The 143,332-nt window shown below is 34.8% G+C and overlaps 7 protein-coding genes, 3 long non-coding RNA genes and 2 other non-coding genes across 17 annotated transcripts; 7 read left to right on the top strand and 5 right to left on the bottom strand.

Annotated features, from left to right (window-relative positions):
- Positions 1-41,291: 41,291 nt before the first annotated feature.
- On the top strand, positions 41,292-44,288 carry LOC100871115 (uncharacterized). Its single transcript, XM_012490050.3, has 6 exons — positions 41,292-41,421; positions 42,038-42,171; positions 42,262-42,524; positions 42,742-42,850; positions 43,389-43,540; positions 44,084-44,288. The coding sequence occupies exons 1-6, from the start codon at positions 41,353-41,355 to the stop codon at positions 44,209-44,211; spliced, it is 855 nt and encodes a 284-aa protein (XP_012345504.3). The 5' UTR covers positions 41,292-41,352; the 3' UTR covers positions 44,212-44,288.
- Positions 43,448-47,581, bottom strand: LOC147657284 (uncharacterized). Its single transcript, XR_015292833.1, has 2 exons — positions 47,442-47,581; positions 43,448-43,522 (listed from the first exon to the last, which is right to left on the bottom strand). It is a non-coding gene; the product is annotated as an uncharacterized LOC147657284 (long non-coding RNA).
- On the top strand, positions 47,427-52,668 carry LOC100870749 (uncharacterized). Its single transcript, XM_003696146.4, has 6 exons — positions 47,427-47,687; positions 49,226-49,359; positions 49,468-49,724; positions 50,618-50,723; positions 51,046-51,206; positions 52,402-52,668. The coding sequence occupies exons 1-6, from the start codon at positions 47,622-47,624 to the stop codon at positions 52,506-52,508; spliced, it is 831 nt and encodes a 276-aa protein (XP_003696194.1). The 5' UTR covers positions 47,427-47,621; the 3' UTR covers positions 52,509-52,668.
- Positions 52,669-53,938: 1,270 nt separating this feature from the next.
- LOC100870626 (uncharacterized) lies at positions 53,939-56,504 on the top strand. 2 transcript variants are annotated; one of them, XM_003696145.4, is made up of 6 exons: positions 53,939-54,115; positions 55,183-55,316; positions 55,401-55,663; positions 55,934-56,039; positions 56,118-56,269; positions 56,360-56,504. In XM_003696145.4, exons 1-6 carry the CDS (start codon positions 54,047-54,049, stop codon positions 56,479-56,481), a joined length of 846 nt encoding a protein of 281 aa, XP_003696193.1. In that variant the 5' UTR covers positions 53,939-54,046; the 3' UTR covers positions 56,482-56,504. The 2 variants fall into 2 exon arrangements, with proteins under 2 accessions (XP_003696193.1, XP_086767048.1); XM_086910922.1 differs by having other exon boundaries at positions 53,948-54,110; positions 55,253-55,316.
- On the bottom strand, positions 56,275-58,991 carry LOC147657283 (uncharacterized). The gene is made up of 2 exons (XR_015292832.1): positions 58,784-58,991; positions 56,275-57,022 (listed from the first exon to the last, which is right to left on the bottom strand). It is a non-coding gene; the product is annotated as an uncharacterized LOC147657283 (long non-coding RNA).
- Positions 58,627-60,073, top strand: ND-ASHI (NADH:ubiquinone oxidoreductase subunit ASHI). The gene is made up of 4 exons (XM_012490054.3): positions 58,627-59,163; positions 59,333-59,556; positions 59,669-59,821; positions 59,917-60,073. Exons 1-4 carry the CDS (start codon positions 59,031-59,033, stop codon positions 59,974-59,976), a joined length of 570 nt encoding a protein of 189 aa, XP_012345508.2. The 5' UTR covers positions 58,627-59,030; the 3' UTR covers positions 59,977-60,073.
- Positions 60,074-61,989: 1,916 nt separating this feature from the next.
- Positions 61,990-68,159, top strand: LOC100870513 (FK506-binding protein 15). 4 transcript variants are annotated; one of them, XM_086910916.1, is made up of 13 exons: positions 61,990-62,274; positions 64,732-64,852; positions 65,098-65,259; positions 65,348-65,867; positions 65,943-66,146; positions 66,261-66,296; positions 66,398-66,562; positions 66,648-66,830; positions 66,893-67,106; positions 67,188-67,447; positions 67,533-67,658; positions 67,759-67,899; positions 68,005-68,159. In XM_086910916.1, the coding sequence occupies exons 2-13, from the start codon at positions 64,773-64,775 to the stop codon at positions 68,080-68,082; spliced, it is 2,169 nt and encodes a 722-aa protein (XP_086767042.1). In that variant the 5' UTR covers positions 61,990-62,274; positions 64,732-64,772; the 3' UTR covers positions 68,083-68,159. The 4 variants fall into 4 exon arrangements, with proteins under 4 accessions (XP_086767042.1, XP_086767041.1, XP_086767044.1 ...); XM_086910915.1 differs by lacking the exon at positions 61,990-62,274 and adding an exon at positions 64,292-64,623; XM_086910918.1 differs by lacking the exons at positions 61,990-62,274; positions 66,261-66,296 and adding an exon at positions 64,292-64,623.
- A 1,021-nt stretch (positions 68,160-69,180) lies between these two features.
- Positions 69,181-71,689, top strand: LOC100870282 (uncharacterized). Its single transcript, XM_031918172.2, has 5 exons — positions 69,181-69,449; positions 69,569-69,677; positions 69,775-70,122; positions 70,185-70,506; positions 70,589-71,689. The coding sequence occupies exons 1-5, from the start codon at positions 69,181-69,183 to the stop codon at positions 71,119-71,121; spliced, it is 1,581 nt and encodes a 526-aa protein (XP_031774032.1). The 3' UTR covers positions 71,122-71,689.
- Positions 69,298-128,576, bottom strand: mbo (nuclear pore complex protein Nup88). 2 transcript variants are annotated; one of them, XM_086910919.1, is made up of 14 exons: positions 128,298-128,568; positions 87,665-87,834; positions 76,205-76,303; positions 75,699-75,885; positions 75,525-75,622; positions 75,157-75,349; positions 74,585-74,745; positions 74,088-74,173; positions 73,629-73,873; positions 72,548-72,652; positions 72,256-72,482; positions 71,872-72,117; positions 71,733-71,784; positions 69,298-69,430 (listed from the first exon to the last, which is right to left on the bottom strand). In XM_086910919.1, the coding sequence occupies exons 1-14, from the start codon at positions 128,502-128,504 to the stop codon at positions 69,383-69,385; spliced, it is 2,124 nt and encodes a 707-aa protein (XP_086767045.1). In that variant the 5' UTR covers positions 128,505-128,568; the 3' UTR covers positions 69,298-69,382. The 2 variants fall into 2 exon arrangements, with proteins under 2 accessions (XP_086767045.1, XP_086767046.1); XM_086910920.1 differs by lacking the exon at positions 69,298-69,430 and having other exon boundaries at positions 71,616-71,784; positions 128,298-128,576.
- Positions 73,660-77,264, top strand: LOC147657282 (uncharacterized). Its single transcript, XR_015292831.1, has 3 exons — positions 73,660-73,794; positions 75,482-75,659; positions 75,739-77,264. It is a non-coding gene; the product is annotated as an uncharacterized LOC147657282 (long non-coding RNA).
- Positions 128,577-129,151: 575 nt separating the features above from the next.
- On the bottom strand, positions 129,152-129,225 carry TRNAT-AGU (transfer RNA threonine (anticodon AGU)). Its single transcript has one exon. It is a non-coding gene; the product is annotated as a tRNA-Thr (tRNA).
- Positions 129,226-130,063: 838 nt separating this feature from the next.
- On the bottom strand, positions 130,064-130,137 carry TRNAN-GUU (transfer RNA asparagine (anticodon GUU)). Its single transcript has one exon. It is a non-coding gene; the product is annotated as a tRNA-Asn (tRNA).
- Positions 130,138-143,332: the final 13,195 nt, after the last annotated feature.

The raw sequence follows: 143,332 nt of genomic DNA, 5'->3' as shown, positions 1-143,332 counted from the left end.
TAGGTTAGGTTAGATTTTTTAGGTTAGTTTAGGTTAGGTTAGGTTAGGTTAGGTTAGGATAGGTTATGTTCTTTAGGTTATGTGAAGATAAGGTAGGTTAGGTTAGATTTTTTAGGTTAGGTTAGGTTAGGTTAGGTTATGTTAGGTTAGGTTAGGTTAGGTTAGGTTAGGTTAGGTTAGGTTTGTTTAGGTTAGGTTAGGTTAGGTTAGGTTTGGTTAGGTTATGTTTTCTAGGTTATGTGAGGTTAGGATAGGTTATGTTCTTTAGGTTATGTGAGGATAAGGTAGGTTAGGTTAGATTTTTTAGGTTAGGTTAGGTTAGGTTAAATTAGGTTGGGTTAGGTTAGGTTAATTTATGTTAGGTTAGGTTAGGTTAGGTTAGGTTAGGTTTTCTAGGTTATGTGAGGTTAGGATAGGTTATGTTCTTTAGGTTATGTGAAGATAAGTTAGGTTAGGTTAGATTTTTTAAGTTAGGTTAGGTTAGGTTAGGTTAGGTTAGGTTAGGTTATATTTTCTAGGTTATGTGAGGTTAGGATAGGTTATTTTCTTTAGGTTATGTGAGGATAAGGTAGGTTAGGTTAGATTTTTTATGTTAGGTTAGGTTAGGTTAGGTTAGGTTAGGTTAGGGTTGGTTATGTTTTTTAGGTTATGTGGGGATAAGGTAGGTTAGGTTAGATTTTTTAGGTTGGGTTAGGTTAGGTTATGTTCTTTAGGTTATATGAGGATAAGGTAGGTTAGGTTAGATTTTTTAGGTTAGGTTAAGTTAGGTTAGGTTAGGTTAGGTTAGGTTAGGTTATGTGAGGTTAGGGAAGGTTATGTTCTTTAGGTTATGTGAGGATAAGGTAGGTTAGGTTAGATTTTTTAGGTTAGGTTAGGTTAGGTTAGGTTAGGTTAGATTCTTTAGGTTAGGTTAGGTTAGGTTAGGTTAGATTTTATAGGTTAGGTTAAGTTAGGTTAGGTTAGGTTAGGTTAGGTAGGGTTAGATTATGTTTTCTAGGTAATGTGAGGTTAGGATAGGTTATGTTCTTTAGGTTATGTGAGGATAAGGTAGGTTAGGTTAGATTTTTTAGGTTAGGTTAGGTTAGGTTAGGTTAGGATAGGTTAGGTTATGTTTTCTACGTTATGTGAGCTTAGGATAGGTTATGTTCTTTAGGTTATGTTAGGATAAGTTAGGTTAGGTTAGATTCTTTAGGTTAGGTTAGGTTAGGTTAGGTTAGGTTAGGTTAGGTTAGGTTAGGTTAGGTTAGGTTAGGTTTTCTAGGTTATGTGAGGTTAGGATAGGTTATGTTCTTTAGGTTATGATAGGATGAGGTAGGTTAGGTTATATTTTTTAGATTAGGTTAGGTTAGGTTAGGTTAGGTTAGGTTATGTTTTCTAGGTTATATTTTCTAGGTAATGTGGGTGCAGATTAGGTTAGGATAGGTTACGTTTTCTAGGTTATGTGAGGTTAGGGTAGGTTATGTTCTTTAGGATATGTGAGGATAAGGTAGGTTAGGTTAGATTTTTTAGGTTAGGTTAGGTTAGGTTAGGTTAGGTTAGGTTAGGATAGGTTATGTTCTTTATCTTAAGTGAAGATAAGGTAGGTTAGGTGAGATTTTTTAGGTTAGGTTAAGTGAGGTTAGGTTAGGTTAGGTTAGTTTAGGTTATGTGAGGTTAGGGAAGGTTATATTCTTTAGGTTATGTGAGGATAAGGTAGGTTAGGTTAGATTTTTTAGGTTAGGTTAGGTTAGGTTAGGTTTGGTTAGGTTAGGTTAGGTTAGGTTAGGTTAGATTTTATAGGTTAGGTTAAGTTAGGTTAGATTAGGTTAGGTTAGGTTAGGTTAGATTATGTTTTCTAGGTTATGTGAGGTTAGGATAGGTTATGTTCTTTAGGTTATGTGAAAATAAGGTAGGTTGGGTTAGATTTTTTAGGTTAGGTTAGGTTAGGTTAGGTTAGGTTAGGTTAGGATAGGTTATGTTCTTTAGGTTATGTGAAGATAAGGTAGGTTAGGTTAGATTTTTTAGATTATGTTAGGTTAGGTTAGGTTAAGTTAGGTTAGGTTAGGTTAGGTTTGTTTAGGTTAGGTTAGGTTAGGTTAGGTTTGGATAGGTCATGTTTTTTAGGTTATGTGAGGTTAAGATAGGTTGTTCTTTAGGTTATGTGAGGATAAGGTAGGTTAGGTTAGATTTTTTAGGTTAGGTTAGGTTAGGTTAGGTTAGGATAGGTTAGGTTATGTTTTCTAGGTTATGTGAGGTTAGGATAGGTTATGTTGTTTAGGTTATGTGAAGATAAGGTAGGTTAGGTTAGATTTTTTAGGTTAGGTTAGGTTAGGTTAGTTTAAGTTAGGTTAGGTTAAGTTAGGTTAGGTTAGGTTAGGTTTGGTTAGGTTATGTTTTCTAGGTTATGTGAGGTTAGGATAGGTTATGTTCTTTAGTTTATGTGAGGATAAGGTAGGTTAGGTTAGATTTCTTAGGTTAGGTTAGGTTAGGTTAGGTTAGGATAGATTAGGTTACGTTTTCTAGGTTATGTGAGGTTAGGATGGGTTATGTTCTTTAGGTTATGTGAGGATAAGGTAGGTTAGGTTAGATTTTTTAGGTTAGGTTAGGTTAGGTTAGGTTAGGATAGGTTAGGTTATGTTTTCTAGGTTATGTGAGGTTAGGATGGGTTATGTTCTTTAGGTTATGTGAGGATAAGGTAGGTTAGGTTAGATTAGGTTAGGTTAGGTTTGGTTATGTTTTCTAGGTTATGTGAGGTTAGGATAGGTTATGTTGTTTAGGTTATGTGAAGATAAGGTAGGTTAGGTTAGATTTTTAGGTTAGGTTAGGTTAGGTTAGATTAGGTTAGGTTAGGGTAGGTTATGTTTTTTAGGTTATGTGAGGATAAGGTAGGTTAGGTTAGATTTTTTAGGTTAGGTTAGGTTAGGTTATGTTCCTTAGGTTATATGAGAATAAGGTAGGTTAGGTTAGATTTTTTATGTTAGGTTAAGTGAGGTTAGGTTAGGTTATGTTAGGTTAGGTTATGTGAGGTTAGGGAAGGTTATGTTCTTTAGGTTATGTGAGGATAAGGTAGGATAGGTTAGATTTTTTAGGTTAGGTTAGGTTAGGTTAGGTTTGGTTAGGTTAGGTTAGGTTAGGTTAGGTAGGTTAGGTTAGATTTTATAGGTTAGGTTAAGTTAGGTTAGGTTAGGTTATGTTAGATTATGTTTTCTAGGTTATGTGAGGTTAGGATAGGTTATGTTCTTTAGGTTATGTGAAGTTAAGGTAGGTTAGGTTAGATTTTTTAGATTAGGTTAGGTTATGTTAGGTTAGGTTAGGTTAGGATAGGTTATGTTCTTTAGGTTATGTGAAGATAAGGTAGGTTAGGTTAGATTTTTTAGGTTAGGTTAGGTTAGGTTAAGTTAGGTTAGGTTATGTTAGGTTAGGTTAAGTTAGGTTAGGTTAGGTTAGGTTTGTTTAGGTTAGGTTAGGTTAGGTGAGGTTTGGTTAGGTTATATTTTCTAGGTTTTGTGAGGTTAGGATAGGTTATGTTCTTTAGGTTATGTGAGGATAAGGTAGGTTAGGTTAGATTTTTAAGGTTAGGTAAGGTTAGGTTAGGTTAGGATAGGTTATGTTATGTTTTCTAGGTTATGTGAGGATAGGATGGGTTATGTTCTTTAGGTTATGTGAGGATAAGGTAGGTTAGGTTAGATTTTTTAGGTTAGGTTAGGTTAGGTTAGGTTGGGTTAGGTTAGGTTAGGTTATGTTAGGTTAGGTTAGGTTAGGTTATGTTAGGTTAGGTTAGGTTAGGTTAGGTTTTCTAGGTTATGTGAGGTTAGGATAGGTTATGTTCTTTAGGTTATGTGAAGACAAGGTAGGTTAGGTTAGGTTAGGTTAGGTTAGGTTAGGTTAGGTTAGGTTAGGTTAGGTTAGGTTAGGTTAGGTTAGGTTTTATAGGTTAGGTTAAGTTAGGTTAGGTTAGGTTAGGTTAGATTATGTTTTCTAGGTTATGTGAGGTTAGGATAGGTTACTTTCTTTAGGTTATGTGAAGATAAGGTAGGTTAGGTTAGATTTTTTAGATTAGGTTAGGTTATGTTAGGTTAGGTTAGGTTAGGATAGGTTATGTTCTTTAGGTTATGTGAAGATAAGGTAGGTTAGGTTAGATTTTTTAGGTTAGGTTAGGTTAGGTTAGGTAAAGTTAGGTTAGGTTAAGTTAGGTTAGGTTAGGTTAGGTTAGGTTAGGTTAGGTTAGGTTAGGTGAGGTTTGGTTAGGTTATATTTTCTAGGTTATGTGAGGTTAGGATAGGTTATGTTCTTTAGGTTATGTGAGGATAAGGTAGGTTAGGTTAGATTTTTTAGGTTAGGTAAGGTTAGGTTAGGTTAGGATAGGTTATGTTATGTTTTCTAGGTTATGTGAGGATAGGATGGGTTATGTTCTTTAGGTTATGTGAGGATAAGTTAGGTTAGGTTAGATTTTTTAGGTTAGGTTAGGTTAGGTTAGGTTGGGTTAGGTTAGGTTAGGTTATGTTAGGTTAGGTTAGGTTAGGTTATGTTAGGTTAGGTTAGGTTAGGTTAGGTTTTCTAGGTTATGTGAGGTTAGGATAGGTTATGTTCTTTAGGTTATGTGAAGACAAGGTAGGTTAGGTTAGATTTTTTAGGTTAGGTTAGGTTTTCTAGGTTATGTGAGGTTAGGATAGGTTATGTTCTTTAGGTTATGTGAAGATAAGGTAGGTTAGGTTAGATTTTTTAGGTTAGGTTAGGTTAGGTTAGGTTAGGTTAGGGTAGGTTATGTTTTTTAAGTTATGTGAGGATAAGGTAGGTTAGGTTAGATTTTTTAGGTTGGGTTAGGTTAGGTTATGTTCTTTAGGTTATGAGGATAAGGTAGGTTAGGTTAGATTTTTTAGGTTAGGTTAAGTTAGGTTAGGTTAGGTTAGGTTAGGTAAGGTTATGTGAGGTTAGGGAAGGTTATGTTCTTTAGGATATGTGAGGATAAGGTAGGTTAGGTTAGATTTTTTAGGTTAGGTTAGGTTAGGTTAGGTTTGGTTAGGTTAGGTTAGGTTTGGTTAGGTTAGGTTAGGTTAGGTTAGGTTAGATTTTATAGGTTAGGTTAAGTTAGGTTAGGTTAGGTTAGGTTAGGTAGGGTTAGATTATGTTTTCTAGGTAATGTGAGGTTAGGATAGGTTATGTTCTTTAGGTTATGTGAGGATAAGGTAGGTTAGGTTAGATTTTTTAGGTTAGGTTAGGTTAGGTTAGGTTAGGATAGGTTAGGTTATGTTTTCTATGTTATGTGAGCTTAGGATAGGTTATGTTCTTTAGGTTATGTGAGGATAAGGTAGGTTAGGTTAGATTCTTTAGGTTAGGTTAGGTTAGGTTAGGTTAGGTTAGGTTAGGTTAGGTTAGGTTAGGTTATGTTAGGTTAGGTTAGGTTAGGTTAGGTTAGGTTTTCTAGGTTATGTGAGGTTAGGATAGGTTATGTCCTTTAGGTTATGATAGGATGAGGTAGGTTAGGTTATATTTTTTAGATTAGGTTAGGTTAGGTTAGGTTAGGTTAGGTTATGTTTTCTAGGTTATATTTTCTAGGTAATGTGGGTGCAGATTAGGTTAGGATAGGTTATGTTTTCTAGGTTATGTGAGGTTAGGGTAGGTTATGTTCTTTAGGATATGTGAGGATAAGGTAGGTTAGGTTAGATTTTTTAGGTTAGGTTAGGTTAGGTTAGGTTAGGTTAAGTTAGGATAGGTTATGTTCTTTAGGTTAAGTGAAGATAAGGTAGGTTAGGTGAGATTTTTTAGGTTAGGTTAAGTGAGGTTAGGTTAGGTTAGGTTAGGTTAGGTTATGTGAGGTTAGGGAAGGTTATGTTCTTTAGGTTATGTGAGGATAAGGTAGGTTAGGTTAGATTTTTTAGGTTAGGTTAGGTTAGGTTAGGTTTGGTTAGGTTAGGTTAGGTTAGGTTAGGTTAGATTTTATAGGTTAGGTTAAGTTAGGTTAGATTAGGTTAGGTTAGGTTAGGTTAGATTATGTTTTCTAGGTTATGTGAGGTTAGGATAGGTTATGTTCTTTAGGTTATGTGACAATAAGGTAGGTTGGGTTAGATTTTTTAGGTTAGGTTAGGTTAGGTTAGGTTAGGTTAGGTTAGGATAGGTTATGTTCTTTAGGTTATGTGAAGATAAGGTAGGTTAGGTTAGATTTTTTAGATTATGTTAGGTTAGGTTAGGTTAAGTTAGGTTAGGTTAAGTTAGGTTTGGTTAAGTTAGGTTAGGTTAGGTTAGGTTTGTTTAGGTTAGGTTAGGTTAGGTTAGGTTTGGATAGGTTATGTTTTTTAGGTTATGTGAGGTTAGGATAGGTTGTTCTTTAGGTTATGTGAGGATAAGGTAGGTTAGGTTTGATTTTTTAGGTTAGGTTAGGTTAGGTTAGGTTAGGATAGGTTAGGTTATGTTTTCTAGGTTATGTGAGGTTAGTATAGGTTATGTTGTTTAGGTTATGTGAAGATAAGGTAGGTTAGGTTAGATTTTTTAGGTTAGGTTAGGTTAGGTTAGTTTAAGTTAGGTTAGGTTAAGTTAGGTTAGGTTAGGTTAGGTTTGGTTAGGTTATGTTTTCTAGGTTATGTGAGGTTAGGATAGGTTATGTTCTTTAGGTTATGTGAGGATAAGGTAGGTTAGGTTAGATTTTTTAGGTTAGGTTATGTTAGGTTAGGTTAGGATAGGTTAGGTTATGTTTTCTAGGTTATGTGAGGTTAGGATGGGTTATGTTCTTTAGGTTATGTGAGGATAAGGTAGGTTAGGTTAGATTTTTTAGGTTAGGTTAGGTTAGGTTAGGTTAGGATAGGTTAGGTTATGTTTTCTAGGTTATGTGAGGTTAGGATGGGTTATGTTCTTTAGGTTATGTGAGGATAAGGTAGGTTAGGTTAGATTTTTTTGGTTAGGTTAGGTTAGGTTAGGTTAGGTTAGGTTAGGTTATGTTTTCTAGGTTATGTGAGGTTAGGATAGGTTACGTTCTTTAGGTTATGTGAAGATAAGGTAGGTTAGGTTAGATTTTTTAGGTTAGGTTAGGTTAGGTTATGTTCCTTAGGTTATATGAGGATAAGGTAGGTTAGGTTAGATTTTTTATGTTAGGTTAATTGAGGTTAGGTTAGGTTAGGTTAGGTTAGGTTATGTGAGGTTAGGGAAGGTTATGTTCTTTAGGCTATGTGAGGATAAGGTAGGATAGGTTAGATTTTTTAGGTTAGGTTAGGTTAGGTTAGGTTAGGTTAGGTTAGGTTAGGTTAGGTTAGGTTAGATTTTATAGGTTAGGTTGAGTTAGGTTAGGTTAGGTTAGGTTAGATTATGTTTTCTAGGTTATGTGAGGTTAGGATAGGTTACGTTCTTTAGGTTATGTGAAGATAAGGTAGGTTAGGTTAGATTTTTTAGATTAGGTTAGGTTATGTTAGGTTAGGTTAGGTTAGGATAGGTTATGTTCTTTAGGTTATGTGAAGATAAGGTAGGTTAGGTTAGATTTTTTAGGTTAGGTTAGGTTAGGTTAGGTTAAGTTAGGTTAGGTTATGTTAGGTTAGGTTAAGTTAGGTTAGGTTAGGTTAGGTTAGGTTAGGTTAGGTTAGGTTAGGTGAGGTTTGGTTAGGTTATATTTTCTAGGTTATGTGAGGTTAGGATAGGTTATGTTCTTTAGGTTATGTGAGGATAAGGTAGGTTAGGTTAGATTTTTTAGGTTAGGTAAGGTTAGGTTAGGTTAGGATAGGTTATGTTATGTTTTCTAGGTTATGTGAGGATAGGATGGGTTATGTTCTTTAGGTTATGTGAGGATAAGGTAGGTTAGGTTAGATTTTTTAGGTTAGGTTAGGTTAGGTTAGGTTGGGTTAGGTTAGGTTAGGTTATGTTAGGTTAGGTTAGGTTAGGTTATGTTAGGTTAGGTTAGGTTAGGTTAGGTTTTCTAGGTTATGTGAGGTTAGGATAGGTTATGTTCTTTAGGTTATGTGAAGACAAGGTAGGTTAGGTTAGATTTTTTAGGTTAGGTTAGGTTTTCTAGGTTATGTGAGGTTAGGATAGGTTATGTTCTTTAGGTTATGTGAAGATAAGGTAGGTTAGGTTAGATTTTTTAGGTTAGGTTAGGTTAGGTTAGGTTAGGTTAGGGTAGGTTATGTTTTTTAAGTTATGTGAGGATAAGGTAGGTTAGGTTAGATTTTTTAGGTTGGGTTAGGTTAGGTTATGTTCTTTAGGTTATATGAGGATAAGGTAGGTTAGGTTAGATTTTTTAGGTTAGGTTAAGTTAGGTTAGGTTAGGTTAGGTTAGGTAAGGTTATGTGAGGTTAGGGAAGGTTATGTTCTTTAGGATATGTGAGGATAAGGTAGGTCAGGTTAGATTTTTTAGGTTAGGTTAGGTTAGGTTAGGTTTGGTTAGGTTAGGTTAGGTTAGGTTAGGTTAGATTTTATAGGTTAGGATAAGTTAGGTTAGGTTAGGTTAGGTTAGGTAGGGTTAGATTATGTTTTCTAGGTAATGTGAGGTTAGGATAGGTTATGTTTCTTTAGGTTATGTGAAGATAAGGTAGGTTAGGTTAGATTTTTTAAGTTAGGTTAGGTTAGGTTAGGTTAGGTTAGGTTAGGATAGGTTATGTTCTTTAGGTTATGTGAAGATAAGGTAGGTTAGGTTAGATTTTTTAGGTTAGGTTAGGTTAGGTTAGGTTAAATTAGGTTAGGTTAAGTTAGGTTAGATTAGGTTAGGTTTGTTTAGGTTAGGTTAGGTTAGGTTATGTGAGGTTAGGACAAGTGAGGTTATGTTTTTTAGGTTATGTGGGTATAGGTTAGGTTATGTTTTTAAGGTTATAGGAGGGTATGTGACATTAGGTTATATTTTTTAGGTTAGGTTAGGTTAGGTTAGGTTAGGTTATATGAGGTTGTGTTTTCTAGTTTATGTGAGGTTAGGTTAGGATAGGTTAGGTTACTTTAGGTTAGGTATGGTTAGGTTAGGTTAGGTTAGGTTAGGTTAGGTTAGGTTATGTTTTTTAGGTTATGTCAGGTTAGGATAGGTTAGGATACTTTTTTAGGTTATGTGAGGTTAGTTCAGGGGAGGTTATATTTTTTAGGTTATGTGGGTATATGTTAGGTAATGTTTTTAAGGTTATAGGAGGTTATGTGACATTAGGTTATATTTTTTAGGTTAGGTTAGGTTAGGTTAGGTGAGGTTAAGCTTGCTAGGTTATTTGAGGTTAGGTTAGGTTATGTTCTTTAGGTTATGTGATGCTAAGGTAGGTAAGGTTAGATTTTTTAGGTTAGGTTAGGTTAGGTTAAGTTAGGTTAGGTTAGGTTAGGTTAGGTTTTTTAGGTTATGTGAGGTTAGGTTAGGTTAGGATACTTTTTTTAGGTTTTGTGAGGTTTGGTCAGGTGAGCTTATGTTTTTTAGGTTATGTGGGTATAGGTTATGTTATGTTTTTAAGGTTATAGGAGGTTATGTGATGTTAGGTTAGGTTAGGTTAGGTTAGGTTAGGTTAGGTTTGGTTAGGTTATGTTTTTTAGGTTATGTGAGGTTAGGATAGGTTAGGATACCTTTTTTAGGTTATGTGAGGTTATGTCAAGTGAGGTTAGTTTTTTAGGTAATGTGGGTATAGGTTAGGTTATGTTTTTAAGGTTATAGGATGTTATGTGACATTAAGTTATATTTTTTATTTTAGGTTAGGTTAGGTTAGGTTAGGTTATGTTTTTTAGGTTATGTGAGGATAAGGTAGGTTAGGTTAGATTTCTTAGGTTAGGTTAGGTTAGGTTAGGTTAGGTTATCTGAGGTTATGTTTTCTAGGTTATGTGAGGTTAGGTTAGGTAGGTTAGGTTAGGTTTGGTTAGGTTTTCGAGGTTATGTGAGGTTAGGTTAAGTTAGGTTAGGTTACTTTAGGTTAGGTATGGTTAGGTTAAGTTAGGTTAGGTTAGGTTAGGTTAGGTTAGGTTTTTTAGGTTATGTGAGGTTAGGATAGTTTAGGATACTTTTTTTAGGTAATGTGAAGTTAGGTCAGGTGATGTTATGTTTTTTAGGTTATGTGGGTATGGGTTAGGTTATGTTTTTAAGGTTATAGGAGGTTATGTGACATTAGGTTATATTTTTTAGGTTAGGTTGGGTTAGGTTAGGTTAGGTTAGGTTAGGTTAGGTTTGGTTAGGTTATGTTTTTTAGGCTATGTGAGGTTAGGATAGGTTAGGATACCTTTTTTAGGTTATGTGAGGTTATGTCAAGTGAGCTTGTTTTTTAGGTTATGTGAGGATAAGATAGGTTAGGTTAGATTTCTTAGGTTAGGTTAGGTTAGGTTAGGTTAGGTTAGGTTAGGTTAGGTTAGGTTAGGTTATGTTAGGTTAGGTTAGGTTAGGTTAGGTTAGGTTTTCTAGGTTATGTGAGGTTAGGATAGGTTATGTCCTTTAGGTTATGATAGGATGAGGTAGGTTAGGTTATATTTTTTAGATTAGGTTAGGTTAGGTTAGGTTAGGTTAGGTTATGTTTTCTAGGTTATATTTTCTAGGTAATGTGGGTGCAGATTAGGTTAGGATAGGTTATGTTTTCTAGGTTATGTGAGGTTAGGGTAGGTTATGTTCTTTAGGATATGTGAGGATAAGGTAGGTTAGGTTAGATTTTTTAGGTTAGGTTAGGTTAGGTTAGGTTAGGTTAAGTTAGGATAGGTTATGTTCTTTAGGTTAAGTGAAGATAAGGTAGGTTAGGTGAGATTTTTTAGGTTAGGTTAAGTGAGGTTAGGTTAGGTTAGGTTAGGTTAGGTTATGTGAGGTTAGGGAAGGTTATGTTCTTTAGGTTATGTGAGGATAAGGTAGGTTAGGTTAGATTTTTTAGGTTAGGTTAGGTTAGGTTAGGTTTGGTTAGGTTAGGTTAGGTTAGGTTAGGTTAGATTTTATAGGTTAGGTTAAGTTAGGTTAGATTAGGTTAGGTTAGGTTAGGTTAGATTATGTTTTCTAGGTTATGTGAGGTTAGGATAGGTTATGTTCTTTAGGTTATGTGACAATAAGGTAGGTTGGGTTAGATTTTTTAGGTTAGGTTAGGTTAGGTTAGGTTAGGTTAGGTTAGGATAGGTTATGTTCTTTAGGTTATGTGAAGATAAGGTAGGTTAGGTTAGATTTTTTAGATTATGTTAGGTTAGGTTAGGTTAAGTTAGGTTAGGTTAAGTTAGGTTTGGTTAAGTTAGGTTAGGTTAGGTTAGGTTTGTTTAGGTTAGGTTAGGTTAGGTTAGGTTTGGATAGGTTATGTTTTTTAGGTTATGTGAGGTTAGGATAGGTTGTTCTTTAGGTTATGTGAGGATAAGGTAGGTTAGGTTTGATTTTTTAGGTTAGGTTAGGTTAGGTTAGGTTAGGATAGGTTAGGTTATGTTTTCTAGGTTATGTGAGGTTAGTATAGGTTATGTTGTTTAGGTTATGTGAAGATAAGGTAGGTTAGGTTAGATTTTTTAGGTTAGGTTAGGTTAGGTTAGTTTAAGTTAGGTTAGGTTAAGTTAGGTTAGGTTAGGTTAGGTTTGGTTAGGTTATGTTTTCTAGGTTATGTGAGGTTAGGATAGGTTATGTTCTTTAGGTTATGTGAGGATAAGGTAGGTTAGGTTAGATTTTTTAGGTTAGGTTATGTTAGGTTAGGTTAGGATAGGTTAGGTTATGTTTTCTAGGTTATGTGAGGTTAGGATGGGTTATGTTCTTTAGGTTATGTGAGGATAAGGTAGGTTAGGTTAGATTTTTTAGGTTAGGTTAGGTTAGGTTAGGTTAGGATAGGTTAGGTTATGTTTTCTAGGTTATGTGAGGTTAGGATGGGTTATGTTCTTTAGGTTATGTGAGGATAAGGTAGGTTAGGTTAGATTTTTTTGGTTAGGTTAGGTTAGGTTAGGTTAGGTTAGGTTAGGTTATGTTTTCTAGGTTATGTGAGGTTAGGATAGGTTACGTTCTTTAGGTTATGTGAAGATAAGGTAGGTTAGGTTAGATTTTTTAGGTTAGGTTAGGTTAGGTTATGTTCCTTAGGTTATATGAGGATAAGGTAGGTTAGGTTAGATTTTTTATGTTAGGTTAATTGAGGTTAGGTTAGGTTAGGTTAGGTTAGGTTATGTGAGGTTAGGGAAGGTTATGTTCTTTAGGCTATGTGAGGATAAGGTAGGATAGGTTAGATTTTTTAGGTTAGGTTAGGTTAGGTTAGGTTAGGTTAGGTTAGGTTAGGTTAGGTTAGGTTAGATTTTATAGGTTAGGTTGAGTTAGGTTAGGTTAGGTTAGGTTAGATTATGTTTTCTAGGTTATGTGAGGTTAGGATAGGTTACGTTCTTTAGGTTATGTGAAGATAAGGTAGGTTAGGTTAGATTTTTTAGATTAGGTTAGGTTATGTTAGGTTAGGTTAGGTTAGGATAGGTTATGTTCTTTAGGTTATGTGAAGATAAGGTAGGTTAGGTTAGATTTTTTAGGTTAGGTTAGGTTAGGTTAGGTTAAGTTAGGTTAGGTTATGTTAGGTTAGGTTAAGTTAGGTTAGGTTAGGTTAGGTTAGGTTAGGTTAGGTTAGGTTAGGTGAGGTTTGGTTAGGTTATATTTTCTAGGTTATGTGAGGTTAGGATAGGTTATGTTCTTTAGGTTATGTGAGGATAAGGTAGGTTAGGTTAGATTTTTTAGGTTAGGTAAGGTTAGGTTAGGTTAGGATAGGTTATGTTATGTTTTCTAGGTTATGTGAGGATAGGATGGGTTATGTTCTTTAGGTTATGTGAGGATAAGGTAGGTTAGGTTAGATTTTTTAGGTTAGGTTAGGTTAGGTTAGGTTGGGTTAGGTTAGGTTAGGTTATGTTAGGTTAGGTTAGGTTAGGTTATGTTAGGTTAGGTTAGGTTAGGTTAGGTTTTCTAGGTTATGTGAGGTTAGGATAGGTTATGTTCTTTAGGTTATGTGAAGACAAGGTAGGTTAGGTTAGATTTTTTAGGTTAGGTTAGGTTTTCTAGGTTATGTGAGGTTAGGATAGGTTATGTTCTTTAGGTTATGTGAAGATACGGTAGGTTAGGTTAGATTTTTTAGGTTAGGTTAGGTTAGGTTAGGTTTGGTTAGGGTAGGTTATGTTTTTTAAGTTATGTGAGGATAAGGTAGGTTAGGTTAGATTTTTTAGGTTGGGTTAGGTTAGGTTATGTTCTTTAGGTTATATGAGGATAAGGTAGGTTAGGTTAGATTTTTTAGGTTAGGTTAAGTTAGGTTAGGTTAGGTTAGGTTAGGTAAGGTTATGTGAGGTTAGGGAAGGTTATGTTCTTTAGGATATGTGAGGATAAGGTAGGTCAGGTTAGATTTTTTAGGTTAGGTTAGGTTAGGTTAGGTTTGGTTAGGTTAGGTTAGGTTAGGTTAGGTTAGATTTTATAGGTTAGGATAAGTTAGGTTAGGTTAGGTTAGGTTAGGTAGGGTTAGATTATGTTTTCTAGGTAATGTGAGGTTAGGATAGGTTATGTTTCTTTAGGTTATGTGAAGATAAGGTAGGTTAGGTTAGATTTTTTAAGTTAGGTTAGGTTAGGTTAGGTTAGGTTAGGTTAGGATAGGTTATGTTCTTTAGGTTATGTGAAGATAAGGTAGGTTAGGTTAGATTTTTTAGGTTAGGTTAGGTTAGGTTAGGTTAAATTAGGTTAGGTTAAGTTAGGTTAGATTAGGTTAGGTTTGTTTAGGTTAGGTTAGGTTAGGTTATGTGAGGTTAGGACAAGTGAGGTTATGTTTTTTAGGTTATGTGGGTATAGGTTAGGTTATGTTTTTAAGGTTATAGGAGGGTATGTGACATTAGGTTATATTTTTTAGGTTAGGTTAGGTTAGGTTAGGTTAGGTTATATGAGGTTGTGTTTTCTAGTTTATGTGAGGTTAGGTTAGGATAGGTTAGGTTACTTTAGGTTAGGTATGGTTAGGTTAGGTTAGGTTAGGTTAGGTTAGGTTAGGTTATGTTTTTTAGGTTATGTCAGGTTAGGATAGGTTAGGATACTTTTTTAGGTTATGTGAGGTTAGTTCAGGGGAGGTTATATTTTTTAGGTTATGTGGGTATATGTTAGGTAATGTTTTTAAGGTTATAGGAGGTTATGTGACATTAGGTTATATTTTTTAGGTTAGGTTAGGTTAGGTTAGGTGAGGTTAAGCTTGCTAGGTTATTTGAGGTTAGGTTAGGTTATGTTCTTTAGGTTATGTGATGCTAAGGTAGGTAAGGTTAGATTTTTTAGGTTAGGTTAGGTTAGGTTAAGTTAGGTTAGGTCAGGTTAGGTTAGGTTTTTTAGGTTATGTGAGGTTAGGTTAGGTTAGGATACTTTTTTTAGGTTTTGTGAGGTTTGGTCAGGTGAGCTTATGTTTTTTAGGTTATGTGGGTATAGGTTATGTTATGTTTTTAAGGTTATAGGAGGTTATGTGATGTTAGGTTAGGTTAGGTTAGGTTAGGTTAGGTTAGGTTTGGTTAGGTTATGTTTTTTAGGTTATGTGAGGTTAGGATAGGTTAGGATACCTTTTTTAGGTTATGTGAGGTTATGTCAAGTGAGGTTAGTTTTTTAGGTAATGTGGGTATAGGTTAGGTTATGTTTTTAAGGTTATAGGATGTTATGTGACATTAAGTTATATTTTTTATGTTAGGTTAGGTTAGGTTAGGTTAGGTTATGTTTTTTAGGTTATGTGAGGATAAGGTAGGTTAGGTTAGATTTCTTAGGTTAGGTTAGGTTAGGTTAGGTTAGGTTATCTGAGGTTATGTTTTCTAGGTTATGTGAGGTTAGGTTAGGTAGGTTAGGTTAGGTTTGGTTAGGTTTTCGAGGTTATGTGAGGTTAGGTTAAGTTAGGTTAGGTTACTTTAGGTTAGGTATGGTTAGGTTAAGTTAGGTTAGGTTAGGTTAGGTTAGGTTAGGTTTTTTAGGTTATGTGAGGTTAGGATAGTTTAGGATACTTTTTTTAGGTAATGTGAAGTTAGGTCAGGTGATGTTATGTTTTTTAGGTTATGTGGGTATGGGTTAGGTTATGTTTTTAAGGTTATAGGAGGTTATGTGACATTAGGTTATATTTTTTAGGTTAGGTTGGGTTAGGTTAGGTTAGGTTAGGTTAGGTTAGGTTTGGTTAGGTTATGTTTTTTAGGCTATGTGAGGTTAGGATAGGTTAGGATACCTTTTTTAGGTTATGTGAGGTTATGTCAAGTGAGCTTGTTTTTTAGGTTATGTGAGGATAAGATAGGTTAGGTTAGATTTCTTAGGTTAGGTTAGGTTAGGTTAGGTTAAGTTATCTGAGGTTATGTTTTCTAGGTTATGTGAGCTTAGGTTAGGAAGGTTAGGTTAGGTTAGGTTAGGTTTTCGAGGTTATGTGAGGTTAGGTTAAGTTAGGTTAGGTTACTTTAGGTTAGGTATGGTTAGGTTAAGTTAGATTAGGTTAGGTTAGGTTAGGTTAGGTTAGGTTATGTTAGGTTAGGTTAGGTTAGGATACTTTTTTTAGGTTATGTGAGGTTAGGTCAAGTGAGGTTATGTTTTTTAGGTTATGTGGATATAGGTTAGGTTATGTTTTTAAGGTTATAGGAGGTTATGTGACATTAGGTTATATTTTTTAGGTTAGGTTAGGTTAGGTTAGGGTAGGTTATCTGAGGTTATGTTTTCTAGTTTATGTGAAGTTAGTTTAGGATAGGTTAGGTTACTTTAGGTTAGGTATGGTTAGTTTAGGTTAGGTTAGGTTAGGTTAGGTTAGGTTAGGTTATGTTTTTTAGGTTATGTCAGGTTAGGATAGGTTAGGATACTTTTTTTAGGTTATGTGAGGTTAGGTCAGGTGAGGTTATGTTTTTTAGGTTATGTGGGTATAGGTTAGGTTATGTTTTTAAGGTTATAGGAGGTTATGTGATGTTAGGTTAGGTTAGGTTAGGTTAGGTTAGGTTAGGTTTGGTTAGGTTATGTTTTTTAGGTTATGTGAGGTTAGGATAGGTTAGGATACCTTTTTTAGGTTATGTGAGGTTATGACAAGTGAGGTTAGTTTTTTAGGTAATGTGGGTATAGGTTAGGTTATGTTTTTATGGTTATAGGAGGTTATGTGACATTAAGTTATATTTTTTATGTTAGGTTAGGTTAGGTTAGGTTAGGTTAGGTTATGTTTTTTAGGTTGTGAGGATAAGGTAGGTAGGTTAGATTTCTTAGGTTAGGTTAGGTTAGGTTAGGTTAGGTTATCTGAGGTTATGTTTTCTAGGTTATGTGAGGTTAGGTTAGGTAGGTTAGGTTAGGTTAGGTTAGGTTTTCGAGGTTATGTGAGGTTAGGTTAAGTTAGGTTTGGTTACTTTAGGTTAGGTATGGTTAGGTTAAGTTAGGTTAGGTTAGGTTAGGTTAGGTTAAGTTTTTTAGGTTAAGATTGGTTAGGATACTTTTTTTAGGTTATGTGAGGTTAGTTCAAGTGAGGTTATGTTTTTTAGGTTATGTGGGTATAGGTTAGGTAATGTTTTTAAGGTTATAGGAGGTTATGTGACATTAGGTTAGATTTTCGAGGTTATGTGAGGTTAGGTTAGGTTAGGTTAGGTTAGGTTTTTTAGGTTATGTGAGGTTAGTATAGGTTAGGATATTTTTTTTAGGTTATGTGAGGTTAGGTCAAGTGAGGTTATTTTTTTTAGGTTATGTGGATCTAGGTTATGTTATGTTTTTAAGGTTATAGGAGGTTATGTGGCATTATATTTTTTAGGTTAGGTTAGGATAGGTTAGGTTAGGTTATCTGAGGTTATGTCTTCTAGTTTATGTGACGTTAGGTTAGGTAGGTTAGGTTACTTTAGGTTAGGTATGGTTAGGTTTGGTTAGGTTAGGTTTGGCTAGGTTATGTTTTCTCGGTAATGTGAGGTTAGGATAGGTTAGGATACTTTTTCTAGGTTATGTGAGGTTAGGTCAAGTGAGTTTACGTTCTTTAGGTTATGTGAAGATAAGGTAGTTTAGGTTAGATTTTTTAGGTTAGGTTAGGTTAGGTTAGGTTAGGTTAGGTTATCTGAGGTTATGTCTTCTAGGTTATGTGAGGTTAGGTATTGGTAGGTGAGGTTAGGTTAGGTTTTTTAGGTTATGTGAGGTTAGTATAGGTTAGGATAATTTTTTTAGGTTATGTGAGGCTAGGTTAGGTTTTTTAGTTTATGTGAGGTTAGGTTAGGTTAGGTTAGGTTAGGATAGGTTATGTTCTTTAGGTTATGTGAGGTTAGGTAGTGAGGTTATGTTTTTTAGGTTATGTCGGTATAGGTTAGATTAGGTTAGGTTAGGTTAGGTTAGGTTAGGTTAGTTATGTTAGGTTAGGTTAGGTTTTCGAGGTTATGTGAGGTTAGGTTAGGTTTGGTTAGGTTTTCGAGGTTATGTGAGGTTAGGTTAGGTTAGGTTAGGTTAGGTTAGGTTAGGTTAGGATAGGTTATGTGAATATAAGGTAGGTTAGGTTAGATTTTTTAGATTATGTTAGGTTAGGTTAGGTTAAGTTAGGTTAGGTTAAGTTAGGTTAGGTTAAGTTAGGTTAGGTTAGGTTAGGTTTGTTTAGGTTAGGTTAGGTTAGGTTAGGTTTGGATAGGTTATGTTTTTTAGGTTATGTGAGGTTAGAATAGGTTGTTCTTTAGGTTATGTGAGGATAAGGTAGGTTAGGTTTGATTTTTTAGGTTAGGTTAGGTTAGGTTAGGTTAGGATAGGTTAGGTTATGTTTTCTAGGTTATGTGAGGTTAGTATTGGTTATGTTGTTTAGGTTATGTGAAGATAAGGTAGGTTAGGTTAGATTTTTTAGGTTAGGTTAGATTAGGTTAGTTTAAGTTAGGTTAGGTTAAGTTAGGTTAGGTTAGGTTAGGTTTGGTTAGGTTACGTTTTCTAGGTTATGTGAGGTTAGGATAGGTTATGTTCTTTAGGTTATGTGAGGATAAGGTAGGTTAGGTTAGATTTTTTAGGTTAGGTTAGGTTAGGTTAGGTTAGGATAGGTTAGGTTATGTTTTCTAGGTTATGTGAGGTTAGGATGGGTTATGTTCTTTAGGTTATGTGAGGGTAAGGTAGGTTAGGTTAGATTTTTTAGGTTAGGTTAGGTTAGGTTAGGTTAGGATAGGTTAGGTTATGTTTTCTAGGTTATGTGAGGTTAGGATGGGTTATGTTCTTTAGGTTATGTGAGGATAAGGTAGGTTAGGTTAGATTTTTTAGGTTAGGTTAGGTTAGGTTAGGTTAGGTTAGGTTAGGTTAGGTTAGGTTAGGTTAGGTTAGGTTAGGTTAGGTTAGGTTAGGTTAGGTTAGGTTAGGTTAGGTTAGGTTAGGTTAGGTTAGGTTAGGTTAGGTTAGGTTAGGTTAGGTTAGGTTAGGTTAGGTTAGGTTAGGTTAGGTTATGTTTTCTAGGTTATGTGAGGTTAGGATAGGTTATTTTCTTTAGGTTATCTGAGGATAAGTTAGGTTAGGTTAGATTTTTTAGGTTTGGTTAGGTTAGGTTAGATTAGGTTAGGTTAGGGTAGGTTATGTTTTTTAGGTTATGTGAGGATAAGGTAGGTTAGGTTAGATTTTTTAGGTTAGGTTAGGTTAGGTTATGTTCCTTAGGTTATATGAGGATAAGGTAGGTTAGGTTAGATTTTTTATGTTAGGTTAATTGAGGTTAGGTTAGGTTAGGTTAGGTTAGGTTATGTGAGGTTAGGGAAGGTTATATTCTTTAGGTTATGTGAGGATAAGGTAGGATAGGTTAGATTTTTTAGGTTAGGTTAGGTTAGGTTAGGTTTGGTTAGGTTAGGTTAGGTTAGGTTAGGTTAGGTTAGGTTAGATTTTTTAGGTTAGGTTAGGTTAGGTTAGGTTAGGATAGGTTAGGTTATGTTTTCTAGGTTATGTGAGGTTAGGATGGGTTATGTTCTTTAGGTTATGTGAGGATAAGGTAGGTTAGGTTAGATTTTTTAGGTTAGGTTAGGTTAGGTTAGGTTAGGTTAGGTTAGGTTAGGTTAGGTTAGGTTAGGTTAGGTTAGGTTAGGTTAGGTTAGGTTAGGTTAGGTTAGGTTAGGTTAGGTTAGGTTAGGTTAGGTTAGGTTAGGTTAGGTTAGGTTAGGTTATGTTTTCTAGGTTATGTGAGGTTAGGATAGGTTATTTTCTTTAGGTTATCTGAGGATAAGTTAGGTTAGGTTAGATTTTTTAGGTTTGGTTAGGTTAGGTTAGATTAGGTTAGGTTAGGGTAGGTTATGTTTTTTAGGTTATGTGAGGATAAGGTAGGTTAGGTTAGATTTTTTAGGTTAGGTTAGGTTAGGTTATGTTCCTTAGGTTATATGAGGATAAGGTAGGTTAGGTTAGATTTTTTATGTTAGGTTAATTGAGGTTAGGTTAGGTTAGGTTAGGTTAGGTTATGTGAGGTTAGGGAAGGTTATATTCTTTAGGTTATGTGAGGATAAGGTAGGATAGGTTAGATTTTTTAGGTTAGGTTAGGTTAGGTTAGGTTTGGTTAGGTTAGGTTAGGTTAGGTTAGGTTAGCTTAGGTTAGGTTAGGTTAGATTTTATAGGTTAGGTTAAGTTAGGTTAGGTTAGGTTAGGTTAGATTATGTTTTCTAGGTTATGTGAGGTTAGGATAGGTTACGTTCTTTAGGTTATGTGAAGATAAGGTAGGTTAGGTTAGATTTTTTAGATTAGGTTAGGTTATGTTAGGTTAGGTTAGGTTAGGATAGGTTATGTTCTTTAGGTTATGTGAAGATAAGGTAGGTTAGGTTAGATTTTTTAGGTTAGGTTAGGTTAGGTTAGGTTAAGTTAGGTTAGGTTATGTTAGGTTAGGTTAAGTTAGGTTAGGTTAGGTTAGGTTAGGTTAGGTTAGGTTAGGTTAGGTGAGGTTTGGTTAGGTTATATTTTCTAGGTTATGTGAGGTTAGGATAGGTTATGTTCTTTAGGTTATGTGAGGATAAGGTAGGTTAGGTTAGATTTTTTAGGTTAGGTAAGGTTAGGTTAGGTTAGGATAGGTTATGTTATGTTTTCTAGGTTATGTGAGGATAGGATGGGTTATGTTCTTTAGGTTATGTGAGGATAAGGTAGGTTAGGTTAGATTTTTTAGGTTAGGTTAGGTTAGGTTAGGTTGGGTTAGGTTAGGTTAGGTTATGTTAGGTTAGGTTAGGTTAGGTTATGTTAGGTTAGGTTAGGTTAGGTTAGGTTTTCTAGGTTATGTGAGGTTAGGATAGGTTATGTTCTTTAGGTTATGTGAAGACAAGGTAGGTTAGGTTAGATTTTTTAGGTTGGGTTAGGTTAGGTTATGTTCTTTAGGTTATATGAGGATAAGGTAGGTTAGGTTAGATTTTTTAGGTTAGGTTAAGTTAGGTTAGGTTAGGTTAGGTTAGGTAAGGTTATGTGAGGTTAGGGAAGGTTATGTTCTTTAGGATATGTGAGGATAAGGTAGGTCAGGTTAGATTTTTTAGGTTAGGTTAGGTTAGGTTAGGTTTGGTTAGGTTAGGTTAGGTTAGGTTAGGTTAGATTTTATAGGTTAGGTTAAGTTAGGTTAGGTTAGGTTAGGTTAGGTAGGGTTAGATTATGTTTTCTAGGTAATGTGAGGTTAGGATAGGTTATGTTTCTTTAGGTTATGTGAAGATAAGGTAGGTTAGGTTAGATTTTTTAAGTTAGGTTAGGTTAGGTTAGGTTAGGTTAGGTTAAGTATAGGTTATGTTCTTTAGGTTATGTGAAGATAAGGTAGGTTAGGTTAGATTTTTTAGGTTAGGTTAGGTTAGGTTAGGTTAAATTAGGTTAGGTTAAGTTAGGTTAGATTAGGTTAGGTTTGTTTAGGTTAGGTTAGGTTAGGTTATGTGAGGTTAGGACAAGTGAGGTTATGTTTTTTAGGTTATGTGGGTATAGGTTAGGTTATGTTTTTAAGGTTATAGGAGGGTATGTGACATTAGGTTATATTTTTTAGGTTAGGTTAGGTTAGGTTAGGTTAGGTTATATGAGGTTGTGTTTTCTAGTTTATGTGAGGTTAGGTTAGGATAGGTTAGGTTACTTTAGGTTAGGTATGGTTAGGTTAGGTTAGGTTAGGTTAGGTTAGGTTAGGTTATGTTTTTTAGGTTATGTCAGGTTAGGATAGGTTAGGATACTTTTTTAGGTTATGTGAGGTTAGGTCAGGGGAGGTTATATTTTTTAGGTTATGTGGGTATATGTTAGGTAATGTTTTTAAGGTTATAGGAGGTTATGTGACATTAGGTTATATTTTTTAGGTTAGGTTAGGTTAGGTTAGGTGAGGTTAAGCTTGCTAGGTTATTTGAGGTTAGGTTAGGTTATGTTCTTTAGGTTATGTGAGGATAAGGTAGGTAAGGTTAGATTTTTTAGGTTAGGTTAGTTAGGTTAAGTTAGGTTAGGTTAGGTTAGGTTAGGTTTTTTAGGTTATGTGAGGTTAGGTTAGGTTAGGATACTTTTTTTAGGTTTTGTGAGGTTTGGTCAGGTGAGCTTATGTTTTTTAGGTTATGTGGGTATAGGTTATGTTATGTTTTTAAGCTTATAGGAGGTTATGTGATGTTAGGTTAAGTTAGGTTAGGTCAGGTTAGGTTAGGTTTGGTTAGGTTATGTTTTTTAGGTTATGTGAGGTTAGGATAGGTTAGGATACCTTTTTTAGGTTATGTGAGGTTATGTCAAGTGAGGTTAGTTTTTTAGGTAATGAGGGTATAGGTTAGGTTATGTTTTTAAGGTTATAGGAGGTTATGTGACATTAAGTTATATTTTTTATGTTAGGTTAGGTTAGGTTAGGTTAGGTTATGTTTTTTAGGTTATGTGAGGATAAGGTAGATAGGTTAAATTTCTTAGGTTAGGTTAGGTTAGGTTAGGTTAGGTTATCTGAGGTTATGTTTTCTAGGTTATGTGAGGTTAGGTTAGGTAGGTTAGGTTAGGTTAGGTTAGGTTTTCGAGGTTATGTGAGGTTAGGTTAAGTTAGGTTAGGTTACTTAAGTTAGGTATGGTTAAGTTAAGTTAGGTTAGGTTAGGTTAGGTTAGGTTAGGTTTTTTAGGTTATGTGAGGTTAAGATTGGTTAGGATACTTTTTTTAGGTTATGTGAGGTTAGGTAGTGAGGTTATGTTTTTTAGGTTATGTGGGTATAGGTTAGATTAGGTTAGGTTAGGTTAGGTTAGGTTAGGTTAGTTATGTTAGGTTAGGTTAGGTTTTCGAGGTTATGTGTGGTTAGGTTAGGTTTGGTTAGGTTTTCGAGGTTATGTGAGGTTAGGTTAGGTTAGGTTAGGTTACGTTTTTTAGGTTATGTGAGTTTAGTATAGGTTAGGTTATTTTTTTTAGGTTATGTGAGGTTAGGTCAAGTGAGGTTATTTTTTTTAGGTTATGTGGATCTAGGTTAGGTTATGTTTTTAAGGTTATAGGAGGTTATGTTGCATTAGGTTATATTTTTTAGATTAGGTTAGGTTAGGTTAGGTTAGGTTATCTGAGGTTATATTTTCTAGTTTATGTGACGTTAGGTTAGGTAGGTTAGGTTACTTTAGGTTAGGTATGGTTAGGTTTGGTTAGGTTAGGTTAGGCTAGGTTAGGTTAGGTTTTTTAGGTTATGTGAGGTTAGGATAGTTTAGGATACTTTATTTAGGTAATGTGAAGTTAGGTCAGGTGAGGTTATGTTTTTTAAGTTATGTGGGTATGGGTTAGGTTATGTTTTTAAGGTTATTGGAGGTTATGTGACATTAGGTTATATTTTTTAGGTTAGGTTGGTTTAGGTTAGGTTAGGTTAGGTTAGGTTAGGTTTGGTTAGGTTATGTTTTTTAGGCTATGTGAGGTTAGGATAGGTTAGGATACCTTTTTTAGGTTATGTGAGGTTATGTTAGGTGAGCTTATGTTTTTTAGGTTATGTGAGGATAGGGTAGGTTAGGTTAGATTTCTTAGGTTAGGTTAGGTTAGGTTAGGTTAAGTTATCTGAGGTTATGTTTTCTAGGTTATGTGAGGTTAGGTTAGGTATGGTTAGGTTAAGTTAGATTAGGTTAGGTTAGGTTAGGTTAGGTTAGGTTAGGTTAGTTTAGGTTAGTCTAGGTTAGGTTAGGTTAGGATACTTTTTTTAGGTTATGTGAGGTTAGGTCTAGTGAGGTTATGTTTTTTAGGTTATGTGGGTATAGGTTAGGTTATGTTTTTAAGGTTATAGGAGGTTATGTGACATTAGGTTATATTTTTTAGGTTAGATTAAGTTAGGTTAGGTTAGGTTATCTGAGGTTATGTTTTCTAGTTTATGTGAAGTTAGTTTAGGATAGGTTAGGTTACTTTAGGTTAGGTATGGTTATGTTAGGTTAGGTTAGGTTAGGTTAGGTTAGGTTATGTTTTTTAGGTTATGTCAGGTTAGGATAGGTTAGGATACCTTTTTTAGGTTATGTGAGGTTAGGTCAGCTGAGGTTATGTTTTTTAGGTTATGTGGGTATAGGTTAGGTTATGTTTTTAAGGTTATAGGAGGTTATGTGACATTAGGTTATATTTTTTAGGTTAGGTTAGGTTAGGTTAGGTGAGGTTAAGCTTGCTAGGTTATTTGAGGTTAGGTTAGGTTATGTTCTTTAGGTTATGTGAGGATAAGGTAGGTTAGGTTGGATTTTTTAGGTTAGGTTAGGTTAGGTTAAGTTAGGTTAGGTTAGGTTAGGTTAGGTTTTTTAGGTTATGTGAGGTTAGGTTAGGTTAGGATACTTTTTTTAGGTTATGTGAGGTTTGGTCAGGTGAGGTTATGTTTTTTAGGTTATGTGGGTATAGGTTATGTTATGTTTTTAAGGTTATAGGAGATTATGTGATGTTAGGTTAGGTTAGGTTAGGTTAGGTTAGGTTAGGTTTGGTTAGGTTATGTTTTTTAGGTTATGTGAGGTTAGGTTAGGTTAGGATACCTTTTTTAGGTTATGTGAGGTTATGTCAGGTGAGGTTAGTTTTTTAGGTAATGTGGGTATAGGTTAGGTTATGTTTTTAAGGTTATAGGAGGTTATGTGACATTAAGTTATATTTTTTATGTTAGGTTAGGTTAGGTTAGGTTAGGTTATGTTTTTTAGGTTATGTGAGGATAAGGTAGGTTAGGTTAGATTTCTTAGGTTAGGTTAGGTTAGGTTAGGTTAGGTTATCTGAGGTTATGTTTTCTAGGTTATGTGAGGTTAGGTTAGGTAGGTTAGGTTAGGTTTGGTTAGGTTTTCGAGGTTATGTGAGGTTAGGTTAAGTTAGGTTAGGTTACTTTAGGTTAGGTATGGTTAGGTTAAGTTAGGTTAGGTTAGGTTAGGTTAGGTTAGGTTTTTTAGGTTATGTGAGGTTAGGATAGTTTAGGATACTTTTTTTAGGTAATGTGAAGTTAGGTCAGGTGAGGTTATGTTTTTTAGGTTATGTGGGTATGGGTTAGGTTATGTTTTTAAGGTTATAGGTTATGTTAGGTTATATTTTTAGGTTAGGTTGGGTTAGGTTAGGTTAGGTTAGGTTAGGTTAGGTTTGGTTAGGTTAGGTTATGTGAGGTTAGGTTAGGTTAGGATACTTTAGGTTAGGTGAGGTTAGGTTAGGTGAGGTTATGTTTTTAGGTTATGTGAGGTATAGGTTAGGTTAGGTTAGGTTAGGTTAGGTTAGGTTAGGTTAGGTTAGGTTATGTTAGGTTATGTGAGCTTAGGTTAGGAAGGTTAGGTTAGGTTAGGATACTTTTTTTAGGTTATGTGAGGTTAGGTCAAGTGAGGTTATGTTTTTTAGGTTATGTGGGTATAGGTTAGGTTATGTTTTTAAGGTTATAGGAGGTTATGTGACATTAGGTTATATTTTTTAGGTTAGGTTAGGTTAGGTTAGGTTAGGTTATCTGAGGTTATGTTTTCTAGTTTATGTGAGGTTAGTTTAGGATAGGTTAGGTTACTTTAGGTTAGGTATGGTTAGTTTAGGTTAGGTTAGGTTAGGTTAGGTTAGGTTAGGTTATGTTTTTTAGGTTATGTCAGGTTAGGATAGGTTAGGATACTTTTTTTAGGTTATGTGAGGTTAGGTCAGGTGAGGTTATGTTTTTTAGGTTATGTGGGTATAGGTTAGGTTATGTTTTTAAGGTTATAGGAGGTTATGTGATGTTAGGTTAGGTTAGGTTAGGTTAGGTTAGGTTAGGTTTGGTTAGGTTATGTTTTTTAGGTTATGTGAGGTTAGGATAGGTTAGGATACCTTTTTTAGGTTATGTGAGGTTATGTCAAGTGAGGTTAGTTTTTTAGGTAATGTGGGTATAGGTTAGGTTATGTTTTTATGGTTATAGGAGGTTATGTGACATTAGGTTATATTTTTTATGTTAGGTTAGGTTAGGTTAGGTTAGGTTATGTTTTTTAGGTTGTGAGGATAAGGTAGGTAGGTTAGATTTCTTAGGTTAGGTTAGGTTAGGTTAGGTTAGGTTATCTGAGGTTATGTTTTCTAGGTTATGTGAGGTTAGGTTAGGTAGGTTAGGTTAGGTTAGGTTAGGTTATGTTTTTTAGGTCATGTCAGGTTAGGATAGGTTAGGATACTTTTTTAGGTTATGTGAGGTTAGGTCAGGGGAGGTTATATTTTTTAGGTTATGTGGGTATAGGTTAGGTAATGTTTTTAAGGTTATAGGAGGTTATGTGACATTAGGTTATATTTTTTAGGTTAGGTTAGGTTAGGTTAGGTGAGGTTAAGCTTGCTAGGTTATTTGAGGTTAGGTTAGGTTATGTTCTTTAGGTTATGTGAGGATAAGGTAGGTAAGGTTAGATTTTTTAGGTTAGGTTAGGTTAGGTTAAGTTAGGTTAGGTTAGGTTAGGTTAGGTTTTTTAGGTTATGTGAGGTTAGGTTAGGTTAGGATACTTTTTTTAGGTTATGTGAGGTTTGGTCAGGTGAGGTTATGTTTTTTAGGTTATGTGGGTATAGGTTAGGTTATGTTTTTAAGGTTATAGGAGGTTATGTGATGTTAGGTTAAGTTAGGTTAGGTTAGGTTAGGTTAGGTTAGGTTAGGTTATGTTTTTTAGGTTATGTGAGGTTAGGATAGGTTAGGATACCTTTTTTAGGTTATGTGAGGTTATGTCAAGTGAGGTTAGTTTTTTAGGTTATGTGGGTATAGGTTAGGTTATGTTTTTAAGGTTATAGGAGGTTATGTGACATTAGGTTATATTTTTTATGTTAGGTTAGGTTAGGTTAGGTTAGGTTATGTTTTTTAGGTTATGTGAGGATTAGGTAGATAGGTTAAATTTCTTAGGTTAGGTTAGGTTAGGTTAGGTTAGGTTATCTGAGGTTATGTTTTCTAGGTTATGTGAGGTTAGGTTAGGTAGGTTAGGTTAGGTTAGGTTAGGTTTTCGAGGTTATGTGAGGTTAGGTTAAGTTAGGTTAGGTTACTTTAGGTTAGGTATGGTTAGGTTAAGTTAGATTAGGTTAGGTTAGGTTAGGTTAGGTTAGGTTAGGTTAGGTTAGGTTAGGTTAGGTTAGGATACTTTTTTTAGGTTATGTGAGGTTAGGTCAAGTGAGGTTATGTTTTTTAGGTTATGTGGATATAGGTTAGGTTATGTTTTTAAGGTTATAGGAGGTTATGTGACATTAGGTTATATTTTTTAGGTTAGGTTAGGTTAGGTTAGGGTAGGTTATCTGAGGTTATGTTTTCTAGTTTATGTGAAGTTAGTTTAGGATAGGTTAGGTTACTTTAGGTTAGGTATGGTTAGTTTAGGTTAGGTTAGGTTAGGTTAGGTTAGGTTAGGTTATGTTTTTTAGGTTATGTCAGGTTAGGATAGGTTAGGATACTTTTTTTAGGTTATGTGAGGTTAGGTCAGGTGAGGTTATGTTTTTTAGGTTATGTGGGTATAGGTTAGGTTATGTTTTTAAGGTTATAGGAGGTTATGTGATGTTAGGTTAGGTTAGGTTAGGTTAGGTTAGGTTAGGTTTGGTTAGGTTATGTTTTTTAGGTTATGTGAGGTTAGGATAGGTTAGGATACCTTTTTTAGGTTATGTGAGGTTATGTCAAGTGAGGTTAGTTTTTTAGGTAATGTGGGTATAGGTTAGGTTATGTTTTTATGGTTATAGGAGGTTATGTGACATTAAGTTATATTTTTTATGTTAGGTTAGGTTAGGTTAGGTTAGGTTATGTTTTTTAGGTTGTGAGGATAAGGTAGGTAGGTTAGATTTCTTAGGTTAGGTTAGGTTAGGTTAGGTTAGGTTATCTGAGGTTATGTTTTCTAGGTTATGTGAGGTTAGGTTAGGTAGGTTAGGTTAGGTTAGGTTAGGTTTTCGAGGTTATGTGAGGTTAGGTTAAGTTAGGTTTGGTTACTTTAGGTTAGGTATGGTTAGGTTAAGTTAGGTTAGGTTAGGTTAGGTTAGGTTAGGTTTTTTAGGTTAAGATTGGTTAGGATACTTTTTTTAGGTTATGTGAGGTTAGGTCAAGTGAGGTTATGTTTTTTAGGTTATGTGGGTATAGGTTAGGTAATGTTTTTAAGGTTATAGGAGGTTATGTGACATTAGGTTAGATTTTCGAGGTTATGTGAGGTTAGGTTAGGTTAGGTTAGGTTAGGTTTTTTAGGTTATGTGAGGTTAGTATAGGTTAGGATATTTTTTTTAGGTTATGTGAGGTTAGGTCAAGTGAGGTTATTTTTTTTAGGTTATGTGGATCTAGGTTAGGTTATGTTTTTAAGGTTATAGGAGGTTATGTGGCATTATATTTTTTAGGTTAGGTTAGGATAGGTTAGGTTAGGTTATCTGAGGTTATGTCTTCTAGTTTATGTGACGTTAGGTTAGGTAGGTTAGGTTACTTTAGGTTAGGTATGGTTAGGTTTGGTTAGGTTAGGTTTGGCTAGGTTATGTTTTCTCGGTAATGTGAGGTTAGGATAGGTTAGGATACTTTTTTTAGGTTATGTGAGGTTAGGTCAAGTGAGTTTACGTTCTTTAGGTTATGTGAAGATAAGGTAGTTTAGGTTAGATTTTTTAGGTTAGGTTAGGTTAGGTTAGGTTAGGTTAGGTTATCTGAGGTTATGTCTTCTAGGTTATGTGAGGTTAGGTATTGGTAGGTGAGGTTAGGTTAGGTTTTTTAGGTTATGTGAGGTTAGTATAGGTTAGGATAATTTTTTTAGGTTATGTGAGGCTAGGTTAGGTTTTTTAGTTTATGTGAGGTTAGTATAGGTTAGGATACCTTTTTTAGGTTATGTGAGGTTAGGTCAAGTGAGGTTATGTTTTTTAGGTTATGTGGGTATAGGTTAGGTCATGTCTTTAATGTTATAGGAGGTTATGTGGCAATAGGTTATATTTTTTAGGTTAGGTTAGGTTAGGTTAGGTTAGGTTATCTGAGGTTATGTTTTCTAGTTAAGGTGAGGTTAGGTTTGGTAGGTTAGGTTACTTTAGATTAGGTATGGTTAGGTTAGGTAAGGTTAGGTAAGGTTTTTTAGGTTATGTGTGTTTAGGATAGGTTAGGATACTTTTTTTAGGGTATGTGAGGTTAGGTCAAGTGAGGTTATGTTTTTTAGGTTATGTGGGTATAGGTTAGGTAATGTTTTTAAGGTTATAGGAGGTTATGTGACATTAGGTTATATTTTTTAGGTTAGGTTGGGTTAGGTTAGGTTAGGTTAGGTTAGGTTAGGTTTGGTTAGGTTATGTTTTTTAGGTTATGTGAGGTTAGGATAGGTTAGGATACCTTTTTTAGGTTATGTGAGGTTATGTCAAGTGAGCTTATGTTTTTTAGGTTATGTGAGGATAAGGTAGGTTAGGTTAGATTTCTTAGGTTAGGTTAGGTTAGGTTAGGTTAAGTTATCTGAGGTTATGTTTTCTAGGTTATGTGAGATTAGGTTAGGTAGGTTAGGTTAGGTTAGGTTAGGTTTTCGAGGTTATGTGAGGTTAGGTTAAGTTAGGTTAGGTTACTTTAGGTTAGGTATGGTTAGGTTAAGTTAGATTAGGTTAGGTTAGGTTAGGTTAGGTTAGGTTAGGTTAGGCTAGGTTAGGTTAGGTTAGGTTAGGTTAGGTTAGGTTAGGTTAGGTTAGGCTAGGTTAGGTTAGGTTAGGATACTTTTTTTAGGTTATGTGAGGTTAGGTCAAGTGAGGTTATGTTTTTTAGGTTATGTGGGTATAGGTTAGGTTATGTTTTTAAGGTTATAGGAGGTTATGTGACATTAGGTAATATTTTTTAGGTTAGGTTAGGTTAGGTTAGGTTAGGTTATATGAGGTTATGTTTTCTAGTTTATGTGGGGTTAGGTTAGGATAGGTTAGGTTACTTTAGGTTAGGTATGGTTAGGTTAGGTTAGGTTAGGTTAGGTTAGGTTAGGTTATGTTTTTTAGGTTGTCAGGTTAGGATAGGTTAGGATACTTTTTTAGGTTATGTGAGGTTAGGTCAGGGGAGGTTATATTTTTTAGGTTATGTGGGTATAGGTTAGGTAATATTTTTAAGGTTATAGGAGGTTATGTGACATTAGGTTATATTTTTTAGGTTAGGTTAGGTTAGGTTAGGTGAGGTTAAGCTTGCTAGGTTATTTGAGGTTAGGTTAGGTTATGTTCTTTAGGTTATGTGAGGATAAGGTAGGTTAGGTTAGATTTTTTAGGTTAGGTTAGGTTAGGTTAAGTTAGGTTAGGTTAGGTTAGGTTAGGTTTTTTAGGTTATGTGAGGTTAGGTTAGGTTAGGATACTTTTTTTAGGTTATGTGATGTTTGGTCAGGTGAGGTTATGTTTTTTAGGTTATGTGGGTATAGGTTATGTTATGTTTTTAAGGTTATAGGAGGTTGTGATGTTAGGTTAGGTTAGGTTAGGTTAGGTTTTTTAGGTTATTTGAGGTTAGTATAGGTTAGGATATGTTTTTTAGGTTATGTGAGGTTAGGTCAAGTGAGGTTATTTTTTTCAGGTTATGTGGATCTAGGTTAGGTTATGTTTTTAAGGTTATAGGAGGTTATGTGGCATTAGGTTATATTTTTTAGGTTAGGTTAGGATAGGTTAGGTTAGGTTATCTGAGGTTATGTCTTCTAGTTTATGTGACGTTAGGTTAGGTAGGTTAGGTTACTTTAGGTTAAGTATGGTTAGGTTTGGTTAGGTTAGGTTAGGATAGGTTATGTTTTCTCGGTAATGTGAGGTTAGGATAGGTTAGGATACTCTTTTTAGGTTATGTGAGGTTAGGTCAAGTGAGTTTACGTTCTTTAGGTTATGTGAAGATAAGGTAGTTTAGGTTAGATTTTTTAGGTTAGGTTAAGTTAGGTTAAGTTAGGTTATATGAGATTATGTTTTCTAGGTTATGTGAGGTTAGGTGAGGTAGGTTAGGTAAGGTTAGGTTAGGTTTTCTAGGTTATGTGAGGTTAGGTTAGGTTAGGTTAGGTTATGTTTTTTAGGTTATGTGAGGTTAGGATAGGTTAGGATACTTTCTTTAGGTTATGTGAGGTTAGGACAAGTGAGGTTATGTTTTTTAGGTTATGAGGGTATAGGTTAGGTTATGTTTTTAAGGTTATAGGAGGTTATGTGATATTAGGTTATATTTTTTATGTTAGGTTACGTTAGGATAGGTTATGTTTTTTAGGTTATGTGAGGATAAGGTAGGTTAGGTTAGATTTTTTAGGTTAGGTTAGGTTAGGTTAGGTTAGTATGGTTAGGTTAGGTTATCTGAGGTTATATCTTCTAGGTTATGTGAGGTTAGGTATTGGTAGGTGAGGTTAGGTTAGGTTTTTTAGGTTATGTGAGGTTAGTATAGGTTAGGATAATTTTTTTAGGTTATGTGAGGCTAGGTTAGGTTTTTTAGTTTATGTGAGGTTAGTATAGGTTAGGATACCTTTTTTAGGTTATGTGAGGTTAGGTCAAGTGAGGTTATGTTTTTAGGTTATGTGGGTATAGGTTAGGTTATGTTTTTAAGGTTATAGGAGGTTATGTGACATTAGGTTATATTTTTTAGGTTAGGTTAAGTTAGGTTAGGTGAGGTTAAGCTTGCTAGGTTATTTGAGGTTAGGTTAGGTTATGTTCTTTAGGTTATGTGAGTATAAGGTAGGTTAGGTTAGATTTTTTAGGTAAGGTTAGGTTACGTTAGGTTAGGTTATTTGAGGTTATGTTTTCTAGGTTATGTGAGGTTAGGTCAGGTGAGGTTATGTTTTTTAGGTTATGTGGGTATGGGTTAGGTTATGTTTTTAAGGTTATAGGAGGTTATGTGACATTAGGTTATATCTTTTTAGGTTAGGTTAAGTTAGGTTAGGTGAGGTTAAGCTTGCTAGGTTATTTGAGGTTAGGATAGGTTATGTTCTTTAGGTTATGTGAGGCTAAGGTAGATTAGGTTAGATTTTCTAGGTTAGGTTAGGTAGGTTAGGTAAGGTTAGGTTAGGTTTTCTAGGTTATGTGAGGTCAGGTTAAGTTAGGTTAGGTAATATTTTTTAGGTTATGTGAGGTTAGGATATGTTAGGATACTTTTTTTAGGTTATGTGAGGTTAGGTCAAGTGAGGTTATGTTTTTTAGGTTTTGTGGGTATATGTTAGGTTATGTTTTTAAGGTTCTAGGAGGTTATGTGGCATTAGGTTATATTTTTTAGGTTAGGTTAGGTTAGGTTAGGTTAGGTTATCTGAGGTTATGTTTTCTAGTTTATGTGAGGTTAGGTTAGGTAGGTTAGGCTACTTTAGGTTAGGTATGGTTAGGTTAGGTTAGGTTAGGTTAGGTTAGGTCATTTAATGTTTTTTAGGTTATGTCAGGTTAGGAGAGGTTAGGATACTTTTTTTAGGTTATGTGAGGTTAGGTCAGGTGAGGTTATGTTTTTTAGGTTATGTGGGTATGGGTTATGTTATGTTATTAAGGTTATAGGAGGTTATGTGACATTAGGTTATATTTTTTAGGTTAGGTTAGGTTAGGTTAGGTGAGGTTAATCTTGCTAGGTTATTTGAGGTTAGGACAGGTTAAGTTCTTTAGGTTATGTGAGGCTATGGTAGGTTAGGTTAGATTTGTTTAGGTTAGGTTAGGTTAGGTTAGGTTAGGTTACCTGAGGTTATGTTTTCTAGGTTATGTGAGGTTAGGTTAGGTAGGTTAGGTAAGGTTAGGTTAGGTTTTCTAGGTTATGTGAGGTTAGGTTAGGTTAGGTTAGGTTAGGTTAGGTTAGGTTAGGTTTTTTAGGTTATGTGAGGTTAGGATAGGTTAGGATACCTTTTTTAGTTTATGTGAGGTTATGTTTTTTAGGTTATGTGGGTATAGGTTAGGTTATGTTTTTAAGGTTATAAGAGGTTATGTGACATTAAGTTATATTTTTTATGTTAGGTTAGGTTAGGTTATGTGAGGATAAGGTAGGTTAGGTTAGATTTCTTAGGTTAGGTTAGGTTAGGTTAGGTTAGGTTATCTGAGATTATGTTTTCTAGGTTATGTGAGGTTAGGTTAGGTAAGTTAGGTTAGGTTAGGTTAGGTTTTGGAAGTTATGTGAGGTTAGATTAAGTTAGGTTAGGTTACTTTAGGTTAGGTATGGTTAGGTTAGGTTAGGTTAGGTTAGGTTAGGTTTTTTAGGTTATGTGAGGTTAGGATAGGTTAGGATACTTTTTTTAGATTATGTGAGGTTAGGTCAGGTGAGGTTATGTTTTTTAGGTTATGTGGGTATGGGTTAGGTTATGTTTTTAAGGTTATAGGAGGTTATGTGACATTAGGTTATATTTTTTAGGTTAGGTTAGGTTAGGTTAGGTGAGGTTAAGCTTGCTAGGTTATTTGAGGTTAGGATAGGTTATGTTCTTTAGGTTATGTGAGGCTAAGGTAGATTAGGTTAGATTTTTTAGGTTAGGTTAGGTAGGTTAGGTAAGGTTAGGTTAGGTTTTCTAGGTTATGTGAGGTCAGGTTAAGTTAGGTTAGGTAATATTTTTTAGGTTATGTGAGGTTAGGATATGTTAGGATACTTTTTTTAGGTTATGTGAGGTTAGGTCAAGTGAGGTTATGTTTTTTAGGTTTTGTGGGTATATGTTAGGTTATGTTTTTAAGGTTCTAGGAGGTTATGTGGCATTAGGTTATATTTTTTAGGTTAGGTTAGGTTAGGTTAGGTTAGGTTATATGAGGTTATGTTTTCTAGTTTATGTGAGGTTAGGTTAGGTAGATTAGGTTACTTTAGGTTAGGTATGGTTAGGTTAGGTTAGGTTAGGTTAGGTTAGGTCATTTAATGTTTTTTAGGTTATGTCAGGTTAGGAGAGGTTAGGATACTTTTTTTAGGTTATGTGAGGTTAGGTCAGGTGAGGTTATGTTTTTTAGGTTATGTGGGTATGGGTTATGTTATGTTTTTAAGGTTATAGGAGGTTATGTGACCTTAGGTTATATTTTTTAGGTTAGGTTAGGTTAGGTTAGGTGAGGTTAATCTTGCTAGGTTATTTGAGGTTAGGATAGTTTAAGTTCTTTAGGTTATGTGAGGCTATGGTAGGTTAGGTTAGATTTTTTAGGTTAGGTTAGGTTAGGTTAGGTTAGGTTACCTGAGGTTATGTTTTCTAGGTTATGTGAGGTTAGGTTAGGTAGATTAGGTAAGGTTAGTTTAGGTTTTCTAGGTTATGTGAGGTTAGGTTAGGTTAGGTTATGTTACGTTTTTTAGGTTATGTGAGGTTAGGATAGGTGAGGATACCTTTTTTAGTTTATGTGAGGTTATGTTTTTTAGGTTATGTGGGTATAGGTTAGGTTATGTTTTTAAGGTTATAAGAGGTTATGTGACATTAAGTTATATTTTTTATGTTAGGTTAGGTTAGGTTATGTGAGGATAAGGTAGGTTAGGTTAGATTTCTTAGGTTAGGTTAGGTTAGGTTAGGTTAGGTTATCTGAGGTTATGTTTTCTAGGTTATGTGAGGTTAGGTTAGGTAGGTTAGGTTAGGTTAGGTTAGGTTTTCGAAGTTATGTGAGGTTAGATTAAGTTAGGTTAGGTTACTTTAGGTTAGGTATGGTTAGGTTAGGTTAGGTTAGGTTAGGTTAGGTTTTTTAGGTTATGTGAGGTTAGGATAGGTTAGGATACTTTTTTTAGATTATGTGAGGTTAGGTCAGGTGAGGTTATGTTTTTTAGGTTATGTGGGTATGGGTTAGGTTATGTTTTTAGGGTTATAAGAGGTTATGTGACATTAGGTTATATTTTTTAGGTTAGGTTAGGTTAGGTTAAGTTAGGTTATCTGAGGTTATGTTTTCTAGGTTATGTGAGGTTAGGTTAGGTTAGGTTATGTTTTTTAGGTTATGTGGGGATAGGTTAGATTAGGTTAGGTTAGGTTAGGTTACGCGAGGTTAGGATAGGTTAGTAAACTTTTTTTTGGTTATGTGAGGTTAGGTCAGATGAGGTTATGTTTTTTGGTTATGTTGGTATAGGTTAGGTTATGTTTTTAAGGTTATAGGAGGTTATATGTCATTAAGTGATATTTTTTCGGTTAGGTTAGGTTTGGTTAGGTGAGGTTTGGTCAGGTTAGGTTAGGTTACGTCAGGTCATGATAGGTTAGGATATGTTTTTTAGGTTATGTGAGGTGAGTTCAGGTGAAGTTATGTTTTTTAGGTTATGTGGGTATAGATTAGGTTATGTTTTTAAGGTTATAGGTGGTTATGTGTGATTAGGTTATATTTTTTATGTTACGTGATGATAGGTTAGATGAGGTTACTTCAGGTTACGTGAGGTTAGGATAGGTTAGGATATGTTTCTTAGGTTAGGTTAAGTTAGATTATGGGAGATTATATCAGGTTATTGAAAAATTATCGTTTGAGTAGAATTAAAGAATTGGCGTGTGAAAGGAAGGAATTGATAAACGACCGTGTGAAGAGCAATTGAAAAACGACCATGTAAAGAGGAATTGATAAATTATCTTGTGAAGAGGAATTGATAAAGAAGCGTGTGAGGAGAAATTGATAAATGACCGTGTGAGGAGGAATTGATATAGAAGGGTGAGAAGAGGAATTGATAAAGGAACGTGTGAAGAGGAATTGATAAAAAAGCGTGTGAAGAGGAATTGATAAATGACCGTGTGAAAGGGAATTGATAAATTATCGTGTGAAAGGGAATTGATAAATTATCGTGTGAAGAGGAATTGATAAAGGAGCGTGTGAGGAGGAATTGATAAAGGAGCGTGTGAGGAGGAATTGATAAATGACCGTGAGAGGAGGAATTGATGAATTATCGTGTGAAGAGGAACTGATAAATTATCGTGTGAAGAGGAATTGATAAAGGAGCGTGTGAAGAGGAACTGATAAATTATCGTGTGAAGAGGAATTGATAAATTATCGTGTGAAGAGGAATTGATAAATTATCGTGTGAAGAGGAACTGATAAAGGAGCGTGTGAAGAGGAATTGATAAAGAAGCATGTGAAGAGGAATTGATAAAGGAGCGTGTGAAGAGGAATTGATAAAGGAGCGTGTGAAGAGAAATTGATAAATGACCGTGTGAGGAGGATTTGATAAATTATCGTGTGAAGAGGAATTGATAAAGGAGCGTGTGAGGAGGAATTGATAAATGACCGTGTGAAAGGGAATTGATAAATTATCGTGTGAAGAGGAATTGATAAAGGAGCGTGTGAGGAGGAATTGATAAATGACCGTGTGAAAGGGAATTGATAAATGACCGTGTGAAAGGGAATTGATAAAGGAGCGTGTGAAGAGGAATTGATAAAGGAGCGTGTGATGAGGAATTGATAAATGACCGTGTGAAGGGAATTGATAAAGAAGCGTGTGAAGAGGAATTGATAAAGGAGCGTGTGAGGAGGAATTGATAAATGACCGTGTGAAAGGGAATTGATAAAGAAGCGTGTGAAGAGGAATTGATAAAGGAGCGTGTGAAGAGGAATTGATAAATGACCGTGTGAAAGGGAATTGATAAATTATCGTGTGAAGAGGAATTGATAAAGGAGCGTGTGAGGAGGAATTGATAAATGACCGTGTGAAAGGGAATTGATAAAGAAGCGTGTGAAGAGGAATTGATAAAGGAGCGTGTGAAGAGGAATTGATAAAGGAGCGTGTGATGAGGAATTGATAAATGACCGTGTGAAGGGAATTGATAAAGGAGCGTGTGAAGAGGAATTGATAAATTATCGTGTGAAAGGGAATTGATAATTTATCGTGTGAAGAGGAATTGATAAAGGAGCGTGTGAGGAGGAATTGATAAAGGAGCGTGTGAGGAGGAATTGATAAATGACCATGAGAGGAGGAATTGATAAATTATCGTGTGAAGAGGAATTGATAAATTATCATGTGAAGAGGAATTGATAAATTATCATGTGAAGAGGAATTGATAAATTATCATGTGAAGAGAAATTGATAAAGGAGCGTGTGAGGAGGAATTGATAAATGACCGTGTGAAAGGGAATTGATAAAGAAGCGTGTGAAGAGGAATTGATAAAGGAGCGTGTGAAGAGGAATTGATAAATTATCGTGTGAAAGGGAATTGATAAATTATCGTGTGAAGAGGAATTGATAAAGGAGCGTGTGAGGAGGAATTGATAAAGGAGCGTGTGAGGAGGAATTGATAAATGACCATGAGAGGAGGAATTGATAAATTATCGTGTGAAGAGGAACTGATAAAGGAGCGTGTGAAGAGGAATTGATAAAGAAGCGTGTGAAGAGGAATTGATAAAGGAGCGTGTGAAGAGGAATTGATAAAGGAGCGTGTGAAGAGGAATTGATAAAGAAGCGTGTGAGGAGGAATTGATAAATGACCGTGTGAAGAGGAATTGATAAAGAAGCGTGTGAAGAGGAATTGATAAAGGAGCGTGTGAAGAGGAATTGATAAAGGAGCGTGTGAGGAGGAATTGATAAAGGAGCGTGTGAGGAGGAATTGATAAATGACCATGAGAGGAGGAATTGATAAATTATCGTGTGAGGAGGAATTGATGAATTATCGTGTGAAGAGGAATTGATAAAGAAGCGTGTGAAGAGGAATTGATAAAGGAGCGTGTGAAGAGGAATTGATAAAGGAGCGTGTGAAGAGGAATTGATAAATGACCGTGTGAGGAGGATTTGATAAATGATCGTGTGAGGAGGAATTGATGAATTATCGTGTGAGGAGGAATTGATGAATTATCGTGTGAAGAGGAACTGATAAATTATCGTGTGAAGAGGAATTGATAAAGGAGCGTGTGAAGAGGAATTGATAAAGGAGCGTGTGAAGAGGAATTGATAAAGGAGCGTGTGAGGAGGAATTGATAAATGACCGTGTGAGGAGGAATTGATAAATTATCGTGTGAAGAGGAATTGATAAAGGTGCGTGTGAGGAGGAATTGATAAATGACCGTGTGAAAGGGAATTGATAAAGAAGCGTGTGAAGAGGAATTGATAAAGGAGCGTGTGAAGAGGAATTGATAAATTATCGTGTGAAAGGGAATTGATAATTTATCGTGTGAAGAGGAATTGATAAAGGAGCGTGTGAGGAGGAATTGATAAAGGAGCGTGTGAAGAGGAATTGATAAATGACCGTGAGAGGAGGAATTGATAAATTATCGTGTGAAGAGGAATTGATAAAGGAGCGTGTGAAGAGGAATTGATAAAGAAGCGTGTGAGGAGGAATTGATAAATGACCGTGTGAGGAGGAATTGATGAATTATCGTGTGAAGAGGAACTGATAAATTATCGTGTGAAGAGGAATTGATAAAGGAGCGTGTGAAGAGGAATTGATAAATTATCGTGTGAAAGGGAATTGATAAAGGAGCGTGTGAGGAGGAATTGATAAATGACCATGAGAGGAGGAATTGATAAATTATCATGTAAAGAGGAATTGATAAATTATCATGTGAAGAGGAATTGATAAAGGAGCGTGTGAGGAGGAATTGATAAATGACCATGAGAGGAGGAATTGATAAATTATCGTGTGAAGAGGAACTGATAAAGGAGCGTGTGAAGAGGAATTGATAAATTATCGTGTAAAGAGGAATTGATAAATTATCGTGTGAAGAGGAATTGATAAATGACCGTGTGAAGAGGAACTGATAAAGGAGCGTGTGAAGAGGAATTGATAAATTATCGTGTAAAGAGGAATTGATAAATTATCGTGTGAAGAGGAATCGATAAATGACCATGTGAAGAGGAATTGATAATTTATTCTAAAACACGTGTATCTTAATTTAATTAAATTCAATCGTTGTATGTTTTTCGTTAAAAATATTGGTAATTATATTAATAATGGTAATAACATTAACGATAATAACATCTAATAACTATTTTTCATCCATATCCATAAAAATCGATAATAAAATTACTATTACTATTAATATTCTCGCGAATATTGTTGACGATATAAACGGAACGAACGTATTCTTTTTTTCTCTTCCAATTCCTATTTTATCGCTATACGATCTAACGAAATATTATCCTATTAATAATTCTTTCGTAAATAAAATATCGGCGTATGTATCTAAAATCTTTATTTTTACTCAAATAAATTATAAATTCTATCCAAAGAAAAATTAAATATTAATGTTAATTCGATGCGATCAAACGATAAAATAAACAAAATCAAAGCTCGAAAAAAAAAGAAAGAAAGAAAGAAAGGTAGGAAAAAAGAAAACTTCCAATCGTTCTTCCTCCTTTTATTCCATTTCTAATCTTTGCGTTTTATTAATTAATAATTCTTTCCCATATAATACGAATTAATATACGATCAGTGCCATCTATCTTTTTTATAATCCCCATTAATTTCTACGCATCTAAATAGATCGCATCACTTGTCCACTTTCCTTCTACCCTCCAAAAGAAGAAAAAATTACCTTTAAAATTTAATTGTTCCAATAATCAATTTTTTTCCTTTTAAATAAAATAAATATTCTAGATAGAATCATTATCTTCTAAATTCCATTTTTCTTCCTATCTTCAATTAAATTTTCCAATCCTTTTCTTTTTTTTCCTCCGTTTCTTTTAAATATTCTCCTAATAAATTTTCTTTAATTTTCTTCCGTTTAAAACTTATCTCTCCTTCTTATTAACCGTAATTCTTAAATCTTCTTTTCTTTCCTTTAATTCTCATGTTCCTTCGTTACGCAATGATATACGATAAATAAAATATGTGGATTTAACTCGATCCGTATATTTTAATTCTTAATCCTACGTAATTGTACGTATCGTGAAATAGTGACACTGCTGCCAGCGTTCGATCTTAAATTATAAATAAAATTTCGGTCGACTTTATGTTCTATAATTATTAAAATTACAAATTTCTATTCTATCTCTATGCACACCATAAATATTATATTCTCTTTTCCCCGTTTTAAACTTATATTTTGTTAATATCGAAAAAACAAAGATATTATTCCTATTCCTTTTCTCTTTCCTCTTTCGCTTTCTTCGATTCCGTGCCGACGAAGCTTCTTCTCCTATTACCGGAAGACACTTGATACCTTTCCGCGCCATTTAGCTAATGTCGAGCCGCGAGTAGAGCCACGGCCCGTTCCCTGTACTCGGGAGCAAAAGCTGGTAAGAGAGACCCGATATAATCCTCCCCGTCCAACCTCCGCCAGCGCCTCCTCAAAAATTCTAGTCTGGCCCCGGGGACATCCCCCGGACCGGAGAGAGTGATCTCCTGGGTGAAAAACCCCCTAAGACCGGTGAGTGACTTCCCGAGTCCTTAGAGCGAGAGAAAGACACCGAGGATCATTCCCTCGTGGCAAGTTAACAAGTTGTCCGTCGCTCGCGAAAAAACTCGAGTTTCGAAAAGTTCGAGTCTCGAACCTCGGTTCTTCGGCGTGCGGAAGAAGCAGCGTTCCAACTTAGCTACAGCTCCTCTAACGAGAGCTTTTAATTTTTGGCTACTTAAGGTACTCGACAATTTTTTTTTCCTAGTTTTTTTTTCCTAATTTCTATTTTTTTTTTCGTCCTTCGATCGTCCGAAAAAACATTTTTATTTAAAAAAAAAAAAAAAAAACGAAATAAAAAAATTATTAAAGCGCAACGAATGATAAAAAAAAAAAAACTATAAATTCGTCAAAAATGTATAAAAGATACCTTTACGAAAAAAAAAAGCGTAACTAAATTTTCACGAAATTTTCACGATTCATGGTGTTACGATACTGATAATTTAAACGATGATTCGACGAAAATGATTGAAATAAAAGAAAAGATAAAGAAAAAAATATCGTTCGATCTCTTTATAAATCTCGTAAATTAATAATGAAAAAAAGAAAAAACTGCTCCGTGATAATGATTGATCGACTAATAAGCGTCGATTGTTATTGTATGCGTATCGGTTAAAAGTAATCGTCTTCGGAATACCAAGTGAACCGAATATTCTCCTAATTGTTATTGTATACGTATCGATTAAACGTAGTCGATTTCCGAACGCGGAACGGAGCGGACGTATTCTTTTCTTCTCTTCGAATAAACGTTTTATCGATGTACGATATATTAAATAAAATATTAAAATGTAAATGATTATTAAAAAAAAAAAAGAAACTGTACTGTACGTAATTGATGTAATTGTTGTAAAACCAAAATTTCTTTCTCTCTCAAACTTCCTTGAAGAATCTTTCGAACGAATAATTGAGAATATTTTTATTCTCGCGAGTTTTATTTTTCTTGCGTTAAGAAATTTGCAAAATATTTCGATCTTTTTGTTCAACGTTAGGTAGATGAATAATGTCTGGAAACGAAGAATAATCGATTTGATTGGATCTAGATTCCATTTATTTGATTTACCGGGTGCATTGATGCTATGATTCGTTGATTCTGTCAACTGAAAGATCATTTAATCGGAACATGATTCTCCATATTCCATTTCATAATTGAAACCAATATTATTTTCGATTATCTCAACCCATTTGATTTATACTGTCGCTTTGGTCCGATCGAATTGATTATCCCTTGACTTAGATTTACTTGTCCGGATTAACAAGGATTCCCAAGAATTCCTTTGTCCATTCGTATTTCTGTAATAAATTTTTGGACCAGATTGCATCGCACGTGAGATTCCTTAAGATTTTATTTCATTTTATCCTTTCATTTTATTTGACCTGATACGAATTCTCCGAAATCCTGATGAGAACTAGAATTTTGATCGCCGGAACCATTTTGATTCTGGGTCAACGTGAGAAACATATTTATCTTATTTCTTATTCTAGAAATACCATTGTTTTTAAAAAAATATAAAATTCTTTGTAAGAATATAGAATAATATGTGTGCTATAAATAATATACGTATATATCGTATATTATATATCTACTAATTGTTCCTGAATAATGAAAAGAAATAATTAATTTCATTACGAGAACTGTAAAATGGAAAAAATTTTTAATATCAAATATCGACACTTTTTTTATACATAACATTTACAGTTCTAAAATTTTATTGATTGAAATATTTTTTTACTTCGTTTTATATAAATCGAAATTATTTTTCTGTTTTAGAAAATGGAATAATAATTAAGGAGATAGAAAAGAGACTAATCGTGTATAATGATAAAACTGAATTTTATCGTTACGAAAGATCAAAGTTTTTTTCGCTTTGCGTGAAAAAAAAAAATTATTTTGAAATGTGTATGCGAATATTTATATATCTATTTACGTACATTGATACGCATCGAGTATCTCGGAGATAGAAAATCTTTTTCGATTGTTTGGATTACAAGTTATTTCGTGTATTTGCGATTTTTATCTCTGCAATGATAAAGATAAGAGGATCTCAACACGCTATTTGCGCGATCAGTCGTTCTGTCGAAAGTCTCAGGATCGGCAATCGTATCGGGATCGACGATCATGTCGAGCGAATTAGATATCAAAAATTACTTTGAATTTGTTAAAGAGCTAACCTTGAAAGCAGGAGAGGTGAGTTATAATAAAACTTTCTTTTTCTAATGAAATTTTTTCGATGATACCGAAACTTTCGAAAAATAATAACGATATATGTGTAAAAATTTTATACGAAAGTGACGTTTGTTCGTTTGAAATTAAAATTTTTTTTTTCAAATCATTTTAATATTTTTCATGTATATTTCGATGAATTTAAAAATCAAATCAAATTTATAATACATTTTATTTTGTTATTTTGTTTTGTTACGTTATTATCTACAATATGTGTATATGTTAATAATATATATGTAATAATAATTAAAAAAAATATTTTTCGCAACAAACTATTATTTTTATATTTTATAATAAAAAATCAAATATTTAAAATTCAGTTATATAATAAATATTTGAATAAATTAATTTCTTAAATTATATTATATATAATTTTTATAAGAATATATTTCTTAATGAACGATAAAAATAATAATAATTTTAACGAAAAATTATTAAATCGATTGTTAAAATATTACCGTATCGATCGATAAATAGAAAGAAAACTTAATAAGTAATCATATAAGAATGATTTATCTTTACTTATCTTCGAATCAACATTTATCGGATAACGTTTAATCGTGTTTTGCATTTTCCTTAGATATTTAAACATGGTTTCGAAGGACAAAAAATTATAGAATTTAAGAATCATGAATTGGACTTGGTAACGGATTATGATAAAAAAATCGAAAATCTATTGATACAAAATTTGAAAGAAAAATTTCCGGATCACGAGTAAGTCATCGACATTCTTGTATTATTAAGTAAATTATAATTTTAAGGATGTAAATGCATTTCTAAATAAAGGAAATATTTTTGAAATAGATTTATGGCGGAGGAAACTGCGAGTAATTTTAAAGAAAAACCGGTATTAACGGATAAACCCACCTGGATTATAGATCCCATAGATGGAACGATCAATTTTATAAATTCCTTTCCAAACGCTTGTATTTCCATCGCTTTGGTAATTGGCAAAGAAATTGTAATAGGAATTATATATAATCCGATCAATTCGGAATTATATACTGCGATCAAAGGACAAGGAGCTTATTTGAACGATAAACCTATTAAAACTTCTAATGTTACTGGTAAGATAACATCTTAAAATAAAAAGAACTTGTTCGTTATTCGAGCAAAAATCTAAATATAAAAACAATTTAAAATCGATTATTTATAAGAATAATAGTTTTCGATACATAGTAAGCTTAATTATTTTGAAATGATATACCGTTCGTTCGAATATGTAAGAATAAAAAAAAAAAACAAATACACGTAATTAAATATTCTTTATGTTATCGATTATAGAAATGAAAAAATCTTTGATAGAGATCGAATTATACTCGCTTGGCTTTTCTTCGAAAAATCGAGATATCAGATGGGGAAGATTTGAAGCTTTGATTCATTCTGTACGAGGGTGAGTATATAAGTTTAAATGCTATTATTTCTATTTTTATCATAGAAGATATTGCAAAAAAATTCTATACAACGTTGTCAATTTCTTTTATCCATTCTCCTATTCGTGATATCCATATCGATGTCTTCGTGAATCTTATTTCTTTCTTAAAAAATTTTGATGATCCAAAATTACGACTTGCTTATGGACTTTTGAAATTATTTTATCCTTACGATATGTGAATTGAATGTTTTTAAAAATTCTCAAACTCGGCATTGGATTTGAGACATTTTTAATCGTAATCGTAATATGAGAAAGTATTAAATTTTTGAATTAGTTCACCTATTATATGCAGAATTCGATGTATTGTATCAAACATTTATTAAATTAATATTTTTTATTAATATCTCGGAAATTAATAAAAACTCAAATCTAATAAAATTTTATATTCGGAGCTCTTTCCGTGCGTATTTCAAAATTTACTAATTTTTATTCTTATACTTTTTAAATATTTCATGCACTGAACGATTCAAGTATTAAGTTAATTGTACAAACTTAGAATTAGAAGTATGGGATCAGCTGCATTGGCTTTAGCGTTTGTAGCAAAAGGTGCATTAGATTGCGTTCAAATGGACAGTCTTCAACCTTGGGATGTTGCGGCAGCGGTGTTAATTATTCGAGAAGCAGGTGGCACTGTAATTGATATTAAAGGTACGTTGATAAAATTAACGAAAAAAAAAAAAAAGAAGAAATGCAAATTTTCTAAAACTATAATTTTTATAATACGTATACATATACGTAATAGTTTAGTAATATTCGATATTTTTAAGTTCGTGTAAGAAATAAATCGAACGTGAATGAATAAAGTATGAAAGCAACTATATCAAAAAGAAAAGCTGTGGTTGCGTTTACTATTCGTATTTTTTTCTAAAAATGCCTCAAATTTTTTCTTTTTCTCTATCCATTTTTGAAACAGTGTTATTCTTATTCTTATATAAGTGAAAAAGAGAAGATATCGTCATGGTCTACTGGTATCATCGTATAGATTCTTGATTTTTCCCGATGTTGTTAGGCGTGACGTTCGACGTTTTATATTAATGTTTCTAAGTAATATTGAATATCTAATCGAATTTCTAAGAACAACATATACTATATATATATTATTTTTATTATTTTTAATTTAAAAATATTATTTATCATTATCATTATACAATTTCATTGTTAGCGTAAATAAGAAAAATAAATTTTTTGCAGAAGAAAAATTTAATTTCATGAATGCAAAAATAATTGCGGCAGGAAATGATACATTAGCGATGGAAATAAAACGATTGATCATTGACACCGATTTAAAAACAATGCGAAAGAGAATGACCAGGACATAATTAAATTTCAAATATGAGCTCGAGTAATATATATTTTAGTTATATATTGAATAAAAGTATTATATATCTTCGTTACAGATTTATTTAACAATCGATTCTTTCTTCTCTTCTCAAACGGAGAACGATAATATTAAGTTCTTTTAAATGAAAGAAAATGAAATAAAAAAAATAGAAATGATTTATACAAATTTTATTACAAATGAATACAAGAAAATCTTCAGAAAATTTATTTTATTCATAAATTAATAACTTATTAAAATATTTTGTAAATGATACATTTATTATTTAAATAAGATTATAATAATATAATTTAAATAAGAATTAATGAAAAATAATATTAATTTTTCAATCGAAAATATTAAGAGACAAATGTAAATAAAGTAATTTGTAAAGCTTACAGAAATTGCAAACAAAAAAACTATGAAAAGTCTAAATTAAGAAAAGATTTAAGAATAATTCTATGATGTGGAACAAAGTAATTTGACTAATTCAAAATGAAAGAAGAAAAAGAATTTAAAAAATAAGGTTTAAATGATAATTGTTATTAAAAATATGGATGTCCTGTGAATATATATATATATATATATATATATATAGACATTCTTCAATCTTGGGACGTTGCAGCAGCACTGTTAATTGTAAAGGAATAAAATCAAATATTTTACGAATATTACAATAAAAAAAAAATGTAAAATAAAATTTCGCTGCTACATATATGAAAGAATAAAAAAAAAATGATATAATGTGTATAAGAAGTGAGTGATCGTTATAGAATGTATAAAAAAATGAAATATTGCAAGCATGCGAAAGAAAGAAAAAGAAATGAGAGCTTGTGGATTAGATGTATGTGTGATGCAAGAGATAGGAGAGGCGTTGTCGATTGTTTTAACAATTTTTTAAATAGTAAAAACGATAGATGAAGATAAACGAATCTATTGCAGAATAGCATTCTATTTTATAATTATTTATATATTATTCTTTATTTAAATATATCTTGTTTTATTTATAAAATTATAATTACAATTGATAATCTATTTTGCATATACTATATTTTAAATATATTTAAAATATATTATTTATGTTTATTTCTATTAAAATATTTCGTAAATGATATACTTTTATAATATATAATATTATATATCTATATTTTACTACAATGAATATAATTTTAAAATTAATTACTTTATTATAGTAAAACTCATTATAATAAAAAATATAGATTCTAAGAGAATTATAACGATAAAAAATGGAATGATTAATTAGATATATTATATGATAATAAAATCCGCAAAAAAAAGGTATAGAAAAAAACACTATAGATTAAGTTAAGCCTTTGTGTATGATTCACATGTATGGATGTAAGTAAATATCCTGTTCGGAATAGGACATTATATAAGTATACAGTTGTTAGATTCTTAGAGAAACGCGAAAAAATAATTCAAGGTTGATCGAAGAAGTGTGATCACTGTGCTTTATAGATATCTCAAATTGGTAAAATTTTACAATCGAATGAACATTGAAAATAAAAAATTGAATAATGATATTTGAATATTATATATCTCTCTATTATCAACGAACAACGATCGTATTTTTATTAATTTATTTATAATCATTAAAAAAATTGATTAAATATATAATTATTTAACAAAATAATCAATATTATACAATTACATAATTGAAAATAAAATTCAAAATATTATACAATTTTTATTAATGCCTATAAAAAGTTTATTATATTTAATGTAAAAGTTTATTCTAAAATATAAAAGTTTATTCTATTTAATATATATCATAATATTCTTTTTCATAATTTAATTGTTTAATTTTAAATATATTTATATAATTCATAATATCATATAATTATATATAAAGTCATAATGCAAAAAATATATAAAAATCTAATATTTTGTCAAATATTTTTCGAATATGTAATAATATAATATATATATTTCATAAGCAATTAATGATCAATAATATATTAATGATAATATATAAATAATTTATTAAATAAATTATTTATATATTTCCATAAATGAAAATTAAACATTTAAAATATCTATGATGTGTAAAATACATAAATAATAACATGTTTCAAGTTATCCGTTAAAGTTGATCGGAACAGTGTGAAAGTATAATCGAATCAGAATTACCTTGGCACAATCTTTCATACCGTATATTTTATACTTTTATATGTCTCGTTTGTTTGTATCGTGTTGCAGTAAAATCATCTGGCAAATTAAAAATATAAAATTATATACCGATAACAATCTCTATTCTATCATAACGATCTCATTGTACGAAACGATATCTGAAAACATGATATTATCATGACTAACAAATTTGTGTGTATATCTTTATAATAAAGATTCTAATAAAATAAAGAAATTATAACGTTTCACGATCTTCATACATATATGATGAATCACAAAATAAAATTTTTAATATAAAAATATCAAAATAAAAATGATTTTATAAATAAAATTCTATTATGAATATTATGTCATATTAGATTTTTTTTTTAAATATTTCATATTTTACAATTATATATTATCTATATTATACAATTATATTATAATAATTTATAACAATAGAAACACACCAGTTATAAGAATAACACTAAATAAATATTTTTAAATTAAAATATTTTGTTAAATTTTTCTAGACTCGATAAAATATAATTTATAATAAAATTATTAGAATTTAAATTATAATTACTACTATAAAACAATTCGTATAATTATGCAGATATTATTATTATTATTATGATATACTACATAATTTCCATCAATTATATATACATATATCAATTTTAGAAATATATATATGTAACATATGAAAATATTGAAATTACATTTTAATTTACAAAAATTTATAACAATCTACTTATTTGTATATTGCATGCAATATAATTATGATTATGGGAAAGTAATTATGGGAAAGAAAAAAGAAAGAAAAAAATATTAACGAGTCAAATAATGATATTATTTTAAGATTTTATTTTTGCACCAATTGTTTCAAACACTTAAGAAGTTATCTTAATTTCTATGCAAATATCTATTTGCTAAATTAATTGTACATTAAAGCATCTAATATATGTGTAATATGTATAATACATATGTAAACATTATTATCTCGGAGTGTTCTTTGAAAAAATCTATCTATTTATCTTTGTATGTCGACAATATAGAAATATATGATTCAAAATCATAGTGAATACAGTGAATACGTACAATTTGGTGGAGAACGAATCGATAGATTTAATCATCTTTGAATTGTTTCTTTTTACTTCACGTTCCAAGTCGATATGAATAAAAAGTAGGCGGTACTGTTGCACTCGACGCAGTACCTCTTGATACGTTTTCACGTCAAGAATCTCGTATTTACAATTGGGAAGGAAATCTGAACAAGAGATGGCATTCTACGCGGAAGATTTTTACTACGAATTTGCAATCAAATTGACTCATGATGCTGCTCACGTAAGCACACACACACACATACATACACACACATATATATATATGTACATATATATACATATATTGTAAGAAATAAAATATCATCCATCCTTGAGTGATAAGTGAATATAAAACACTGGAATATTATCGATTAATCTTCAAATTTTCTTAATGTAATATAAATGATCATATAATAATAGGGTGAATTAGATTTAAGCTAATTTTATTTCAATTTATATTATATATTTTAGGATATTTAATTATAATTTGTGTATTCTGTATTTTATAATATAAAGGATGACATTATTTAACTTATCTTTAATTTGATTTATCGATATAAATTTAAATAGAAGTATCGTAGAATTGAATACAAATTATATTTTTTATATTTGATGTATATATGTTACACGTATATGACTTCTTAATTATTTTGAATATTAATAACAATATTTTTAAAAGTAATAAAACCGATATACGATATGATGCAAAATTTTAATCATTCGATCTATGAAAAATGGAAAATAGAAAAGACAGAATATTTACAGAGAATTATTACGAATTGATATTATGTCCCATATTAAAGATCTTTCAAGTTTTATAAGTAAAACTGTTTTCCAGATATTTAATTTTTTTAGAAATAAAAATAAATAAAATGTATTTTTAGAATTCGAATTTTTTGTCAACAAAATTAAGTGAATTAAATTTCAAATAAAAAATAACAATTAACAATTTTAAGATCTTTAATAGAGGCAAATACTTTAAAATTAGTAATTATTAAAAACAAAAATGTGAAAAACTTAAAATTTATTTTATCTCAAGACTAATATTTAATGTAAATATTTTTTATCTTGATAAGAAATAAAGTTAATAGTTTTATCGTAACTTTATCATTTTATCATTTTTTAACGAGCGTTTTACATAATATGATTTTTTTTTATATTATTTACATTCAAATTTTTTACACAATAGTTTTACATAATAGTTTTACATAACACATGACAAATATTATTAATTATGTACACGTATTATTAACCATCCAAAAATCATATATTAATACAATAAGTATTAAAAGTATTGTTGTCGAGCAAAATATGAGTCTCGGGATTTTATTAAACAATCTTCAAAAAAGATGTCGATATTCTATAAATATAATCAAGAATTTCAATTTCAATTTCAATTTCAATCAATCTCGTATGCACATCGGTATCATTTTACCTTTGATTTAAATAATTCGTCAAACAAAAATCACATAGATATAACTTTAAATATTTTGAAATATTCTTTAAAAGAAATTATTGATTATTTATTTTAAGATTCTGAGTGTTTTTACAATATTATTACAAAAAGAAAAAGAACGTGATGTTTAAATAATTAATAATTGATAATCTATTTCCTCTCTCTCTTTAGAAACTAAATGTATTTTGAGATACATAAGAATAATATTTATTTGATTCTTTCTTCAATATTTGTATCTCGATAGTTTCAAATATATTTAGTATATTTTAAGTTTTTTTTTAATCAAATATAAGTAATGAATTTTTATAATTTTTTTTTCAAAGATACTCAAAGAAGCCATCAACGGTGTAAAGAAAATCGATGAAAAATTGGGAAATTGGGATTTGGTAACAGAATACGATCGAAAGATAGAAGATTTGATTATTGGTCAATTAAAAACAAAATTTCCAGATCACAAGTAAATATAACGTTTCCTTTAAGAAGAATAAATTTTTAAATTCACAATTTTCATTCCACTATAATAGATATTCATATTCATTCAAATATGTTAAATATTTGAAATTAGATTTATAGGAGAAGAATCGATTGGAAAAGAACTTCCAGAATTAACCAATGATCCTACATGGATCATTGATCCAATCGACGGTACTACCAACTTCGTTCATGCATTTCCTCATACATGCATTGTAATCGGTTTAGCGATTAAAAAAGAAATGGTGATCGGTATTGTTTACAATCCTATTCTCGAGCAATTATTCACAGCGAGAAAAGGTCGTGGCGCATTTTTAAATAATAAACCTATAAGAGTTTCCAAAGTACAAGGTAAATAAAAAAAATAAAATTCATATCTAAAAAGTTTTAAATTATATTGAAATCTCGATAATTCGAACCTCAAGGTAGGAAGATATAGTCTTTGAGCTATATAAATTTCAAGTAAAACAGATTTAATAAACGACAAACTTTATATGAAGATTAACATCTTTATAACCAAATCTAACAATTTAAAGAAAAGAAATCTAAATTTTTTGAATATGAATTTCATATGATTGACGAAAAACGATTAGTTTCCATGTAAATATGATCGAAAATTTTATAAAAAAAGGATAGCTTATAATGTCTTATGTTATTCTAGCGATTGAAAAAATAAAGATTTGTTTTCGCAACGAAGTGAAAAAGGAGAAAATTATAATTTTACAGAGGATTTCGAATTATCGATGTATTGCAATAAATATAAGATATATCGATACGATTAAATAGCGAAGTGATCTTTAACTTTATAAATTTGCAACTAGAAATAAATGTAAAGGTGTAAATTTATTAAAAAAAACATGATTCAAAAATTAATTTAATTTTATAATTATCAATTAATATTTTAATTTCTTTGATTACTTTACTCGTATACATAATATAATGAAATGATTTTGTGATCAATTGTAAAAATTTGTTAGTTTTTGTTAAAAAGTATTTATATATATATATATATATATATATATATATTTATATATTTATATTATATATAGAAAACAGAAATGAATAGCATACGTTTACTACAAATTTTTTATTTTCATTTTCATAATATAAAAATATATAAGTATAAAATTTTTGCATTTTTCAATGTTGCATTTTTCAATTTTATTCTTTTCAATTCTTCAAAAAAAATTTTTAACGTATATAATTTATATTTCAATATTAAAAAAAAATTGGTATTTTCATAGATTTATCGAAAGCTTTAGTCTGCATGGAAAGTGGTTTTATAAAAATAGATTATATGAGAGAAAAGACTATAGAAAGATTACGAGCAATTGTCCAAGAAGTTCAAGGGTAAGATTTTCAATATTGCAGTTTTTAATTTGAGTTTTATATGTATTTATTTATTTGAAAATGTAATTAAGTTTATGAATTTATTTCTTGGTCAACTTAAATTTATTATTTTTACTATATCACATAAACATACACGCGCGCACACAGAAAGATTTAATATAAAAATCCGAATTCAGGATTATTTTCAAAATAATTCTTAATTGAATAAATTTTATTTTTATTTTGTGTATAATATATATATAATATGCTCATAATCTAATAAAATTGTAATTTTATATCTATGCATATGAGTTTCATATATATTTAAATTTGATTTCAATAGCATTCGTACACTTGGAGTAGCCGCATTATCGTTATGTTATATCGCAATGGGAACTATCGATGCTTATTATGTCGAGGGACCAGGCATTTCGACATGGGATATCGCCGCAGCATCATTGATTATTTCAGAAGCGGGTGGTATCGTTGTCGATCGTGTAACAGGTAAACTTATATATGTATCTTCTTTTAATGTAAAAAACTATAATATAAATATACTGGAAACAAGTCTCGTGAAAAGAATGTAGATCTGATTGGTTAATGTGAGAGGACGCCTATTTCGCACACATTTTTAACGTGATATTTGTCATATATCATAATCCGATTATGACAGAGAGAAGCAATAAAACGACGATCTGTATCTAAATTTCGATGCATTAGCGTAGATAGAGAATTCTAACATATCGATATAATATAAAAATTTTTTTATTTCATAATATATATATATAGACTAATTAATTGATTTGTAATAATAGTTTAATTTATAAATTTAATTTCGTATTCAAATCTTTAAAATAATAACTATACATATAAGAATAAACTAAACATAAGCTAGATATATTAATAGTACATCGAAATATAATTAATAGTTTTGAAAATATTTCAGCTTTCAATCTTGGATGATTATCCTAACTTTATAAATGAAAATAATTTTTATGATTTTGAATATTCAAATTCTAGCACTCCTACTGTAACTTATGTAATGTATGTATGTAGTATCAACAAAACATATGAAGGAGATAAGCAAATCTAACGAAGCAATCCGCTCTTGTCTTTGTAGACCGTATGCCGTTCCGCGAGAAGATATTTTTTTTCAACAGTAAATTATATATATATATATAATATATACATTATAAGTGGCCCAAAAATCTTTGTGTACAATGCCGCACTGCGTTCAAAGTTTGTCAACTTGAACTTGATAAATTAACTAAAAAAACTAAAAAATTTTTCATTCAAATCGCATATATATTATGTATATATTATTATAATATTATATAAATTATAATAATTGATTATTGGAATAATAATTCCGATCGATATTTTAGAATAATGATAGAAAAATGATAGAAAAATTATTATTTTTAAATAATAATATTTCATGAATAGAAAATATTAATTAATTATTTCATCAGTAAATTTAAATTTTTTGGGCTTTGCATCTGAATTCATATTACATGCGCATATAAAATTGTGCGTCATCTTAGTGATATGCAACATTTTAAATTTGATGACTATAATTTATGTAATTACGTACAATCTAATGTATATAATATATGATATATAATGATAATTGACATTATCATTATATATGTATAATATACCAACTGATTTTACATTAATTATGATATATATATTACAGGTGAAAAGATTGATATTATGAAACCACGTGCAATTGGAGCATGTAATGAAAAGATCGCGAACAAGATGGTCAAACTTATACGTGAAGCTGATCAAAAAGTTAAATGAATAAATAATTTTAATAATGTAGTAATTATAATGATTAATTTTTATTTTATATTTAATATTTTAGTACTATTATATATTTAGAATTCGAAGTAAGAATACTATATATTAAAAATATAAGATAAAATTTGGAGAGAATAAAGATATTAAAAAAGAAATAAAATGTTTCATATTTTATAATTGGAATGAATAACAAAAAAAACTATAAATATTTACACGAATAATAGCATATTTTTATAGAAAATTAACAAATGTGAAATCTAAATAAATATATTTTATTTTTAAAAGATTTTCTCAATATTTCTAAAATTTCCTTTTAAAACGAAACATTCATTGAAATAACCCAAGGAAAATTTCGTAATGGAATTTTTACGATTGCGAAAACTACGAACGTTTTATTCATATGGAATAATAAAATTGATAATTACACTACTATGCAAAGTACAACAGTAAAATCCTTTCAGAAATATATTATTACATTATAGATAATATATTTACATACACAAACTTAAATCTTTCATTAAAAAATTGATTCGTATTCATGTGTGGTATACACGATTTTTATAGCTTATCATTATGAGAAAATTAGCAATTGTTAAAAATTAAAACAATATGTGACAATTAAACGATATTAAGATTTAATGTCAAATTTATAATATATGTATATATTACTTACATTTATATATAATTACATTTAATACATTTATATAATTAATTATAATTATATTTATGTACAAAACTATAGTCTGCTAATCTCGTTTAAATGTTTTCACATCTATTGCATTTAGAAAAGCTCAAATGTTTTATTAAAAGTAAGTATTTTATGATCAAACAATGTATGCATGTATTGCATTTTCAATCTGTTTACGCACATTTTTAAACATCAAAAATCTTTAATAAAAATTCAATTCGAATTCAAATATTTTTCTTTAAATTGAATCATGTATATTCTTTTTTTTTTTTTATATTTCAATAAACAAATTTTATTTTCTAAATGTCTACAACAAATTTAAGAACATAATATCGAAAAACTATTTTTTAAAAAATTATTTAGCAAAGAGTTATTTTCAAGTGATTAAATTAAAAATAGAAAATTATTCACTAATTCAAAAAAAGAAAAACGATTAAATTTGTAGCCATGAGATTAAAAACTGGTGAAGATCAAATTCGATAATGATGACTAAAAATTGTTAATATTTACATTAAGCAAAGATTTTCGTACAAAATGGATTGAATATTGAAAAGATTATTATAATTATAAAAAAAAAACAAAAAAAAAACTCTGTATATAAATAATTACTGATAATTAGTCGGCAGTGTATAATAGACTTTAAACTTAAATGTTATATTAAACATTACAGATTTTTACTTCCACCTATTCCTCTTTCGCCCCACTCTTTTCTTTTTTTTCCATTCCAGTCGTTATATAGGCCAGTCGATGTTTCATCGATGTCAGTATTAATCAAACTCACGTGTAAAACAGAGAAAAAATTTCAAATGGTTACTTGTAATTATTAGTGAAAAAAGTGTAAATATTAAATATGAGTAATTCACATGATATAGAAGAATATTATAAAGTTGCTGAAGAGTTAGTTTTGAAAGCAGGCAAAGTACTTACGAATATATATTATAATTAGTGTTACGATCAGTTTGTTAAAGAAGTGATAGAACTAAAAAATAATTTTTTCCGAAATTTTTCATTTTTCGAAAATTGGTTTAAAAAATAGTCATGTTTTTGAAAAATAGATTATTTTTTTAACACGGATTTCGAATTTGGAATTTTTTCTCAACATCTTTGTTCAGATATATATTAAATAATGGAAACGGAAAATTAAAAAAATAAACAATTTATTATAACTCGATTATTCAATCTCATAGCAATGATTATATATAGCTTAATAAAATATTATTTATATGCTTCTTAAAAATTAAATTTAAAATCTATTTTAAATTGTGTTTCTATTTATTCTCATTAATTCAACATAAAATTTAATAATTTTATTGAATAATCATGATGTAATATCTAAAAATTAATTTTTATGGCTATTTTTTTTTTCCAAATATCTCAGAACTGATGACTTTTTAGACATGACATTTTTCTAGCAAACTGATCAATATTGATTTCAATTTAAATGATTAAATCATCTAAATTAGTTTAATTTCTAGTAAACAAATTTTTTTATTTCTTCAAAATTATTTCTTTCTTTTTTTTTTTACTTTGCAAAATCACATTTTTTTTATTATTATTAAAGAAAAATAATAATTTTTAAAAAATTTAATTTAAAAATTTAAAAATTTAACGATATATGATTTTATATGAATTTTTGAAAATATATCAAAAAGAATACTATAAAATTTTATACGTACATATCAAATATATCAAACAATTTTAATTTAACAATTTTATTATAATATTATAATATTAATTATATATATATAATTTTATATATAATAACGGTAAAAGTTTTAATAAAATTTTATGGAATAATGTAAATTATTTAAATATTTACGCAAAATTTTTAAACCTTAATTTAATTTAAATCTTAGACAATTATATTTAATAAATAATTAAATTTAAAAAATAAAATTTTTTTAATTGTAATTGTTCCGCGAGTTTCTTATATATAATAAAGTATTATATATTATTCGAAAAAAATTATATGATATTTACTTCTAGGTAATAAAAAGTGCCATTAATTTAAATAAAAATGTAAAAAATAAAGGAATTGATTGGGATCTTGTTACAGAATATGATCGAAAAATAGAAAATGATTTACAGAAAGAATTGTTAAATAAATATCCGAATCACAGGTGTATATATATATATATATTAATATATTAAAAAAATTATTTAAAAAATATAATATAATGGTTAATAAAAAAATGCACTTTTAGATTTATTGGTGAAGAAACGACTGCAGAGAAAAATTGTTTGCCAAAATTAACCGATGAACCAACGTGGATTATAGATCCTATAGATGGTACAACAAATTTTGTTCATCAGTTTCCACACACGTGCATTTCTTTAGCGTTAATAATAAATAAATCAATAGAAATTGGAATAGTTTATAATCCTTTAATGATGCAATTTTTCTCTGCAAAAAGACAGAAAGGAGCTTTTTTAAATGGTCATCGTATAAAGACATCAAAAATAACAGGTATTAACAGTTCATTCAAATAGGCATTATATTATAAATAAATAAATTTCATCATTCATAAATCTATAAATATAAATATAATAAAGATTTAAATTATTTTTAAACATATTCTATTGCATTTTATAGATGAAATTTTTAGAAGGAAAATTATTTCTTATTCTTAAATTTTTACAAAACAAATAATTTTAATAAAAATATATTATTTCGTTAGTCTTCTATTTTTCTGACACATAAGTGTTTTAAAATTTAATATTTTTATTATTATTTTAGATTTATCTGAATCATTGATAGCAATGGAACCATGGATTGCCAAAAATCCAAATTATTTAGTTAATATATACACTAGAATGCATGCTTTAATTCAAAAAACTCATGGGTAATTATTTATTTTTAAAAATAAAAATTTTAACAAAAATTTTTATAATCTTTTATTTTACTTTTAATAATTATTTAGAATAAGATCATTGGGCACAGCTGCACTTACATTGTGTTATGTTGCAATGGGTGCGATTGAAGCATATCATGTTGAAAGTATAGATGCTTGGGATGTTGCTGCGGGAAAATTAATAATAGAAGAAGCAGGAGGCATGGTAATAGATACTGCAGGTATGTATATTTTTCAGAAAAATTATATTTATTATTAAATTTAAGAAAATAATTATTCTTTAAAAAATTTTAATAATAATATAATTGTAGGTGGAGAATTAGATTTAATAATACCAAGAGTTATAGCAGCTTGCAATCATCAAATTGCTGATCAACTGGTTAATCTCTTTAAAACTGCTGATTTAAAAAATGTCATTAAAAATTTTAAATAAATCTTTTTAATTTACAAATGCGATATTCAGATTATCAAATAATTTTTTAGAATTTTTTTAAATATAAGTAGATTTCAAATTCACTATCATTGAAGAATTATGAGAATTATAATCGATCAATTATTTTTTGAACATCGCTAAAAATTCATTTTATATAATGAACGTGATATAAATAGTTATAAAAATTAATGTTATTTATCTTATTGAATTAGCAACGTTCTGAAACTACATATTTATTTTTTATTTGACTAAAGTACTAATGCGCACAAATAAACTAGTTATATATTCTGTTCTTAATTTATAAAAATATTTTTTTAATTATAGTTATAATTATTTTTAGTTTATACATATGTATTTATTTAAGGAATATAATAAGGAATAATTCAATAAGATAACATCTATTAAATTTTATTTTTATCTATCTATCTTATCTAGTCCCATAAATTATATTTGTTGTAAAACTGATAAATAATTCTGTTGCTGTGATAGAGATTGTTGAGATGATTTTTAAACTAAATCAAAAATATATGAAGTTCCCTACCTGAAATATATAATAAATTATAAATTAATATTCATTTCTTATTCATATACTTTAAAAAATACAAATAATTATTATATATTTATTATTTTTATTATCATAAAATACTTTAAAATATAAATATCAAATATGATATAATTATCAAAAAAAATATACTTTGTAATTTTGTCAGATTATTTGGAAAATCAAATCAATATATTCTCTAAAAGATATGTTTTCACTGATCTTAAAATATATTGTTAAGAATTTCATTTTAAACAAATTTTTTCCATATATATATATCTGATAATCAGCTTTAGTTTCCAAATTATTTATCATATTATGTATTATTACATATTCTGGCATAAACAATATCTTATAACTATTTTATGATAATCGCATTTTTATTTATCAATCTGTATCAATTAATTAAAATATAACATTTTACGTACTTCTTTTATTATCATTATTCTATATATTATTATTTGTTAGCTGGAATAGATAAAAATATGACAAGTCTCTTTTCAGGAAAAGAAAGACAGGACTTTTTAAATATTAAAATGATAAAAAAGAAAGATTAAAGAACTCCAATGATCTTAAAAACATAAAATGCATTTGAATATGTTCTTTTTCTTAAAAAAATCTATATTTTACTTAAAAAATCTATATATCTATTCCATGAAAAACCTTATGACCTCTGAATAATAATAAGTATTCACAGATAGTTGAGTATTTTATAAATATATGTTATTGTTAAGTACAAGATATAAATGTGTAAATATAATATATATTTATTGCAATATGAATTAATGAAATAAAAAAAACAAACATAACGGGTTAAACTAAAATCAAATATAAATATAAATTGATCTAAACTAATACACATATATATATACATACGCATGTATAATTTGAAAAACATTTTTACGTATAATTTGAAAATTTCAAATGTATATAAGAAAAAACTATGGAAAAAAGTTGTTTAAAATGATGTTCTTAAACAACAATTTCAAAATTATTGAAATCAACTTAAAATATATTTTTTTGGTAAAATTTTATTAAAATTTTTAAATAAAATTTTAATTAATTGATCTTATTTTCAAAATCTTTAGAATTTATGTTTTTAACATTAAATATGATGTATATATAATAACTATAATAATCTTTAGAAAGAAGCATTTACATGCATTTTTAAATTATATTGAATGATAGATTATCTAATATTTAAAAATAATTAATTAAGAAAATTAATAAGAATAATGAATAAAAAAATAAAATTAAATATAGTAAGATATATTCTATTATTTCTTAAATTTATATATTTTAATAATATTATAATATAATAATATATATTATATATATATTATATAATTTATATGAGATATATATTGTTTCATAAAACTTTTTTTTATCAATATTTGTATGTAATAAAAATAAGATATATAATAATTACGTACTAAAATATATAAACAAATATATACAACAAAGATATATAAATTTTTCATTATAAGATTTGATTATATTATATACATGTATAAAAATATGTGTATTTTTTAATTTAGAGAATTTGAAAAATTATTTTATAAAAAATTTTATAATTCATCTTTCTTTTTTTAACAAATATAAATATTCTATGCTATTTCAAAATTATTATTGTACATGAAAATTTATATTCACGCATATCGTTTCCAAATTTATTTTATTATAGAAAAATATAATTTTAAAAAATTTGACTTTAATTATAATTTTTGTCAATTTAAAATGGAAAGATTAATAAAAACTTACATTAATTTTATTATAGTCGACCAACTTTAATATAAATATAATACCGATCATTTTCTTATTATTTCTACATATTCACATTACGTTAGTATTGATAAAAAAACTATCGATAGTATTTGAAACTATTGATTATAGAACGAGTTTAAACGAGATAAACTATCGATTATTAAAAACTCGTGATAATTATCGATAGTTTTTCATTATCGACTGTAACTGTATTAACCATAAAGTAAATAATTTTTACTTAAAAATGGCTGCGCTAAAAAAAACCGTAAATCTGTCAAAGAAATTATTTGTGAGAAATATAACACTTACATCTTTCACTAGAAAATATGATAAAATTGTTGATACACCATACGAAGAAATTTTACAAAATGAGTTGTGTAAGTAATGTATTTAGAGGTTATTTCATTTTATACTTTGATAGATTAAATATCAGATATATCTTATATAAGAGTTATTCAAAATAATTAAGAAGTGAATTTAATAAATTATTAATAATATTATATTTTTATGTATAATGTTAAATTAATATTTCTTTATATTTTTTAGCTGTTTCTCAAAAAAAATATATGCCAGGCTTATATCCAAAAACAAAAGAAGAAATGAGAGCAGCTGCAGAAAAATATGGTTTGCATCCTGATGAATATAAACCTTGTAATCCAGATACCAATTATGCAGGAGACTATCCAGATTTACCATTTATAAGTGTAGATGCTAAAGATCCATTTTATCCTTGGGATATTCCTGCATTAAGAAGAAATTTTGAAGAGCCAGTAAGATATTATGAATTAATAATTACAGATAAATAATGAACAATATTCTCAAATAATTTAATTATTTATACAATTATTTATTATATATCATAATATATTATTTTGTATATAGTTTCATAAAGAATCAATTATGTTATTTGGAGATCGCTATGAATATGGTGTTCGTCAAATTGTTGATCCAAATAAGGCTATTGCAATTTATTTTGCCATTATGGCAGTTTGTATAATAATTTTTTACTATTCAGTTGATATAAGTCAACCTTTAGTAAGTAATCATATTCTCATATTATATAGGATATTATAACTTTACGTTCTTATTGAATAAATGAATAAATATTATATATGAATATATTGTTTTAGATGGAAAAACAATATCCAGGGAAAGGAGTGCATTATACTTTTGAACTAATAAATAATTAATTATAAATATAATAAGATATAGTATGTAAGATATAGTATGTATGTAATAATATATATATGTATGTTATATCAAATGTAGAATATTTGTCTAATCGTACATGTATGTATTTCTTTAATTTTTCTTTCTTTTTTTCTCTTCCTCTCCTCTGCTTTTCTTTTCTTTCAAGAAAAATATCGCAATATATAAATATAAAATTTTCCAAAAGATCAAAAAAAAGAATAATTCGTTACATTTTCTATTTGTTATATATTTTATATACTTATATTAAATTTTATATTAAGTGAAATAATAATAATGCAATTTCTCTTTTAAGTATTAAATTTTAAGTATTAATTTATGAAACTTTTCTGATAGGATTAAAAAATATAATATCCCAGAAATGCTGCATTTCTATCAAATTATATAGTGCAAATCTTATTATGTTTCTACCATCAATCTACAATTATTTATTCAAACAAAACTTGAACATTTTTGATATGAATTAACTTTTAGCAAAATCAATGTTATGTTTCTGAAATCAGTTTTCTAATAAATCCAGTTTTATAACAAATCCTATGTCGAATTTGCTGTTTTCCTGACAATAAATCTTAGCTTTAGGATCTTTAAAAAAAATTTGCTAAGAACAGATTTGTAATATATATATATAGTGTATATTATAATATATATAAACGAGATATAAGATAAAAGTGACTGTTTTTTTTTTTTTTTTTTTGTATCATTTTCTATAGGAATTCAAGAATCGTTTACTTTCCTTATTATTTTCTTGTTACATGTTATATTATATCGATAGAAAATGATTAATGATAGTAGATTAAAACCGATATCGATATCAAATCTATCGATCCAATATTGAAACATAAAATTTTAAATATTTAATATCATTTTTCGATATCAATATCTTTTAAAATGCATCAAATATCAAACAATATTGAATTCAATCAAAATTTATCCGATACCTCACGCAAATATTCATATCTTTTTAATATTTTACAAAGATTTCAATAGCTATTCAATAGTTTTCTTTTTTAAATATTATAATCAAGTAATTAACATTGCTAATTGATACATTTTATCTATTTAGCTTTTTCTAATTGTATCTATTCTATTGTATTCTATTTCATTTTATCGAATACGAGAATCAATATCTAGTTTTGATTATGATATTTAGAAATAAAAGCTAAGATATCGAAATCTTCATAAAGAATAAAACAGATATCGATACTTTCGTAAAAAAAATATCAAATGAATATAGATATTTCCGTGAGATTTTCACATATTTTTAATTAGACACTAATATTGACTTGATATTGATTATTTTAAGAAATATTGGTATCGAAAAATAATATTAAGTATTTAAAATTTTGATATTATTGATATCTTTTATTGAGTATCGATATTACATTTTGTATTTTGATATCGAATTGTTTGTTTTTTCATCAATAGTATTGGTATCGATCCGATCAATAATGATTAAAATCTGATTTTACTATAAATCAAAACATTTAAGATAAACAAAGTACAAAAATCCATATTTGTTTTGATCATTCATCATGTACTTTAGATGATTACAACAAACAGTTGATTGTTAAATATATTTATTATCTATAATATTTATTGATAATATCTTAATCTTAACATAATCTATTAAATTTTTATTAATATTCTATTATTTTAGAATATTATAATAAAATTATAATAATCTATAATTATTATTATTTTTTTCATCAACCTTTAACTGTTTTTATATAGATATAAGATTTATATATTTATAGATATAAGATTTATTTATTTATTATTTATAAGATTTCGATCTGCAATTATAACAATCTGCAATTAAAATAATTATAAATAAATTATACTTATAAAATAATAAAATAAATAATGTAAAATAAAATTATAATATATTTATTTTTTACTAATTGAAGTGAATAACGTATGGTGCCGTTCCAGCCAATCAAAAAGCTGCTAACGATACGAATCAATGCGCATCATAATGCGCATAGCGTCGATTTACAGTTGAAAATCGTGATGACAGGTCGCATTTCACCGTACATAATTATGTAAAATTTATATCGTAGAGTATTGTATTACGATCATTTTTTTTTAAGCTTAATTACAAATTATTAAGTTTTTTTTTTAATTAATACGAATTTGTTTAATTATTATATCAGAATTGAAAGTGCAGTTTAATTGCTTTGAAAACAAGATGGTTTTAAAAGTGTAATAGTTCCTGAACGCATCATTATAATTAAGATTATAATTAATTATTATAATAATCCGATTTTCATTCAGATATGGTAAGTTTTTTTATTTATTTTAACAAAAAACATAATTACTATAACTACTCTGTTTTTATGCACACAAAGATCTAAATTAAAACAATATTAATACAATAAATTCATGTATATATTTATATATATATATATATATATATATTTCTTTTCTAAATGCGTATGTTCAACTCGTGTGTTATTATTTCTGTATTTGTTTTGATTTTATGTTCAAAAACAATTTCTTATAATATATTTTCTTATTATACTTATAATATAGTAAAATTGACAATTCGTATTGGTATCACGCTCTACACATTCTCATTTCTCGAATTATCCCTTTTCTAATTTATAATTCGTCGAAATAAGTACTTACGTCATTCTGTTACCAAAATTTATGATGATTAGATGTTTTTTTTTTTTTCTTTAGAACCATGTGACAAGGTTATTCCATAATATTTATTTAATAATTATTTTTTTGTTTTTTATATTATTTTTTCAATATCCGTTTGTTGAATATTTATTATTTATTGAATATTATTATAATTATTAATTACTTTCTTTTTTATTCATCTATTTAATCAATAGAATTATTATTAGTTCATATTACGAATTTCTAAAGTAAGATTTCAACTAGATTATTGTTATTTTAATTAGTTTATTTTAATACGATCAATTTAATACATTCATACGTTTTATACATTTATTATTAGAAAATAGATTGTGAAGTGATTTGATTAAAATAAAGAATATATTTAATAAAGGAAATAGGAATAAACTGTGTTATATAGATGTGGGTCATATCGATGCTTTTGTTCTACTATACTACACTGAGATCGCTATATTGTGTTTTACGGCGGTTCAAAAAGAAGAGAAGACAAAACAGAATTAAAACAACGATCATATCCAGTGACATTCAATTCACGTATAAATGTACAAGATGAGTTGCATATTTATATATATAAACTCTAGTGATATATATACAAGATAGGATCAAAGAAAGATTTAGTTTTTTGAATAAGTTGGATTATGTGATTTCATTCATTAATCTAAATTCTATATCGTCATTTATGTTTTCCATGTATTATATGTGCTTTAAAAATTGTTTTTATGAATGTTAATAAAATTCATAATAAATTATGAAAAGAATTTTTTAGATTTTTAATAAGCAGGATTTATAAACGATTTAATTTTATTTATATAGAAATTTTTCTTATATAGAAATTAGAAATATGAAAAGAATTTTTAAAATAGATAGGACGTTTAAAATGTTTTAGTGTGTATTAAAGTTTATAGTTTATAATATAAAATATTTAAATTTGTTTTCTTTATAGAGATTTCATTTCAGAGCAGAAGATTTCATTATAGAAAAATATTGATTATGTAGAATATATGTAGGAATAGTTAAATTATTGCGGATTCTTCCGTAATGTAAAAAAGTATGTTTTATTAATTAAAAAAGCACGCTTCAACAGTCGTCGATTTTTGTATTAGATATATATATTTAGATACATGCTGCGGTTTCTATATTTACGGCCAAAACATTGCCACGTGCCTCTTTGCAGTTATCATTAAATGATTTTTTAAAGTGTGAAAAAATGGATTTTGGACATTAAAAAAGTCTTTAACATATAACGTTTAATAAGACTGTTTTTTAATCTTGCATATTTTCATGGTTCGTGTGAACATTCGACTGTTACCAATTACATTCTTCTAATATTTAGAACTAATTGCATGCATAAAAGATATTGTTCGTTTTGTTTATTTTCTTTTCATTATTTATTTATTTATTTTTTTTTAACTATTAATTATCTTTTATTTTCATTCATAATAGAAATATAAAATATTGATAGAATTATATCTTAGAAACGATTGAATTTTCTTGTATTTATCAAGGTTTTTTAGTATGCTATGAATCTTGAATGGATTTTTTTGAGCACGTTGCATAAGTATACATTTTTATTTTGTATTTTTTAAATGATTTAATCTTACACCTATATTTAGATTATGCTAGATTCTTGGTACAAAAAAACACTGATCTTTCGTGATGTCAATGTTGAATCATGTAACGCATAATCTCGTAAGATGTCATGTCTCACGTCTAACTCACGTTTTTCGTCTACTAATTACAATGATAATATACTTAATATTCATTATATAAATTTTAGTATATAATCTAAATTAAATAAAATGTAAATAATTTAATATTACGATTATTTATATATTTTTTTCTATTTTGCATTTTGCATTTTTTATAATAAATTTCTATGCTTTAACATAGTATACATAATAAATTTCTATGCTTTTTCTATTTTATCAAGTTCTTTTTTATCAACGAAATTTATCACGCCATCTATCAATAATTTTATTAATTATGTAAGTATTGTTTATCTACTTACTTAATTTGTATAAGTAACAAACTGTCATTTACTAAGTGTTTGTATTTATAAATAGTTTAAATTTATATTTTTGTTATTATTTTAGTGTTAAAAAAAATTTTTTTGCCTAAAAAATTTAATTCAAACATGAATGTAGGAAATCAAATACCAAATCTTGATAAAATTTTACGCGATGATGATGAATCTGATTTTTTTCCAGCAGCAGGGTATGTTTTTACAAATTATTAATTTTAGTTATGTATCGTACATATGTTGTTAAAAAAATATATCTATATATTTTATATTTATATAAAAAGACTATTTAAAGTAAGGTTATATTTTTCCATTTTAATCTTTATCTGATATTTTTACATATTTAATATCATTTAATAATTGTAAAGAATGATAATATTATGATAAATACACACACACACACACACACATACATATATATATATATAATATTTTCTAGCTCGAATTTAGCTGCTATTTTTGGATTACAAACTAAAACATTAGATAGTGGTTCTTCGACGAAACAAGTTTCTAAAAAATTAAATGCACCACGTACTTTAACTCAAACAATTTCAAATAAAACAGAAGTTATAATAGCTAAAGCAGTTCATGCATTTAAATTGTAAGTTTTTATATTGAATTTTTTTGTTATTATTATTTTTTGTAATTGTCATTTTCATATTCCATATAATAATTAATGTTATTTGTAGACAAAACGGAGCTTATATTTCAATTGGAAAACTTGGAATAGCTCTTACAGGAAATTTTGCGTCGAAATTATATCAAATTATTTTATATAAAAGCAAACAAGAACATGTGTCAGTTGTTACTGTGACACCTAACTTTTTATATATTATACAACCAAACAATTATTCGAGTTATTATGATAGCAATAATAAAAACTGGTCAATTTTATTTGAAAATAATGATGTCTGTATAGAATTTGCTAAAGAAGTAGGATTAGCTCGATATTTTTCAGAAAATAAAAAAATAGAAAATGTACTTTATCAGGATTTATCACCTGTTAATAAAGACGTAATGGCAAAAGAGGGAGATAACATATTTATCAAATATTTCATTGTAACAGAAATAACACAACCCCTTAAAAATATTCCTATAACATTTCAAACAATGACGGTGGAAATATCTATGGATGATAATTGGGAAAGAACTTTTTTAGAAAGTAATAAAGGATTAAAACGAATTTTATTTGTACCTCCCAATAAACAGGTTTTACATGAAATTTTTTAAAGAAATACCAACGAATTATGAATATATGTATTTTAAACATTATTTATTTTACAGATTAGTTTGGGACCAGGATTTCCTAAAGAAAAAGATATTATATTAGAAGTAGAAGTAATAGATATACAATCATCTGCAGAAACTGTCCATTCGCATACAATTACAAGCGGTAAAGCTTCTATTATATCAAGAATGGCTAAAATGGGACAATCTATATTACCAAAAATTCCTACATCTACCACTACAGATTCTGAAGATACTGAGGTATATTCAAGTATAAATTTAATCTAATTATGTTAATTAATATGTATATAATTGAATAAAATCATGATTAAATATATTTAATTATATTAAAAATAATGAGATATACATTTGTAGGATGATGTATCGAATAAATTTCAAATTCAAAAGAAGGTAAGTGAATATTAAATGTAATTTTAATTAACATATTTATAATTTAATTTTATATTTCTAATTTAATTTATCTTAATTTAATAATTTTTTTTTCATTGTAGATAGAATCGTCAGAAGAAGAACTACAAAAGAAACATTCTCCAGTGGAAAATTTACATAAGAAATCAAAATTAAAAACTGAAATATCGACAACAAATACTCCTTGTAAATCTTTTGTTAATTCATCTGTATTTACTCCTCCTCAATGGTCTCCTACACAAATACAAGTATATAAATTAAATTTTTTTTTGAAAAATTGATTTATAAACGATAATTAGCATTTTTTAAAATTAATATTTAGATTTATTATAGCCAAACATTGTCACCTTGAATGGTCAGATATATTCATTACAATCACAAACTGTAACTTCAACAATACCAACAATAATAGATCCAGGGTTAAATATATTATTGTCTGAAACTAGAATGACCAATGCAGAACTCAGAATGGGAATGTCTAAGATAGCTGATAATGTACAAAAATTATTGGATAAGGTACATACTATCTATCGAATAAATTGTATAATATTTATTAAGATATTATGTATCTTTTATAGTTTCATCATCTTGAAATTCAAAATGCTACAACTCCTACAAAAGATAAAACGACTTTAGATGCTACCTTGAAAATGTTATTAGCTATGGATACATCTAGAGAAAAGGATAGTCAATTACCTAAAAATATTGATATAACTAGTGATAGTTTTATAGAGTTAAATGAAATAAAAGACAGAATGAGCTTATTGGAAACAGAATTAAAACAGGCAAAAGGTAATATGAGTACTTACATATTATTAGTTGCGCGTTAAAATATATATGCAAATATGTAATAATTGAGTGTATTTTGTATAGAACAAGTAAAAGATCTTGAAGCTAAAAAAGAATTTTTAATAAAAGATAATGAAAACTTGCATAAAATTATTAAAGAGTTAAATGTATCTCTAAAAGATTCCAATATTGCATTTTGTAACATGAAAAAAAATTTGGAAGAAACAAAAGAACTTAATAGCAAATATCAAGAAGAAATAACAATATTGGAAGATAAAATGCTTAAGCTTTCTGAAGAATGTAGTACTACTGAAAAAATTACAGATACTAAAGAATTGAAAGAAGTAAGGACATTTTCATTTGACATTTGTTATTTCCGAATTTTTGAGATATTTTAATTGTAATTATATCTATAATTATATTTCTTAGAATGATAATAAGAACAAGGAAATCAAACAAATAATGAATAAAATTTATCACACTTTATTGGATAAATTTGTAGATGAATGCTACTCTGTAAATTATATAAAAACAATAATAGCAAGTACAATAAAGGTAAGTAGATATATATATATATATATATATAAAATAAATAATAAATTTATTTATAGTGTATTTTTTTTTATTATAATTTTTAATAAAAATATAATTTTAGAATGTTACATTACAAGTTTTAAATAATACTGATGAGAATGATATGTGTGATATTAAAATAGAATTATCTTCTTCTGATAATACAGAGATTAATGCTTTGAAAATATGCAATACAGAATCACAAATTTCTGATTTTGGACAGGTAAAAAAATAATATAAATATAATATAAATATAATTATTTCTACATAATTCTATAAAATTTTTATTATAAAATTTTACGTATATTTTAAAATATTTTTTCTGTAGGTATCTTTTGTATTGCAAAATGAACCACCCCCTGTTCCCCCTATAGATACTGAATATGAAAATGATTGGTTACATTAATAATTTTTTTCGTTACGATTATTTTGAAACCAAATAAAAGTTTATTCAATAAAAATAAAATTTATATAATTTATAAATCTTTTAAAGATATTTTAAAATTTTTTGAAAAATCAGTACAATAATATTTATAAATTTAATTATATATATATATATATATATATATATTAACATATATGTACATACATATATATAGATACATGTGTACACACACACACACACACACACACATGTTAACAAGTATTATTTTAAATATATGGATAATTTGTTATTTTGTTATAATGTTAAATGATAGGTTATTACGTCATATAACAATTTATACAACTTTTATCAATTTAAAAAATTGTAGATGAATTTATTTATATGAGAAAAGTAAATAAATTATTTTAATTTTGATTTAATTATGTGAAATGTAAAAAATATTTGAATAGAGAATAAATTACAACAGTTGCGCCGTAGTTCAGTCACTTGTCCTCTATTAGAAATGGCGTAAAATCAAGCTACATGTTTTCGTGACAATTGAATATTATGAAACATTAAAAGCAAGAAGGAATGCTACAGAAAATATGATAGGACGTAAGTCGCATACTGTAAAGATTGAAAATAAGTAGGAGACAAAAAATCCCGCCTGTCTTTGTCCGGCTCTTGAGTAAATCTATCTGGCTGTATTCACGGTTTCATCGTCTTGGCTTCTACCACGCCAATCAAATTTAAATCTAACCTTAAAATTTTGAATAAGAAAAACAATGCTTTTCTTCGAATTGTATTATTCGCGAGATTTATTTCATTAATAGAAATCGAATTAAATAATAATGCAAACAAAAATTTTAATGATGTTACTTTATTTGTCCCGATATATTCTAACCTTCATTTTATTTTTAATATATCGTACTTTGTCTTTACAGATTATAAAATCAAATTTAGTTATTTTAATATACAAATGTTCGCTTTTGCGACATTTAATATGTAACGATACAAAACGACACGAAAATTATAAAATACTTATAACTTTTTTTACACATTATATATATATATATATTTCTTGATTAATAAATAATACATGATGATTTATAAAATAGATTGTTAATTGTATCTTTTATAATGGATATAAATACTGTGGAAGATGAAGATGTATCTTTCCATTTGGGGGAAATGTTTGATAGTTATGAAGAATTGGAACATAAATTGGAGAAATTTTCAAAGCGTAGCCTAGTCCACTATTGGAGAAGAGATAGTAGAACAGTTAGCGGAGCTCATATGAAAACTGCTCGTCCCATTAGCGAGCGTTTAAAGTATTACTCGGTCAAATATGCTTGTATTTATGGTGGTCAAAAGTTTCTACCTCGTGGAGCTGGCAGAAGACAGTCTCAGTTAGTTTATTAAATTATACGTCATTTACATTAGATCATTATTATAATTATTTTGAAGTAAATAAATATAAATAAACATATTTTTAAATATATTTATAAAATATCATTGTTTCATTTAGATCGATAAGAACAAATTGTCCTGCTCATATTATGTTAAGAGCATCAAAAGATGGTACAAAATTAGAGGTAACTAGTGTCAATAATGAACATAATCATGAAATTTCAGAGGTAAATAATAATAAGAAGATTATATTCATTTAAATTTTGTATTTCAATATATATGTATATATATTGTATTTCATTCTATTTTATTTCTTTTAATTAGGAATTATTTAAGAATCTTCCACAAGAAAGGAAATTATGTGGCGAAATTAAGCAGGAAGTACAAGATCTTATGCAGTTACATATTGATCGTAAAAGATTGAAGGAATATGTACGATTACGAACAAACAAAATACTTAGATCCAAAGATTTATTTAATATAGCAGCAGCCAATAAACAAAAAAGGAATATAACACCTGAGAGAGCATATCAATTGTTTAAAAAAATTCATGATATAGAGAAGATGCAAGGTAAAAATAATGATAGGAAAATGTATTCTGAATCTGAAGATGAAATTGCACAGACGATAAAAAGGATGAAAAAGGAACAAGAATCTCCTTGGGGACAAGATGTAAGATTTAATTCTTAGGATTTAATAATATATTAAAAAAAAAAAAAAAAATTATTTTTCAGGGATTGCCAACCGAATTGGAAGTAAGCGAAGGAAATGACGGTGATGATTCCTACAGCGGTCAATTAACTCAAGAAGAAGTAGTAGATGAAATTGATACAACAGAAGGAGAATTATTAAGGGCAAATAATGATGGGGATATTATAGCAGCAAATGGTGAAATTGTAGGGGAATTAGTAATGCAAGATGGAGATCCATCTGTAATTGTTGAATCCATCGTAAACGCTGATGGTTCTGTTTTTGTAGATGAAAGAGAATTTAATACTTATTGTAATAATCATTTGTCACATACTGTAGATGGTAGTCAATCTCCCAATACTAGAGGTAATATGAATTGATTTGTGATAACAATGTTTTTATTTATATCGGATAAAAAATTCGTGATGTAATAACATGCCAATTTTAGATATTGAAACTATCGCGTCTACGACTGATATGGAAAAAGTAAAAGGAACATCTACATCTCCGAAACAACAAACTATCAGGTCTCTTACACCTCAATCGCAACAACAACCAGTAAAATCACCATCAAATACTTTTGATGAAACTGCAGATTCTAGAATATGGATCATGAAAGAAGCTACAAATGTTGAGGCAGAGCCTGATAGTGAACCTGAGAGTGAAATAATCGGTTCAAAATCAACGACAACAGTAAAACCAGACGTCGATACACCTGAAGTAATATTTTCAGATGAAGCTAGTGCTCAATTACTTCAGGAGCAACTAGCAGTTCTTCGTGCAGAGAAAGGAAAATTATATCATGAAACTGAAATGTTAAAACTTAAAAAGGACAAGTTAAAATTACAAATGAACTGTTATTCGAATGAGATACGAAAGCAAGAAATGGAAAAAGAGAAATTGAGGCTCGAAATTAAATTGTTGCAGTCAAAAGTTATGGAAGATTCTAACGATGTTTCTCATTATATTTTTGTACCTTGAGCAATATTTGGTGGTCAAAGAAATGTGATTATAACAGGCAGATACATTATTAAGATTTTTTTCTTTCTATTATTAAAAATTATATAGAAATAATTTTTGAAATTACAATTTTAATCTTTTCAACCAATGCATAATGATAAAAATATTATAAAGAAATATTTTGCTCATTTATTCAATTATTATTAAACACTGACTTATTCTACTTTAAGATTTTTTTAAGTTATTATCTTTCTCATTTTTGTATATTTTTTTTGCATTATTCGATAAATTTATTTGAAATTGAAATAACATAAGGATATTCTATCTATATAATATGTTTTATTGTTTAATGTTGATTTTATTTTTATTAAAACTGATATATGGATATGTTCTAAATAAATTCTATATTAATATTTAAAAAAGATATTCAACGCGAGAAGTTCTTGGAAGTATTCTTTACATTAATAATATGGCTAAATAATACTATACAAATGTATAGCTAGTATAATAAATTATTTTGCAAATAAAATCATTTTTTATTGTAAGAAATCTTATATTTTAAATTAAAATAGTAAAATTTTTACAATTATTTAGCATTAATATTTTTTTTATCATTCGATTTAAATACTCACTTCTTCCTCGAATTTTTTAACTTCCATAATTAATTCTTTTATATCTTTTGCCCTGTAAAACAAATAAAACAAATAGATTTTATCATTCACATTCTTAATTAATATATTTTTATAAAGATAAAACAAAAAAGATACGTACATTTGTCCAAGAGTATTTTTGATTATTTTTTCCTGATCATCTTTAAAAACAATTTCTTTTTTATCTTCAATGCTTTCATTATTCTCTGTATGTCCAATTTGTTCTGATTTTTTTTTTAAATCCAAAAGTCTGATTTTCATTACTTCTATTTTCATTTCCATTTTTCTTAATTCTTCTGCTTCTGCTCTTTCTATAGGAGTCATAGAAGGTTCCTTGTAATTTACTAATCGTAATACCTCTTTTGCTCTACAAATTCATAGATTTATAATAATAAAATATATTTTCTCTTTTTCTCGCATCCTCTCTCCAATCCCTCCCCCCAATTCAAATTATATCACAAATATTTTCTAATGCGAAATTAAAAATAAAAGATAGAATATTTACTTTTGTGCTAATTTCTCTTGTTCATCTTTAATATCTTCGTAACGTTCAGCCAATCGTTCAGCAGTTTGATGCAACTCTTTTTTCGTTTCTATTAAAGTCTCCAGATCTTTAAGTAATTGGATTTTCATTACTTTCAACGCACGCACCTTTTTACCGATTTCTTCTCTTACAGTATCATGCTTAACAAAATGTTCTTTACGAAAAATATCCGTCGCATGATATAAAAGCTAATAATAAAAAACATTTGTTTAGTTTTTATCTGAATTAATATAATTCTTTATTCGTTTAATACCTGCAAACTCTCTCGTGGAGATTTCGAGCCAACTTTGATGAGAGGTTGTGATGTTTCATGTTTTAATAATTTTTTTATGTACACGTCGAATTCCTCTTTATTCACCTTTGGATAATAAAATGTTAATTATTAGTTAATTATTGAAAAATAATATTATTTTTCTCTTAATAGTTTTTTTCAATCTTTTTTCAATCAAATTCCGGCACGACAATTTGTTTCCATGTCTTTTTTTATAAAAATTCTTGACTTTTTATTAAAAATAAGCGTAAAACCGGTGAACAATTACAAAATATATATATACACATTTGCTAAGAAGTATAATTATGTCTTTATGTATCATAGTTTCTATGTGATACAATAATTAATTATAAAATAACGAATAATTTTTTTTTCTTTTTGATTTCTTTTTTTATAATAAATTTAAATCAGAATGTTTTTTTTATTTTTTATTCAGAAAAGATGCATAAAAAAGTACTTAAGCATATTGAAATAATAATTAAATGTTAATAACTATATTTTTGAGAAGAATTTGAAGAATACATGAAGAATATATATTTATTCTTATTATTTTTAAATCTATTTTCTTAATTTCTTTCTTTGGTGAAATATGGTTACAACTCCCTTTTTTTCAAACATACATAAAAAAATTGTATAATGCAAAAAGTAAATGAAAATTGATTTTTGTTCAGTATTTTTGAACGGATATTTTTATTTGAGCTAAACAAATAAACAAATCGGAAAATATCAATGAATAAATAATATAGAATAATTAAAAAAAAAAAATAATAATAATAATAACAATGGAATACTTGATATAATTGATATAATATAATATGTATACATTATATTTATTATTTTTCATATTCGATATTTTTATATTTTTATGTTATTTATTCCATCTATCAATTTTATAACAAATTTTAAATAATTTTAAAGATTTTATAGTTTTTTAATTGTTAAAAAATTAAACTTATTAATAATGTATTAACTGTAATAATTAGTCTTTTATGAAAAATTGTTTTTCAGAAATTTATTAATGGAATAATTGAAAAAAATTGGCAATATAAATGATATTACTCACTTTTTCTTTTTTATCAATTACAGGTTCTGGAGGTTCGATTTTTGGAAAATAATAAAGATCGATAACACAACGGACAACAATGTCACCGGTGTGTAACAAAGCTATCAAAACACATGGATCTTGAAGAAGTCCGAATCCAAGAATTGGAGTAGATTCATTTGCTTGTGTATGTTTAGTTCTTCTACAGATTAAATATTGCGAACTGGATTGATTCGAGAGTGATGGTAAACGAGCATCTTCGTTTTCTGAAAAAAAAAAAAAAAAAAAAAAAAAAAAAATTTATTTAGAAACATTTAATATTTAAATGAAAGAAAATAAATTTTAATTATATATTGTACGAATATAATTTTATTTTATATTTGTATAATATTTTATTTATTTTTGCTATTGATCTTTATAGAGATCATAGATTAATAATATTTGTGGAAGATATGTAGAAATGTGGTTTTATTTTCTTACCTTTTGGTGAGTTGATATATTCTAATAATTGAGAAACCATTGGTAAACTAATCATATGGATTCCAGCATTATGAGAACAAAAATACCTGCGAATAAAACTTGCTCAATAACGGAATTATTTGTATATACCCCCTTTTTTTTGTATTCTAAGAATAAATAATGAATCCAGAGAGAGAGAGAGAGAGAGAGAGAGAGAGAGAGAGAGAGAGAGAGAGAGAGAGAGAGAGAGAGAGAGAATGATGAAAAAAGAGAATATAACGCGATACGTTATTTTTTAGGTTTAGAAACATTTTCATGAGAAATTCAATGTTAAATAATAAGTGTTCGATACATTTGATTTATCAATTATTTGATAAATAATAACTATTAATAAATTTTACAACAAGAAAGAATTTTTGAACGTTAGATATTCGATAGATGAAAATAAAAAGAAAGAAAGAATCGATAGGGATGTAATATGAGTTTCCATTTCACTAAATTCAATCGTAAAAATTTACCTTGATCTATTACCCTTGTCAGCGCGAATATGTATCGGACAATTATATTTTTCATCTTCATCCGCGAAAAAAAGCCCTAATTCTATTTCGACGCATTCGTAAACGTATAAAGCCTCTTCTGGTGTGTAAAGATTATACGTAGAATCATATTGTGACCAAGACTGAAACTCACAGTTATCCACAGTTAAATACAAAAAATTAAATAATATCGATTAATTTCAAATCTTATTTGTTTTTTTAATATTTACATTTTAACAATAAATTATTTATATCTGCAAGAATATGATTGTTTTTCATTTTATAAATAAATTTTTGTCATTAAATTCATCTTTATTTTGCTATTTTTCAATCACGTTTACTATCTTTTCGTGCATCATTATCGATCACGATATGTTTTCGATATGTTAAATCTTTTGTGTTTAATAATATTTGTTTGGATTACACATGTGTAAACATGTGTAATTTAAATATTTTTATTATAAGTTATTTTAAACTAAAGTATTTTCTCGTATATCTAGCGTGTATATAGAATCATCGTATATTTATTATATTTACATTTCAAATATACTCACTTTTCTATCATTATCGTCATCGATCAATTCATCTTTCAACAAAATCGCGTGATAAATCTTTCCAGTACACGTGGCAATAATTACTATCGGAGGGGTAGTTTGTAAACACATTATGGAACAAGAATCTATTCCGTAATTGTCGTCGACTGGAGGATATATAGAGAGTGATTCTGATACCACTGGATTTTCATGACTTGATAAAATAAAAATAATTTATTATAAATATTTTAAATGATACGATTATATCATTTTAAAAAAATATTAATTAATTGATTAAAATAATTTTTTTTTCACAAACTAACTATCCAATTTTATTAATTTTTAGGAATTAATTTGTATAAAAAAAATATATATATAAAAAGACATACGTATCATGCAATATGTTGCCACGAACAATGCGTACTTCTCCATTTCCACGTAGAACAAGAATGGGCCATTCAATTTGATTCCAATCGACAACGTTATCCTATATAGATAATTTGTATTGTCGAATTTCACGATTGGTAACGTACACGGATGTTTCATATTTTTATGCTATATACCTTATTGATATCTTTACCGATGAAAATTTCTGGTTTACAGAGAGTAGGTGTAGCGAAATCAAAATCCACCGCTGTGTCGCCTAAAGAGGTGAAATCTGGTATTTTGGATGGTGAACCGAACGGTACACGGCCAACTTTCCAACTTCTTATCAGCCTTGGCTTGTTACCCAATTCGCATTCGTACAAGCTAAGAAAAAATTAAAATTATATGTCATTTACATGTTTTCTACGGATATTTCGATCTAAAAATTTTGTAAATTTTTTTAGATGAAACTTTTATCGCGTTAAATCAAAGTTTATAAATAATAATAATATAAATAATAAATAATATTTTGATGAATGCCAAAAAATTGATAAAAGATATTCAAAATGTTCAAGATATTCAAAGTTGTCGATTACATATGAAAAAGAAGAAGAATAAAAATAAGAAGAAGAAGAAGAAGAAAAAGAAGAACAAGAAAATAAAATTATATAAAAATTATTGAATAAAAATGTTTTTTAATTACCGAAATGTATTTTCGGATGTTAAAATTAGCAAATGAGAATCATTCGTAGAGCCTGGATGCCATCTTGCTTTTCGAATATCTATCGTTTCATTGTAAACCCTGAAAAATGGAAAAGGATAGAGATGTTTATTAACATATAAATATCAATCTCTTATCGTCTTATGATATCGTTTAATATCACTTATTTATTCTACGATTTATATTAAAATATCATTATGAATTACAAATTTTTTAAATTTGGATGAAATTTGTATCATAATGATGATAGGAATGGTAGAGGCAATATTCGTGTTATTAAATACGAACACGTGTGTCCGATAATTGTGAGTGAACGTTTATATCAAGTGATAGTGTAACGTTCTCCATAACTATCAATTGTTTGCGACAATAAAAAAAATCTAGTTTTATTTATGTAAAATACTTCTTAAGAATTACTAATATCTTTTCGTGATCGGGACATTCGATGGACTTTTATCTATCACAAAACTTGCAAACACCACAATTATTTACATCATCCTACATCCAATGAAAAACATACGATATTCATAAATATCATCGAATGATTATGATATACATATATTAATAATAATAATAAAACGATTCACGATAATCTTGACATCTCATTCGTCATATTGTGACGGTCAGAGACATTTGTGGAAGAGAGAAGCGACAAATATTACATCAAATTAAGTATTTAGTTAGTTACAAAAATTCTTTTTGTTCAATCATTCTTAACAAAAAGAGATTAAAAGATTAAAAAGAATGAAATATAAGGAGATCTTTTCGTTGGAAAAATACCTCTCATCATGCTATAGATGTAAAGATCCTATGTTCTCAGGCTTATTTTAATTTTAATTGTTGATGGAGTGAATGAAAAAAAAAAAAAAAAAAAAAAAAAAAAGGACACGAATGACGCAACAACATTTAATATCGAACACAGCGATACGATAGATTATAATTCATACAATAAAGCTTTACAGATTTATATTGGAAAAAATCGAAAATTTGAAAAAATCATTCGAGTCTAGAAGATAAAAATTAAATCGAAGCACAAGAAAAATATTTTTTTTCTTTAATTTTCCCATCTTTGTATATCTTGTTCGTTCGTTCGAGGAACATCCGTTCTTTGGGCACGTCTCCTCGTTAAAATTTAAATAAATGGGAGAGAATATTTCATCCAATCCAGAGAAGTTTATGAATTTTCGTGGGCGTTTCCTAGTCGTTGATGTCCTATATAATCGTTTCTCAAATATATATATTTGATATATTATATCGTTAAATTGGTTTAGATCTCGATGAATTTTCTCAAAAATAAGAAATACTGTCGTCGTTTTGTCGTTTAAAGTGACAATTTGTTCTTTTGATAAGATAAAAAACTTTAAATTTTCGCGTTTAATATATTCGCGTCGACAGCTAAGGGATGATTTTTTTTTCGCGAGGAAAATTATTTATATCGAAGATTGGACGCGTAATTGGAAGAGAGCGAACAAAGTGTCGAAAGCAACGTTAACATCTGTTGTCCCGTTGCTTAGTTTTTCAGACGTGTCGTTATTTAACGCAAATTACCCTAATCTTTCACGATCGTCGTACCCTCGGCGCGTAACGAAGGAATACACCAAAGCATCACGATGTTTGTTTTTCACAGGGACGAGCCGGCGGGATGCGGCGACGATGGTCGCCTACATTTCGTATATTTTATTATTACTCTCGCACTTTCCGTGGCTGGACACGGTAACGCTGGTAAAAGGGGTTGACGGTGGTTAGCCATGGCCGTTATTAATGTCCACGGCACAGCGTTGGCAAGGGGTTGGGGAGGGAGGGAGAGGCAAGAAAAAGAGAGAATCAGGCAGAAAAAGCGGGAGAAAGGGGCTTGACGCAAATGGAGAACGAGGAGGGGAAGAGGATGAGGAGGGTTGAAAAAAAAAAAAAAAAAAAAAAAGAAAGAAAAAAATCGATGGGCATAGGGTATCGTCGGCAACGACTGGTTACACTGGATATACTAACGACAAGGACGAAAGCAACTTTACCATCACCCAACGTTACCCAACGCCCCGTTGCAAAAGCACGCCAGGATTCTTAATAATTGATAAAAATGTACGCACGCACGTACCGATAGGGGGAGAGAGAGAGAGAGAGAGAGAGAGAGAGAGAGAGAGAGAGAGAGAGAGAGAGAGAGAGAGAGAGAGAGAGAGAGAGAGAGACCACGGTCGAAAACCAGACGACGTGGTCAACCCCAGCGCCTCGGCCCACTCCCTCCCCTCCCAGCCCTTCCGTTCGCATCCCTCTCTCGCTCGTTTTCCCTCTACCAAGTCGCTTTTCTCTGTTCACCTTTTGTACGCCCAACCTTTCATGCTTCGTTGACAAAGGCACACGCAACGATTTATTCGCACTTTGCACCGCAGCCTCGCGGGGATTTTTCTTCGTTCTGTCACAATTTTGGTATTATCAAAATTTATGGTCACCCCTACGCGAACCACTGGACCATACGTGTTCCCTATCCCCATCCAACCACGACCATCACCAACCGGTTTCTAAATACTGAAATTTCATCGTGATCTTTCGTCGTCCCTTTTTTTTTTTTTTTTCTTTTTTTTCCCCCCTTTTTCTCCAGAATTTGTAACCAAGTAGTAGTTCTTTTCGAGCGTTCTTTTCGAAACGGATTTCGATCGTTCGATCGGGAAATTGAAAATTGGAATTATTCGTGTCGTATCGAATGATAGAGAATCGATATAATATATAACGACGAAATATATAAAAGAAGAAATGGATGATGGAAGGATAATAAAAAAAGCCGATAATGAAAATATCGGGAAGGATAAGAGGATTAGAACGAAATTGTTATTGAACGATAGGAAAATAGATATAAGAGAGAAATGGATAATTTGGATAAAGATGGATGGATGGATGGATGGATGGATGGATGAAATGGATAAAAAATGAGGTTTGATCGGAATCGAGGTGAAGTGAAGGAGGGATCGTTGGATAATCGAAGGGCAATTTAGATTATTAGATCGAATAACGTTCCGAGCGTGAAATCTGGAGGATGATATTCTCAGGTATGTTGTTTCATTACAGTCTCAATTACAAATCTGACAGGGTCCATTATCTCAAAGGAGAAAAATGTCTAATAATGCTCGAATTTTTCGACGCGAAGCACGCGAAAGAGGCGGTATACGCGCGGCGGTGTGAGCCATCACGGAAAGAGAAGAAAGAGAGGCACGGGCAGCTGCTCGAATCTAATTAAGAAATTCTTACACGGCGGTGCCGCGCATTCTGCCACACCCTTGCTCGCGTCCGCGTACTTGTACGTTTCTCTCGTCGGAGCCGGTCTAGAAAAAATTAAAAATAATTTTTCCTACATAAACGTATTAACCTCGGGCGGAGCGAAGCTTTTTACGCCGCGCTTTCCTTCCAATTTGTACAAAGAATGGCGCGGACCTGACTTCAAAGCGGATCTTACGCGATGTCGTATCATTTTGTTCTAGAAACTTTTCCGTCCTTCTAGCATTTCCCTTCGTGTTGCCTGCTTAAGTTACCTGCGCGCTTCCGTCGCGGCTTTTCACCGACCCCGCTTAATCCTCCCGTCTTCTCCCCGATAATTTACCCAGCTTGTTTGTTCACTTGCTCGCTTTTCTTCCACCTCGCTGCGTTCAATTGTCTTCGAATTTGCCCCATCTAAAATCTTACTACGTTGACAGTTTTCCCCTCCTCTCCCATTCTCGCACACCATTTTTTTTCTCTTTCGTATTTCTATTTGAATTTTTCGAAAGAAAGCGAAATATCGCCTTTGATCCTTTCTCGGGAGGGGAGAATTTTTTCGCGTAATTGCGACAGAACGATTCGATTAACAGCGAAGCGCGACGAATCGGATGAAAATCGGAAATGAAACGTAATCAAAGTTTCAGCCGAGTAGGATATCAATTCGACCATGACTAAGACCGGAAGAGAAATCCGGTCGCGCGTATGAGCATTAATGGCTTTATAATCTGATGAATTTTTAGGTTAAGCGACCGGTGGGGCAGAGATTCGGATAGATTTTTTTTCTCCGAGATTTATCGCCGAGAAGGAAAACGGGAGAGTTCGCCACTACTTATCTTTCGTTTCGTTCGCGTTATCCACCGAAATATAATTTATTTCGATTCCTCGTTCCGATCGAAACGAGCGAACGATTATGAGCAAAATTTCATACGCGCATTTCATGAATTGAGATAAAATTGAGCAAAATTTTGCGATCAATTGTTGAAAAGGGGAAAAAATTGAAAAGGAGTACGTAAGAAATTGTACGATGACGTGCGTATCGGTTAATCGTTATACTCTTTTGGTTAATCGATTTATCACGTATCTATGCAAATAGGATGAAATAAGATCGAGTAAGGTACGAATGAAAAAAATACCGTTTCGTACCGTTTTTCCATTATCGAATCATATACTCGATACTTTTGCTCGATCGTGATCGAAAAGAAAAGAGGGGGGGGGGGGAAATAACGTTATCTTGTACAGATATGGATATATCAAATAGAAAATAGCAGATACTTTCTTAATCGACATGAATATTCGGTAAGAAAGCAAAGTACTTAATTCCGCTCGGTGGTCCCGTAACGACGTAATATCGTTCGGTTACTCGGAATATTTTTATTACGTTCCCGCGGTGGCATGCCACGTAACGGAGAGTGGTTAGGGGAGCGACGACAACAGGGTAGTCGAGGGGGCGGTACAGTTTACCGGGCTTAGGAAGCTATGCTCACGATATAACGAGAGCCATTATGATAAGCGGATGCATAGATTAGACATAACTCGTTAACCCCGCTGTGTACGACGTTTACGCGATGAAAGACGAGGTATCGGTAATCAACGATGCTTCCACGAACGAAGCGCCTCTTCATTCTCTTCCTCGTTCGACAAATGTCTGTTTAAAAATTTCTGCAGAAAATTATCGTGTCCTCGTCCGATTGTTCGCGCAATACACGATGCATAACTGATGATATATAATAATCCTTTTAAATCGTATCGACGTCGTACCGCTCTAATCTGAATTTTGACAAGGCGTAAGCGAAAAGAGCGGCGAGAAGGATAGTTGGCATCTTTGTTGCGGCTCGTGGTCGCGGGCGATGGTAAAGGAAGACGCGAGAACGAGGGTGTGAGGATGGCCCATAAAATCGGGATGTTACGCAAAATATAACGAGCAACGTTCCGCTGGGCTGGCTGACGCTCCTGTCGTAATTCATTCGGCTCTCGCTTGCGTTCGCCTTCCCGACGACACCTGCGTCGGCAACTAAGCCCGTTAATTCTCGAGGTTGCGTCGCGCTTTCATCGCGGCCATCGGTTTCCAACGCCGTCTTCCTTCCCCCCTGCTTTCCACCTCCGTCCCTGCTTCTCGATCTTCCACCCGCCACGCGAACCAGTCACACTTGAACCGTAAATTCTCCGTTCTTAAGAAAACTGCTCTCCTTTTTATCTTCTCTAACGCGAAATCAACGCGTAAAATCAACACGCGATGAGAGGAATATCGATTATAATCGCTGTTATCGAACGATAGATTTGGTCAAGAAACAAGTATTTCTTTATATCTTTAATTGTTGTCTTTAATTACATTTTTTTCAATTACGAACAAATAATTAAATAAAATATCGTATTTGTATCGTGATAGTAGAAAAATTTCAGATTAACTCGTATCGTATCGTATGGTATTTTCGCTTGAATTTTCACTTATCGGATAAAAGAAAAATTTCCCTAATTACACTATATCCTCGATCGGAAAGAAAGAAAAGAAAAAAAGAAAGAAAAAAAGAATGAAAGAAGGATAGGTTGCCATGTGAATTCTCGATTCTCGGACACGATGGAAATCATGCAAACGAGCCAGATCTGATAGAATAGGAAGGAAGGATCGGAGGGTGAGGAAAAAGGAGCGACAAAAGCGCGGTATTCGGGACAAAGAGTGAGAAAGGTGGAGAGGGAGGAAGAGAAAAGGAAGGAAAATGTAAGGTCCACGGTGCGGGAGCCTCTACCTGGGCACACGTACCGCGGTAATTAAAAGAACCGACAGATGTCTCTCTTTTACAGTCGGGTTTTATTTCGTTACGACGCGACGACAACGACGACGTCCAGGACAATGACGACACGGACCACCAAAATGCGTCTCGCGTATTTAAATTTTCCACCGACGTTCCGGCTGTTCCGGAATTCTTTGATTAGAAGAGAAGCCTGGTCGTAGATGCCTGGAGGCGTAGCGCGATTACTCAAGTGCGTGTTTTTTCCACGGCCGCGTCTTCCTCCCCTTTTTTTCCCTCGTTTTCGTGCGCCAACCACTTGGTGCACGTTTGTGCACGCATAATAGAATGCCAACTTTCTTTCATTCGCATTGCTGACAAACCGCGAGGAAACGCGGGGAAAAGCCATTTAAGGCCCGCATTGTTCGCGTTGGTAATCCTTCGAGATTCGAATCCTCGTAGATAGAAAAAGTAAGCGCGCGTGTTTTGGCACGCGTTTATAATTATTATCCATTATATAATTGTATCGTTCGTTTGCGTCGCGATGCGAGAGTTACGATATCGAGATAATCGGCATAACGATTTGTATGTCATCCGATATAAGGATAAAGACGATTAATTTTTTTAAAGATACGATAAAAGATCCCCAGCGTCTTAACAGCGACGAATTATCAGGATCGCGAATTATCCTCTCTAATTTCGTTGATCGCCGTTTATTCGTTTCATTTTCTTTTTTCTTTTTTTTGTTTTTTTTCTCTTTTTTCTCTCTCTTTTTTTTTTTTTTTTTTTTTTTTAACCGCTGATTCGACGAGAAATATCGTTCGGCCGGCAATAAAGTTTCGCGGTGCGGGGCTGATAAAGCGCGACGCGCATACCGGGCGATGGGGAGTGGGGAGGATGGTCGCACGCGGTTTCTATATTTTTCTCCTCGGCGTGGTGACATTTTTCAAAAGGCGTGGATATCATCGGGGACCATCTAAATCATCCCGACGCGTGCTCGAGCACGACGCACCCTATGCTCGGCCTTCGCAAACACGCCCCTCTTACCGACTTACCCTCACCCTTCCCCCTCGAAAACACAGCGGCCTATGTTGGAAAAGCGGTGATTTTCGTTAACGCTTGCTCATCGAAAAAAAGTTGGCCGAAAAAAAGGAATAAAGGGGGAGTAGGAGGGGAGGTTTGAACGGTGAGGTCAGGTCAGGAGGGTGGCGATGCGGAAGTGGAGACACGTGGGGGATGGGTGGACGCGAATGTGGATTACCGTGGGCCGAATGTACGAGTGGACCGTGCGTGGTTCTCCGAGATTAGCCTCGGCTTTATATCGGGATTACATATGTAAAACCATTAGGTTAAATCATTTTTTAAATAAACGCATCCTATCCCCTTTCGTCGCCGGTGGCCGGGACCGGCGACGGGACAGATACGAGGCTGCTCTCCAACACCCCTTCCCGAACCAAAGGGTGGATCGTGGTTAGTCGCGGTGGTTCCGTGCGTGCCACTAAAATATTCCGTAGCACGTACGCCACGTGCTTCCGGATCTCTTGGTGATCTCGTTCCCAAATTCTTCCATCTCCTCGTCGATCCAATTTTTCCCACTTATTTCGATATTAGCAAGAAATCCATTTTTTTTTTTTTTTTTTTGGTTGCGAAACAAATCGTATCGCCTTATCATATTCTATATTTCAAAAAATATTAATATTTTTACAATAACAATAAAAAAAGAAGGGATTCTCGATTCGCGCACATATTTCGAAATATATCTTATGTGTATTAAAAAAAAAAAAAAAAAAAAAAAAAAACCGAAAATAAAAGAGGCAAATTGTATTTTTGCGAAAACTATCGAAGAAATTATGTGTGTAGCAAGAATCTCGAAAAAAAAAGAATCCCTCGTCGTCGGACGAGAACGCGACACTAGAGGTTTACGAGGTGAACACTCGAGGGACGATTCGAAGGAATCGTTTGTCGAAAGTGGAGTGGCGCGAGAGGTGAAAATTATTCATAAATGTAGGCCGGTTCGCGACGTAGGCGAGCGTGTACGTAGGCCGAAGCTAAAATCTAGCGAATATTAAGGTAGAAGAGGTGCTCCCAAACCGCATAATAAACGCATAACGGTAATCCTTAAAACAATAATTAGCCGCGAGAGCCAACCAACAGGCGACCATCTTCCACCACCGGTGCGGTGCGGTGTGCACGAAATAACTACGCTACCACGGACTTTCGTAGTCCGTTTCCCGAATTAATACCGCGATTCGCGATGCGACTTACTCCACTACTACGATACAAATTACGATACGCGGGAATTTACACTTTTTTCTCGTTTTCGATTCACGCGTTCGATTTTTCCCGATGGGAAAAGGAATCGTCACGACGAAGGAGCGGATCAAGACCGATCGTTTAGATAATAAAATTAGAATGTAAAAATATCCATATATATTCTGGATCTAATTACGTGGATATATTCAGGAGTGAAAAAAATGTCACCGGTTTTGCAATGAACCGGTGAAAGTGCGGAGGTAGATAGGATCTTAGATATCCCCTCTTTGTCGTTCGTGAAAATGAAAGTTTCGAAAAGGAAGTCCGTGAAGAAGGGAGAAAGAGAAAAGAAGAGGTTTTGGACGGCGGAGGCCGAAGAGTGGAGGCAAGGCGAAGTGGTAATAGTTTTAATCCGGTGTCTTTGAAGTCGGGATTTGGTGGCGTAGCAGTTAGTGGCTGCTGGTAAGTCCAAGCGAACCCACTTCGCACTCTGATATCATAATCCGAATAATCACTATTATTGCCGTCATTTGCTTAATCCAAAGCTCGGTCGCTCGGTTTTCCACGCTTCGAAGCTTGGGATCTGTTGGCCGATGAGCATGCACCGAAATATTCACCGTATCGAAACTATTTTTTTTTCCTCCATTTTTCCGCGAATATTTGTTCGCGAAAATTGCTCGATTTTTTTTTTTTTTTTTTTATTAGGAAATAAAATAGAATAAAACGCGATTTATTTATTTTCCTCGTGGCGAATGATATGATGGCTCGTGATGGCAAACTATAACGTTTTCCATCGAGTGGAACTGCGATGGTATCGCGTACGTTTTGAACGACGTACATTTATACCTTGCCTTCGATAAAGTCGGGACACGGATTCGAATCGGGCGAGCGGAAGATCGAAATCGCGATTCATCGTGAGAAGAAGGTAAAGAGAGGTTTGGGATGGAACGTCTGAACTTTCGGTTCTTTGGGCGCAAATATCTGTCCGCGGTACTGGAAACTTCACGGGCAATAATGCATAAACTCCATTTAGGTATGTTTAAGCCGGGTGGAAGGAAGGAGACATTAAATCCCCGAGATTCGTTCTAATGGCTGCGACTCTCTTACAAAGTGTTCCGTGGCTCTTTTGCTTCGTACATTTAACGGGGGTTACGCGTGCGTTCCTTATAAATTCCCTCGATCCTCGGTGTGCGGTCGGGTGTCGGGAAGCAAAGTAGAATCGCTTAAGTGAAATAACGAAAAAACTTTAGCATAAACTGCCGCTCTTAATTTGACCAGTTTGTTCAGCTTGGCCCCGCGGTTCATGGGGCTAAACGTTTCGTTCGTTTCCGGAAAAACTTGGGAATTATGAATTAGCGGGAAGTCGGCAGGAAGGTAATGCATTTATTCCGGACTGGACTTATTATGAAATTATAATGCAAAAGACAAGTTGGAGAGAAACCACGGCTACCCTTTTACACCGTTGAATTAAGTAGCATCGTCGTCCATCGTAATTCGAATTAATTACAATTTTCCTCCCGTTCGTTCCCTCGCCATACCTTTCATCCGTCTCCCGTCTTTTAGCAGTTTTAACCACCGATATCCGATAAGAATTAACGACAAAAGATAACGACATCGAAAAATGACGTGAAATAATAATAAACGAATCGTGATCGATCGATTGATCGTCGTTAAAAATACATATAACGTCACGTTTACAGAACGTTTACAAAACGAGTTAATTCCTTCGGTTTTTATTAATTTTCACACCATCGGAAAGGTTCGTGCTCGCGAGTCTATTAGCCTATTTTGACCCAACCATCTATCCTATTTCTCTGTTAGGCTCAAGATGAAATTTTTTTTTTTACGATCACAATTTACGATACCTTACAATGTTTCATTTTTAACTCAATTCGGATTCAATTTTCACTTTCTCTTAACGCCTCTTAATAACGACACATCGACTGTGTCACGTGTCAATGGATAATCCTCTGGAAATAGAAAGTCGAACTTTCTGGAAATCTCATCTAGGATACTAGGAGGCGAAAAATTGCGGAAAATTTCACTGGGAAATACGAATATACACGGGAAGTAGGGTACTACGCGGGTTGAAGAATTGGATCGGGCGAGAGGCAGGTATTGGAAAAAGTAGGAATGGAGAAACATGAGGTATAATCTCGAAACTCGCGGCTAATTGCGAAAGATTAGATAGGAGAAGGCGGAGATGCCGCCGTGACAGAGGTGGCGCGAAGGGTAATGTTACACAAGGCAGTAGTCTCGGTGGCATGTGTCGTTGATGAGGCGGTTAGTATTCAGCGGTGCTTTCCGAGCCTGGAACTTTTGAAAACTAACCGAGTAAAGCCACCTTAATTCCATAAGAGGGAGGCCAAAGGGGTTCGAGCGTCATCGTAACACCCTCTTAATTACAGGATATTAGGAGACGCCCACAGGAGCCACGGAGGTGCAGGAAGCCAGATAGTGCGATTTATTATTCGCGGTCTACCTTATCTCGCTTTTTAGGAGTCGGATTTCTTGGTCTGTAAACTTCCGCTGAAGGAGAGATTGATTCAGCGCGGGTTCGTTACGTTCATTTTTCTCGATTCGTTACGAAAAACGAACGAATATGTTTTTCATTTACGTTAAATATTTATTTCATACGCGTATAAACACACACACACACACACACACACACACACAGAGTCTTAAACTTATCTTATGCCTTCGGTAATAAAGTAACTATGATAGAGCGGATTTTCGGATCTATGTTAAGAAATAAGATTAATATATCGCGGAACATGACCGTCCATATATTTTTTTCTTTTTAAACAATAATAATATACGAGACAATAATTTACGAGACAAGCATCGAGCGTTATTTCAGGAACAAATATTATTATTAATTGGAAGCGAAATTAACGATTAGTTAGGCGAGAAACGAAGATCTCTCGGGATCGGCTTGATTTTATAATCTTTCGGGATTGTGAAAATCTCGATAATATGAATCTCAACAATTTGTAGTTGCTATAATATGTTTGAAGGAACGTGTTGTGACGTACGATCGTTCGTACGATTTTTGCGATGCGGTTTTAACGATTGATCGTTAGAAATTAAATCGTCGACCATATTCGAGCCATATTCGAGAGGGTACAAGGGTAATCGCGATTGATTCGAGAAAATATTTGTATCGTAAAGAAAATTGAATACATTATGCGATGATGATATAAATTTGATGGCAACTTACATGCAACGTATTTCTTTCTTTCCACCTTGGAACGCGCAATCTTTGCCCCATCTCTTAGGAAGTTCCATGATGACAAGACCTAGATTACCCCATAATACCAGTTGCGTGCCAGTCTCGTTAATTAGTAGATGTTTTATTTCGAAAATCGGAGGATCGGTAGGTCGAAGTTTCTGAAAGGATAAAAGAGAAAAATAATTAATAATTATTTAGAGATTTGTTTATCGTCATCGATTCATCCTCGTCATCGTTTTACGCGTCAGAAAGATAAAAGGGGGAGGGGGAGGAGGAGGGGGAATCGCAACGGTAATAAATGGTAAGTAGAATTGGATAAAAGTTTAATCGCTCGTACTCTTATCTCGACTGGTACTGCAATTTTAATTTTCGTACCGTAACGAGATAGGGGCGGTCCCTGAAATTCTACTTTCACCCTCGCCGCGCATCGTCTATCGATTAATAAACTTTATAATACGATCCTGTTCCTCGTTTGTTTTCCAGTTTGATTTTTATCACGGCGGTCCGGGAAAAGAGCAGGTGCACGACAAGCCTCCTTGCCCATGCCACCACCCTTACTCTCGGGATTTCTCTTTAACATCCCCTTGCCGCGATGCCTGCCACCCTCTTTCGCCTCGATATTTAATTTCGAACTAAGTTCGCGAACGAACGCGAACATCATTACAGGCCGGCATCCCCGTAGGTGGGGTATCGGCGCGTATCAAGGGGCAATTATTCTTTTACCCGAGGGTAGTTTTTACCAAGAACGAGACCCGATGATATCGAATGTACTTTTTCTTCCTTCTTTGATGCTTCTTTGATGGCAACCATGGAAATGAACTCGGGAGTTGGGACGATGTTTAAGAAAGATTTCTCAAATATCGATAGAAACGAGATTTCTTTTCGTCACTCCGATCGTAAAGTATGTTTATTATATTTATTTACTGCATGTTACGCGTATGAAATTTGTATCTATATCGTTCGAAAGAACGAAAAGTTGGCAAAGAGTAATATTCCTCTATTCGTTTTTTTAAATGCATAGAAATAACAATAATAATAATAGTAAAATATGAAATAAAATAAAAACGTACACCGTGCTATAGCGTAATACATTTTTTAACGATGATGGAACTGTTAAAAGGCTCGAAGAACGTACTTTTAAAAATATCAATTTCTTTCTTTCCGGACAAAGAATCTCGACAGCGACTAATACTAATACTACACTCCCCGTTCGCAAAATGTCCCGAGTAATAAAATCGTTTTTCGATCAAACCAGCTTCCCTTCTATCGCGTTTCATTTGTAGGGGAATAAAAGTGCGATGCTAAGCGCAGCGCAGCGTCAAGGAAAATGAGTGAGAGAGAGAGAGAGAGAGAGAGCCGAGTACGTTTAAAAGTTTTCTTCTCGTTAAGACTTGTTCTCTGGAGACCTCGGTGGTACGCAATGTGAACAAAAAGGAAAGAAAAAGAGAGAGGAAAAGTGTGTGTGTGTGTGTGTGTGGTGCGCGCGCGCGTCCACCCTTGGTCCCTCTCATTCTCTTGCAGTTAGTAGAAACACATTTATTAACGGCAGCTCATCTCATCCCGTTGTTAAGTACCGGTAAGAGAGTGCTCTCTCTCTCTCTCTCTCTCTCTCTCTCTCTTTCTCCTTTATCCTCTCAGCGAGAGTTCTCGTTCACTTTGGTAGCTGTCTGCGTCCCGTCCAAGGGTGAAGAGAAAAAAGACGCGAGATCGTCGACGCCTTATTAATTCGGAAGCCGAGGCTGGAGCGCAAGGAAGAAGGTGTCGCGCGGGAAGAGGAGAGCTCTTTGAAGAAATTAAAAGAACAGAGGGTATAATGTGAACACATCCATTCCCTGACCCTCTTTCTCCCTTCTCTCTTTAACCCAACCCCTGTGCCGCGTTTCTCTGCCCCTCTCGTTACCACCATTAACTCCGCAACTGTTTCACGTTTCTGTTAAATGTCAGTCAGCCGGATGTCTCGAGTCTCGTCACGGTTTCTTCTAAAATCCGACGTATTATCGTTTATTCGCGATCCTTGTGTTTCCCCTCCCCTTCTTTATTCCCTTCTTCCTCGTTCTTCTTGTTCCTACTTATTGCCACCGGATTCCATGCCCGTTACCTTTCAACTTTAATGCCATTCCGAAACGAGATTGCGCGCGAGGGAATCCTCGTCGAAACGAGTTCGTGGAAAACGCTTGCGGTGGAACCGCGATGAAACATAGAACAACGACCGATGGAAACGAATCTCTTATATATATATATATATAATAATTGATTATTTTATTCGTTTAAATCGGGATCGAAAAAACCGTTAATGATGAAAAGAGAAAGAAAAAAAAAAAAAGAAAGAAAACGTTTCGTTCGATATCCATCCGTTATTCGATTTAATTCGAAGAAAATAGCTTATAAGATGCTTTGTGCGTTTATACCAAACTTAAAACGTTAGACAATGCATAATGGGTAACGAGCTCGATTCTTATAAAATCTTTATTTAACGTCGATTCGGTAAGAATTTACAAGTAAGCTTGTCGGAGCAACGGTACGCGTGGTAGAAAAATTATACGTTTCTTAATGGTAATTTTATACGGTTATATTCATAAAAATTATCAAGGGTAAAGTTGGGAACAAATATTTTCTCGAGCAAAAGTTTCATTTCCTTTTGAATGTAAAAATATCTTTCTATTCCTGCTACACTTTATATATTTTTGAATTCGAACACAACGTAAATGGCAAATGTTTTACGTTTGTGAAGATTTGAACACGATCTTGAACAGTAAAATATTAATCTAGCCTTCGAATGAAAAAAACGTTTGTCAAAGGTTAAAATTGTTAACCGCTCGAGTGTTTGGTAATACGAGGGGACGTGAAAAGTGTCAGAGCATTAAGCCCGTATGTCGTACGAGCGACCCAAGGCGTTTCGAATAAACGGTTTATTTTATAAAAGATTCAGATAGAATGTGACACATTGTAACATTATGAATAAACACATCAAATGTCTGGAAAAGAATGCGTTCCTACTCCGTTGCATTCTTACGTTTAATTTAAAGACATTTTATAGAAATTTTACCACCGCGTAAGTCGAACGAAAAGAAATTTACAAAGACAACGTGTTTTTTTTTTTTTTGTTGTATCGCGTATACGTATACGTAGATGGAGGAAAAGTTTAGAAGAGAAGTACGCAAAAAAATATTATTACGTCCAGACTGAAAAACGTTGAATTCTTATTTTAAAATGCAAGGGGAAGACGTATATGTATGTATTCGTATTATTTTCCCTACTTACGAGCAATTTAATTTAATACAATAAACGTTTACATATTTCGAAACGAATATAATTCTTAACCGAAAACAACAATCATAATATCACAATAAGAAATTTCATTCGTTTTTGCACGTAAGCGGTACGATTAATAACATCGCATGCATCTTTCTTTCTTTCAAGTAGAAAATAAGTTTGGAATTTTAATTGATATCGAGCTACGTAGGTGTCCTACGTAGATGTTTGTATACACACAGTGTACACACAGTATCAACGAACGAAGGATAAGTTTGTGATTGAAACGGAAAGTCATGGTCGTGAATGTTCTACCAACGTTCTAAACCGCGACGAACGTAAAGACATATTGTTCGGGTGTAACAAGAAACCGTCGTCGGATTTTGGTGGAATGAAAAAGGGGAATATGGCAATCCGCGTAGCTATAACACGAGGCAGCGGGCCGAGCAAAGATGGCAAACGAGGACGTTAGCCGAATAATGCAAAACAAACCTCATTTGAGATATAGTCTGGCATTTGTCCATATTAAGGTGTGCCGTAAGGCTGCCTCGGCATTTTCGTTTTGCGCGTGTGTGCGTGCGCGTACGCTTTGAAATTATATAGCGAGAGCATCAGTCGTCGTTAGTCAGCTCCTGCCGCATTCCGGTGTTAACTATGTGTATCTTGAGCACCCGTTACGTAGCCATTTATCAGTGAGTTCCTTCATACGTGTTATTTTCCGTGTTAAGATGCACAGTTTCGCGCGCGATATTTCACTTTGCCTTCGCGTATCGTCTCTGTATTCGTCGCTAAACAGGATTTATCTTATATGGAATTTTGAAAAAATCGATCCATCGAGAATTCTCCTCTCTCTCTCTCTCTCTCTCATTTTTCGATATCATCTTCCGACTTATATTTTATTTTCGATGTACAATTTCGGATAAACGAGATGGACGTAAATCAACGTTGAACGAATTGCACGTATTTTGCTCATTGTTGGGGAGAAAAGTGGAATTACGCAAAGAGACTACTACTACTACTACTACTACTACTAATTACTACTACTATTACTACTACGTTCGTATATTTCAACTTGTCATTGTGTCTGGCAGCCAGACTTTCATCGTAAGCGACACACGCAACTTTATATTAAGCGTAAGTTCTAAACTAATAAGACAACAGCGACGATAGGACGATCAGGGTGAACCGAAAGGGGTAGAGCGACGCAAGAAGGGTTCAAATTTTGGTGGTGAAGCTACAAAGCGGGTCACCGATTACGACGTTGATCGTTTATGAGAGAGATCCAAATTAGATAAGTTGAAGCAGCTTCCTCGCTTCAACCACTCGAGACCATTACTCTCCAAGAATTTCAATTAGGCATCATTTTCGAATTTACAAATCCTTCAAGCTATGCCTGAACAATCCCCCCCCATGTCTCGTTACGAAATTACACGATGCTAAATTCTAGGATTAGTAGAATTTCTACGTAACGGAGAAACTAGAACGAGGTGATCTCTCATCTTTTCGATTTTAAACGAGACAGATTTTCCTTCTTCCTTCGTTTCAAGAAAATTACAAGAAGCAAGAGAGAGAGAAAGGGAGAGAATAAAGAAAAATCGTTTTAAACGTAAATTTTTCCAAGAAAATAAGCTTCTTTTTTCTTCAGCTACCTCAGACAGGTTCGACGATCGACGATGATCTTGAACGAGAGTCAAGGAACAGGAAGGCTTGATTCGAAGGGGACATCGCGAAAGGATGGGAAGGAACGGCCGGTAGTTTTCAGAGAGAAAGAGACGAAAGGGAGGCCCGTTAGGTAGTCGACGTCGGATGTAAATTTGCATTGAACGAAATGAGGCGCTATGGGGCATTCCAGTCCGAAGTTAATAGCTTCCCAACGATTAACCGTATCCCTCCGTGCACCGTGTCTAACCGGCGCGCCTCTTTCTCTCTTTTCCCATTCTAATCCTCTCTTCGTTCCCCTACTATTATTTTCTCTTTCTCTTCGCGTTTATTCCTTTTTCCCTCGCGTTCACCTCATCCCATCCTTCTTACGTATATAGTGCTTGACATCTATCTAACGGTATACGCGTATACACGTACGTACGCGATATACGCGTATACACGTTTTAAAGGTTGCGAAATAATTGACTCGACCGAGACGAATCGATCGACGATCCCTCGTTCTTCCGTGGCATTTCTCGATCGACTCGTCGACAACGCATCCTCGACATCGAATTGGCGACGATCGCGATCGAAACGTGGACGAAGAAAATTGAATACGATCCAAGAATGGTGCAGAGAGAATGGTGCAGAATCGGTAGATGGAAAAGGCGGTGCCTAACCGTGGCCCCGCAGCCAATAGTTTCCAGGCATGGAAAGGCGCCACGGGGGTTATAGGGCATAATTTAGTGGACAGTTTGATATACAAACAATCTTTAATGAAATTCTTGGTGTTCATTAATAACGCATTACAGCCTCGTGCGGCAGTGGCGCCGGTGTCGGCATCGGTACCCGGGAATCCCATGCCCTCACCCATCCTTTTGCTCCTCATACTCCGTTTTCCTAGCCACCCTCTCTCTACTCCATCGCGGCGCTCTCTGCCACCCTTTATCGTTACCGACTTTTCGGACTAATCTTTCCTCTCTTTTTCCATTTTATCTCGCTTCTCGTATTTTACGTATTATACCTCTATAAGCGCTATCCTTCTTCTATATATTTTCAAACATTGTTATAACACGTAGCACACACACACACACACATATATATATATATATATATATAGAAAAGAGAGATGGAACGAGTATATAAGAGAGAAGAAAGGAGAGAACCGATGGGAATTCGTTTTGGGATGGACGATACCCCGACGTGTTTAATGAATCGACGTAATCAAGGGTATGGGGATAGGTCGAGCGACGAATGACAATCGAGTTTTGTATTAATGTCCGACTATGCCGCACCCACGGTCCCTCCGCGCCGCGTACGACACTCGCCCATCAGTCTGATCGTTCGTTTAATCAACCGAGCCGCTAACGCGATTAACTTATTGCGTATTCCTATCGTTTCGTACACGTGAGACACGAATCAGCGATATCCCATTGGGGGTGTCGTTCTTTCTCTCTCTCTCTCTCTTTCTTTCTTCTCTCCCTCCGCTCGCTCGCTTGCTTTCGTTTCTTTCTCTTTGTTTACTGTCACCTGTCGTGTCGCGTTAGTACGCGAGTATATAAACGCGATAATCATTTTTCGACGAATCATCGGGCGGATTCCTCGGATAATTTCATTGATCATTTTCTAATTAAACGAAAATCTCCTATAATCCCTTTAACCGTGTTTAAGCTTTTTCGTTGTAACTGGGATCGTAATTGGGACGATTACACGATGATTAGTTGATAGTAGATCGTAGTAGGGTAAACTTACGATCGATCGATTACTTCTTCCGTTTCGTAAATGTTTTTCTTATCATTTTCTCCCCCCTATCTATCGTTTATCGTTATCGTTTACGATCTTTTCTTAATCGATGATTACCATTTATATTTCAAAAATTATGATTTAACATTTACTCTTCTTCCTCCTTTTCTCTTATATAGCAATATAATATTATTATTATAAATTTGATCAAGATCTGGATATCATCGATCGAATCAGAATTTTTCCAAAGCAAAATTTTAACGCGTTAAACTACTGTATACGTTAGTTTAAGTTACGTTAAAAATCTCGGCGTCGAGGTTTCGTTTCGTTTTTATATACGTTTTATATACGAGTTGGTTACAGACGACGGAGTATAAAAGTCAGTAGACGAGAAGACGATAAAATTTCTTCGAGACGAGTATTTTTGCTCGCGTGAAGACTAACGCGTGAAAAAAAAGGACGAAAGAGAGGAGGAGAAGAAATGGATCGAATTTTTGTACGACGTATTTTCGGAAATAATAATTCCCGAGCCGATGTATGCGCGCGTGATACGAATGGTTGGAAAAATCGCGTACAACGAACATCAGGTTGGATGCCGGGAGAAGCGAAAGGACGCGGAGTGGAATGATATCATCGGTGGCGGGGTCCGGCATGATATAGAATTTTAATATAGTGGTTTACGAGCGCGATTGTCCGCCATTTTACGGCCGCTATAGAACGACCATTTGAATTCTTAGATCTGCATACTTTGCGGAATTGCGCGGTCCGACTGGCACGACGATGGACCAACGCCAGAGGCTGACCCCAACCCCATCGACCAACCTGCACTTTCTCGTCCCATTTCCGTTATTCCTTGTTGCCTCGCCCGCTCGCTTCAAATATAAATATTCTTCGTCTTCTTTCTATATCGCGCTTTTTATTCGCTTTCCAACTCGATGCCGCGCTTGCGTCATCTCCGTACGTGCGTCACTCTTTTCAAACGTTACGAGCGAGCGAAAGTTGAAAGGCGAAGAAAATCCGAATTAATCGCAGCACTACCGGTGATATAAATATCGAATAAAGAAAAGAGAAAAAAAGCGTTACGAATCACTCGGATATCGATCGAATCGAAATATTTCCGTTATTTAATATTTCTTAAATTTAATATCGGAATAAATGAATTTAATATCGATCCGATATTAAGTCTCATATTTCATATGCTACGCATACCCTGTGCACGTTCGTATCCGATCAAGTTAGCGAAAGCGTTGGGACCGAGCGGAGATAATAAGAACGAAGGGAAGAAAAGTGGCGGCGTTCGCATTACAGCTTCGTGGATGATGTCAGAATCTCATTTGATTACCATAGAATTCGAGTTTTCTTCGAACCGATGGAGGCGATTATTAATTTTCTTTTCATGCTCGGTATTCTCCTCTCTCCTTGCTACGAACGTAATCGATTCGAAAGGAGAACCATTTTTCGTCCGCGCGAAAGTGACTTACGATCGTTATTACCATCCCAAAATAGCAGTTCGTATCCGTTTCGTTGGTGGATGAACGAGCGGGGACGCGACCGCGCGTAACGGCGAGAAAATGACGAATATGCTCCCTTCATTGATACCAGACACATGGAATTTTATCGCGTCGTTATCGTTAGAGTTATAGCTGCGTTTTTAAATTTCCTTCGTTCCCACGTACTAGAATCATCATTGTTGCAGATTTATCGCGGCGGATCCCCCGTTAATACGCTTGGAAGTTTTTTTTTCGAAAAAGGAAATAACCGACTAATACCGATGATCTGTCTAGTAGGGATATATAATCGAAATAAGACGTATACGTATATTGGATGAGAAATGGATGAAAAAGTTGTTTCGAAGGATCGATAATTTTGACAATTGATTATTAACAAAGGCGAAGAAGACGCGATCGAATGGGAATGGAAATGAAACAAAAGGAATGGAGATAAAATTAGCGAGAGGGGGGTGCAGGTGCGATAATCAGGTGGGGCCGAGAGAAGCAACTTGCACGTGGCACCGATACGAAGGAGAGGTTTCGTTCATCAAGTTGGAAGGACGGGAGAAGGGAAGGGAAGGAAAAGGGTGGTGGTGAAGTCTCTCTCTCTCTCTCTCTCTCTCTCTCTCTCTCTCTCTCTCTCTCTCTCTCTCTCTCTCTCTCTCTCTCTCTCTCTCTCTCTCCTTCTCTCCTTCCCACGATATAAGCCGTATCAGTTATAATTTACAATGTTATGGCGATTTTATGTATATCTTGGCAGAGCTGCGCTCCCCCGCGCTGAGAAGTATTATTTAAATTAAACGGGGCTAAACTAAGCGAACCGACGGCATCGAAGTGGCGGAGAGAGAGAGAGGTGCCGCGGCGGTATGCAAATTATTATCGCGGGGCGATAATTTAAATGCATATTTCGCCTCCTATATCATTTTATTATTGCCAGCCAAGTTAAGTCAGTTGGTGGGCGAACGTTTACGAGAACGAGCCTCGCCCTGTGTAACTACCACACCGATACACCTTGTATTAGAAACGCTATCGAAGCATTTTCCCCGTATAATCCTCATTGTTACTGCCTGCGGGACCATAATATCCTGTCGAGTAACGGCTACCGAGCAGGATTAATACTCAACGTCTAATTGTATACCGCGAGGAAGTGCCAGCTCATCCAACTTGGCCCCTGTCTTCGAGCCGATGTCCCCGCCGGCATCGGCCGTTTCTGGGCCGCGTCACAAGCCCGTACTCGATCGCGTTTCCCTCGTTCGATCCCTCGTTCGATCAACCATATTTCCCGTATCACCTTCTTCGCGAATTTTGCTTTAAGAAAGCGGATCGAAACGAAGGAAGAATTAAGGGAGGAAAAGAAAGAAAAAAAGAACGAAAATTGTCGTCGGTCTCTGTCGATGACGACACGATGACGACGTGGAGGGAAAGACGGGACAAAGAGCAATCCCATCCTGCGAAAAGCTAAACCACGGCTCGCGGTCGACTGCGAGATCTCGCTATTCTCGCGCCACCACCGTCGAAAAGTTGAGACTGTTCACCGTTCTCGGAACCAATTTGCAACGACCGCGATTGTTCTCTCCCCGGTGGCGCATTTAGTCAGGATTTACATTTTCGAGAAACAAGAATGAAAAGCGTGGTGGAGAGCCGTAGAACCGCCGGGGCCGGCTACCCGCTAAGTTTCAAGAAACCAAATCGGACAGGCCGCGCCGCAAGTATCTCGAACAACGAAGAAGGGGTTCAAACCTGGCGTGGTTGGTATTTTAATTCCTGACCGTTATCGCCCCCGCGTAGCCAGGGTCAGTGGCGAAAGATACATGTAAGTTGACCCCGCCCTCGAGACCTCTCTGGACGCTTATGAATATTAATTTCGCCCACCCCCTCCCCCCAACCGAAAACAGACCCGACAGGAACAAATTAGATCTTTCCTTCTTCCATACATTTCCCTTTTATTCTCCGCGCTTCTCCCCTCCCCCCTCCCCCTCCCTCACCCTCTCACCCCGAATTGTTCGCGCTATCGTTGAACACCGGGGCGATATCGGTGATACGTGATTCGCGTTAACGGGAAGACGCACGCGCTCGCGAAAAACGAGGAGGAGGATCGAGGATAACGATAAGAAAGGTTGGATTCCGCAAACACGATTTCGGGAGGGGAAAAGTTGGAAAAGCAAAAGTTTCTCTCTCGTCGGTTATTCGGTGTTTAAACCGAGTGTTACGCTATCTAACCAACGTACCATTCATCCGCGAATACACAGAGGCAACGGCGGAGAGAGACGTGGTTACAGACTCGCGTACTCGCGTAGCGCCCACACAACGGGAGTTTATCTCTGTATCTTTCGGATGTCAGACGACCCTTGGTATTTCCTACAGTTAGTTTCCTGGGCGCGACTCTGCGCGATTTCGAAGGGTGCGTGTTTCAGGCCCATGTTTCCTCGTAATACATGCTCAGGTAGGCACAAGTACGCGTGCAACGTTCTCGCCAACGGTAACGAACACACGTACCGCCAGATAGAGTTCCCTTGAATCTGGCAATCTCATAACGGGGAGTTAAAACCACAGCACGAATGTCGTATCTTAGCCCCTGTCTCGGCCCCATTTCCAGACTTTCTTACGTTCCAAGGTAACGTTCCAACACCCAAGCTACGTACGTAGATATTATTATCATCAGCCCGAGTTCTCGTTTCCTCTTCGGGTCGGGATCGAAACGATCGCGTTTCACGTTTTTTACCGGATCGAAAGCTCGATAGAGTCGGAAGAAGAAGAAGAAGAAGAAGAAGGAAAAGAAGAAGAAAACGAGGACGTAAACTATGCGTAAAGAGATACGGTCGGAGAAGGTAGTGGCGCGGTAATGCAGCAGCGAACCGCAAAATGGGATTCGCGAGCGGCGTCCGTCGTTGCTCGAAATAAATAAATAAGTAAGACGGGGCGTGTTTCGGCGACCACCCCTACCGAGCCGGGATTTGCCTCGCTACGAGGACGCTATGAGAAATCCGTACAACTTGGCAAGAAGTTGCCATCGCATCCTGAATTTCTGCCGCTGCGCGTTCTCACACGTACACGCGTACCGTGAACGAGGAGGGCCTTTCGTACGTTGTTTCGCCTCATCTTAATGGATTTCGCAGTAATTGTAAAATATTTTGCGAGTTCCGCAACGCGCACGTGCACACTTACAACCGCGCTTCGGAATCGCCTTCCCTTCGCCGTTATTCCTTTCATCACGATTTTTACCTTCGAAAAGCGACCCCGTTCGACGCCAGGATCGGAAGATGAGAAACTATTTTTCTTTCGCCCGTTAAATAAAAATTTCTTCTCCAAAAAAAAAAAAAAAAAAAAAAAGAAAAGTGGATTGAATTCGAGGGGCGGGAGTATCGTTTCGCATCGAAACGATCGGAGGATTCAACCGACCGCTTCCATCCTTCTCGTCCAGACGAGTGTCCAGGGATGAATGCACGCGATGCGTGTTGCACCCCTGCGGTGAAAAATCGTTGTCCGTGTAAACGTATGGCCCGTTAAATACAGCCTACGTTGAAAAATAACCTGGCAAATTGAATGGAGGCGATGCAGTGTGTGTATGTGGGAAAGGGATAGGGAGTAGTAGGCAGACGATGGAAAGAGGGTGAGTTCCGATGGTCGGAGTAAAAATTCGGCGAGATTGTCGACGACGAGACATCGTACTTGTCACCCCACCTCGAGCTTTCACGAGCGGGCCGTGCAGTTTTTTTTTCTCCTTCTTTTTTTCTTTTTTTTTTTTCTTTTTGACCGAAAAATACTCGGTCTCGTTGTTGCTTGCCGATCGAAGAGAATGCTTTCCACGCATTTGCGTCTACCAACCGCGCTCCTTCAAATTATCTCTCCCCTCTTTTGTCGTTGAAACGATTTCGTTCGTCCGAAGCGAATTCGTTTCGAATTCGTGAAAAACGATCGCAGCCATTTCCGTGTTCCACGATAAAAAACTACTATCGACTTTTCACCGTTTACCGTAAACGATCTTCCCCTCCCCCTCCCCCTCTCCCCCTCCCCCCTTCTCCTCGACCATTTTTCCTAGCTTTGTCCGAACTGCGTAAATTTTCATCTTTAAACGGGCTTCGTGCATTTCTCTTTTCCTTCTCGATATATTCTACGATATATTCTTGGAACTTTAGTTTTCGTTCTCGCTCTTCCCCTATTTTCCTTCCTTTCGTTTCTTTTTCTTTTGTCTCGGTTATAAGAGTTTTACCGCGGCGAGCACAGTGGAATTCGTTACCGAAACTGATTAAAAGTTGTCACCGGTATAAGCTGCTTGAGAACAAGTTTTGCAAACATTTACATAGGAAAACTCGAGGCTAGTCAATTAGTTGGGCCAAGTTAACGCAGTTAACCCGCGTTGTCCCTCTCCGTTCGACGCGATACTCTGTAAAACTGCAACCACAGTTGAAGCGAATTGGTATCAGGTGACGCATCGATGGCGTTCGTTTTTTCTTCGAATCTGTTATTTGCAAACGGTTTATCAGAATCGAATATGTTTATCAGAGAGAGAGAGAGAGAGAGAGAGAGGGGAGAGAGAGAGAGAGAGAGGGAGAGAGAGAGAGGGGGGAGGGAGGGAGGGAGGGAGGGAGAGAGAGAGAGGGGGGGAGAGAGAGGGAGGGAGAGAGAGAGAGAGAGAGAGAGAGAGGATATTTTTAATATCCATTCGCCATGGACGCGACGTTAAAAATTAACGAAAGGATCGCATCGATCGGGCAACTTATTCCCGAGGCTGTTTTCGAAAGAAAGAGGACGAAAATTGAACGAGCGTTGCGGAGACGTTTTCGCAATCCGAAATACAAATACGAGAGGATTAGAGGAGAGGAAGAGACAACAGGGGGAATTGGACGCGTGTGTGACACGGGGCGGGCGTCGAACATTAAGCATAATGGCCTCCGTCGACAAGAATGTGGCCCACCGGTGGCCGTCGCGTAAAGTGCCTATTTATTACGTTATTACGTAGATTTGATGGGACGCGAGGAAAGCAAACGCGCGTGCATTCTCTTCCTCCGCGGAGAAAAGGGAAGAGAGTTTGAGCGCGAGCTCCTAATGCGACTCGATTTAAAATATAAATTCTCCGCGATATGTAATCTCGTGCCTTGGCTCGTTTTCTTTGGGATTCCAGAACGAGGTTGAAGGCACGTCACCCGCTGGCCCTGGGGAGGGGAAACGATGTCTTTCCCGAGGGCTCGTTGTGCTGGAACAACTCTGATATATCATTGGTTTACCGAGAAACGTAATATTCCGTTGACGGATGGAACGTTATCGGCGATATATGGCCGTAAAAGTATCGTCGAGTCGAGTATATCTGTATTTGATACACGGCTCGTCTCCGACTCGTATCGATCGACAACGATTCCAAGAAATGATTTTTCTTAATTACACACACAATTCATCGATTTCTCTTACGACGAATTATTATATCCAAATATCAACCAGTGTCTATAAATAATTATGGGGAGGAGGATAGGATAATTTTTAAAAGAGTTGTCGTCGAATCATTTACCGATGATTCGAACGTGATTGAACGGAGGAGGAAGTGGAGGGTTGTGGAAGGGGGCGGATGAAGAGGAGAAAATCGTGATATATCTAATAAATAGGAGCCATTCGTAATGTCGCGGCCGGTGAAACCGTTCGGTTGGCGACACTGGCGCCGTTCGCGCTTTTTGCCATTGATAATAAATTACCCAACGTGATATTTCTTATTGTTAGGAGGGTGCTAGCGAGTGCGTCTGAGGGCTTTGATCGGTACGTACTTTCTCTCTCTATATATCCAGTGTCGCGGTCGTTAATCAAAGGCACATCCCAACTTGGCTCTGGTTCGGTTGCACCACCACCACTACCGCTTCTCTCGCAAACTAGTAATCCCCTGTCGCCAATTTTATCCAACCCTTGCTTTCTTATCGGTGTAGCCCTAGTCCTTCGAATACCGATGGAACGAAAAGATCGATGCTTTTGATCTCGCGCGTTGAAAACGACGCACTCGCTTCCAACGAACGTTTCACTCGTAAGCAATCATTTTCGATTTTTCGGAAACGATCGCGAACGAGGATGATCGAGTTCAATTATTTACACGATTAAAAATTATGGATATTCGTTATTATATCGAATATTCTTTAATTATAAACCGAGAATTATTTTGTATAGGGGGGTAAAAAGCGGAGAAAAATTTGGAGAGATTTAATTTTGATCAACGATTTACGGAAAATCGCATGGCGCTAAGCCAAGGGAACCATTATGTCGTGGCGGAAATCATGTCGTTATAGGCTACGGAAAGACGGCCGTATTTTCCAAGCCATAAAGATCGGATATTGCGAGAATTATTCAGGATAATTTAAATTGAGACGCTCCTCCCATCGAGATGCGGATTTTCCGCGGAACGCGCCAAGAAAACAAGGATATAAATTATGTACAGATAGGCTGCGTAATTTAAATCGTACACCCTCCCTTCGATATCTCGATTTCGAAAGCCGTTCGGGGCCTCGTAAAATTCAAATCGATTCGCCTCGTTATTTTCACGAGAACAAATGCGTAACGTCTAATATTTATGCGATCGCGAAAATTAATTACGAATAGATGAAAAAAAATAAAATAAAATAAAATAAAATAAAATATATAACAGCTTTCAAGTTATTTACAAATAACTTATAATTTATAACTTTTAGTCTTCCGTAAAAAAAAAAAAAAAAAAATCGATAAAAGAGGAAATGTATCGTGTTCTAGAAAAGAAAAGAAAAATTCGCAGGAAATGAATAAACTTTCTTCGCTCGAACGACGGGAAAAAAGTATCTTCGATTCGCGTCTTGCCAATCTATTACATCAGGCTGGAGACACGTGCTGAATGCACGAATGCGGTCCATGTTTGTCAAGGACGAAATAAATCTATCTATCCACGTATAGGAGGTATATATATGAGAATCGGATCCGACACGAAGCCTGATGAATGATGGCTGGCGAAAGGAAACGACCCTTCTCGAGGATATCTTTTTTCTTCCCCCCCCCTTTTCCCGATTCTTTCTCTTTTTGCGTATCACTTTCGATCGCCTGTCTCGTTTCTACTCTCCTCCTCATCGTTTTTTCCCGCAATTTCAGGTATCGTTATATCGATGCTTGTCAAAATCTTTCTCCCCTAATGATATGATGTATAAACGCGTACACCCGCGGAAAGATATTCCACAAATCAATTAATTAATAATTTTTTCCAGGTCGAGATCCTTTACGAATCGACGAAGGTTTCCGTATCCGTCGATTCGGATCGAAACGATTCTCGTAAATAACGTATCGTATTCTGTACACGAGATTGGATATTTTGATATATCGTTTTTACAAATATGCGAAAAAAGAAAATAGTTTTTATTTTTTTAACTGGTTTTTTCCGAATTTTAACATTCTATTCGAGTATCGAACCCCTCCATCCGCGTCCATCCATTCCCCTCTCTTCTTCGAAGAGAAACGCGGATGCTAATGGTTTAATTGAATTCCGATTATCCAAAGACGGTTTCTTCGTTCCCCCTATGCCGGTTCCAGGATCCTGTTGTGCTATGAATCAAAAGCAGGGCGCGTCTGCGAGTGACGTAATTATTGAGATCTCGATTTTGCGAGGATATCTCGGTCCTTTTTCCCGCTACACGACCGAATGGCAGCCGCATTAAAATATTAATGACTCTTCGTATCGGAAACAGACTTTGGAAAACGACCCTTGACTCGGCGAGCATAAATCACCCGTTTCCTTTCTTTCTTCATCTTCTAATCGTTCCTCTCTCCAACATGTGTTCGATATTGATATACGTAGGAGTACGCATAATCGATCGAATAATGCTACGCTTCATCGAAATGAATTATTCTTATTCTTCGAAACTTCGCCGAACAAAAATTTATATTTCTGGGAAGAGTAAGAGACGGTCTCCTTTCTCTTCGAAGCTCTATCATCTTTTTCATCTTTAATTCAAACGGTTCCTCGATCTTGTCTCCTCGAGCTACAAAGGGTTTGGTGTGTTTGACGTAGACCGATGGTTGCGTTAACCTAACCGAAAGCACTCTTGTTTTAGATCGCAGAAAGATCGAGAAAGAGGCAGAGGAGGAACGAGAGTTTCGACTTGCGTACAATAGTGGACTTGTGATTTAACGGGTCAAAGAAATTTCTAACTTCAAATGTATTCGTTATACAATTACAAAATGATTATATTCGTATAAAATATTAATATCAATTCGAATCGAGTCGTAATCGAATCATTTCGAACCGTTTGCGAATTCCAGAATTCTATTTTTATCGTTTTTTACTCTCATCTACGATGAGAAATTAGAAAAGTAGTAACATAAACGTAGAAAGTAATTAGATTATAATCCGAGAACGATACTCGTTAGAAGTAAAAGTTGTTGTAAAGATAAAGCTGATACGAACGAACGTAACCCCATTTCCAAGTTGATAAATTGCGACAGCGGTTCAATTAATACAGTTACCGAGGATTTGAACACGGTGTATTCTTTTTTAAACGCACGAGAGGCGAGAAACTAAATTGAAAGCACAAACCGACCCTTTCTCCGAACGGGGGAAAAAAAAAAAAAAAAAAAAAAAGGAGCGAGAATCGGTGGGAATACAGGGAGTGCGAATTGGTCGTTGGTGAGAGCTATCGAGGAGGCGATGCAACACGGCATATGGGGCCGATATCGAGAAAGGATCACCTGTTGCATCCGGAGTGATGGGGTTGGGGCCACGAGGGTTACGGTTCGAAGGCTATTCAGGAGTTCGGGGTAGAAACGACCCTCGATCGGTCGTGTAGTGGCCAGCGAGTGGCTATATCTCTTCAAATATCCCGTAATCGAGCTACCTTTGCTTCTCGTTTTCCGTCAAGACATCGCCTTAAAGGGGAAATCTTCCGCTCTTCTATTTACGATTTTTCATTCGAAATAAGCTCTTTCGTTACATCTTTCTCGATATCGATCAGGATAGGATCGAACGAAATTCGAAACGCATTTCTCAAAGATTTAAAATTCATCTATCGAGTGATTTAATAGATTTTTACGTACATTTTAGACGTAACATATATATATATATAATCTCGTAATTACGCGACGTGAATTTGATGATAATAAATACGTACGTACGTTATAAGTAGACGACGAAATTTTAAACAATTTTTTCGAAAACAGTTTCGATTGCGAGAAACTTTTTGCAGCGAACTTTTCCTCTGGACGTAATAATGAATAATCCATGGGAAATAAAAATTATTCGATCATTCGAAGCTTTATTCTCCGTTATAATCTCGAGATAATTCTCGAAATTAATTGGATATAGATTTAAATATCGCTATTCGAAGTTAATTTAATTGAACGAATTTTCGAATAAATTCATTTTAGCCATTTTCCCCTTGACGCTCGCAGGGTTTAATCGGCGATGCGATATCGCTCGGACCGGTACAATGGGCGAGGTTACGTTTCACGAGGGATTCGTGATTTTTAACTCGGTGTTCCGTCATCTATGCGAAATGCAATTTTATGCGCGGCCGGTTTAATCGTATTATTTTCGAGTGGTCAAGATACAGGGAATTGCCACGGAGAAAAAGGATAGTGTCGAAATGGAGCATCGGAGTCGGAGTGGTCGGTGGGTCGGGTCTTTGGTCGACGAAGGGGAAGGTAACGGGGGTGGATTCCTGTGGGATTGTTGGAACGATGCTGGAATGCTTTATGAGGGACTGACCACCGCCTTACGGCCGGGGCAATGATCCATTATTCCGCAAACTGAATTACCACGTTGCGTCAAACAATTTTCTTCCCTCGCCCTCTATCCTTCTTCGCCGATTTTTTCCCTTCTTTATCGCCGATTTTTCATTCCGATCGCGCCTTTCTATCATTTTCCCATCGCGTATCCGAGGACAATTTAATCGATTCGTTTTCACTACGAGTCGACACTACGAATCGCATATCATTAAAAACGCGATTGAAAATTTTTATTCGAATCTGACGAGGAAGAAAGAAAGAAACGTTCTTTGAATCGATCCTTGAGAGTCGATCCTTTCATCGTGGAACATTTATCTCGACGAATAAGGTTTTCTTCCTCCCTCCTCTCCTCCTCCCCCCCCCCCTTTCTCTTTATTATCGATAGGACAGGATCGATCGATCTAATTTTTCGAAGATTCTTCGAGGAACAAGGATAGAGGAAGGAAGGAAGGAAGGAAGGAAGGAAGAAAGAAATTCCCCGAAAAGAAATTCCAATAAGAGGGTGGAGACAGAGCCGAGAAAGAAATGAGCCCATTTTGATAATGGGTTCCTACATGGAAGAAGAAGGCAAGCGTTCGCTGCGAAACTCTATAGGGATTTGGACGAGGCATCGTTGCCGGATCACCGAGAAAAGCGTGTGGATATCCACGCGTGTGTTCGTGTACACGTGAATTGATACGTCTCTCGGGCTTCCTGCTTTGAATTATCGACTCTCTCGGATTCACGTAAGAAAAATGATTCGCCGACCAGACTCGTTCCTCCATCGAGTTTCTTCCTTCTTGAGACGACCAAGTTGAAAGATATTCCACTAATTAACGTCTCGATTGTATCGCGTTCGTCGAAAAATGTATCATAGATCGTAATGCGTAACATTTAACGCGAGGAGAAGAAGAAAGAGGGGAGAAAGGAAAAGGAGGAAGAAATGGAGAAAAAAATCTTTTTTCACCGAGCGTTAACGGTTTCACCTTCTTTCAGGTGGTGCGGTGCGGCGACGAGAGACGACGACGACGACGACGAAATAAGAGCCGGGTTGGAACGTCGTTGCGGTTTACGTCGAACCTGGTGTCTGCCAGAAAGGTTAATTTTAACGAATTCAACGAGGCAAGAGAGGTCGGAGTTTAACAGGATAAGCTAATTGTGGGGTATTGGCTAAGAAGTCGAGAGAAATGAGAACGAGGGTTCCAGAGAAAGAGAGAGAGGGTAAAGGGTCTGCTCGCTCGGCGCTAGTCGAGGATCGTTAGCAGCCGGCAAGCGACTGGAATCACAATTCGGTTTCTTATCAAAGAGATCCCCACAGACGCGTGTGTGTGTATATTCCGTTTATTTCTATATACAAGCCTTCGATTCTCCAGAGAATAAAATCGGAACGAACTCGCAAATCGGAATCTATCCGTTCTTCGCGTTTCAAATAATTTCTCGCGCGCAAATCCACGTGCACTTTTTTTTTTTACAAATACTTAAATTACGATATATATTTATGAAGGTATAATTCGACGATGAAACGAATTATATTGACGTGATGTAGCGTCTCTCTCGTCTCGTGTATAATATTGAGAACGATACGACGTAAGTACGTCGAGAAGGATCGATCGAATTATTCCTTCTTTTTTTTTTTTTTTTTTTTTTTATCCTTCCGAATTTTTCGACGAACGAAACGGATCGAGAGAAATCGTTAAGCGCTTGGCAATCCCAACGAAAACGCGTCAGCGTAGGTATCCTAAATAAAAAATTCGGGAGCGAGAGAGTCTCCCCAATCGTCGCTTTATACTCGAGGCTTAGATTAAGTCCGCGAAGAAAAATCTATCCGGGAGCCCCCGTCCCGTGGAAGTGGAAGAAAGGAAGGCAGCGATATGGCCGTTGCCCCGGCACCGAATCTCTCGCAAGCGATATCCTGCTTTTTCGAGAGGAATAGCAGCGGCGGCCGCCCAAGGGTCGAGCGAGGAGGGGTTGACGGCGCGACGAGGGAGAGACGACGCTCTTCCATACGTAGCTAACTCAATTTAGATCGAGTGGCAGACATTTGTTACCGAGGCTCCGACTCTGCTCCGCTTCATCTTGCCCGGGCCACCGCTGCTCCTTTTTATTTCCTATTATTTATCTGGATAAATAAGTCGGCTATTCCTTCTCGTACAAGGCTCGGCTTTCAACATCCCCCCCCGTTATCGGCTTTATCCGATTCTGACTTCTGGTGATTAAAATCGATCGATCGTGGAACAAAATCTATCCGAGAGAATTCGATAATTTCGTAATCGCGGAAATTCTATTTTCCCAACGTTTTGCTAAGATGGGTCGGTCGCGCATGGTAATAGGCGAAGGCGTTGGGTGGGTATAATAATAATCGGTTACGATTAATCCGGCAAATGTCCGGATCCAACGTATATATATATATTTCGGGGCTGTGGGGACGACAGGGGGCGAAGAGAGGGGGAGATGGAGAAAGAGACCGGACATATTTGCCGGAGAGAATTAACGGAACCACGACGAATGTCGATGTTGTTCACGATCGACTCGCGCGAGATTTCGCGTGATTATCGATCGACGACGAGGCATCGCGTACGTCTCTCTCTCTGAATAATTCGCGATTCGATCACGCTCGTACGAGGACGGGTCGAGAAGAGATTTGGAGAGGAATGGAGGGAGAGGGAGGGGAGGACGCGAAATAAGTACGGATGGTGAAAAAGTTGGCTCCCTCGGAGCGGAAGGCCCTCGATGGGAAAGGGCCGAGAAGAGAAAAGGGGCAACAGCGTCATTGTTTCCGCGGTGTAAAAGGTGGGCTAACAGCTAACGGTAGTAGTGGTGGGTGGCATAGGAAACAAGCGTAGAAGTAGAAGAGAGAGAGAGAGAGAGAGAGAGAGGGATGGTGGAGGCCGGTAAAAAAGGGGTGGGTGAAATGCGGAAGGGGCCTGGAGCGATTCAGGGTGTTCCGCAAGTGTAAATGCCAAGTGAACAGTTCGAGTGAACAGCCCTTCAGTACTCGCGGTGGCTCTCGACCTTTATAATCCGAGCATAATTACTGGGCGGGCAGTATAGCGCCTCCTCCGCGTTCCTACCACCACCACCACCACCACCACCACCAGCACCGGCAACCGGCACCGGCACCACCACCATCACCGGCAACCACCATCACCCGGCATCGTCTACGCTACCATCAGCAGAAGCAGCACCAGTCGCTGCCATACACGAGAGATTAATTGTTATTAATTATTTTCCCGCGGCGGGTAATTGCGTCATCGCCGGGAGCGGTGCTAGCCGACGGTAACTAGCAACGACGTCGGCTTCGCCGTTTAACAATGAAGCCAACCGCGTCCTTTTCAGCCCTGGCCGGAAGCGGACGCTTGAAAACTGCAACCCGTACCAGCCTGCCTGCACGCTCCCTACGCCACGTACTTCCGCTTAGATTCTTTCACCGCTCCGCTCTCGGCCACCGACCGACCACCGTTCGCAACCCTCGTTCACTCCCCCCCCCCATACCCCCGCCTCCTTTTTTCGTCTTATTCTCTTCTCCGCTCGTCCAATCTCCTTCTCGAAACATCGAATCTTCTCCTTTCCTCTCTCTCTCTCTCTCTCTCTCTCTCTCTCTCTCTCTCTCTCTCTCTCTCTCTTTCAACGTCCTTATCGTCTCGATGCGGCAATCGACGATACCTCGAAATCGAACGCTTGGATTTCGATCGAATTCGATTTCAATTTCAAACCAACGATCGTCGTACACCGTGTACAACCTTTGCTATTGCATCCCAAAGGTTGATCCAGCGGTGTGCTACGGTGGTATGTATGCTCAACGCTACCGCTAACCGGATTAGTGGTGGAGTTAGTTTAGTCCAAAGAAGGAAAGATTGGTTTCAAGGGAGCCAATGGAGGAAGGGGAGCGTTATTTGCGATCGAAGCAGGGGTATCGTATCCTTGACTCCGTTGAATTGCCACGCTATATACCCCGTAAAGGGAACGCGTGGAATTTAAGAGTATTCGGGGCATTGTACGGGGTATAAATTGCTCGGTCGCTCGTTTCGTCGTCCTCGTGCTGCGACGAGAGAGAGAGAGAGAGAGAGGGGGAAGAGGTAGATGCGTTTCCGCTTTTTTCAAACCGTGTTCGATCCCGCGATCGACGGGATGCATGGGTAGAAAGGGAAGAGGCGAAAGAGGATCGATCCCTCTCCGCTTCGACACGGGCAGATCCTGCCACCTAGGCAGGCGTGCGTAAGCTCAAGCTCGAACGTAAATGGGCGCGTGGAGAATTTTAGCACGGGCAGGGGGTGGAATTTGCCGTGTGGGACGAACAAGGGGGAGAGAGAGAGAGAGAGAAAGGGAGGGAGACGGTCGAGAGTCGCATACACGGGGCGAAGAAAGAGCGCGGGAAGCAGACAGGGGTTGGGGGTTGGTCGACCGAGGCTGTCCGCAATTAAAATAATTCCCTTTCTGCTTGCAGCCGAGCGGAAAGAACTTACCAGCACCCTCTCGCGGGTACCCCCGGGGTGCTACCCTCTTCCTCTTTCTTCCTCCGCCGGTATCCACTTCCTCCTTCTCCCCCCCCCCCTCCCCGTCCAACTCCTCCTACTCTCTCCTCTTCCTCTTTCCTCGAGCGTGGCTCTGGTAAGCATAGCTATTTTAATTGTGTCGTCCTGTACGCCAGGATGACCAACCCGCACGGGACGGTGCGGAATGAACGCACCACCCTCTTCTCGCGGTGGCCGCTGCTCGAAAACCTCGAGTATGCGGTGCCCACGTCACTCGCTATGCTTTACTTGCCCTGAATTACTGCAGGGCTGATTGTATCGGAGATAGAAGCGCGCGATCCGACCCGAATACCTCCTCTTCCCCGCTTATCGACGATCTCACCGATAAATATTCTGTTATTCTCCATCGTGGAAAATTCCAATTCCCTCCTTTTCTAATAAACTTTCGAAATTTCGAACAAATTGGAATCATGCGTTGTTTCGAAAGAGTATAGATATATATCCCGTAAAAAATGATACAGAGAATAAAGAAGATGTGCCGCTTCCGAGGCGAATCACACGCGGGCCAAGGTGATGGATGAGTATACGGTTGCCCTTTAGGAGGCGAAAGGGTTAAATCCGCGAGACAAATTAGCGCAAGCTTTAGTCCCCCGGGCGGGACTGAAAGCGGCACCGGCGGTTTCCTCGAGCCGAGGAAGGTCTCGGCTTGTGACGAGACAACGGGACCTGAAAAGAGTCCTGGACGAGAGAGAGAGAGAGAGAGAGAGGGTGGGGGAGGAGGAGGAGGAGAAGAAGAAGGTTGGAAGCAAGCCTATAGACGGAGTTGAGCGATGCGCGAAAGGTTTATCGCTGTGACGAACGGCCGTTATGACGAACGTTCAACGCTATGGTTGAAATTAATCCGAGCGAGGCCCTCGGTTAACCTCGTCAAAAGCGGCCGCAAACCGTGTTGGCGTTTCACAACGGGGCATTTCATTCACCCGCGGTCCGTAGCGGTGAGACGATCGCGTTTCTTCGCGTTGTTCCGCGGCACCGCATCTCCTCCTTGCGTGCCCCGTCTCGGAATTACGTCGCGTCGCTGTTCACCGCACTCTCCCTGTTCGCTCGCTTCTTCGAAAGAAGAGAGAGCGAAGCGAATCTTTCCGCCAACGCGAAAACGAATAATATCGGGATGGCTTTCATTACGTTGCCACCCGGTTACGAAGCGTTCATCTTTTGGTAATCTTTGTTGTTCGTCGATCTTCGTGGAATATCGGCAGCTGGTCGAAGAAACGAAAGAAAAGTAAAAAGAGTTGGAAAGGAACTTACTTTACTTAGATATGGAGAGAAATAAAAGGGTTTGGAACGAAGTGGAAATGGCGAAACGAGGAGAATCGGGCGTTAATATAATAAATAAGTAGCGGGAGGTCGAAACGATCGGTTTGTTACGAATTCTCCGCGCGATGGGATCGCGCGTAGTGGCAACGGCGCGTGGAGCGAAGAGAGCGGAGTTGGTGCCGGCTCGTTACGCACCAATTAAATGTGTGCAGCCTGGCTGCCAAAGATATTAGAGTCATCCGAGCGAGTGGCCGGTCGAGCAAAAATAAGTAATTAGAAATACCGCATGGATAATATACGGTGCAATTAAGGCCGAAAGAGGGCCACCTAGCTGCCGCGAAAGCAGACCTCCACCTCCACCCTCGCCTCTCTGCTCTCCCCCCACCCCACCTTCGAGTCTCTCGCAGAGCCGGTGGTGGCGTGCAAAGGGGGGTGGAGCCTCAACCGGATGCGGATTCATAATTAAACACGCCCTTAAAACAAAATCATTACGGCTGTGTCGACTCGGGACGGCTTCCACCACTCTCTCCTCCGCTCATCCCCTTATTCCCATCTCTATCTTTTCTTCTCTTTGTCCGACCCTCCCTTCCTCTCTCCCTTCTCCACGCTCTTTCTACACGCTTCCGAGAGTGAGCGAGAAAAAAGGAGGAAAAAAAGAAAAGACGCGCGAAAGATCGTTCGTCGATGTCCTCCTCCACCGTTTCTTCGCACAGACCCCTCCGCATTATTTCCTTTGAAAAGTTACTCGAGCGATCGTATTATTCGAGCGTTCTCGAAAGCGCGATTATTCCATTTATTCGCTCGATTTTTTTTTTTTTTTTTTTTTTTTCTTTTAGCGAGCCGTTTCGAAAAGTCCAGGAACGAATCGTTTCGTTCGGATACATGGCAATCTTACGATCTTGCCCATCGAACGAATCATCATACTCGATACCATAGGCGATAACATACGAGATGATGGATAGAACGTACGTACAGCGGGAGGAACAATCGTCGCTCGTCGAGTCTCCGTCTCTGTTTCGACGGATTCGAGGGAGGGAGGTGGGGGAGGGAGGAGGGAAAAAAAGTTGGTTTCGCGGGCGGTGGATGGGGCGAGTGGTAGAAAACGGTGGACTGGCGAAACGAGTTCGAGTTTCCTTCTCGAGTGGACGGAGGAACGGGCGGCTAGGATCGAAGGGAAACGAAGAGAAGGAGAGAGGGAGAGGGAGAGGGGTGGTGGAGGCACTACGCCGCGGAGGGTGGAAGCTAGTTCCGCACACCTCCCCGTGAGAAAGGACGGGGGGTTGGGCATGCGAAGCTACCGAGGCATCCCGGGATTCGAACTGGTTCCACCCACAAAGTCCATCGCGCCGGTCCGGCCGCCCCGCGAGGAGCTTTTCCTATTTTCTCATAGCAGCTATAACCGGCCAAATCCTCCCTCCCACCCACCAACGTCATCCTCCTACGCCGACGGCATCGGCCAGTCATCGAGTGCCTCCCGTGGATTCGTTAAGGAATTAAGAATACATGCGCACCAACTTTGGAACCGAGCCTGCTGCCATCAGGGATGGTCAGCATTGCGGATAACGCACGTTTTCTTTCCTTCTCGCGATATATCGCCGTTACACGCCACTACTCCCCGTCATCCTCGGATCAAAATTCAGATCAACCGAGCCAACAAATCCGTTTTATCGATGAACGGATTAATTCGGTTCAAAGTTATTGGGCCAACGTCGTATCAACGTTGCGATCGGTTTCGATAGATGATCGACATATTTTGCTTTACGGAAATTTAATTAGTTTATATTTGAATTTGATCGTGAGACAAATACACGATCGTGGTGTACTCGATTGTCGAAATTTATTTTCATCCAGAGATCCTTTGTCGTCGGACATTAAATGAACGCAAATTGGATTTTCGCGTAACCCTATTATCGCACGATTGAAACAAGTATTTATAAATCGGAACGAATAATCGAATGCGAGGAAAAAGTGAAATAGTTAAACGGAGAGAATTGAAAGTAAAAATACCCAACGATGATATCGGTGAAAATAAATATCATCATATAAAAGCGTATGATATATTTTGCTGGAAATATGGAATTTGAGGCGCGTTTTCGGAATACGAGGCAGCCATTTAATTACTTGGCTGGTAAGAGCGTGGCCGGGATGAGGATGTCGCGAAACGAAGCAAACTGTCCGTAATTTCGCAAGTTGCCGGTGTCACGTCGTCCATTTATTACTCAACTTATTGTCAGAAGGAACGGAAACAAAAGCGCAATAAGAAGGCGGGTGGTCGGGGGGAGGGGGGGGGGGCGGCGGAAGTCAGAAATGTGGCGCGGAAAAAGGCGAAAACCAACGAAATGAAACGTTCGCAAACGAGTCACGATCCCCTAATTAGGGGGCTAAATACCGCTGACGTTTTTTGCCGTTGCAATATTATCATATTTAGTATGCGCACTTAGGAAGCCGGCTTAAATAAGCCCTGGAACCTCTCGAGTATGGAAGCTACGGCTGAGAGCACGAAGTCTAATAAGTTGCACTGGTCGAGCTGCTGCCGGACTGCACCCCGTATATCTGTCAGAGTATTAGGCTACGTTTTCGACCCGCCTCCCTTTCTTCCTTCCTTCCTTCCTTCCTTCCTTCGTTCGCGATCCAACCTTATCTTATTAATTCTTTACACGAGTTAACCGACTCGTCGTCGAGTTTGACAAGTTCTTAATGTTGTTTGGCAAAGTTTGCAAGAAGCACGCGCGTACCATGGTTACACTCGTATCGTAACCATTGTAAATCGATAAGATAAGTAGAAGAAAACGGATCATTTTTTCAAGATCAAATAATTATTATTATTGGAAACGTGTGCATAGATTTTTAATATAATAATTTTGACGCGTAATTGCGGGAAACGAATTTATAATTGGATCGAAAACACTCGTATTTATCATTAATAAATACGAAAAAAACGAATTAATTATAATACAATCGTGTAATGTAATAGTGTGAAATATATTTAATCGAGATGTCGTTGGACCGTAATCGTGGGTGACGAGCTTGCGATTCGAAGAGCGAGGGTGGTAGGTACTAAGTGCGAACTGTTCGCATCGGCATTCGATTCGTGGCATAGCGGCATTGAAATCTCCTATCTGACTCGGTTATTTGCTAGCCTCCACCGAAACATTCAATCGGAAGTTAAGATTTCTTTTTTACGTTTAGAACGATCGCGTAATTTAATATGCGGTTTATAAATATTCTCCTCAAAAAAAAAAAAAAAAAAAAAAAAAATGGTAAAAAGTAGTGAACGTATATCACGGCGAATAAAGATCGTTGCGTCATTCCAATTATCACCGAAACGAATAAATTATCGAAACTATTGTATCGAAGTTTTCTCTTTTTTTTTGCAAAGAATACGACGCGTAAAAACGATTTGTCTCGGCGTTATTATCGCGTAATTCAATCGTGGAAATAAATGATTCAACGGGATTGGTCAAAAGTATTCGAAAGAGATCGATAATCGAGAAATTATTATTCATCAGGCCAAAGCGGCTCAGTTTCGGGAGGGTGGCCGAGAAGTGATTTCCTGACGGTGGACAAGAATTTCGACTTTGCGGGAAGGGAGAAAGAGAAAGGACGAAAAAGAAAAGACGGGCAAAGGAAGAAGCAACCTAAGAGAGGTTCTAATTTATCAGGACGCGGGGACTTTGCGTCTGAGACTGAAGCTAATTTAAGGGTTAATTCCTTAGGAGACAAGTTGGCAGAATTACGACGAAAATATTCATGGCATTATGCATACGCTTAGGCGGACGTTGCGCGAGTGTTGCTAATAAAAATTAAAAAGTCTAATTGCGAAAGATTCTCGTTGCGAAATTAAGACTTGTATCGATCTTACCGCGTTATTTCTCTTCGTTTTACGTTATGCCGGGACGACGAATCGCGTCCATCGTTCGTATTCGACGATATTTTCGATTATCGTTTTCGAAATCTATTAAACTTTAATTGCGATCATGAAAGGTACAACGATCGCAATGGATAAGATGAGAAAGATCAAAGTTCGATGCAATTCTTGAAACGATTACCTGGAAATCGATGTCTAGAAATCAAGATTGAAGCGACGAATCGCGAACGAGCAATTTTCGTTTTCGCTTCTAAATTCAAATTGAATCTCATCCCCGATACTTAAATCGGATCCTCCGCCCGTATCCTTCCTTCCTTAATTCGATTTCCACTGCGAGAGACAAGAACCGTTGCAATTTTCTCATCGTAACTTTTGTTTCTCCTCGATATATCCGATTCGCTTGGATATTGAATTCTCAACGACCTCTCGCGTACCACCTACAAATTGCACGCCAGGGTGGTGTTACGATGAAATATGCTCACCCCTTCTGCGCTTTCTGCACGGCTTTCTCTTCTTGCTTACGGCCCCCAGGGATCGAGATTCGAGAAAAACTCGATGCTATCCAAATCGTTCTAACCTAAGATCGCTCCAATTTCCTCCGATTTTAATTCCCTTTCGCTTTCTATCATGCGACAAGTAAGAAAGATGTGTCGGATAATTCGTTCGAATGGATAAGATTAAAAAAAAAAAAAAAAAAAAATTTTTTTTTCGATAAAAAATGAACGTTTTGGATGATATATCGATCGAAAAAGGACTGATTCTAAATCGATTCAACACTATACGGATATAAGTCTAATTTTTTTCTTTTTCTTTTTCTTTCTTTCCTTTTTTTTTTTTTTTTTTTTTTTCCTTCTTTTTAAGCGCACGCGATGGAATTTAAGGAGCTGTCGACGACATTTACACTCGGTGTAAACTTTGAGCGAAACTGTAGATGTCGGGACTTGAGCGACCGTGACGAGCGGGAAAACCGTGCGAGGGTGGAAAATATCCCTGACAGCAAGCTGACAGTCAGATTTGTACATTTTAAGTACACCGAATCCTCTCTCCCCTCTCATTTCGCGCGATAAATAAGGCTGTGAACTCGGCTACGAAGGGCGATAATTAAATCGAGACGCTTCGGGTGTCTGACAACTTCCCTCCCCCCCTCCCTCCCTCTCCCCCGATCGAATAACGCTCGAAGATCGTTTTTCGCAAGGAAAAAACGGAATTTCGCGTCGAGTAAAGATCTTTTTTTCGAACGGAGTCATTCGACTTGGAAAGTCGATAATAAATAACTCGAAGCTATTTATTTACGGGGAAGAACGTGGAATTAAAAAAAATTATCTTCAACGAGGCGCAAACGGGAAATATTTCGTTGCGTTTTCTTGAACGAAATAACGATAAACGACGAAAGGATCGGAATATAAGAAACCACGATGCCCCTACTCACGCTACCAGTTTACGCTACTATCATCTTGTCGCGTCGCTTAAAAGCGGGGGAAGCGAGGACGAGTCCTAATTGTAATTGGCGAAACGGGATAATGATCGTTAAACGGAGTACGAGGATATTCTTTATCGGGGGCTTACTCGGTCCGGCGGATCACGTAGGTCCTAGGCCAGGGGTGAGGGTGAGGGTGTCGGTAAAAATAAAGGAAATTTATTCGCGTAATTTAAACCGGGTAACGGGTAACAAGAGCGTGTGTTCGGAGTTGTGTGTGCTCGAACAGACGGAAGAAGCGCCGATCCTTCCCTCCCCCTTCCCTCCCCCCCGCCTCGAAAGTGGCAATATAGTTTCCCTAATGGCGCTAAAAAAAAAAAAAAAAAATGTTAAAAAGACGATATTAAGAATGTGACTACGGGGTGGAAGAAGAAGAAGGCGGTGGAGGAAGAAGGTCCCCGGGTGGGGGAGGGTGAGGGAGGATAGGTCGAGAGCCCGGTTAATCGCCGTAAGACAAGCGGAGAAATGAGCGAACGGCGAACGCGGGGAGGAGGGGGAGGGGGGATGAGCCGTTCGCACGACGAGGGCCAACCGGGGGGTGGGTTCACGCGGAATTTAAAGGAGTGTCGAGTGTCGAGGGGAGGGGGAGAAAAAACGCGAAGAAATTAAAGATGAACCTTGAGCGAAATGGGGCGTGAGTTTGTAAGGACCCTTCCTTTTTGCGTTTTATATCAAGTCCCCGAGTGCCATCTCGTCGCATCGCGTCGCCCCCCCCCCCCCCCCACCACCACGCGATCGAGCCTACTCCTGGGATAAACTGTCACACACTCTTGCATCGTTTACACGCACACACGCGTTGGAATGGGGAAATGGGGAAGAGAGTCGAAGTAGAATGCAGGAACAATTATATGTCTGTTAAATACAAGCTCGAAATTTGAAAATGATCGCGCTTATTTAAAAAGTTTATTTGAAAAGAGAAAGAAAAAGAAAAAAAGAACGAAAATCGTAGAATCGATCGTGATGGAATTATTATTAAATTATAAAGAGAGAGAGAGAGAGACGGTAAATTCAATTATCGATCGGACGATTTGAATTCGTGATTTCCTCTTTAGCGGTCGGGAAAAGCATCGTTAACAGTGGAAGAGAAGGTACACGCTCCTCTTGAATACAAAATATCAATCAGGTTTAGGGGAGGACCGGGCGAGAAAAATATTCGGTAATTACGACAAGCCCCTCTCGATCGTCGACCCGTGGCAATCACCGTCGTCCTCGTCGTCTCGATTATCTTTCGAGAGAACGGAGATTTCGACTCTCTTTAAACGCGTCTTCATTTTTCACGTAGTTCACCTTCTTCGAATCTCGCTTCGTTTTCGATTCGAAGCGAAAACGGAGTGAAACGGAATAAAATAAAATAAAAAATTCGATCGGGAAGGAAGAAATTTGGAGGAAATTTGGGAAATGATGAATGATCGTCGATCGAGGAGTACAAGAATAATCCGTGGCCATTTTCCTTTTTCCACCGGTCGCGTCCCCCCTTCGAGGTCAGAAAATCCACGTTCCAACGTGCAAGGGGGCGCGGGATATATATATAACGAATCCTCGCGGAAATTAAAGGAAGGACCTTTATGTATTCTCTGGAGAATTCATACGTAGCCGGTTAATTACGAAATTCAAATTAACACAAAAAATGGGAGATCTGGACGGGGGGGGGGGAGGGAGGAGAGGGGAGGGGAGGGAGGAGAGGGGGGGGGGGACCGACGTTTTTTAAGGATCTCCCTTTTTAAGGCTACGAACTCGCCTACTTATTACGTTTCTCGGTAGCTCCGCTGGCGGTCTGGCAGTCGGTTATTTACCTACTCGAGGTTTTAATTACCTACCCCCTAGCTCTACGCCGGACAGAAAAGTAATCTTGGAAGTATGTGAAAGCGAGCACAGAATTTACGTAACGGACGTTAGAAACAAAGTAGGTATATTGGCCTTAGCCAAGCACTTTTCTTTGTTAGCATGAAATAACGTCTGTAGAAATAATAAGAATAACAATTCCGCTGTATTACGCTGTGTTCCAAAGCGGTTGTCTCGGTTTTTAGACAAATGCCCGTTCGTGCAATTTTTATACCGTTATATCAGTCGCTCGAGTTTTTCTTAAATATCAAATAGCTCCGAGATTTATTTGTACCGACGACGAGTGCATTCGTTCGTTTTTACATTTCTCATCTTCCTTCCGTGCCCTTCCGTGATTTCTCAAAGAGAGATTTTTCAAAGATGATGCTTCTCGAACGAGCGAACGTTCGAGGTTTACGTAGGTGAACCTCGTAGGCCGAATATATACATTTCGTCCCCCTTTCCTCGTCCTGAATATAAATCTTGGAAGAGGTGTTATTATATTACGTGTAGAAATTTGCTTCGGCCGGATCGAACGAACAACGAGGATGTTAAAGTTTCGTCGAGCGACGAATTAAACTCCCCTCCCCTCCCTAACCCCCGCCCCGGCCCCCGTCAAAACCGGGGGAAAAAACGAGTCCAACTGCCATAATAATATTATTTTCTCTCCCTTTACGTAGGGAACGTTAACCTAACCCGCGTATAAGATAATCGTACAGGCTTATTTCCATCCCTGGAAAAGAGCGGAATCGATGGTTTTGCAGACGCGATACCGACGTTATTGTATCGACGTTACGATCGTTCTCGTAAAAAGTTACAGTCGCGTTATATATATATATAAATAAAGAGCAGGAGAAACGGTAACCGTGGAAAAGAACGAAGATGGTTAAACGGTGAAATCGACCGAGTTTGCCTTTATTATTATATCATTGCGTAAGTCGCGAGCGTAAATCCTTCCCTCCGAAAGAAAGCGTGGGAAGAAAGGGAGAACTCGACGCGTACGAAGAACGTTGTAAAGAAAGGAATTTTTATTTTTCGAAAGGGAAGGATATCCCTTCGGAGAAAAAAAAAAGAAAAAAGAACAAAAGAAAAAACAAATGGCAATTTCGGAATTTATCCTCGAACGAGTGGAATTTTGATGGGATCTCGGAGACGGACGTTCGAATGAAAATCGCTTGATTAACAAGGTGACGCGAGCGCGATAAGGGAAAACTCGGACTCGGAAGGCGAGCTTATAGCTTGTAATATAAAGCCCAGTTCGGCGAGACGAAGTCGGAATAAACGGAAATTACCGGGGCCATCTTGTAATTATACGGCTAATAGGAAGGTAATTTAGTGTCTCGAACTGGAGTTACCAGTGGCGCAGAGACGTCTGTAGGAGCGGTTGGTAGCCCGCGTTGCCGCGGTCCTCGCGGAAAATTAAAATAATAAACGGCATCGTTAGGATTCATCATCTGATTTTAATTTCCATTCCAAAATGATTGCGCATTATCTCCGGCCCGCCCCGTAACACCGTTTCTGGATTTACCGCTCGAGGGCCAAGCCAGACGTTGCTCAACCGCTCCTTCTTTCGCCTTCGTAATTTTATCCCCTTATTCTTTAATCGATTATCCGAGTCTCCGGAGAGACTACTCGCTCTCGATAAGTTTAACAGCCATCTCGTCGACCGATTGATTTCGTGTCGCGAAGAAAAAAAGGATATATTTTAAAAATGATACGAAGATGTTGATCGCTTCGAAATGTGGTTACCGTTATTCGACTTTTGCGAAGAATCGAGACAAGTTTCTCGATTAATTAAAATCTAGGTAGATAATTGTGCGCAAGGGTGATGAGAGTTAGTAATCGTCGCGCGTTTAAAAAATAAAAGTGATAAAATCGTAACGATGTTGGTTGGCCAATTTTATAGTTAATTACACAGCTGTTCAAATTTTTTACTCAACTTTTACAAAATATAATAAAATGTGTATACGCGCTACAAAAATATTGTACGAATTACGAAATTTAATTACGAAGTGTAACTGATGAAATTCGCTTGTATATTATAATAATTATGATCATGTGTATAATTTGAATAACAGGTTTCGATCAAAACTGGAAAAGAAAAAAAAAAAAAAAAAGGAAATTTGCATCAGCATCTTTTAAAAAATAATATATATTATATCGTCGGGCACAAAAATCTAATTAATTTTAATTGCGAGGAGTAAAATTTAATTGAGAACGTGCGATAAAATTTATCGACGAATTATAATTTTCGAGAAGGATCGAATTTAAATATTCACTTGAATTTTATTTTATTAGTACTTTTTAAAATTATTAATTCACATTGGCCATGTTGATTACTTGTTTCTGAAATTATTTGTCAAGGCGATGTTTTATGAGAAAAATTCTACGTATATCGTATATAATTATATTGTATATCTTTGCGATTGAAAGAAATAATCGCTTAATAATTGCAAAAAGACATATTATTACGACATATTGAAAAATCGTAGCGTTTAGTTCACAACTCTGCTAAGAAATATCGTATTCATTCAACTTGACATCACCCATATATATATATATATATATATATATTATAACAAAAGCAAAGTTGACGACCAAACAAGAGGACAAAAAGTGCGATGTTTTTTGCAAAAATATTTTATTCCGTACTTCCGATTTATTTTTACGCGTGAAATCATCTTCCATCCGGTTTTACCACTTACTCGCTCTGCCATATTCCGAATTACCCTGTTGCATTTTGGATTAAACGGTGTCCAAAAATGGTCGTAATATAGAAAAGGCAAAAAAAGTATAATGTATAACAATTCGACAATAATAATTCTTTTTTAAATCAAGTGTTATTTCTACGGTGCGATATAACGCAGCAGACATATAATATATAACGTAATGAAACCAATGTTAAATGAAAATACGTTAAAAAAGATGTATCGTAGTCGTTTGCGATGAGATTCGACGTACGATACTTTTGATCGAAAGATTATCGATAATTTTCATCGAGCGTTAAAAGATCGCTCTATGATATTTTTACGTCGCACGGATCGTCACATGCAAAATATCGACGCGACAACGTTTCGTATACACATTCGAGCTATGAACGTTCTTCGATTTGCTATCATTTAATCGGCGAGAATAGATGTTTGCAAAGCATCGAGCACTACTCGATGCGAATCACGCGAATGGCGATCATTACGCGATAACCCGTGCGAACATTTCGGTTTTTATACCGAAGAGCGGGTGAAAGGGTGGCGGCGGTGGCGAACCGAGCAAAAAATACGCGCTACGGGATTTTTATTTTTTTTTTTTTTTTTCCGCCGGATTCCTCCGCCATCCCTCGCGCTACGTTTCTACGAACGCGTGTTATCGCGATCGTAACGATGAGAGGGCGCGGCCGCGAGTACGCATCGGACGTGCGTCCCAACGATTTTGGAAAATAAAGTTTATCGCCTTCGTGTGGCCTCGCACCACCACTCCACGTAATGGCTTGTCCGTCCGAAAATGTGAAAAGTATTACGTCGTTGCTCGTAGATTTCGACATAATTTTTATGATGCCGCGCCAGCTCAACGTGTCGGCGAATACGATGATGCGGAGGAGGGGGGAGGGGGAGGAGGGAGGGAGGGAATCTAAATGTTCTTTTGTAACGATATATCGCGCGAACATGTATCGTTGCACGCGAGAAACGGGAAAATCCTGCTGTTTCAAACTTCTATTCCCTTCTAGCTAGTAGAAAACTCGCCACTTTCGATTTGTAACAAGAGAACGCAATAAACGGAATAATTAGTTTTCATCTCGATCGAAAATAATTATAATAGAAAGTAATCCCTAAAAACGACGAAATAAGACGAACGAATAAAAATCTTGGGAGATTAAGATTAAGATTGAAAATTAACGAAAGATTAAGAAAAAGGAAAGTGACGTTATTTTGGTATTATATACTCGTATTCGGATACACGGGTTAATAGAGAAATCGAATCCACCCCCTCCGTGGAAATTTTAAAGATAAGAAAGTTGGAAATTACCGGAGGAGGAGGAGGAGGAGGAGGGAGGGGGGAGGAGGAGGGATCCGATTGTGCGGGGTGGGAGGGTGTACGGTTAGGTAAGTGGCTAATTAACATTACAACTACCCGGTCTGGAATCTGTGGTCGTGGAAGCAGGATTGCTGATGTTCCGGTCGCGTTCTCGCCGGTGGCATGGTAGTCGCGTAATTTAAGTGTGCCACCGAAGACACGGTTTCGCCATGCGACGCCGGCCATTATCATGGTAATTTGTTAGAAACAAACATTATAATTCCAGCGAAGAGAGAGGGAGAGGTGGGCCCTGTGAGGTGAGCAAGAGCGGTTGAAGAAAAGTGGTAGGGGGCAGGCGGCGCTTTGCTGGGAACGGGCAAGGGTTAAGACTCGGTGCCCGAAGTTAAAGGCGCAAGATCCACCGTGTTTTGGACAGTGTCCATTGTCTCGGGATTATTTATTAGATACGACGCCGCTCTGCCTTCTCGTCGACGTGGCGAAGACCGAGCTAAGATGGTGCTTCGTGGCGTATAACGGTGGCGGGATTTATATCTTGGTCCACAACCAAAACGCCATTATGCCATGGCTATGCCGGAACCCCTTCTCGCCGCCAACACACCCGCCCCAAAGATCTCTCGTTCCACGAGATTCTCCTTGTACGCGATTCGGGGGTGATTAAGTCGCATGGATGGCCCCACGAAAGTTTTCCATTTAAATGGATGACAATTAGCCGTGATTAGTCCTTAAAGCTGGTAGAACAATGACGTTAACACGATCTTTGCCCGTTCGGAACGGATGCATTAACTCTTCCCCCCCCCCCCAATCGTGGATGGGGAAGACGTTTGACGTCTTCTCGCCTCCTATTTCGAAAAAATTAGCAATGTTTTCAACGTGCGTGGTCCAAAATGTCAAAATGAAATGTGAAGTAAGTGGGAAATTTTGGACAACTATTGCGAAGAAACGTTATGAAAACGAATAATAGATGAATCGGTTCGAATCGGTGAATGAAAACTTTCCAAGTGTCCGGTCGAAGGAAGTCGAAGAAGAACGAGGCTTGAGAAAGAGAGAGAGCGGAAAGGAGGACGCGAGAAGGATAAAGAGAAAGAAGGTCGAACAATTTAAAGAAGAGTAGAGGAGAGAGATGAACTCGAGCAGCCATTGCTGAAATTCGTGCTGTGTGCCACTTCCTGCGCCGTGGTAGAGCCGTGGAATTATTAGATATGCAACCACGACGGCCGCCCTCCTACCGGTATTATTAAACTTAGTTATGAATGCCCATTAAAACTGTAAAGGAAATGCATTAGCCTGCCAAGGTATTCTAGAGCTGACAAAACCACCCCCTGCGGGACGCGTAAGCCACTCGACCTCGCTCCAGTCCCCTTGCTCGCTAGAAAATTCCATTCTTCTCGATACTTAGGCCGATCGAGCGTATAACACGATTTTTTTAACGGTCGAATGTAAATTTTAATCGAAAAAAAGAAAAAAAACTCACCGTGTTCGAACGAAAATATATTTTATCGCGATAAAATCGATTTGACAAGAATGAGATGCTCGAAGAAGAGATGAACAAACTTTTAGAAAGATTTCGATTGTTTTCGAAGATTTATTAGCGCGTTAGAGGAAAAAAAGAAGGAAAGAAAGGAAGAAAACGAAGTTACGCGGAAGGAGAAATGTATCCGTGGCGCGACGCGAACGAAATACGCATGGCAGAGAAGAGGAAAAGGGGGGAGAGAGAGGTATGAGTTGGTCCGTGTCCACCACAAAAGCTATTGTCCGCCACTTACTGAATTCGTCGAGGTTTTCTCTCTCTGTCTCACCCCAGCTCCCCTGTCCACAGAGCACACAAGGCCTCCACGCTACCGATGTAAAACACTTCCCGTGAATTTTATTGCTCCACGTACCTCCTCGTACACTTGCACGTGCAAGACCACCTAACCTGTGCCCACCAACTGACGGGACCATCCTACATTCCCCCTTCGTTTACTCGTAGCACGCTCGTGCACGGGCTTCATCACCGTACACCTTGTAAAACAAATATGTGCCGAGGCCGAGGCTTTGCGTTTGTTTCATCGAGATGTCTTCTCGCCGAGCGTTCTAACTTTCATCTCATCTTTCGAATATATAGGATCGTGTTTTCTTTATCTCCAGTTAATAATACTTTATTTCCAGTGACGAACGATAATTTTAATATCCCTTTAAAAATATTATATCTTTTCGTATTTTTTTTTTTTTTTGCAGAAATTATTGGGGTAAGCATGGATGATTAATGATTAATTTAGGATTCGTGTCGATATAAATTCGACAAGTTCTTTTTTTCATAAATAAAGGGGTATCAAGCGTAAGATAAGCGTTACGACACTCGGTTGAAAATATTTTCAACGGTTGAGAAACGGAGAATAATCTGATTAAACCAGGGCCGAGACATCTAGTTTTTCCACAACTTGCACGTTATATAGCATGTATGCGTTTCTTATTGCCACGCGGTGTGGCTGCGTACTCGCGTGTCCGAATATTTACATCTGGGAAAAAAGGCGGCCATTGTAGGTACAAATGTCATCGTAAAATTGCTTTTTAATTATCGTCACGAGGATTTTGCTTATTACGAGATATTCCATTCTTTCGCAATCTGAGACCTGGATTTTTCGTTGTTTCCTTCGACCTTGCTACGCGATTCCGCGAATAGTTTTTAATTTAGATAAGATGGTCCCTTTATACCGGATATAGAAAAGATCGTATGAATTAAGCGAATTGCGACCATATCCATAAATCTAAACGTTTTTCACCTCGCTTTTTTATTCCTTTAAAGCGAAAATATCGCTTTAAGTTAATTCCTAAACGTGTTTCTCTTCAATTTTTAGGCTCATAGAAAAGTGTAAAAAAAAAAAAAAAAAAAAAAAAAATACATATCATTGATCGGAGGATCGAATAAACGAACATTATCCAATCGTGATATATATATCTCGAATATATACGATTGCCCAGATATATTACATATATTTTAAATGACGCGTATAATTATTAAAATCGTTTCGATTCGTTTGTCAAAGAGTCGAAAGTATATTTATGCGCAATTATTATATTTCGAGTTACATTGAATTATTTTAAGTTGCTTTACATATTTTTTACTACATCGAGGTTTGACAAATGGAAAGAAATCGATCGATGGAGAGGAAAAAAAAAAAAATATCGAAACAGAAATAATTCTACGTCTAGATCGGGGAAGGGGGAGGAGAGAGGGAGAGAGAGAGAGAGAGGGAGAATTGGTAGAGCGGAGGGAAGAATTAAAAGTTGAAGCTGGGTGAAAAGAGCTAGAGGAAGGCTTGTTATCTCGACGAGAAGGACGGGCAATTCGTTAGAGCGGCGGTAAATTCGCGAATTAAAGAACTTATTCCATTTGGGCAGCCAAAGGGGTGTGAACGCTTCCTCGTTCGTATTATCTCGTGTCGAGCGAGAAGAACAAAAAGGGTGTGCAGGTAGAGGGAAACAGAAAGGCGAGGACCAACGACGGGAGGGAATAACCTGTACGAACTAGGAAGGGGTGAGAGTTTGGTGGGGTGTCGGTTGGAAGGAAGACGAAGGGAGAAAGAGCGGAGAAAGGGACAGAGAGGACGCGTTTAGACGTTCGTTCCGCTGGTAACAAAGATAACTCTATGCAATAAAAATGATTCAAAGTTTCCCGCGGCGGATGGTGGTTCCGATGGCGGAGCGGTTGACAATAGCGCGTCTTTGTCTCCGCCCCACACCCTCTTTCGCCCGCCTCATCTCGCCCCCTTCTACGCTGCCTCGTCCGTATCCTGCGACACCTATCTTCCGGTTTAAAGTCCCGCCGTGCGCGCCAGGGAGGAACCTCGCTAACTTTTATTATTTACGACCGATATTTCAGTCGGCCACCGCGCATGCACGTACCGGTCGTAAAGTGGCCCTTGGGAGAGTGGCCCACGATTCGATCGGCTCTTGGAAAAATTACCGCTTGGAAGAATCGTCGCTTTTCGATTGATTATCGAACGAGAGGAAAGCTTCTAGCTTACCGATCGACATTCGTACACGTATACGTCTCTACTTATCTCTTTTCAACGTGTGTTTCACTCACACACGCGCGAGCGCGCGCACACACCGCACACACACAGAGGTGCATCGAAAATCGAAACGGACGAAAGATCAACTTTTTTCTAAAATTCTCTTAAAATTCTAGAATCGGGAAGAGAGAGTGATACGATAAAACGTGAAAGAAGGCAGGGAAGGAGGGACGGATAGAAGCGGATAGAGAGAGGTTCCTCAGGATTTTCCCTTATCAAATCAACGGGTGAACGAGCGATGATCGGTCCCCAAAGAGAACGAGAGAGAAAGAGAGAAAGTGAAAGAGATGGGGAGCCTTGGTGAGGCTCCTCTATTCCCCCTCGGCGGGTACTCTTTATCTACCTAGCTACGAATACCCATACGTAACCCGGTGAAGGGTCTGAATTTGCATTTTATTCGCAGTTGTGGACCGCGGGTTCGTGGGTAACGTTCCTCCGCGGTACGGACATTTATTTTAATTAAATTACTCCGGAGCGTCGAACAACCCATTTCCTATAAATTATCCCCTCACCGGTCTTTTGGTCTCTCGCGCGTCCGCTCGGTCGGTCGCGCGCGCGGGTCCACGTACACGGACACAGAGACATTAATGTACCCGGTGATCCTACGGTACCATTGAAATGAAATAAAAGCACAGCCGAGAACGAAACGTTCTGCCCATTCTCACCGCGCTGTGTTCGCCATATCCCCTCCACTCTCCCACTCACGGCCCTCCCCCCCTTCCCTTTCATTTACCACGTAATCATTTTCCACTAGCGCGCGTATGCACGTACACCGATTAACCGCGAGACGCGTTCCACCTATGTCCGCGCTCCTGCCACTGCCTATGTATATTGGTATCGCGGACCATAATTTAACCGGAGCTTAATCGCTCCGAATCAAAAGTTCGCCGGAGAAAACGCTTTCGCGGTAATCGTCGTAAAGCGAACGCATCGTGCTACGATAATGGTCTCGATTATCGAGACTTGACTTCTTCTTTAACCAACGATCGAATCAAAAGTGATCGGCTGTTTTCGCACGATCATTCCCTTAATCATTTTCTTAAACGTTTTTTACAAGTTTATTAAGAATTTACGAACGAACTTAATGACGATGAATGATTTTTCAGATACTAGAATATCGAATCGCAATGGGCAAATAGATATTATGTTGGAATTTCGAATTATATTATTTATATAAATATGTTTGTACAAGTAACGATTAATTTATTATGACTTTTTCATTAATTACTCGCTCGATTTTAAATATTTTTAACGTTCCATGTGATAAAAGGGAATTAAAATTAAATATAATTAAAAATTCAACAGTTTTTAATATTTGAGTTTCGAGTTTATCTATCGATTTTGTATTGCAGCGAAAAAAATATAATATTATATGTTTATATAAAAATTATATGGATAACCATCGATATATTGTGTATTTAATTTATCGTGCATTTGATACAGATACATCACAAATATTTTTCTAATAGATTACATTTAAATGGATTATCTTAACTAACGTTAAACAGCATACATTGTTTTCCTAATAAAGATCGTTTTCTCTCATTATTTATGTTTTATTATTATTGCAATAAATATGAATGAAGATAGAAAATAAAGCGCTTGCGCGCATTTCGATACACGTTATATAGGTTAGGTTTGTGTACAATAAGCAATTCGATGTAAAGACTTATCTCGTTATTTTTTTTTCCATTATCTATAATATTATCCAAATTATCTATAAATCGTATAATCTGATTATGAATTGAACGTTGTTGACTTACTTGATAAAGTACATCTCCATCTTTTTCTCTCGATGCTGCAACGTTTAATGTCATCACACAAGAATCATTCGCATTCCATACGTACAACACGTTGTCACGAATTTCTAAAATATTTCTCGTATCTTTGATATTTCCCGACAAGCTATTTTTTAATTCTAGAAATAAACGATGTTTATTTAAACAAAGAGGATCCGTATATAAACTCATTTTGGCACACAACAAGGTTATAACACCACGCACTATATAAACGACAACAACGAAGTTTTTTCATTGATTGGTAGCAGGGTAGCCACCTTTGTAACATCACGCGCATGTGGCGACACTGTCGTCAAAACTTCGTTATGCATTTGGCTTTATGTGAAATTTTATACTTCATCGAAACGATAATAAAATGAGAAAATTTAATGAGAAAATAACATTATTCATATATAATACTTTCGTATTATTTAACAATAAGGTGATATAATATTTATTTTTTTATTTTTATATTATGTCATCATGATTTCTATTAATAAAAAGTTGTATTTTTTTCTTATAGTAATTAATGAAAGTATAAAGATATAATAATTTGGATTCAATAATTACATGTAGTATATATACATTGTTAATATTATATAATAATTAAGGAATCATCGTATATATATTTATACATATATTTTTTATGGATTTTATATATTAAAGTAATGATAGCATATAAATAAAATACTGCTACGTTTAAAAATGATATAATAATATTTACAGCACATTATATTTAATTATTTAGTAATGAGAATTGATTTCATAATATATTTGGAAATATATCAAAAAAAATAGAAGCAATTATAAGAAAAAAATACCATTTGGTTTTTTTGCCAAGGCCCCGGAGGGATTCGAACCCTCGATCTCCTGTTTACTAGACAGGCGCTTTAACCAACTAAGCCACGGCGCCGTTGACAACAATTTTCTTATATTAAATTTTATAGTTCTAGTTCGATATATTGTAATTCGATATATATAAATTATTTTTATTTTTTCTATTTATAATTTAAATAATGATACAAATTAAAAAATCTTATTATATTATATTTATTTTAATTATTTCAATTATTTTTAAACTTGTAATCGTTTTTATCATTTAAAACAGTTACAAATATTTCACATTATTAACAATTTACTTTTGATTTTCTATTTTCTTAGATAGATATTTATTATTAACGTTTCGTATTTCGTGTTTTATAACTTCGATATTAGAAAAATAAAATGTTGGATGAATAAAATTATTTTTATATTCGATGATTTATTGTTTGAAATTTAAATATTGACGTTTAAAATATATTTTCTTTTCTAATATATAAATAACATTTTTACCTAACTATAATTTTATTTTATATAATGAGATAATATAAATATAATTGAATTCGTTTGTATCTTCAATATTTAATACCAGATTGATATTTGCATATGTATATTTCAAAATAAATCTTATTAGCAATGTGATATTAAATGTGTGATAAAAAAAATAATGTAACACAATACTTGAAAAGTTATTTTTGATAATCTGTATTATCTTTAATCATCATTTTCAACAATATTTCAACAATAAAATGCAACAATGAATTATTACATTGATGAAATTAAATCGAAAGATGTAATAAAATAATGATATTAACATTATTTTGCTTGAAATTGTTTGCATTAAAATTGCGAGGAGATGAATAAAAGATATTTTTCTCAATATTTATTACGTATTATGACGTATACAAACAATTCGAAAAACAAAAATGAAACGCCCCCGGGTGGGCTCGAACCACCAACCTTTCGGTTAACAGCCGAACGCGCTAGCCGATTGCGCCACGGAGGCTGTTGGTTATGTCGTATTTCAAAAAGAAAGATAGTCATTTTATTTTTATTTTTACAATATCTTATTATTAAATTAAAATAATTGATTATTTAATACATATAATTATGAAAGAAATATCGAGTTTTATTTTGAAATATTTAATTTTAATATCATATCTGAACTTTCTCATTTGTCAATAGTCTAAAAATATAGTAGTATGAACAAAGATTTTTAAGTTCGATTCAATATTTTGAAAAAAATATTTCGTTTGCGTTCAATTAAAGTTACTATCATGTTTGTCATGTTTTACATAGATATACGCCTATAATAGTTAACATTTATATATCTATACGTATACTTACGTACAACGGTTTAAAAAAATCTAACCTATCGATATCTTAGATAACATTATGCACTCAAATGGATGATATTTAATCTCAAATGTTAACACATCGTAAAGAAGAAAAAAAATTTTTAAATTTAACGTGATATATTAAACTACTTAATAAAATTTTTTTTATTAAAGAAATAACTTGTATTTTGTATATGTAAATACTATATATATATGCCTCTAGTTCTTATAATTTATGACATTTATGACACATGACAGAATGAACGATTTCGTAAATTTCATATGTTGTGTGGTTAATACAACGCAATATATGTACGTATTTATATATTTTAATTTCTATTAAATTTCTGCTGCTTCGTGCATCAAAATCGTCGATAAATTATTTAAAATTGTATCTCGAGTAAATATCGAACAGATGTGCTAGATTTCGAATCTAGCGTTGACGAAATTTTAGTCTCTGAATTGACGATAAAGGAAGGGCTCGTCAATAAAAAAAAAAAAAAAAGGACTATAACGCATGGCGTACTAAGCGGGAAATAGTGTGGCAGTTGCGTCGAAGCTATATACGGTTAATTAAATGGGGTTGGCTCATTAGTAACTGTCTATATGCAAGGCGATGGCCGAGATGCGATTGGAGGGTGGTCCCAAGGTGATTTATCCGTCACGATGGATCGCAGATGTTCGACTGGTACGTGGCATGGGTTGTCACAATGCTGTAATTAGGAATGCGTTTCGTTTATACGCATGCATAATGAAATCACGAACCTTTTTTTTTTTTTTTTTTGATACTACGGATCGATGATAATTGCCGTGTAACACGAATGGATTATTTGAACGAAGAATTTATAAACAAGCTTCTAAAGCTTTACGAAGTAAAGTATTTTTTTTATCGGTTCTAGAATTCTTACGATACGCATGCTTGGACATCTTCTTCTACGAAGAAGAAGAACGCAATAAATTCCTAAAATTATGAAGATATTAGTTTAACAATACGTGTAAAGATAAAACCTTTTTAATTAAAATAACTTTTTCGAATTTTCGACTCGAATCCAAATTCGAAATAATATCATTATTCTTTTTAAATTAGACACTAAATTAGTATGCACAACTTATACATACTTACACATATCGTTGGATATATCTTTGCATACATATATGATTCGAAAATCATTATTTAAATATTAAGTATATATCAAAATGTAGCTATAGATGAAACTTGAGAAGGGTAAATCTTGACTCAACGTCAAGTTACATTTTTTCAATCGTTAGTTTCAATCTGGTTTTCTATTTATTAGGGGAACGTGATCCAATTGATCCTAGCGGTAAAGCAGCTTTCTAAGGACGCTTACCAAGAGAAGACACTTTGGTTTGGGCACGCTGACATTAACGGCCTGTTTAAATTGTGCGTTTAATTACAAGTAAGAGACAGTCACCATGAAATTTATCGGTCACTGTTACCATTCCCTTCGTTCCTAATCTACGAAGTAGATATCCACGGCTAAACAGAGGAGAACAAGTCCTTCGCGCGCAATAAGACGTTTCTCGTTGCTTTTTAGTGCCTAGTTCTCGAGCATGTGATTAGATTCATGAGAAACTTATGTCCACGAATCTACGATTGATTATGCCGCGAATCAACGATTAAGATTCATTATTATATTATTATTAAAATCATGAAAGATATTTTCACAACGTTACTTTCATTCCTACGATCTTACGTATAATATATTTACAAGTGTTACAAGTTGATAGTTCCTACGTTAAATTATCGAATCGAGCATAGTTGTCCCCAATTTCGAAATATTTCATTGAACGTTGGCATGATATAATATCCACGTTCATAAAGTGCAAGAATGCCGCTTCTTATTGGATAGAAATTTATGCCCATAAATCCAAGCGGTTCCGTTGAGAGGTTGAATCCTCCTCGCGAGTTTACAGCCCCGCCGTTCTCTCTCTCTCTTTTTCCCTTCCTCCCTCCCACCCTCTCTTTCACTCTTTCCGTCGTTTTACACCTCGAAAACCCGTCTCGAAAGCAAGGCACTTTGCAAGCCGCGGTGGATGCCTATGATAAAGGTGAGCGTACCCTGTAACGATGTAACGGGTGAACATTGCTCACGAAATCATGACGAATTCATTCGAACTGCGAATTACCTTCCGGTCGACGGAGTTTCGCTAAATGTCCGGAAGAGGGTACATATGCAAAACGCGTGATCATCAATATTCCATCGTGGTAAACGTTGCCGAGGAATCTGGAAATTCTGTCTTGCCCCTAGTGTTTGCTTACTTCACCGGATAAATTAGAAACCGTCGATTAATCAACAATTCTGGTTCGTTAACCGCGATCTACCTCCCCCTCCCCTTCTTCGTTACTCAACTATACGTGTATTTTGAAACGTTTACGTTCTTTATCTTTAGAAGTTTATTTTGTAATACGTATATACGATGGTGTGGTATCATCGGTTTTCAAAAATGAATTTTCATTCAAACGTGTAGAAATCGAATGAAATAATTTAATCGAATGTATTGTACTTTTCTTTCTCGACTCGATCGAATTTAGAATAAGTTTTGAAAATTTTGAAGTATTTTATTTAAGTAATTTTTCTCAAATTGTCGATAAAATAAATATATAATTCTGAGAAAGGTGATTACGAGTTTCTTTTTTTTTTTTTACAAATTTTGATATGTTTCTACATATAAGATGTAAAAAAAAAAAAAAAAAAAAAAAAAAAAATTTATACATACATCGAGGTCGATTCGTTGTCGATTCGCTGCTGCATCATCCCGAACAATCAATTTGATCTTCTTTTCCCGATCTCCACTATATATATATATATTATATTACAACAGTAGGTGTTTTCTCGATTCATCCATCAACCGATAATCGTCAGGAGTCGTGCGTATGGCAGAACGAACAGCGAACACCCGTTAGACAATACGTCTTAACACTCGTAGGTTATTGTGGCGTTGAAAGGGAGTAACTTATAGGGGCATTGGGAATTACCAGTTTATTATTAGGGAGATAGCATAGAGGGCCAAGATCAGGGGTTGCTGTTAATTCTCCTAACACTTGGCTCCCCGGAGAGAACACGCCGCCTTAAGACTTCCACCGTCTCAACCCATTCCGCTGTGCAGCGCCGACATCTTGAATCGCTGCCGTGTTAATTAGTACGACTTTAAACGCACCCGCATGTGGTGGCAATCAGGACTGGTTGAAATGATTTCGCTCGTCGCCCACGGAAAGATGTAATCTGTATTAATAACACCGTCTGAGCAACTGGTTCAACATTTGCAATTGAAAAATCGGTCTGTTCAGACATGTGCTCGTAAATGTGAAAGAGACCAAAGAATTGACACTGCACGCGACGCGACGCTACGTGCCGATGGAATGAATGTCTTGGCTTGTTGTTGCGTATCAAGGGAGAAACTACGGCAGAAAAATTTGACAAGCCTTTCTTTCTTTATTTCGCGCCATCCGATACAAAAGTCGAAAAAGGAGGGAGTGCGAACGAAGTTAAAGAGATGAAAAACTTTACGATTGTTTAAAAACTTTACTACTTTAAAACGATTCTTTGGAGAGAATTGAAAATCTGATTTACGAATCACTCACAATGGGAACGGAATAATATATATATACCCGATAATAAATTCTTTAGAAAATTGAATTTCTTTAGGAGCGGTGAAAACCGAAGATAGTCGATTGATAAATCGAATTCGCTGCTCGGGACGGAACAATCAGTGTGCAAGAACGATGTAACGTAGTCCTGGCCAGCGAATGGCTGTCAGACGAGGTGGAGGAGAAATGTAGAACGAAAAGGGAAGACGAATCGACGACACCACCGTACCGAACCCACACTCGACGTCTTCCATACGTCAAACCCATGCCAACTTATCTTTCCCTTGGCTCACAGAAATGTTTCAATTTTCAAACCGGATTAACACGTTGCACAACGTGTTCCAATTTTTCTCCCTTCTTCAGTTTAATTCACGATTTAGTAGCATCTTCTAAATTAAATTAACGTAAAGCGATTCGAACAATAGGATCAACTTTCAACTTTCGTTCTCTTTTAATCTTTTATTAACGTTATTAACGTTATCTCATTATACGTATCTTCAAATTGTTTCCTTTTTTTTATTACGTTACTTGATTTATTTATAATATTTATATTGCATCAACGTATAAATTATTTTTCAATAATTCAGTTTATTTTTGGTATTAGAAATTGATTGTACGTTTATCCGTCGATTAAGCCATTTCTTACTTTATTTAAACTGTTGGAAAAAAATATGTCCTCCTTTCGTTAAAGAAATGAAGAAATGAGAGAATTTTGAAGAGAATTTTATCAGGTGAAATCAGTTGCGAATGTATAACGTATTATGTCTGTGGTGGGAAGAGCTTATGAATGTTTCACTAGCCCATAACCCTTTCAACTATGATATACCTGCAATAAAGTAATTAGCTCGAAGTTCGTTAGGTGTTAGCTGTGTAATTGATTTGGTTGATTCCTATTGGCGATTCAGCGAAAGCACTCATGCTTAATGAAATGTAGGGAGATAAGCCCAAGAGAAATGTTCGGGTTGGTTATTGCTCTGGTTTATTCCTATTTAATGAATACACGAACATAACTTTTTTTTTTTTTTTTTTTTTACTTCGTTTCTATTTTTCACGACCGATTAAATCGTTCCATTCCATTTTTACACGTGGAATATTTCCTCCAAATTATTTTCGATTTCAAACAAATATCGCAATATAAAATATCGTTTTTTATAATAATTTTCTAGATTTAGATTTTAGATATCGATTGGCTTAACTCTCTCTTCAGGCAAGAATTTACAAAATTTACAAAAATATAATTCGTTAATTTTTCATATCGCATACCAAGAGATAAAAATATTTGAGCAATAACTTGCGAACATCTTCTAACATGTTAAGCCATATCCATGTATAATTGTCGCTGTATAAAATCTTCTTTTAAACGTATGCATCTGAAAAGAAATCTATTACGTTTATAAAATGTATTCCTCTGTCTATATCCTTATTACTCGTTTCGATGACGAATAATTTCAGAGGCGGATAATCGTGTGGATAAAAGACTGGGAACGAGACACTCTGAATAATTAAATAGAATCGTTTCGTAATTAGGGTAAAACGTTTTCGAAACGCGCGTGTCTTTATACTGAGCGTATATAGAACCTTTTTATCGATGCCATTATCGGATTGTACGTTAAAGTTTGATTATTAGCACGATGTTTTCGGATGCATTGCAACTCGACCGACTCACAATTTGAAAAAAAATTTTTACTTCAATAATGAAATTTATTTATTATAGATTTAGAAATCACATATTAAAAAAAAAAAAAAAAAAAAAAGAAAGAAGAAAAAAACTCTTTCTCGAAATTAGAGATTAAATGAAAGGAATTCTGCTTCTAATGGAATAATCTAAATTGATCAGATCTGTTCTAAATTGATATTTTAACTCGATTTAAACGGATTATTAGTTCCCCTTTCAACACGAATGGGATCCATCCTGTCCGCGAGCCGTTTCTTCGCGGAAAAAGCTTGTGCGTGTATATATATATATATATATATATACATATATCATAGATTTGAACACGTTACATACATTATGAGGATACGTCGGAATTTCGCCGAGATGAAACGAAGGGGAGGCCGTCAGACAGACGTGCCACAGTCAGATAGCGGAAATGGTAGACGACAACTTCCGATGGACTGCATTGTGTGTACGAATCGTATATAAAGTGTGCAGGGATCAAATGTGAATTCATTCTGACACGTCGTTTCCTGAATTTCGCTTCTTTCGATCGGGACCCGCATAATCGCTAAGAAACATTCGCCGTGAGATCTACATATTCCCCCATGTATGTATGTATATATATATATATATGTGCTTACATTCATATACATTAGAATATTTTGGTCGTGCAAGTTTTATTTTATTATATCCGGGAATTATATAGAAGTGAATGATGGAAAAGTTTAATCATTGAATTTCACCGATTTAAGAAGAATGAAACGATGATATCGAAAAGAATTTATTTATATTTTATTATAAAGTGAATTAAAAGTCTCCTCTGGCGGCGACGCTCTTAATTGATTCAAGATAAGCAGGATTTATGCGTCTTAATGTAAAATAAGATTTTTAAAAAAGTTTCGGTGAACGAGCGAAGAAGGGAATTTACAAAGAATTCTAATGCGCGGATAAAAAATAATTACGCCCGAATTGGAATGAAAATTTCCAAGGGTAATCCGGATCCTTTAAGTATCCAGAGTGAAATATTCCTGAGAATTCTTGAAAGTTTGTGTTTGCGGGATTTATAATATCGTCGTGACAGCTCTGAACGCCATCGTGTGTCGGATTTTTACCGTGCTTGCAGAAGACAGTTTGTCCAAAGTCGAGCGCGTACAATGCCGGATAACGCCGGTATGGACGGTAGGTGATTCTTTAAGCGTGAAATAAATAACTCGGAGGGCTCGACCGAAAATGTGACAGGAACGTTTCTGACCCTCGCTCGTAGCCACGTCACGTTAACGAGAGAGAGAGAGAGAGAGAGAGAGAGAGAGAGAGAGAACAGGAGAGCACATTTTAACGTCAACAATTAAAAATATCGTACATATATTATCACGTTAATCTTTCGGTCTCTGGCCTCATCTTTGTCCATCTTTTACAGTTACAAGAGCGATTGTGAGCATTTCGCGAAAACTTGTCTGTATTAATATTGTGATAATTGTCACAAGGTGAAATTTATCATTATAGAATGACTCGTAAACTCGCGTTCACTTCGCGTCGACTTTTATATTTCATTTCATCAAGCGATGATAAGTAAGCTAGGATGAATTTCACTTTTTTTCTAAAAAATTAGAATCTGAATTTTTTCCTCAAATGATCTTCACATTTCACGTAGCAATAATAAATGTAATTATATTCATCCCGGTAATTACTCTAACCGGGAACGCATAACATCGTTGTACGATTTGATGACGAATGGAAGAATGGCGTGCGTTGAACGAACACATACACACACACACACACACATATATATAGAACGCACACAAAGTTCGCATGACAAACGATCAGGGAGGGTCGATCGAGTATTGGCACGATCCGTACACACCGAGCGATATAAATGAATACGACGTATAAATGAATCGTGTCTCTGGGGTCGTATCTTACTGGGAATATGAAACATTAATGGAGAAATGCATTTTCGCCAAAGGAAACGAATGGCTGGTGACTGTCGGTCGATTTATTTTCCACGAACAGTTCTGTCACCGAGGATGTCTGGAAGACACGCACTCGAATCGTTATTCGGAGGAAGGAACCCGCAAAGAAACGTTTTTGATGCCACTTTCTCCGCAAGTATTCTTGTAATTGATTTTCCGATTTGACGAATGATCCGAATCGCTCGTGTCCCGATCCTTTGTCCAATCGGAATTGGAACGCATCGAAGCGGAGGAGAGAAACTCTCTCGCGTCATTTATAGATATCGTGAGGCTTAAATATTCCAAAAGAGAAAAATGGAAATGTTGTTAACGTTGAAGATACGGAGGTGATAAATTATGCCGTTGAATATTTGCATAATGATTTCTATTACTATTAATATCGTAGTTGGTAGCTGTAATGCAATTTATGCGATAACCGTGAATGCGTCGAAGACACGAGGATATATATACCTTAATACCATTCCTCGTTCCGTTCCCTTGTACAAATATCAGCAAGATGACGTCGAAGCACGGTGTATCATCGCAGTTGCGCGAGTGTCCTCGTCATTGTCCACGAACGAAAGGTTGACTCGTGCTTGAGTCGGTACGGTAGATATCGCCGATGGAAGGTTAAGGGGTCGCTAGCCGACCGTCTTCTTATCGACTGGAAGCACCATGCAAAACGGCTCTCTGACTCCCCGATAGAAAGGGGTAGCTGCAAACTGATGTTTCGTTGTTTCAATTCGCGTATTCTTCGTGCATCCACTCGCTCGCTCTCGATTGACGACCATTTCGGATAGAAGATTAATTTTCTGCGGATAATTTAGTTGCCCGTGAGATTAAGTGATTAAAAAACCGTGTTTTCGCGCAAGAAGAATAATAGACCGAGATCTCTAGAAAATAATTATCGAATAGAAGAGAGAAATTTATTCTTCGGTTATTTCGCTCGCAACGATCTAAATCGCTCTTGATCGAATTAAAAAGAAATAAAGTTATTTTTAATTTTTTCTCTTTTTTCCATTTATTATACGAAAAAAATATTCTCTGATATAAAATATTCTCGACGATAAACGCGTATAAAGTAAAAAGTTCAGTACGGTTCTACGTTGAAAATTTCTTTCTCTCTGATTTTTTTTTTTTTTTTTTTTTTTTACATTGAATATAAATCATTCGATGGAAAGAAAAATGATTTATGACCATTGTTCGAAAGAGCATTAACGTAACGTATTCTACGTTCGATAATGCCAAAAAAGAATCGCTGATATTTTGTTGGTTTTCTTTGCGAAATTACAGTTTAGCGTGACCGTTATTCTTCGACTTCACGTTTATTCGTAAAAAGTTTCGTCATTTGCACGACGATCGAGTATCATTTTAATTTCCTTTTGGAAAACAACATGTCTGTACATGTTTTGACTCGTTTTGACTCGTTTATGCGCCAATACGTAATTGAACTTTGATCATCATCGTCGTCGACTTAACTGAATCTTTGGAAAAATTTTCGTGTTTCGTTATGAAATCTTCGATGAATTATGACCATCCAATAGAGGGAGATCCCACGAACAGTATATTGGATTCACGATACGTATTTCGCGTGCTTCGCGATACTCGAATTTCTCCCGATAAATCACTGCCTTATTTGTTGCAGGCACAGACAAATATTTTTAAATCCTGTTTTTCCTGCCATTTTTTATTTGACTATTGACCTTGAGATAAAGATTCCAGAGAAATGCCGAAGAAATTGAAAATTATTCTCCTCTCCCTTCTGGAAATTAATTCTCGTAAAACAACATTGCTTGGATCACGAATCTGATGAATCAAGGAGAGGAAAATAATTTTGTATTTTTTGTATGTTCCTGTCTATTCATAGAATTGCGAAGAATTTGCATTTTCGTTCTAAGAGACTTTTAAAAGAATCGAGGAAAGAAATCAAACGGAGATATATAGATTGAATTATTGATTATGGCGAAATTAAAAAAATGGGGTTCGTTGTTGCGTTCACGTGTATCTTAGATTATATCAGCGCCACCCTATCAATTTCCACCCTCGAACAATATCTGGAAAACGGGAAGATATCGAGTGCCTTGGGGATGGGATCCCTTATGTGTCTTGTCGTATTATAAAATATTGACATGCGTACTTCGTTCACGGTGGATGTTTTAGGTGATGCAAAACTCTATGCCAACGTAGATGGGGACAGCTTTAATAATATAGCAGACGATTTTCAAGTTTTCCTTGAATGTTTTTCATTCCGCCATCCGCTTTTTTTATCTTTATACCACCCTACAATCGTTCTCTTCGCTCTTCTATTCTTATACCTTTGCTTCATTTATGTTTCCAGACTTATTATCGGTATCATATATATCATATATATCATATATAGATAACATCTGTATCGTGATACTATTAATACTATTCGAATTACAAAGTTTGTTTCAAAGAAACATGGAAAAAAGCTATAGCTATTCAAATGAAACTGTAAGTAATCGATAGAAAGAAGAAACTTCAAAATTACGTTATAAATTTTTTTTTTTTTTGGTTATATATACATATACATACGTATAAATCCTGGATACCAAAGCGTAGAAAGTAAAATCGTAAATCGTTTAAAGGGAAACAATATTTAGGAATTGGAAACGAGCGTAGTAGAACGAGGATGATCGACCGATGATGGTTGGAATGGCAAAGTTGAGGAGGGGAAAAAAAATGGTTTCTTATATTGGAAGTGGAAGAGGAAGGACCGGAGGCATCGCGGTGGTATCGGCCGGCGTCCCTTCAATAACCTCGATACAAAATTCTTTTCACCGTTGGCCTGAATGCCTATAGGAAATATGTGAAAGGCCGTCTGATTCAGACGGTCCAGTGTTGGCTCAGTCAGGGCTTTCTGTGCCTGTACGGAACGGGCGGCGTTTGCAAGGCGTCTATAAGCCACGGGCTACCGTAATGAAACATAAATTATTCAATCGAAATCAGCCGCGTGCACCGAGGCGGCCAGTGTTTTTCGCCGAAAACGGCCTTTAAACCGAACCCTCCAAGCTTCTGGCCGGAAGAGAAAAAGGCCGAGGCAAACCTCTCTCTCCGATCTTTTTCTTTTCTGCATCGCTGCAGACTACTCGTTCCGAACGATTTTACGTTTTCATGGGCCGCGTGCCGTCTCGTGTTTGCGCTCGTTCCGCTCCCGCGTAACGAATCGAAAGCGCGCGCCCGCGTCCGCGTTTTTTTTATTACGCCCGTTTGATTGAGCTTCCGTTTCCTTCCTCTCTGTCTCCCTTTTCTCGCTTTCTCTCTACACACCCACCACGTTCGGTTTTTAATTTCAGGGCCAGGTTTAATTACGCGCACGGTACACGCCAGTCCGCGTTTCTCCTGAATGTTCGTTTATCGCATACATCGGATAACCGTTAGAGCTTCGATTTAGCCCAGACTCGAAGAGAAAATCGAGAAAATTTTTTCCCATTACTTAGGAATAATACTAAATAACTAAGCAATAACTATATCGATATCGTTGTTAATCCCATTGCTAAATAACTAATTACTCGTTTTTCGTTTACATCGTGTTATAAACGATATAAAATATATCGTTCAAATGTATCGTTTACGAATGCATTACGAATACCGTTCTCTTATACTCGCGAATTGAACGTGCTGTTTAAAATTGAATGCGAGCCTCGATTTCGGGTGTGTCGACACGCGTGTCGACGTCGATAGGGAATGGAAGACGCTTAGATGGGGCTTTCGAATAAAACAGATGCATCGTGTGAGAAGGGGAATAGCATGGAACATTGTGTGGATCCTTATATCCTTGTATTATGCATTCCCTTACAAAGTAGTATTCAACGTTTCTCAAATTCGCACTATTTACAATTATAAATAGTCTTGAAACATATTTTTTGAATCTAAATCGTTCAATTATTACTCCCTAAGAGTATTCCCACGTTCTTATCTTTCTTTCCTCGTTTCGCAAATAGTACGATATTGCATACGATGAAAATATTCGAATTTTTTTTTTTTTTACCTGTATCTTAACGTTTAGAATAACATCGACGATATGTTTGTTTCATAAAATGCACGGTGTTCCATCGTTTCGAGCGTGCAATTTGACTTACCAGAGACGCGTATATAGATTTTTATGCAAATTCTATTGATATCCGATCGCGGTTGATGATAGCGCACGGAACGTGTACGTCGTGCTCGTTATAGTTGTGGGAAATCGAGCAAACCACGTGAGTAACGACCATCGTCGCTATTGGACGTTGCCGATCGAACGATTATTCCGATTGGTCGAATTTTTCAGACTCGGACACGAACAAGAAGCTAGGGTAGATCGCGATTAACGTTGTCAGCTTCGCTCGTTCGAACGAAACACGACAATTTCCGTTAATTGTGTAATCAATCTTTTATCAATCGTATATATATTTTAGAAATTGCGTGTGCATCGAGTCGTATATACGTATATCGAGTTGGAACAAAGTGATTCTCGAAAGAAGAATATTGGTGTTCCAGTTTTTCGCCATAAAGATTATAAATCAATTAGGTTATGTAAGGTAATTTTACATTTATCCTTGAATATTTATAATGGAATAAAGGTACAAGTTAATTCAACGAATTCTTCACACATGAAATCGGTTATATATCGTTATACTCGAATTTTGCACGTTTCTTTCTATTCCCTTGTAATTCTCTATCGCGAATTACGATTATCGTAAAACGTGATATTCTAATATAATTTGATATTTTTGATAATTTGATATACGAGAATTTCACGAGAGCTTCATTGACTTTTTTTTTTTTTTTTTCCTAAAGATTATCAAAAATAATGGAATTTATTTCAAAAGATACATTAAGGTTTGAATTAATTTGTACACCTAATATAGAATAAATATATACAAGAGATATATATTTGAAATAACGAGTGAAACTTTGCAATTGCAAAAGTTTAACATAGTTTCGGCGATACTACTTTTTATCTAGTTACTTTACACCTTCGTACTTGTAAGAAGATCTTTTTTCTTTTTTTTTTTTTTTTTTTTGGTAAACATAACAACGACGGTGCGTGACTCAAGGTGTGCGATTACTGGGCGAAACTCGGATCAATTTGAAATATAACCTCTTCGTTATTAATAAAATTTGCATTTACAAGGGCGAGAAAGTGTCACGACACGATACGCAGGACGAAAGACCGTCTCCGGGTAGATATAGTTAAGTAGGATTTCCGTAATTAACCTCGTGATTCGAAACTAATAATTTTAAAGACACCGTTATATCGGAAATTTTTCCCATTTTTTCGTATGTTTCTCTCGTACGTTCTCATTTCATTCATTTTATTATATTGTCATCTTATCAAATAATATAAAAATTAACAAGTATCTTTATACATATATACGTACATGGTAGATACATCGAGAAATATACGCGTATAGATATGTATCAACAATCGAGTTGACGTAAAAATGTGTAAAATTGCATCGAAATCGATACTACGCTTGACCATTTCCCTCGAAGCGTTGACACGTAGCCCAGAGAATTCTCCGAGTGAACGTATAAAGCCCGTCCAACCCGTTAGGGTTTGATTACTCGTTATCGAGGTAACTCTACCGTCGTCTGGCATCTGATAAAGGCTCGCGAGTAATTATTAATCATAGACCGGGCAG

Source organism: Apis florea, unplaced genomic scaffold (assembly GCF_048593485.1).
Source record: "Apis florea isolate Af1SG1 unplaced genomic scaffold, ASM4859348v1 contig_3203_pilon, whole genome shotgun sequence".
NCBI lineage: Eukaryota > Metazoa > Arthropoda > Insecta > Hymenoptera > Apidae > Apis > Apis florea.
This window is presented reverse-complemented; position numbering and strand designations above follow the sequence as displayed.

Bases quoted from the DNA above. Each gene is read 5' to 3' on its own strand.
- LOC100871115 (XM_012490050.3), top strand. From the start codon at position 41,353: ATGTCGAGCGAATTAGATATCAAAAATTACTTTGAATTTGTTAAAGAG. The intron at 42,172-42,261 runs GTAAGTCATCGA...TTTTTGAAATAG, and splicing joins GAAAAATTTCCGGATCACGA to ATTTATGGCGGAGGAAACTG. The intron at 42,851-43,388 runs GTGAGTATATAA...GTACAAACTTAG, and splicing joins TTGATTCATTCTGTACGAGG to AATTAGAAGTATGGGATCAG.
- LOC100870749 (XM_003696146.4), top strand. From the start codon at position 47,622: ATGGCATTCTACGCGGAAGATTTTTACTACGAATTTGCAATCAAATTG. The intron at 49,360-49,467 runs GTAAATATAACG...ATTTGAAATTAG, and splicing joins ACAAAATTTCCAGATCACAA to ATTTATAGGAGAAGAATCGA. The intron at 50,724-51,045 runs GTAAGATTTTCA...TGATTTCAATAG, and splicing joins ATTGTCCAAGAAGTTCAAGG to CATTCGTACACTTGGAGTAG.
- LOC100870626 (XM_003696145.4), top strand. From the start codon at position 54,047: ATGAGTAATTCACATGATATAGAAGAATATTATAAAGTTGCTGAAGAG. The intron at 56,040-56,117 runs GTAATTATTTAT...ATAATTATTTAG, and splicing joins TTAATTCAAAAAACTCATGG to AATAAGATCATTGGGCACAG. The intron at 56,270-56,359 runs GTATGTATATTT...ATATAATTGTAG, and splicing joins CATGGTAATAGATACTGCAG to GTGGAGAATTAGATTTAATA.
- ND-ASHI (XM_012490054.3), top strand. From the start codon at position 59,031: ATGGCTGCGCTAAAAAAAACCGTAAATCTGTCAAAGAAATTATTTGTG. The intron at 59,557-59,668 runs GTAAGATATTAT...TTTTGTATATAG, and splicing joins GAAGAAATTTTGAAGAGCCA to TTTCATAAAGAATCAATTAT. The intron at 59,822-59,916 runs GTAAGTAATCAT...ATATTGTTTTAG, and splicing joins TTGATATAAGTCAACCTTTA to ATGGAAAAACAATATCCAGG.
- LOC100870513 (XM_086910916.1), top strand. From the start codon at position 64,773: ATGAATGTAGGAAATCAAATACCAAATCTTGATAAAATTTTACGCGAT. The intron at 65,260-65,347 runs GTAAGTTTTTAT...TGTTATTTGTAG, and splicing joins GCAGTTCATGCATTTAAATT to ACAAAACGGAGCTTATATTT. The intron at 66,147-66,260 runs GTATATTCAAGT...ATACATTTGTAG, and splicing joins CAGATTCTGAAGATACTGAG to GATGATGTATCGAATAAATT.
- LOC100870282 (XM_031918172.2), top strand. From the start codon at position 69,181: ATGGATATAAATACTGTGGAAGATGAAGATGTATCTTTCCATTTGGGG. The intron at 69,450-69,568 runs GTTAGTTTATTA...TGTTTCATTTAG, and splicing joins GCTGGCAGAAGACAGTCTCA to ATCGATAAGAACAAATTGTC. The intron at 69,678-69,774 runs GTAAATAATAAT...TCTTTTAATTAG, and splicing joins ATAATCATGAAATTTCAGAG to GAATTATTTAAGAATCTTCC.
- mbo (XM_086910919.1), bottom strand. From the start codon at position 128,504: ATGAGTTTATATACGGATCCTCTTTGTTTAAATAAACATCGTTTATTT. The intron at 76,304-87,664 runs GTAAGTTGCCAT...TCCATTTTTCAG, and splicing joins AAGAAAGAAATACGTTGCAT to GGTTTACAATGAAACGATAG. The intron at 74,174-74,584 runs GTAAATTTTTAC...TTTTATTCGCAG, and splicing joins GACAAGGGTAATAGATCAAG to GTATTTTTGTTCTCATAATG.